This window comes from Argiope bruennichi, chromosome 3, assembly GCF_947563725.1.
Source record: "Argiope bruennichi chromosome 3, qqArgBrue1.1, whole genome shotgun sequence".
In the NCBI taxonomy this organism is placed as follows: Eukaryota; Metazoa; Arthropoda; class Arachnida; order Araneae; family Araneidae; genus Argiope; species Argiope bruennichi.
The window spans coordinates 48543947-48688125 of record NC_079153.1 but is presented as its reverse complement, the minus strand read 5'-3'; the positions used below and the strand labels follow the sequence as shown (position 1 = coordinate 48688125).

The 144179-nt window shown below is 28.8% G+C and overlaps 2 protein-coding genes across 3 annotated transcripts; one reads left to right on the top strand and one right to left on the bottom strand.

Annotated features, from left to right (window-relative positions):
* Positions 1 to 68871: 68871 nt before the first annotated feature.
* LOC129962677 (sodium- and chloride-dependent glycine transporter 2-like) lies at positions 68872 to 140673 on the bottom strand. Its single transcript, XM_056076583.1, has 15 exons — positions 140535 to 140673; positions 97703 to 97886; positions 95614 to 95745; positions 90168 to 90340; positions 88040 to 88236; positions 86609 to 86741; positions 85498 to 85632; positions 83073 to 83176; positions 81893 to 82017; positions 80943 to 81055; positions 78943 to 79071; positions 78255 to 78354; positions 75271 to 75371; positions 74101 to 74256; positions 68872 to 71404 (listed from the first exon to the last, which is right to left on the bottom strand). The coding sequence occupies exons 1-15, from the start codon at positions 140553 to 140555 to the stop codon at positions 71237 to 71239; spliced, it is 1971 nt and encodes a 656-aa protein (XP_055932558.1). The 5' UTR covers positions 140556 to 140673; the 3' UTR covers positions 68872 to 71236.
* On the top strand, positions 106379 to 112438 carry LOC129962678 (uncharacterized). Of its 2 annotated transcripts, none has more exons than XR_008783941.1 (2): positions 106379 to 106658; positions 112065 to 112438. XR_008783941.1 is itself a non-coding variant. In XM_056076585.1 (2 exons), exons 1-2 carry the CDS (start codon positions 109621 to 109623, stop codon positions 112396 to 112398), a joined length of 408 nt encoding a protein of 135 aa, XP_055932560.1. In that variant the 5' UTR covers positions 109613 to 109620; the 3' UTR covers positions 112399 to 112438. The 2 variants fall into 2 exon arrangements, 1 of the variants encoding a protein (XP_055932560.1); XM_056076585.1 differs by lacking the exon at positions 106379 to 106658 and adding an exon at positions 109613 to 109694.
* Positions 140674 to 144179: the final 3506 nt, after the last annotated feature.

The window sequence follows — 144179 nt, the reverse complement described above, 5'->3', positions numbered from 1 at the left end:
ACGTTTTGTCGCTATAACCAGAAAATAATACAGCACAAAATCGATTTTTGCATCAAATTAAAATTTAAAAAATTATCTTTTTAATGATACTCAATGTTTTAATTTATAAATTATGCTTAGATTTTTAACGAATTTTTAAAGAAATATTTTAACAATATTTTTCAATAGTATATTTTGCTCAAAATAAAAATAAAATGTAATCTGCACGAGCGCGTCAAATTTTTTAAAAAATAGCTTTTATCAACGTGTTGCCATCACATTGATAGAAATTTAAATTAAAAAATAAATCAACTATTATTGTAAATTTAATAAATAAAATTGTAATTTTCGGCAGGTGTCTGTATAAAATAAAAAAAATGAAATAAGATATTTTCTGAAAAGTAAAAGGAGGAAAAGTTTTCTATGAGCTTTGACAATATTTATATTATTAATTCAATAAAACAATTTAATTTAAGGCAAACATAGTTTAATATACTTATAATCATTCTAATCAGCGATCATCAGCTAATTTGGGGCATACATTTGCTAACAAAATGGTCTAAAGGAACTAAATAATTATATTTAATATAACTTTAGTCAATAAATGCTCCGATGAATCAGGAATTTTAAATTTTTACATAGGTTATCTGCCCTTTGACAAAATATTCTTGAGACACCAATATTTTAAATAAAAATTGTTGAACTCCAACAAACTAAAATCAATCACTAAAACAGTACACAGAAGTACTCATTTTTAAATACTTCATTTTTAACAGTGTGTAAAATAATCTGCTCTTGATTCCTTTCTTCCTACTTTGGCCGATCATTCCAAGCCAGTTCGCGAATTGGCCGGCCAAAGCCCGAAATCCAGAAAAGATCGGACATTGGCCGGTAAGTTTACAGCAACGTTGGCCAGTTCACGAATTGGCCGATTTTGGGCTTTGCAGTAACATATATATATATATATATATATATATATATATATATATATATATATATATATATATATATATATATATATATGTGTGTGTGTGTGTGTGTGTGTGTGTGTGTGTGTGTGTGTGTGTGTGTGTGTGTGTGTGTGTGTGTGTGGGTGTGTGTGGGAAAAGGCAACGACCAGCATTAATATTTGAAATATATTTATTAAGATTAAAGGAGAAAAGATAAAACATTACTACATAGAACATAAAAGATACATGATCGTGAGCTGCACGTCTTGCAGTCTGACTGCCCAACTCTCGTCTGCCAATAATGGCGGGAAAGCATCACGTGATTAATGACGTGACGCAACATGGCCAGCATGACGCCATACAGGATACGGGATCTGTCAGCGCTTCCCACATCGGCCATCATGACAGGATAGGCGACCTCGCCTTATGGTATACAGTACAATGAAGTAAATATATAAAACAAACAGCAAATACAGGAAAATAATAATATGTAAAATTGAAATATTCACAAGATAAAACAAATAAAATAGTCATACCATCCGTGACAGCATAAGTATATAGCAATACAATAGCGTGCACTGGAAATATCGAATAACTAACTAAAAATAAAAATAATATTAGTGTTGAACATATAAATATATAACACAAAATAAACAGAGAAAAAAAATCAAAGTCTATATCGTTCAAATATACACACACAAAAAGAAGGCAAATAGTTCTCTTTTTCTTTAAGTAATGTTCAGTGTTTTCTTTTGAAACACAATTCAAGTGATATGTTCTATATTGCTGGACCATGGTTTCGTATATTCTGCATAAGTTGAAGTTTTTGATGGTCCATCGAAGAAATCACACTTTTCAACATCGTATGTGTCGTTTGCTTTAATTTTGATCACTTTATATGGTCCGAGAAATTTTTGTTTCAATTTCAGACTAGGGCCAAATTGAGTGCGCTTGATTGGGACGAGATCATTCAATTGAAATTTTTGAGCATGTTTCCTACGCAGATTGTAGGTACGGCGATTTTCTTCTTGGATTTTGAGGATTTGTTGTTTTGCATCTTTACGGAGTTCATCACGCTGTTGGAGAAATGCAGACTGGATCTCTTCGTTGACAATTTCGAGGATTTTTATATCATGCTCAGATTTCATTTTAGTTCCAAACAGAATTTCGAATGGAGTAGAATTGATACTTCGTTGAAATGTAAAATTAATAATTTGCTGAACGGAAGCAACATGGCTATACCATTTCTCAGGGTTTTCTATGGATAGCTTGGAGAGTACAGATATGATAGTAGAATTAAGTCTTTCTACCTGACCGTTTGATCTAGGAAGTCCAGCTGTAATAGCAATATGGGTGATATGCTGATGTTCACAATATTCTTTGAATGACGTAGATGTGAAAGCGGTACCTCTGTCCGTAATAATCCTTGAAGGATTACCGAAAACTGATCTTTGGCATTCGAGCTTATTGAGAACTTCAGCGGTGTCGGTGGACTTGGTCGGGTAAAGCCACACAAACTTCGTAAGGGAATCGATGATTGCCAGAATATGCTTATATTTCTTAGAAGTGCTGGGAAGAGGACCCAAATGATCAATATGGTATGTATGAAAGGGAGTATCGTCTTTGTCAAGTGGATGCAAAGTGCCATCTAATTTGCCACGTTTTCTGTTATCTAGAATGCATGTTACACAGTTGCGTATGCATCGTTCAATTTTCTCTTTCAAGTTCGGAATAAAGAATTCTTTGTTTAACATTTCCTGCGTGCGTTTTACTGCAAAATGGCCTCGTTCATGACAGGATTTAATAATGTTGGCCTGCATATCATCAGGTACGACAAATAAATCGATTCCGTCTAAGTTCTTATATAAAATGATGTTTTTGACTATGTAGTTCTCGTAAGGTGCATTTTGAAGTAATGCTTTTATAGCTGTAATATGCTCATCTGTCTGTTGAGCTTTGAAAATTTGAAGATTGACACAGTCTTGAATGATCATGCAGCATGGGCTTCGGCTAAGAGCGTCGACATGAGTCATCTTTGAACCGGTTCGATGCTCTATTTCGTAATCAAAATCCTGAAGGTATAATGCCCATCGCGAAATGCGGGAATTCATTTCTTTTTTAATTAACGTTTTGACGAATGCATTACAGTCAGTGATAATTTTAAAGTGTGATCCGAGGATGTAAATTCGGAATTTTTTAAGAGCTTCTACAATGGCGAGTACCTCCAGTTCATAGCTGGTGTATTTTCTTTCGCTATCAGACGTTTTCTTGGACATATAATACACTGGATGGAATTTGTTATCATCTTTGGATTTTTGTAGTAGGACTGCCCCCAAGCCATCAATTGACGCGTCTGTATGAATTTCAATGGGACTGCCTTGATTAAAAATAGTTAAAACGGGTTTATCAGAAAGTAACTGTTTTAAACGTAAAAACGCAGTTTTTTGCTGAGCTTGAAATAGAAACTGGCTGTCCTTACGAAGAAGATCACTAAGTGGTTTTACTATAGTAGAGTATGAGGGGATAAATTTTCTAAAGTATCCCGTAAGACCTAGAAAACGTTGTACGTCTTTTGCATTTTTTAACTCAGGATAATTAAGAACGGCTTTAGTTTTGGAGGGTGAAGGGAGCAATTTGCCGTGTTCTACTACGTGACCCAAAAATTCAATCTGACTATACAAAAATTGACTTTTTTTAAAGTTTATATCTAGTCCATAATCGCTAGCTACTTTTAGAACAGTGTTAAGGCGTTCGAGAGCCTCAGATTCATTATTTGCGGGAATGACGATGTCATCCATATACGAGAGGACAATGCCTTTTGCAATAAGATCACGAAAAACAGCATTTAAGTATCGCATAAAGACAGGAGGACATGAACTTAAACCGAATGGCATATAACGGAATTGAAATTGACCTGTATTTGTGACGAAACTGGTGTAACAACGACTTTTTTCTTTTACCGGCACATGAAAAAATCCTTTACACAAATCGAGAGTACTGAAAATTTTAGCATTTTGAAGACGATCTAAAATGTCATCAATTAATGGTAGTGGATAATGGTCTTTAACTAATTTACGATTTAATTTTCTATAATCTATACAGACTCTATGTTTTCCATCTTTCTTACGAACTACGACAACTTGACTAGCATAGGGTGAAGAACATGGTTCTATAATTCCATTTTTTAACCACTCGTCTATCTGCGCATTTACTATATCACGTTTGGCAAAGGGTAAACGTCGAGGAGTGTGGAAAATTGGCTCATCGTCAGTAAGCGTTATATCAAGTGCGATGTTCGTGGTTTTAGTTTTGTTAGGTTTATAGGCTAACAAAATCTGTTCAACCTCATTGCGAGTTTGTTTAGAAATATTCGGACCTATATCAAACGTGGGAGTTTCGGCAGAAATAGCCATTATAAAACTGTCAGTTTCAACAGGATCATCAGATTTAGAAATTTTGGAAAATACAACACCGTCAGGTTTAATTGTCAAATTTGCCTGATTTATTACGTCGCAACCTATTATTAGGTCATAAGTAGTACAATTATTAGGTACCACAGAAATAAAAACAAGAAAACTTTGTTTGTCAATAATAATTTCAGACTCAAAGGAAACTATTATTTTAGTTTGGGAAAAACCGAATCCAGTTAGTGTTATCTTGTTATTCGTCAACGGCGGCGATCCTAGTTTAATCCATGCAGAATGTTTGAGAAGTGTCGAAAAACTACCAGTATCGACTAATCCGGAAAGTGTATTATTAAGAATAACAACCTCTTTATGCATATTCGACGGAGAATGCAATAAATGTAAAGTGTTGACATTATCACGTGGGGTAGAACTGTCATTCCGAGTAGTACGGTGACAATCGGAAGATTTATGTCCGAAAAGATTACAAGAAAGACATTTAGGACCACGATTACGATTAGGGCAAGACTTTGAGATATGTCCAAAATCGTTACAATTAAAACAACGCATGTTACTGTTAGTCGGATTACTAAAATTCGATTTTGATTCTCTTTGTTGGACAGGGATTTTATGTATTGTATCACGTCTTTGGCCGTCATTAGCATATCTAGAATACGATATCTTTGAATTATTTCGTTCATTGCACTTACGATAGTTTCGAAAATTCGTAATTTTTCTTTAAACTCAGAATAACATTTTGCACCATAAAGAATAATTTTATCAGAAGGGGAACCCTGTATCCCATTTATTGTGTATTGAATAAAAGAACATTCATCAATAAGGGTTTCAGACTGATTCGCAATTTCACGCATGGCAATAAAATATTGCATAAAAGTTTCATTCGAGCGCATTTTACGTCTTTCTAGTTGTTTATGTATTTCAATCGAAGTTACTTTATCGGAAAATTCATTAATTAATGCACTTTTAAAAGCATGATAGGAATTTAGATTTCTTTGAGAGAATAAAAAAGATTTAGCTGCGCCGGAAACTAATCTCTTTACAAAGATTAATTTTTGTTGTTCGCTTAAAGAAGGAAAAAGAGAAAAATTCTCTTCAACATCATAAAAAAAACTTTTAATCGAATAGGAATCATTTCCTGTGAAGTTTCTACAACTACCACAGAGATCGCGTAATAAAAAACAAAACTGAAGGTTTATTTCATTCATCGTTTGTTTATTCGAGGGATCATTTTCGAGTGATTCCCTTTTGGCGCCAGTAATTAATGCCTGACTGTTATTTATTAATGTTTCGTCTGAAGTTACGGGGATGGGGAAGGAAGAATTATTACCCGTATTACTCATAGAGCTGTTATTACTAGATGAAGTTTCGGTTTGAGAAACCTTTTGAGGAGACAAAGGTTTTTCTTCTGTTTCCGATAAAAAACTAATATCTAGCGAGTTCTGAAATTCATTTAAATTTGTTAGGGCTTTAAAAATATTTTCACACATAGCATCTTTGTCGGTCTCAGTTACTTCTAAGTGTAATAAATTAGAAACGGAGATAAAATCAGATAAAGAAAAAATCTTCAGCAATTCTTGTTTATGTTTTTCTACATCTAAATTTTCAAATCTTTCAAAATTTCTCATTCTTTTTCGAGAAGAATGGTCAAAATTACTGTAACCTAACACAGAGTTAAGCAATTTTACTGAATTAGTTTATGCATATTTAAGGGAGTTAGCGATTAATTGAATATCGCCTAGTTTTAAAGACATTGTAATGAATTAAAACAGAACTAATGCACATTCACTCGGGATTAAAATTTAAAGGGAGAATGGAATAAAGTCACTTACTATAAATTACAAACTTGGGAAAAAATTGCGCCTACCTGGTTGGGAGCAGTCGAATTATTCACTCTTAAAAGTTCCTTTTTTTTTTTTTTTTAAGCAGCCAGTATATGTCAGCACAGTTGCACAAGAACACGAAGTAATTGAACCTTTAACGTTTTCACTTGAATCATATCCATCCAAAACGTGCACTAACGTCCATTCACCAGTCCAGTAAAATATCCACGGCAAAAATCCACTCTTATCAAAATTTTTAGCATCAATTTAACGTCTTAAATTGTACTAACGTCCACAGCTTTTTCAACAATTTGGCGGGATTTGCTAGGGGTATTCAGAGAAAGGCCGAGCCCCCAAAAATGTGGGAAAAGGCAACGACCAGCATTAATATTTGAAATATATTTATTAAGATTAAAGGACAAAGGACAAAACATTACTACATAGAACATAAAGATACATGATCGTGAGCTGCACGTCTTGCAGTCTCACTGCCCAACTCTCGTCTGCCAATAATGGCGGGAAAGCATCACGTGATTAATGACGTGACGCAACATGGCCAGCATGACGCCATACAGGATACGGGATCTGTCAGCGCTTCCCATATATATATATATATATATATATATATATATATATATATATATATATATATATATATAATTAAATGGGGAACAGCACGTAGGCTGTCTAAAAGGTATCTGATCTTTGACCAGGAAAAATATTTTACTTACGGACGAAATTGGAATCCTAATCCCCTTCAAAGTAGGCTTCTGTCGCCTTCACACTTTAAACCCACTGATACTTCCACCGCCGAAAATACTTCTGGCAGGCTTCTTTTTTTAATTTTGTTCATCTCCGTTGTTGCGTTCTGCATTATCTTTTCTCTACTCAAAATGGGATTTTTCAACGGCATCTTGGATTTCGGAAATAACCAGAAATGGCAAGAAGTCATATCTGGAGAGTATGAAGGTTAGAAGAAGAATGTTTCGCCAAGAAAGTCTGGATCAGACATCTTAAGAGAAATCAAAAATCCGATGATCTCTTATAACAGCATCTTCCTCAACATCCAGCAGGCAGCGTCTGGCCCACTCGGAGAAAATTCAAGCCTGCACATTAAGTTGCCTTCTTCTTCTGTACACGGTGGCGCCGCTTTAGCATTATTACCGTACGCAGGAAAATTCAAGATCGGATCCTTTTCAGACAGCCCCCGTGTTCTAAAAAAATAGCAAAGCTTTAATGTTTCCATTTATATTAAAATTTCTCTAATAAAATGTTAGCATAATGATATATTCCTTCTCATTTCAAAGGAAAATTCTATTTGTATATTTTCTTGAAACAAACAAAAAAGATGTAATTCATTCATGCATTTACTAATTCAAAATGAATCATTTATAGCAACATTTTTTATGAAATTAGAATGAAAATGTGCATAAGTAATTGACTATTGAATTATTAAATGCATATGTTTAGCCAAGAAAATTTAAATGAGAGCAATGTTTTAAAATGCTGCTCAAGAAAGGAAACAAAGATCGGCAATAGGATTTAATAAATAAGAAAAATTATTTGCACTTTACATAGAGCAAAAATAAAAATAAAAAATAATAATATTTTAATTGAATGCTTTTTTACAATTAAATGTATTCATCTATTATAAATAACCCACTTTCTGTCCTTTTTTTTTTTGTACCGAATTTAAGTGTCAAAAATGATAAGGCTGCAGTAAGCATATATTTTTAAAAAATCTACTTTAGTTCTGTCTTTTGATTATCATGCTTCTAAACATGCACTATCAACAAAAATTTAATATTTAAGCTTTTTTTTTTTAATTTTTGAGTGAAAGTTTTTGAAGCAATAAAACTGATCCTTTTAAACATTTTATTCCGTGGTTCGCTTAGAATTTCTTTCATGAAAACCAGGTGGAATAAAATAAAATAGTTAACATAGAAATCTTGAGTTAAAAAAGGTATGTCTTCACTTCGTATTTGAAATTGAAATTTATATTTGAAGTGCAACTCATTAGAGGCATTTAACGTGCAAATCAGTTCTGTCTGAACTAGTTGCTAAAATAGTAATTTCACTGTATGTAAATATAGTATTACAAAAAGAAAGTATATGCTTCTAGTGAGTAGAAACTGCGAAACAAATTGTCTGATGTTCAAGAAATGAAACTATAAATTAAATATAAGCATGACCAGGAACAGCTAATATTTTTATTGATTTTATCTTTTTAAAGAGATAATTTTTCATGGTATTTTAAAATATTTACAAGGTTTAGAACGATGTAATGAAAGAACATTTACATAATTAAATTTCTTTAAGCGGATTTCTTAAATGATTTGTTTAATTAATAATTAATTGACGAGCATAAATAGGCTTCATTTGACTTGATATAAGAAAGTGAAACATCTTTAGTTCGGAAAATTTGGATAGAACTTACGCCAGGTTTCATTTAAGAATTAGGTGCTAGCTCATAAATATCTCAAAATAAAAATAATCATTTTGAATTTAAAACCTCGTTGTATTATTAGATTAATATCATTGGTTTCACTAGTTGTTTCCCAAATTATTAAGAGATTACAGTGGTAATCAGAAGTCGTATAACAGTCAATCATGGGCATTGAAAAATTGAAAAATTTGCAATAAGTTACGTTTGCTTGGTTAAGTTAAAAATTTATTTCTTATCAAAATTAACTTAATTATACTATCTTATATAGAGTAAAATAAAATTTATGTTTGCTTACTGATGGAACAAAAAAGAAAGTGATTTAAACATTTATTGTAAATGTAAGCTAAAAGTGATGTAAATAGAATCTTATTGGTTTAAATCAGTGGTTCTTAACCTTTTTAAGCCGCGACCCAAATTTGAGAAATATATATAAAAAAATCTTCAATCCTACGATGATGATTTTTTTTAACTTACAAATTTTTTATTTATTTTTTTAATAATAAAGATAAACAAAAGTACTTTTCGATCCAAGGAAAATTTAATTAATAATCAAGCGTTTTTAATAATTTTTATTGACCAAATTAAAATATATTTATAACTTTTTGAAAATAATTGACATTTTAATTTATTCCTAAATAAAAAAAGAAATATCAATACATATGTTAAGTCTTTTAAATTTAAAATGCAAGTCATACAGTTTTAATGAGAACCTGGTGCTTGAATACATTTTGAAAGATCTTCAAACCTCGGTTGAATGTTTGTCAAGGAGCACCTTATATCTATTTCAGGATTTAACTTGTTCCGGTAATTGTTTTTAATTACACACAGAGCCGAAAACCCAGACTCACACATATATGTTGTTGAAAAGGGCAATAATACTTTTAGGGCTTCTTTAACAATTATTGGCTTTTCGGTTTTTAATTTTAACCAGAAAGCACATAAAGATTCAGTGTTTTTGTAGAAATTGTATCGAAGTGCTTGGTCACTTTGTATTTCTATTAATTGTTCTTGAAATTGATTAATATTAACAAATTCATTTGATAATGGTATCTTTTGTAATTTCTTTGAACTTTAATCTCCGCACATGATACGCGCCATGTCAATGGCAGCAGGTTTTATAAGTTTTTCAGCAATATTATGGTGTTTCTTTTGTCTTGCAATATGTCAAGCCACATGAAAAGAAGCAAGTGTAGCTTGTTTGGCAGAATTTATAAAACCACTACTACTTGGTGCATCCAAACGCTGTCTTTTTAAATGGGCTTCTTTTCTTTCGAAAAAAGTACGATCTTTTCCCTCAAAGGAAACATTTTTGTTTTGCATCAAAATGTCTTTTAAGTTTGTTCGGTTTCATCGATTCATTACTTAATTATGATAACTGATATTTTTTGATCTTGTTAATCACATTCATTTTCGATTGTTGATATTTATTCAAGTCGTCATTTCTAAAATGTCTGAAATTTGGTGTACTACTAACTTTTTTGGTTCGACTCAGCGCGACCCAAGAAATATGCTTCGCGACCCAATTGTGGGTCGCGACCCATAGGTTAAGAACCCCTGGTTTAAATAATTCTGTTTATAAGTTATTGCGCTTATATGCATGCGAAAATAAAGATCGACATACCGACAACTCTTTGATAGATTTGATTAAAAATTTGATATTTCGGATGTTAAACCCATGTATCAAATTTCCTTTACCTTGTTTTTTGCGCTTTGGTGTTATTAAATTCGCTTGTGATCGAATGGCGAAACAGACATAATGTATATGGATTGGCTCAAAAATTTGATAGAAATCTACGAATTTGACCAGTAGACCATATACTGCAACTCTCACTAAAATTCTGAAGCTCCTAGCTGAAAAGAGTTTTGAGTTATCGTGTTCAGACATCCAGACATAATGCTTAAAATGTGTTTATGGACCATAAAGTCATCTTGAATCTAGAAAGTAAATTTCTTTCCTGTTTTTTTTATCATGTGAGAACATGATGTTGTGTTGGTTAGGGGTTTTAAAGCTCGAAATCGCTTAGGCAATGAATATTGAAGCACGAAATCGCGTAGGCAATGAATAAAGCATAAATGGCAATTTCCACCATCATCTTCTCAGGTACTTCAGAAGGTTCTGGTTTTCACCAGTATTGCATTATTATTATGTATGCTTCTTTGATAGCAGATGCATTTTTAGAAGGTTAACGTAGAACGATGACGTCATCGTCTCAAAATAGATCGAGCTCCAAAACTCAAAACTTTGTTTGTCAGCTAGAAAAACTGAAAATGAAAATTTTAAAAAATTATGTGTGTGTCAGTATAAAGAAGTATCTTTATAATAAATACAATGTTTTCTTTGTGTGTGGGTGTGGGTGTCAGTATAAAGAAGTATCTCTATAATAAATACAATGTTTTCTTAGTATATAAGTAAAAGTATAAGTTTAGGAAGCAGAAAAATTACTGCATTCAAAAGTTTTAAATAGTCAGAAAATATATTAAGATTAATAATTATAATTTCTGATTGTCATTTATCTCTCCATACCACCATAGATACCAGTCTCCAAAACGAATCGCCAATATCAAAAACTAATATTATTGCTGGGACAAATAGCGCAGAGAAGCAGTCATCGGAGAGTTTCTGTGGAGCTTTCCTACTTTCCTGTGCAGATTGCATATTAGCAGAAAATTCAAAGACATTTTTAAAGTATACTTCCATCTTATTTGTTAACATGTTTACAGAAAGCTAATTGTTTCTGTAAAAAATTTATTATAGTGCACATATAAGTATTATCAATAAGTATATTATAGTGCACCTGTAAGTATATAGGTATATAGTATTATAGTGCACCTATAAGTATAAATTCAAATCGCGGTATATAAATAAATATTATTGGATTATTCTATTTACAAATTACATTAAACAAAAAAACTGTTTCTCATCAATCTTCGTATTTTTTTTTCCCTACACTTAAATGCATTTTGTAGCTGAAGGAAAATTTCTGTGATATCACAAATAAATGAGATCCCTTACCTAAACAAAATTAATACAAAAATTCAATTTTGCAATATAAAACCTTTATTTTCTCTTTGATGCCTTCAAAACAATATTTCCTTGCCTATATTATCGTTATGGTTTTTCTTTCAATGATTTTTTTAAAAAATATGTTTCATAAGTTTTCAAAGAATTAAATACATAAACTTGCAAAATTTAAGTATGTATTTTTTTGAATGAAAATGCCGTTTCAAAAAATTGAACAAAAAATTCTCATAAGTTTAAAAATATTTACTGCTAAGTTTCAATCCTTGTCAACTATAAAAAGTTACTTCCATTTGGTTACTTCCATTTCAAACAACGCATATTTTTTATGCTGATTAATTTTCACCCTTTCAGTAAAAAAAAATAGAGAGAAATAAAAATTTATATTAAAAACTCAAAGGAATGTAACAAACGCTTCAAACACAAACTAGTTTGGACTTGAGGCAATAATGAAATTTCAGCAGCAGATAAATTTCTTCATCTACAGATAAAGAATGAATAAGGTTAAATGGAAAGAAATAAAACAATGCCTTTAGTGGATTATCCTCAAATAAACCTTGAAACCCCGATATTGAACAGTTCAAAAAAGTCTTAAATCTTGCTTTTTCAAAGGCATTTTAAGAAAACTAAACTAGAACTTCATCAGCAGGAATAGTTTAAACAGAATCGTAAATTTTTCAACGCTTGAAAGTAATAAGAAGTCGTGCCTATCGAAAAATGCACTAAAGAAAGGAAGGATAGCAAACCTACAAAGGAGGAAAGCTTGGGACAATTCCAAATGGGTTTTCTTCATTTTATATTCTTAATCAATAAATAAAAAAAGCTATATTTTATATCACTTTCTTATGAAATCTGGATTTGACAGCATATCATTTATTTAAGGCATTTTTGGAAAAAATGTTAATCGCTGAAAAAAATCATTTGCGCATTCATTAACTAGTTTCATTTAGTTGTTTTCACAGTTATTTTCTATTTGTTTATTCAGTCATTTCAATTTCTTTTACAAATCGAAAATATATTTTTGTTTTCTAAAAATTAAGAGGAAAAAGGTATATTCTTTCATAGATAAAAACGAGGGTACGAAGGTAGATTCCTTAGAGAACAAATAAGAATTTAAAATTGTCTGAGCGCGCGCGAGAGAGAGAGAGTGTATGGGTGTTTGTGTAACACTTGTGTGGAGTTTAGTTTAGTTTAGTTATACTAACGTCCTGTTTTAAAGCAACACTAGTGCGATATTGGGATGGACATCATAAATTTGAACCGCGGTCAGCTGACGAGGACGACACCTGATCTGACACCCCTCTCTCCTCACTACGCCACACCAGCGGGAAGACGTTCGGCCAGGACGTTTAACGTGCACCAGACCCGGTTACACGACGGTTCTTCGGTGGAATTGGGTCTCGAACCAGAAACCCTCCAATTCCCAAGCCGAGACTTTATCACCAGGCCACCGCTGCACAGCACTTGTGGGGAAGGAAGCAATATTTGGCCAAATTTGCTAATCGTCATTTGACAACAGCCTGTATGTTCAGATTTGCTTACATGCTTACATCGGCCGATGTTATTCAGGCGAAGCTTTTTTAGAAGGGGGGGGGGGATTTGATAGTACTAAATATTAGTTTAAGTAGAATCGTTTCGAAAATATATCGAAACAGTCAAAATTAGGAAGTTAGAGCAAATAAAAGTGTTAAAGAATCATTCATAAGAAGACTCAGTCAGAATGATGGAAATCGAGTTGCAAAGCGTTTTTGTGTACAGAGAAAAGTTTTTGAACTATAAATGCATCGTCAATTAAGTTCGCCGCTTTGAAGTATAGTTATATATTCAGAATGCTTTATCATTAATGACAGGTGATAATTTAATACAATATTATGTCTTTTTTGGATAAGATGTAATTTATAAAAGTTGATTGACATGATTAAATTAATCTTATTAATACTTCCCATCTTCAGCCATTATTTCAGCGTCATTAACACTGTGTCAACCAATTAAGTTTAAATATTTCTTATAAATACGGAGAAAAAGAAGTAATTTCTATTTTGTTTTTGTAACATCTTAGAATCATATATTTGTTTTGTAATGTTTACAAACACATCTGTCGCTTGTTAGAAAATTTTTATTTTAGAAATTGATGATTTAATTTTTAAAATTAATGAAGCATTAAAGTTAGCAGTTCATGCAATTTAACTGTGTCAATTTTATTTTAAGTAACGATGTATTTATAATTTCTCATTACTAGCAAAAATGCAAATAACGTTATAGCCAGCGAGGGGAGCAAGCAAGGATCACGTGGTGTTTTTTAGGGGGTTGGTAAGCGGAACAAGCAAGGGGTATAATCCCTAGTTTTAATTAAAACAGTTTTTGAAACCTCGTTTTTATTAGTGTAATAGAAATTAATCTTTATTTTAATTATTTTTTTTTACTTCTCAGTCTTTATTTTATAATTTACTAGCCGCCTTTGGCGACCAGCTGGTTGTCCAGAATTAATGCTCCCTAAAACTTTCAATTAAATATTTATGTACCTTTGTCTCCTAATTGCTCCTTTTGCAAAATATTTTTAAACTTCAATTTTCTATAATCACTTATATATAAAAATATAACCTAAATAGATTGAATCCTTCAGCATTGTAATTTTATATGCACCACACAAATATTTTTATGCAATATTTTAAAGAATTTTTCTATAAAAAATATCTCTGATTCATCATAAAATGCAGTTTTAATTCCAAAACGATTGACGGTAAATAATCTTGAATTTTATTTGAATCAATAAATGTACTTCTGAAAACAATCACGAAGTCTAAATTTTATACAATCCTTTGATCCTCTAAACCATATATCATAAAATTATCTTGAGAAACTAAACGTTTCAATCCTATGCGATCACACCTGACCGAGTTATAAAGCTTTGAATATCATCATTTTAGTCATTTGGTCAAATGGTCTGGCCTGTAGAGCGCCAACACACATACACACACACATTGAGCTTTATTATAAGTATAGATTACTATAAATATTATGGAATCATGAAATCAATTTTTATTTCGATTTCATTACCAGTGTTATCACATACGGAATCAAAACTTAATTAACTTAAAAATCAAGTAGTATTTCTAAAGTTATTAAAATAAAATATATTTGGGAAAATATATAAATATATTTAATTTCACTGCTCCAGAATACGTGGGTGTGAATGAAAAATAGGTTACAAAATTCCTTCTTTGCAAAAAAATGAAATGAAGGGAATAAAAGTCTGCAAAAAAAATTTCCAAGAAAGAAAATAAATTACTTTCTTTTTTTCCCCTTGATGCGAAAGGACGTCACATTCTTTTATTACTTAAAAACAAGTTAAACGCATAGAAATGAATGTGAAGTTATAAAAAGAAACATCCAATTCAAGCTGCAATTTCAAAGCAGAAACTCATTAAATCGGCATAATCAATAATTGATACAGCACGATTACTCAAAAAATAAGGCATTAGTACTTTCATTAAAATGTAAGACTAATAAAGTAATTTTCGTTTTACTAAGATATTAAGAATTCTATCTTTTCTTAATAAATGTGATTCATATTTTTATTAGTTGCCTAACATTGGCATAAATGTTTGATTCAAAAAAGTGTTCATAAAACAGTTAATAACTCTTAGTTTGACTGATTAGATATTCAGAAAGTTTATTTTTCAGAAGCTGCCCAATCTTATTTTTTTATTGTATTGGTGAGTTTTCGTAAAATTCTTGAAACCAATAACTTATTTTTCTTTTAATAGAGTTTTCACCTTTTTTTTTCTTTTTTTTTTGGAAAGGAAGTTTTAATAGGTAACTTTTTCTTTCCTTCCTCAACATTGAATTAATTTGATACTTAACACGAAAAATCACGAAATCTGTGGTAATTTCGAGTACCATTGTATAAATCATTAAAAATGGGAATATTCTGAAGCTTTGTTTGTTTTGCAAGTGCCTCATTTGTCGTATTAATTTATTATCTTTTTACTTCAAGATGACATCTCATAGCAAAAGATACTTTGTATTGTTGGATTTGTTAGAAGTAAATCGCTTAAGATTTCAAACATGAGTTTCAAAGCAAATGTGGAATTCTACGTCCTGAATATTAAACAATATCGTACGTTGGTATCAACAATTTAGTGAAAAAATTAATTTTGCGAAAATAAAAGCTCTGAAAGTTCTTTCTTTTTATCTAAGCAAATGTCTCAGGAGAATATGCGATAAGAGATTCGCCAAGTATACAAACGTTATAGTTAGACAGTAAATAAAAAGTGAGACTTCTTTCCCTCTCTCTATTTTGCGTAATAAAATTGAATTGCATTGTTTGTGAAATGTAAAGGCTGAATTTAATTTAATTCTGAAAAACAGTCTGCGGTTATTCAACAGTTAAACTACTCGAATTTATAGTTTTACAAAAGTAGTAAATTTGGCAGATCATTTCTATACAATATTCTTTTACAAATTATCTTTACTGTTCTAATTATACATTAAAAAAAAGTCACTTATTAAAAATTACAGCTCCATTCCTTCCCCATATGGTTAAGTTATTATTTTTAAGGAACTTTTGATTTTTGAAAGTCGCTCAATTAATGAACTATTTTAGAAATTCCAAATAAATTTACAGTCGGTTTCATCTAAATGAAGCCAAGATAGAAACCGTTGGTCTCTAGAACTCCAGAGCCAAGAACCGTTGGTCTCCAGATTCATACCAATCGACTAGATATGAGGGTTACCCAAGTGAAAAGTGGACACTTTCGATTGCGTTAGAATGACTGCAGCTATGGCAGCGTCACCGAACAGATATATAAAGGTCGGTAGGTGGTGTGCACTGCCTATGGCATTCAACTTTGAAAGCTGTTCGTGGTAGAGGAAGTAAAGTCATGATATTACAGTTTTTGATTCTTCGATTGCCGTAGACCACTTTTGATCGATATCCTGCTCCAAGGGAGCACTATCAATTTAACACGTTACTGCAGTACTCTGAAGAAACTACGGAAAGCAATCAAAAGCTAACGGCCACCCTCTCACACAACAAGTGATTCTTCTCCCTGACAATACCTCACGTCTCCTGTGAAACCCAAAAGATCTTTAAAAAAATTCCACTGGAAAGCGTTGGAACATACGCCATACAGTCCGGATTTGTCACCCTGTGACTTTTTTATCTTTGGCCCACTTAAGAGAATTCTTTAGTTCCATTCTTCCAGTTTCGATTTTTGTCATTTAGAGTATGACTTTTAAATAAAAAAGTAAGAACCCATATTATAAAAGGAGCAATAGCAAAATATTCCCGGAAATTCCATCAAATAATAAACATACTACACGAATTATTTCATGGTAATGAACAGAATAATATAATTAAAGTAAAACAGATTCGCAAATGAAACTAATGCCAATTCTTATTATTAAGTTCTGCTTCAATATTCTTGAAAAATTCCAAACATTATCCAAAAATGTTCGAACTGCTTGTCGAATCATCAATCGGTTCAAAGCAGATTGCTTGTCTAGGCTGCCTTTCAGAAAGAAATATTCTAATATGTGTAACTGTAATAATAATTCGGTAATTTGAACTGTGCTTAAGAACGTACAATTTTATATAGTTAGAGCTTTATAAGAAACAGCATAATTAATATTCAAAATGCAACAATTTCATATATATATCTTTGCCTTATAACATATATGATAAAATTGAGCATTATGAGTTATGAAGTTTCTCAAGATGTCAAAATTCACTGTCATATATATAATTTCTGGATTCATAATAAAAATAGAAAAAATATAGAAATATATAATATATAGAAATAAATATAATAATATTATACGTAACAATATTATATAATCTATACTTATAATAAAGCTGAATGTGTGTGTGTGTGTGTGTGTGTGTGTGTGTGTGTTGGCGCTCTACAGGCCAGGTCATTTGACATACAGCTACCAAATTTGGTACATGTATACCTTAGAGGTCGGGAATGTGCACCTGGGGTCCCTTTTTTTGAAATTTTAATTAGAATTTTAATTATTAATTAAAAACTAAATTTCCCGCCAAAAAAATCTTCCATTTTTCCCCACCGCCAACTTTTCCGCCAAAATAATCTTCCATTTTCCCCAACGCCAAATGATTTAGGCTTTAGTTCTTTTTTTCTCCCAACAGTAATGAGGCTAGGGTTAAGATTTTTCGGCGGATTATTTCAAACGATTCTGTTTATTTTCTTAATGTTTTATGCATTTAAAATTAAACATTGTTAATTAATCCATGTTTCAGATTCATTCTGAAGTACTTTTGAATTAAAATAACATAGAATAAAGGAAATTAAAAATGTTTAATCTGCATAGCGTTACCCCAACTGGAGTAGAAAAATTCACGCATTTGCGTTACCGTAAGTGGCGAAGAAAATTCACGCATGCGCACTGTGTTCTGATTGTTGGCATGGCAACCATTATCAACGGACGATTTAAATTACTTTTAGGTTAGTTGTTTGCTTTTGTAAGTAAATTGTATTTATGTTAGTTATATATTTTTTGATATATGCTTATAGTTTTAAGTACATCGTTTTTTAAGTAGTTTTTTTAAACCTGTTTTCGACCGATTATTTTAAACGATTCACTTTATTTTCTTAGTGTTTGATGCATTTAAAATGAAACATTGTTAATGAATCGATCCGTTCATGATGAATCTGAGAAAATTTTGTTGACAAATTCTTGAGATATTATATAAATTAAGAAAGATATTCTTTAGTGCCCATAGTTTAAACCCTCAGTGACTCTATTATCAGTAATCATATTATTAAAAAAAATGCTTTGTTTCAGTAAAAAATATTATTATATTAATTGCAGATTAATCCTTTACACTTTAATTTAAAGCATAAATTCTACGAGGGGTAACAGAAAATTAGAGAGATACATATCACGTTATGACTGAAGGCCTTTATAATATTATGAGTGAATTATATGATTATCAAAATTTGAAGTTTTAAAATATTTTGCCGAAGAATCTATTAAAGTTGGAATTGCATAAAATATTTAATTATTAAAATTTTAACGAACATTAAGATTGGCGAACCGGCTGGTCGCCAAAGGCGGCTAGTATATATATATATATACAGTGGTGGCCAAAAGTGTGGACATTTTTTGAAAGTTTCATGTTTTACAACTTTGCGTGCTTGTAGAATATATTAATTTTCACTTAAATACAAATGTTTATATATCAAATTGAAGGTAATTTAATGTAAAATTTAATAACAAAAACAGTATTACAATATCTGTATTACAAAAAAAATTACGCTCATTTTAGCAAGGTCTATTTTAGATTTGCATTTTTTTAAAGTGATACTTACACAATCAATACTTAGTAGGATAACCCTTATTTTTTAAGACAGCTTCACAGTGAACGAGTGAACATATCGAGTGAACGAGTGTTTGGAGTTCTTCTTTCGTAATCACATGGTGCCAAGAATCAATTACAGATTCAATAAATTGTCTTTTATTGGATGGACGTTTTTTTTCGTACAAGAATTTTCAAACGTCGACACAAATTTTCAATTGGATTGAGATCAGGGCTGTTTCCTGGCCATGGTAATACATATATGCCTTTATTTTGAAACCATGCTTTGCATACTTTTGCTGTGTGGCATGGAGCTGAATCCTGCTGAAAAATAAATGGTGCTTTGTTGGGGAAGAAATCCCTGATGGAAGGTATCAATTTTGGTTCCAGGACAGTTTCGATGTATTTTTTGGCATTCAGGATGCCATCAATCACTTGAATTCGGCGCACACCATCTGCAGACATACATGCCCAAATCATGGCATTTGTTGTTGTTTTTATAGTTGCTTCAATGCAATCAGGATGAAGCGTTTCACCTACTCTATGTCTCACGTATTTTCTACCATCACTACCAAAGAGCGATATTTTAGTCTCATCGCTCCAGATTACTTGCTTCCATTCATTTTCTGACCATTTAATGTCTTCTTTTGCCCACTTAACTCGTTTTCCGTGTTGCTTTTGATTTAAATATGGTTTTTCCTTGGAATTCTAGCCTGTTGTCCAAATCCTGATAACATTCTTCTTATTGTTCTTGAACTTACTACAATACCCGCTGCAATCATTTCACATCTAATGGCATCTGATGAATTTTTTTCTATCTTGAAGGTATAGCCGTTTAATTTTTCTATCGGCAGTAGCACTTGTGCATTTTTTTCGGCCTGATTTGGCCTTATTTTCCACTGATTTCGTTTTTTCATAACGTAAACAGAACTTTCGTACACCAGAACAAGTCACTTAACCACCAACTTGTCTTGCAATTTCAGCATAAGAGAGGCCATTTTCTCTCAATATGGAAATTCGGCTTCTTTTTGTAGATGTCCAATCAGTTCTTCTTGTTGGTGACATTGTTTAAAATTAGTTTAATTAAAATAAAGGACTTAAAATATTCAAAAACAGCAATACTCTGTTTAATTGTACTAGTATGCATCATTCCGCAAAATATTTCCACAATAACTCTTTTACCATCCACATAACCTAAACTATAGTTACAGATATTTGATTGGTCTTCAGAACAGTGTTTGTGATTGGCTAGTACGCTTTTATTACAAAATACATCATTATTCAAAACGATTTGTGTTTGTTTGTTCTACTAAAATGAGCGTAACTTTTTTTGTAATACAGATATTGTAATACTGTGTTTGTTATTAAATTCTACATTAAATTACCTTCAATTTGATATATAAACATTTGTATTTAAGTAAAAATTAATATATCGTACAAGCATGCAAACTTGAAAAACATGAAACTTTCAAAAAATGTCCACACTTTTGGCCACCACTGTATATATATATATATATATATATATATATATATATATATATATATATATATATATATATATATAGAACAAAAACCATGAAGTATCTGAATCTAGTAAGTAACGCAGTACTAAATATACTGAATAATACCAAGTTTTTTCGTAAAAATATAGGTTAAGCTGTATGTGTGACATTGAAACATAAGTTAATGTGAAAGTAAATATATTCAAAAAGAAATAATTGTATTAAGTTTTTCCATACACTCATTTTGAAAATGCTTTTTTTACAGGAATTTTAACATTTATCATTATCTTCCAACTTTTAAAAATAACTTACCAAAGAGAAAATTCCATTTAAATCATTAGATGTTTCTGAATTTTCTGAGAAACCTTTCTTTCCCCCCTCAATTCCTTTTATTTTTAAATATCAATAAGATTCGAAGTGCTTTTAATTAAATTCAGAAGCAAATATTCTAAATGAAAAAATCGATTTTTAAATGCATGCTTAAAAACTTGACTGTTAAATTGTTTTATTTATACAAAATGGGATATAAAAAATATTCATCGTGATTTTATTCCATTAAAGTTCCCGATTCAATTAAGTTTTTGAAGTTCGGACACCGTCTTAATTTTAAAACCAGTTTATTATTAAATGAATCATATTTAGATATTTTTATTTATTTTTTCACTAGTTACATTAATAAAAAAACTATTCACTCTTAAAAGTTCCTTTTTTTTTTTTTTTAAGCAGCCAGTATATGTCAGCACAGTTGCACAAGAACACGAAGTAATTGAACCTTTAACGTTTTCACTTGAATCATATCCATCCAAAACGTGCACTAACGTCCATTCACCAGTCCAGTAAAATATCCACGGCAAAAATCCACTCTTATCAAAATTTTTAGCATCAATTTAACGTCTTAAATTGTACTAACGTCCACAGCTTTTTCAACAATTTGGCGGGATTTGCTAGGGGTATTCAGAGAAAGGCCGAGCCCCCAAAAATGTGGGAAAAGGCAACGACCAGCATTAATATTTGAAATATATTTATTAAGATTAAAGGACAAAGGACAAAACATTACTACATAGAACATAAAGATACATGATCGTGAGCTGCACGTCTTGCAGTCTCACTGCCCAACTCTCGTCTGCCAATAATGGCGGGAAAGCATCACGTGATTAATGACGTGACGCAACATGGCCAGCATGACGCCATACAGGATACGGGATCTGTCAGCGCTTCCCATATATATATATATATATATATATATATATATATATATATATATATATAATTAAATGGGGAACAGCACGTAGGCTGTCTAAAAGGTATCTGATCTTTGACCAGGAAAAATATTTTACTTACGGACGAAATTGGAATCCTAATCCCCTTCAAAGTAGGCTTCTGTCGCCTTCACACTTTAAACCCACTGATACTTCCACCGCCGAAAATACTTCTGGCAGGCTTCTTTTTTTAATTTTGTTCATCTCCGTTGTTGCGTTCTGCATTATCTTTTCTCTACTCAAAATGGGATTTTTCAACGGCATCTTGGATTTCGGAAATAACCAGAAATGGCAAGAAGTCATATCTGGAGAGTATGAAGGTTAGAAGAAGAATGTTTCGCCAAGAAAGTCTGGATCAGACATCTTAAGAGAAATCAAAAATCCGATGATCTCTTATAACAGCATCTTCCTCAACATCCAGCAGGCAGCGTCTGGCCCACTCGGAGAAAATTCAAGCCTGCACATTAAGTTGCCTTCTTCTTCTGTACACGGTGGCGCCGCTTTAGCATTATTACCGTACGCAGGAAAATTCAAGATCGGATCCTTTTCAGACAGCCCCCGTGTTCTAAAAAAATAGCAAAGCTTTAATGTTTCCATTTATATTAAAATTTCTCTAATAAAATGTTAGCATAATGATATATTCCTTCTCATTTCAAAGGAAAATTCTATTTGTATATTTTCTTGAAACAAACAAAAAAGATGTAATTCATTCATGCATTTACTAATTCAAAATGAATCATTTATAGCAACATTTTTTATGAAATTAGAATGAAAATGTGCATAAGTAATTGACTATTGAATTATTAAATGCATATGTTTAGCCAAGAAAATTTAAATGAGAGCAATGTTTTAAAATGCTGCTCAAGAAAGGAAACAAAGATCGGCAATAGGATTTAATAAATAAGAAAAATTATTTGCACTTTACATAGAGCAAAAATAAAAATAAAAAATAATAATATTTTAATTGAATGCTTTTTTACAATTAAATGTATTCATCTATTATAAATAACCCACTTTCTGTCCTTTTTTTTTTGTACCGAATTTAAGTGTCAAAAATGATAAGGCTGCAGTAAGCATATATTTTTAAAAAATCTACTTTAGTTCTGTCTTTTGATTATCATGCTTCTAAACATGCACTATCAACAAAAATTTAATATTTAAGCTTTTTTTTTTTAATTTTTGAGTGAAAGTTTTTGAAGCAATAAAACTGATCCTTTTAAACATTTTATTCCGTGGTTCGCTTAGAATTTCTTTCATGAAAACCAGGTGGAATAAAATAAAATAGTTAACATAGAAATCTTGAGTTAAAAAAGGTATGTCTTCACTTCGTATTTGAAATTGAAATTTATATTTGAAGTGCAACTCATTAGAGGCATTTAACGTGCAAATCAGTTCTGTCTGAACTAGTTGCTAAAATAGTAATTTCACTGTATGTAAATATAGTATTACAAAAAGAAAGTATATGCTTCTAGTGAGTAGAAACTGCGAAACAAATTGTCTGATGTTCAAGAAATGAAACTATAAATTAAATATAAGCATGACCAGGAACAGCTAATATTTTTATTGATTTTATCTTTTTAAAGAGATAATTTTTCATGGTATTTTAAAATATTTACAAGGTTTAGAACGATGTAATGAAAGAACATTTACATAATTAAATTTCTTTAAGCGGATTTCTTAAATGATTTGTTTAATTAATAATTAATTGACGAGCATAAATAGGCTTCATTTGACTTGATATAAGAAAGTGAAACATCTTTAGTTCGGAAAATTTGGATAGAACTTACGCCAGGTTTCATTTAAGAATTAGGTGCTAGCTCATAAATATCTCAAAATAAAAATAATCATTTTGAATTTAAAACCTCGTTGTATTATTAGATTAATATCATTGGTTTCACTAGTTGTTTCCCAAATTATTAAGAGATTACAGTGGTAATCAGAAGTCGTATAACAGTCAATCATGGGCATTGAAAAATTGAAAAATTTGCAATAAGTTACGTTTGCTTGGTTAAGTTAAAAATTTATTTCTTATCAAAATTAACTTAATTATACTATCTTATATAGAGTAAAATAAAATTTATGTTTGCTTACTGATGGAACAAAAAAGAAAGTGATTTAAACATTTATTGTAAATGTAAGCTAAAAGTGATGTAAATAGAATCTATATATAATATTATATAATCTATACTTATAATAAAGCTGAATGTGTGTGTGTGTGTGTGTGTGTGTGTGTGTGTGTGTGTGTGTGTGTGTGTGTGTGTGTGTGTGTGTGTGTGTGTGTGTGTGTGTGTGTGTGTGTGTGTGTGTGTGTGTGTGTGTGTTGGCGCTCTACAGGCCAGGTCATTTGACATACAGCTACCAAATTTGGTACATGTATACCTTAGAGGTCGGGAATGTGCACCTGGGGTCCCTTTTTTTGAAATTTTAATTAGAATTTTAATTATTAATTAAAAACTAAATTTCCCGCCAAAAAAATCTTCCATTTTTCCCCACCGCCAACTTTTCCGCCAAAATAATCTTCCATTTTCCCCAACGCCAAATGATTTAGGCTTTAGTTCTTTTTTTCTCCCAACAGTAATGAGGCTAGGGTTAAGATTTTTCGGCGGATTATTTCAAACGATTCTGTTTATTTTCTTAATGTTTTATGCATTTAAAATTAAACATTGTTAATTAATCCATGTTTCAGATTCATTCTGAAGTACTTTTGAATTAAAATAACATAGAATAAAGGAAATTAAAAATGTTTAATCTGCATAGCGTTACCCCAACTGGAGTAGAAAAATTCACGCATTTGCGTTACCGTAAGTGGCGAAGAAAATTCACGCATGCGCACTGTGTTCTGATTGTTGGCATGGCAACCATTATCAACGGACGATTTAAATTACTTTTAGGTTAGTTGTTTGCTTTTGTAAGTAAATTGTATTTATGTTAGTTATATATTTTTTGATATATGCTTATAGTTTTAAGTACATCGTTTTTTAAGTAGTTTTTTTAAACCTGTTTTCGACCGATTATTTTAAACGATTCACTTTATTTTCTTAGTGTTTGATGCATTTAAAATGAAACATTGTTAATGAATCGATCCGTTCATGATGAATCTGAGAAAATTTTGTTGGCAAATTCTTGAGATATTATATAAATTAAGAAAGATATTCTTTAGTGCCCATAGTTTAAACCCTCAGTGACTCTATTATCAGTAATCATATTATTAAAAAAAATGCTTTGTTTCAGTAAAAAATATTATTATATTAATTGCAGATTAATCCTTTACACTTTAATTTAAAGCATAAATTCTACGAGGGGTAACAGAAAATTAGAGAGATACATATCACGTTATGACTGAAGGCCTTTATAATATTATGAGTGAATTATATGATTATCAAAATTTGAAGTTTTAAAATATTTTGCCGAAGAATCTATTAAAGTTGGAATTGCATAAAATATTTAATTATTAAAATTTTAACGAACATTAAGATTGGCGAACCGGCTGGTCGCCAAAGGCGGCTAGTATATATATATATACAGTGGTGGCCAAAAGTGTGGACATTTTTTGAAAGTTTCATGTTTTACAACTTTGCGTGCTTGTAGAATATATTAATTTTCACTTAAATACAAATGTTTATATATCAAATTGAAGGTAATTTAATGTAAAATTTAATAACAAAAACAGTATTACAATATCTGTATTACAAAAAAAATTACGCTCATTTTAGCAAGGTCTATTTTAGATTTGCATTTTTTTAAAGTGATACTTACACAATCAATACTTAGTAGGATAACCCTTATTTTTTAAGACAGCTTCACAGTGAACGAGTGAACATATCGAGTGAACGAGTGTTTGGAGTTCTTCTTTCGTAATCACATGGTGCCAAGAATCAATTACAGATTCAATAAATTGTCTTTTATTGGATGGACGTTTTTTTTCGTACAAGAATTTTCAAACGTCGACACAAATTTTCAATTGGATTGAGATCAGGGCTGTTTCCTGGCCATGGTAATACATATATGCCTTTATTTTGAAACCATGCTTTGCATACTTTTTCTGTGTGGCATGGAGCTGAATCCTGCTGAAAAATAAATGGTGCTTTGTTGGGGAAGAAATCCCTGATGGAAGGTATCAATTTTGGTTCCAGGACAGTTTCGATGTATTTTTTGGCATTCAGGATGCCATCAATCACTTGAATTCGGCGCACACCATCTGCAGACATACATGCCCAAATCATGGCATTTGTTGTTGTTTTTATAGTTGCTTCAATGCAATCAGGATGAAGCGTTTCACCTACTCTATGTCTCACGTATTTTCTACCATCACTACCAAAGAGCGATATTTTAGTCTCAGAGCTCCAGATTACTTGCTTCCATTCATTTTCTGGCCATTTAATGTCTTCTTTTGCCCACTTAACTCGTTTTCCGTGTTGCTTTTGATTTAAATATGGTTTTTCCTTGGAATTCTAGCCTGTTGTCCAAATCCTGATAACATTCTTCTTATTGTTCTTGAACTTACTACAATACCCGCTGCAATCATTTCACATCTAATGGCATCTGATGAATTTTTTTCTATCTTGAAGGTATAGCCGTTTAATTTTTCTATCGGCAGTAGCACTTGTGCATTTTTTTCGGCCTGATTTGGCCTTATTTTCCACTGATTTCGTTTTTTCATAACGTAAACAGAACTTTCGTACACCAGAACAAGTCACTTAACCACCAACTTATCTTAACTTAAGACCAACTTGTCTTGCAATTTCAGCATAAGAGAGGCCATTTTCTCTCAATATGGAAATTCGGCTTCTTTTTGTAGATGTCCAATCAGTTCTTCTTGTTGGTGACATTGTTTAAAATTAGTTTAATTAAAATAAAGGACTTAAAATATTCAAAAACAGCAATACTCTGTTTAATTGTACTAGTATGCATCATTCCGCAAAATATTTCCACAATAACTCTTTTACCATCCACATAACCTAAACTATAGTTACAGATATTTGATTGGTCTTCAGAACAGTGTTTGTGATTGGCTAGTACGCTTTTATTACAAAATACATCATTATTCAAAACGATTTGTGTTTGTTTGTTCTACTAAAATGAGCGTAACTTTTTTTGTAATACAGATATTGTAATACTGTGTTTGTTATTAAATTCTACATTAAATTACCTTCAATTTGATATATAAACATTTGTATTTAAGTAAAAATTAATATATCGTACAAGCATGCAAACTTGAAAAACATGAAACTTTCAAAAAATGTCCACACTTTTGGCCACCACTGTATATATATATATATATATATATATATATATATATATATATATATATATATATATATATATATATATATATATATATATATATATATATATATATATATATATATATATATATATATATATATAGAACAAAAACCATGAAGTATCTGAATCTAGTAAGTAACGCAGTACTAAATATACTGAATAATACCAAGTTTTTTCGTAAAAATATAGGTTAAGCTGTATGTGTGACATTGAAACATAAGTTAATGTGAAAGTAAATATATTCAAAAAGAAATAATTGTATTAAGTTTTTCCATACACTCATTTTGAAAATGCTTTTTTTACAGGAATTTTAACATTTATCATTATCTTCCAACTTTTAAAAATAACTTACCAAAGAGAAAATTCCATTTAAATCATTAGATGTTTCTGAATTTTCTGAGAAACCTTTCTTTCCCCCCTCAATTCCTTTTATTTTTAAATATCAATAAGATTCGAAGTGCTTTTAATTAAATTCAGAAGCAAATATTCTAAATGAAAAAATCGATTTTTAAATGCATGCTTAAAAACTTGACTGTTAAATTGTTTTATTTATACAAAATGGGATATAAAAAATATTCATCGTGATTTTATTCCATTAAAGTTCCCGATTCAATTAAGTTTTTGAAGTTCGGACACCGTCTTAATTTTAAAACCAGTTTATTATTAAATGAATCATATTTAGATATTTTTATTTATTTTTTCACTAGTTACATTAATAAAAAAACTATTCACTCTTAAAAGTTCCTTTTTTTTTTTTTTTAAGCAGCCAGTATATGTCAGCACAGTTGCACAAGAACACGAAGTAATTGAACCTTTAACGTTTTCACTTGAATCATATCCATCCAAAACGTGCACTAACGTCCATTCACCAGTCCAGTAAAATATCCACGGCAAAAATCCACTCTTATCAAAATTTTTAGCATCAATTTAACGTCTTAAATTGTACTAACGTCCACAGCTTTTTCAACAATTTGGCGGGATTTGCTAGGGGTATTCAGAGAAAGGCCGAGCCCCCAAAAATGTGGGAAAAGGCAACGACCAGCATTAATATTTGAAATATATTTATTAAGATTAAAGGACAAAGGACAAAACATTACTACATAGAACATAAAGATACATGATCGTGAGCTGCACGTCTTGCAGTCTCACTGCCCAACTCTCGTCTGCCAATAATGGCGGGAAAGCATCACGTGATTAATGACGTGACGCAACATGGCCAGCATGACGCCATACAGGATACGGGATCTGTCAGCGCTTCCTATATATATATATATATATATATATATATATATATATATATATATATATAATTAAATGGGGAACAGCACGTAGGCTGTCTAAAAGGTATCTGATCTTTGACCAGGAAAAATATTTTACTTACGGACGAAATTGGAATCCTAATCCCCTTCAAAGTAGGCTTCTGTCGCCTTCACACTTTAAACCCACTGATACTTCCACCGCCGAAAATACTTCTGGCAGGCTTCTTTTTTTAATTTTGTTCATCTCCGTTGTTGCGTTCTGCATTATCTTTTCTCTACTCAAAATGGGATTTTTCAACGGCATCTTGGATTTCGGAAATAACCAGAAATGGCAAGAAGTCATATCTGGAGAGTATGAAGGTTAGAAGAAGAATGTTTCGCCAAGAAAGTCTGGATCAGACATCTTAAGAGAAATCAAAAATCCGATGATCTCTTATAACAGCATCTTCCTCAACATCCAGCAGGCAGCGTCTGGCCCACTCGGAGAAAATTCAAGCCTGCACATTAAGTTGCCTTCTTCTTCTGTACACGGTGGCGCCGCTTTAGCATTATTACCGTACGCAGGAAAATTCAAGATCGGATCCTTTTCAGACAGCCCCCGTGTTCTAAAAAAATAGCAAAGCTTTAATGTTTCCATTTATATTAAAATTTCTCTAATAAAATGTTAGCATAATGATATATTCCTTCTCATTTCAAAGGAAAATTCTATTTGTATATTTTCTTGAAACAAACAAAAAAGATGTAATTCATTCATGCATTTACTAATTCAAAATGAATCATTTATAGCAACATTTTTTATGAAATTAGAATGAAAATGTGCATAAGTAATTGACTATTGAATTATTAAATGCATATGTTTAGCCAAGAAAATTTAAATGAGAGCAATGTTTTAAAATGCTGCTCAAGAAAGGAAACAAAGATCGGCAATAGGATTTAATAAATAAGAAAAATTATTTGCACTTTACATAGAGCAAAAATAAAAATAAAAAATAATAATATTTTAATTGAATGCTTTTTTACAATTAAATGTATTCATCTATTATAAATAACCCACTTTCTGTCCTTTTTTTTTTGTACCGAATTTAAGTGTCAAAAATGATAAGGCTGCAGTAAGCATATATTTTTAAAAAATCTACTTTAGTTCTGTCTTTTGATTATCATGCTTCTAAACATGCACTATCAACAAAAATTTAATATTTAAGCTTTTTTTTTTTAATTTTTGAGTGAAAGTTTTTGAAGCAATAAAACTGATCCTTTTAAACATTTTATTCCGTGGTTCGCTTAGAATTTCTTTCATGAAAACCAGGTGGAATAAAATAAAATAGTTAACATAGAAATCTTGAGTTAAAAAAGGTATGTCTTCACTTCGTATTTGAAATTGAAATTTATATTTGAAGTGCAACTCATTAGAGGCATTTAACGTGCAAATCAGTTCTGTCTGAACTAGTTGCTAAAATAGTAATTTCACTGTATGTAAATATAGTATTACAAAAAGAAAGTATATGCTTCTAGTGAGTAGAAACTGCGAAACAAATTGTCTGATGTTCAAGAAATGAAACTATAAATTAAATATAAGCATGACCAGGAACAGCTAATATTTTTATTGATTTTATCTTTTTAAAGAGATAATTTTTCATGGTATTTTAAAATATTTACAAGGTTTAGAACGATGTAATGAAAGAACATTTACATAATTAAATTTCTTTAAGCGGATTTCTTAAATGATTTGTTTAATTAATAATTAATTGACGAGCATAAATAGGCTTCATTTGACTTGATATAAGAAAGTGAAACATCTTTAGTTCGGAAAATTTGGATAGAACTTACGCCAGGTTTCATTTAAGAATTAGGTGCTAGCTCATAAATATCTCAAAATAAAAATAATCATTTTGAATTTAAAACCTCGTTGTATTATTAGATTAATATCATTGGTTTCACTAGTTGTTTCCCAAATTATTAAGAGATTACAGTGGTAATCAGAAGTCGTATAACAGTCAATCATGGGCATTGAAAAATTGAAAAATTTGCAATAAGTTACGTTTGCTTGGTTAAGTTAAAAATTTATTTCTTATCAAAATTAACTTAATTATACTATCTTATATAGAGTAAAATAAAATTTATGTTTGCTTACTGATGGAACAAAAAAGAAAGTGATTTAAACATTTATTGTAAATGTAAGCTAAAAGTGATGTAAATAGAATCTATATATAATATTATATAATCTATACTTATAATAAAGCTGAATGTGTGTGTGTGTGTGTGTGTGTGTGTGTGTGTGTGTGTGTGTGTGTGTGTGTGTGTGTGTGTGTGTGTGTGTGTGTGTGTGTGTGTGTGTGTGTGTGTGTGTGTGTGTGTGTGTGTGTGTGTGTGTGTGTGTGTGTGTGTGTGTGTTGGCGCTCTACAGGCCAGGTCATTTGACATACAGCTACCAAATTTGGTACATGTATACCTTAGAGGTCGGGAATGTGCACCTGGGGTCCCTTTTTTTGAAATTTTAATTAGAATTTTAATTATTAATTAAAAACTAAATTTCCCGCCAAAAAAATCTTCCATTTTTCCCCACCGCCAACTTTTCCGCCAAAATAATCTTCCATTTTCCCCAACGCCAAATGATTTAGGCTTTAGTTCTTTTTTTCTCCCAACAGTAATGAGGCTAGGGTTAAGATTTTTCGGCGGATTATTTCAAACGATTCTGTTTATTTTCTTAATGTTTTATGCATTTAAAATTAAACATTGTTAATTAATCCATGTTTCAGATTCATTCTGAAGTACTTTTGAATTAAAATAACATAGAATAAAGGAAATTAAAAATGTTTAATCTGCATAGCGTTACCCCAACTGGAGTAGAAAAATTCACGCATTTGCGTTACCGTAAGTGGCGAAGAAAATTCACGCATGCGCACTGTGTTCTGATTGTTGGCATGGCAACCATTATCAACGGACGATTTAAATTACTTTTAGGTTAGTTGTTTGCTTTTGTAAGTAAATTGTATTTATGTTAGTTATATATTTTTTGATATATGCTTATAGTTTTAAGTACATCGTTTTTTAAGTAGTTTTTTTAAACCTGTTTTCGACCGATTATTTTAAACGATTCACTTTATTTTCTTAGTGTTTGATGCATTTAAAATGAAACATTGTTAATGAATCGATCCGTTCATGATGAATCTGAGAAAATTTTGTTGGCAAATTCTTGAGATATTATATAAATTAAGAAAGATATTCTTTAGTGCCCATAGTTTAAACCCTCAGTGACTCTATTATCAGTAATCATATTATTAAAAAAAATGCTTTGTTTCAGTAAAAAATATTATTATATTAATTGCAGATTAATCCTTTACACTTTAATTTAAAGCATAAATTCTACGAGGGGTAACAGAAAATTAGAGAGATACATATCACGTTATGACTGAAGGCCTTTATAATATTATGAGTGAATTATATGATTATCAAAATTTGAAGTTTTAAAATATTTTGCCGAAGAATCTATTAAAGTTGGAATTGCATAAAATATTTAATTATTAAAATTTTAACGAACATTAAGATTGGCGAACCGGCTGGTCGCCAAAGGCGGCTAGTATATATATATATACAGTGGTGGCCAAAAGTGTGGACATTTTTTGAAAGTTTCATGTTTTACAACTTTGCGTGCTTGTAGAATATATTAATTTTCACTTAAATACAAATGTTTATATATCAAATTGAAGGTAATTTAATGTAAAATTTAATAACAAAAACAGTATTACAATATCTGTATTACAAAAAAAATTACGCTCATTTTAGCAAGGTCTATTTTAGATTTGCATTTTTTTAAAGTGATACTTACACAATCAATACTTAGTAGGATAACCCTTATTTTTTAAGACAGCTTCACAGTGAACGAGTGAACATATCGAGTGAACGAGTGTTTGGAGTTCTTCTTTCGTAATCACATGGTGCCAAGAATCAATTACAGATTCAATAAATTGTCTTTTATTGGATGGACGTTTTTTTTCGTACAAGAATTTTCAAACGTCGACACAAATTTTCAATTGGATTGAGATCAGGGCTGTTTCCTGGCCATGGTAATACATATATGCCTTTATTTTGAAACCATGCTTTGCATACTTTTTCTGTGTGGCATGGAGCTGAATCCTGCTGAAAAATAAATGGTGCTTTGTTGGGGAAGAAATCCCTGATGGAAGGTATCAATTTTGGTTCCAGGACAGTTTCGATGTATTTTTTGGCATTCAGGATGCCATCAATCACTTGAATTCGGCGCACACCATCTGCAGACATACATGCCCAAATCATGGCATTTGTTGTTGTTTTTATAGTTGCTTCAATGCAATCAGGATGAAGCGTTTCACCTACTCTATGTCTCACGTATTTTCTACCATCACTACCAAAGAGCGATATTTTAGTCTCAGAGCTCCAGATTACTTGCTTCCATTCATTTTCTGGCCATTTAATGTCTTCTTTTGCCCACTTAACTCGTTTTCCGTGTTGCTTTTGATTTAAATATGGTTTTTCCTTGGAATTCTAGCCTGTTGTCCAAATCCTGATAACATTCTTCTTATTGTTCTTGAACTTACTACAATACCCGCTGCAATCATTTCACATCTAATGGCATCTGATGAATTTTTTTCTATCTTGAAGGTATAGCCGTTTAATTTTTCTATCGGCAGTAGCACTTGTGCATTTTTTTCGGCCTGATTTGGCCTTATTTTCCACTGATTTCGTTTTTTCATAACGTAAACAGAACTTTCGTACACCAGAACAAGTCACTTAACCACCAACTTATCTTAACTTAAGACCAACTTGTCTTGCAATTTCAGCATAAGAGAGGCCATTTTCTCTCAATATGGAAATTCGGCTTCTTTTTGTAGATGTCCAATCAGTTCTTCTTGTTGGTGACATTGTTTAAAATTAGTTTAATTAAAATAAAGGACTTAAAATATTCAAAAACAGCAATACTCTGTTTAATTGTACTAGTATGCATCATTCCGCAAAATATTTCCACAATAACTCTTTTACCATCCACATAACCTAAACTATAGTTACAGATATTTGATTGGTCTTCAGAACAGTGTTTGTGATTGGCTAGTACGCTTTTATTACAAAATACATCATTATTCAAAACGATTTGTGTTTGTTTGTTCTACTAAAATGAGCGTAACTTTTTTTGTAATACAGATATTGTAATACTGTGTTTGTTATTAAATTCTACATTAAATTACCTTCAATTTGATATATAAACATTTGTATTTAAGTAAAAATTAATATATCGTACAAGCATGCAAACTTGAAAAACATGAAACTTTCAAAAAATGTCCACACTTTTGGCCACCACTGTATATATATATATATATATATATATATATATATATATATATATATATATATATATATATATATATATATATATATAGAACAAAAACCATGAAGTATCTGAATCTAGTAAGTAACGCAGTACTAAATATACTGAATAATACCAAGTTTTTTCGTAAAAATATAGGTTAAGCTGTATGTGTGACATTGAAACATAAGTTAATGTGAAAGTAAATATATTCAAAAAGAAATAATTGTATTAAGTTTTTCCATACACTCATTTTGAAAATGCTTTTTTTACAGGAATTTTAACATTTATCATTATCTTCCAACTTTTAAAAATAACTTACCAAAGAGAAAATTCCATTTAAATCATTAGATGTTTCTGAATTTTCTGAGAAACCTTTCTTTCCCCCCTCAATTCCTTTTATTTTTAAATATCAATAAGATTCGAAGTGCTTTTAATTAAATTCAGAAGCAAATATTCTAAATGAAAAAATCGATTTTTAAATGCATGCTTAAAAACTTGACTGTTAAATTGTTTTATTTATACAAAATGGGATATAAAAAATATTCATCGTGATTTTATTCCATTAAAGTTCCCGATTCAATTAAGTTTTTGAAGTTCGGACACCGTCTTAATTTTAAAACCAGTTTATTATTAAATGAATCATATTTAGATATTTTTATTTATTTTTTCACTAGTTACATTAATAAAAAAACTAGAATTTCTGAATTCTTAGTTATCTTTTCTTGAGGAAAATTCTTCTTCATATACAATTTGAAATTTATAATTTAAAGGGGTTTAATTTCAAAATCAGTACATTTTAATTATCAAAATTAATAAATTATAGCATTTAGGAAGGTAAAAATTCTTAACTGAAATTGGTTTAGTGTAGATCTGTGCATTTCAAAATGCTTTGAAGAAGACATCTTCAGTAGGAGAAATATCACTGACAAAATTTATTTTACTCATTTCTCACTATAGAATATATTATGTTAAAAATTCTCTTTATTAACAAAACAAATATTTATTTAAGTTTTAAAATGAAAACCTCTTTTAGGTAACCAGCTCTTCATTTAAATTTCGTTATTTTTAGCATCAATTTAGTAATATCAAACAAATTTGAAAAACTATATCTTATCACATCAAATAAATGTACTATTTTAAAATAAACTTGAACAATAAACATAGAAGATATTAATTCGTTTGCTACTTGCAAAGTGGCGAATTAATTGATTAATTTTGTCCAATTGTTCAAACTGAAATCAGAGTCTAATTTTAATTTCAGATATTAAATCTGTCAAAAATAAAAGAAAAAGGAATAATTGATAACGTAACCAGATGTTAAAAAATTTCAGCGAATAATAAAAATCGACGGAATTTGCTTATAATAGTGTCCGGAGAATCCTCATTTTTTGCTTAAGATCTTGCTCAATGGAATAGTGTTTTTGAGATTTTTATATAAACGGTAGGCGGCATGCGATAATTGATAACTCATTTAGAGATCATGATCTCTTAGGATCTCTTCAGATCTCTATCCTTCATATAAAATAAAAGTTGATGAATTTGTTAGTACTTGCTGATTAGTTCTCGATTTTCTTTATTAATTTAAATACATGTATTAAAACATATACCAATCACTTTTTTTATTAAAAACGAGATTAATAATATTAAAAAAATTTTAAAAATAGAGCCATTTTATTCTTAAATATCGATTTATCAACTCATTGGGTAAATTAAATAATGTTCAGTATCGAAAGAAAAACTTTTATAGCATTTTTCATTATATTCTAAAATGCTTTCACCCTTTTCTTGGACTTATTTACTTGAAAGAACAGTCATTTTTTTAAGAGGTGTCTCATAGACTTTAGTTGTTTAAATACTTTTTAGCTTTAGCAAACACTGTGTCGCTTAATTAAGTTCGGTACCCAATCACGCGTTATAACCTTCTCCCCATCTTTTTATGCTAATTTTGAGTATTCTAGCGAATTCTAGATTTAAATTCTTTTTCATATCACTTGACTTTTTTTCTCCAATCTTTATTCGGATAGCACTACATTCATTTGATTTTTTAGTTCACTCAAGGAAAATAATAATATATACTTTTCCTTTCTGTTTTTTTTTTTTTGATAATATTAAATTTTTAAAACTAAAATAGATATACAGCTCTAACAATAAAGCATATACTGATATATAGATGAAATACAGGTCTCATACCTACCAAGATCTAATAGCTAATTTCCAAACTTTGGCGATAAACATACTGTAGCCACAAAAAGTGCATCAAATGAATTAAAAAATATTTTCGGCTTGTTTTTTTGAGTCAACAAATTTACTGCTAAAAGAGTTACGACGCCAAATTTTTTATACATTTCCCCAATCCTGTTAGTCGTATTTAATGAATTAATCTTGGCATGCTAAAATTTCAAATAAAAAAGACTACATTTCTACAACTAAAATTGAACGTGATATTAAACTTTGAATTTCTTTATTTTAGTCCAATTAATAATCACTTCAAGGTAGGATATGTCCTGATTGCTTTATTTTCTTCCAGGCAGACGTTGAAATTGTCTATATATATCCTTAACTCCATAATGCAATCAGGTTTAGTAGCCGAAGTATGGAACTTTTATTGTTTAAAATGTTAGTGTGTTAAAAATATTGTATTCAATGTAACTACCCAGAAAATACAGCTTTTTGCACAATATTCCATATTATTATACGATATTGTAAATTTTGTTTAATATCATATACGATATTGAGCAATATATGTGCGCTACTAAGAGGTCAGGAAAGTTGCATGAAAATTCAGATTTAAATTTTATGAGTACATTTTACAACCTAAATAGCATAAAATATAATTTTCTACATTATTAAGGATTTTTTTTTCATTGTAATAAAAGCACATGCTTAAACTTAACAATTTGGAAATTAGGTCTTAAATATTTGGAAATTTGGAAATTAGGTCTTAAATATTTGGAAATTAGGTCTTGGTATATACATTGCCAGATTTCAGATCGCGACAAAAGAAAAGTTAAGAATAAGGCGACGTTTGAAATCAAGAATTCCTTATACTTATTTCATCAAGATATACCGAATTCAAGCATCCTCCAGGAAAATAAATGTATGTTTACTCGATGCTCAGGAAAGATGTTAATTTGAAGTTAAATGCATTTTATTATGTATATTTTTCGAAATTAACCTAAAACTATTATTAAATTTTATGTGTATTTTTAGCAAGCATTCTCTATTACGTTAAAAGTGGGGAAAATTGTAACTTACTGTTTGTAATGGATGTTGAATGCTAAAATCATATGCTGAAGGCTAGTTATGGTCTTAAATGATATAAATTATGATATTCAAAATTATAAGCCTCATTGACATTTATTCAGATTTATATAATTTTAATTCTTTGATATTATTATGTACTTTTAAGTAATGGCTTGGTTCATTGAATATTTTCACTTTACTTTGCATTAATCGCCTTTAGCAATCAGCTGTTGCGTCGGGGTTATTATATAAGTTAAATATAATTTTAGTTAAATAATTATATTTAGTATAAACATAATTAGTTTTAATATTTAGTTTAAACATAATTTCATGTCAATGATTCCATTTAATTGGGAGACATTAAAGAATTTTCATTTTAATTGCATTACGTATATACACGATTTTTTGGACCCAATCCCATGTTATCATTACGATGTTAAAAACACAAATGTGAAGGTTCATCTGTCTTCTAAATTTCGTAGTATTGTACGTTTTTATTTATTCGTCTTTTAAGCTTCATAGATATTAATCAGATATCTTTTTTATTAACTTTTAACCTTGTTAAAAAATTACGCTATTAAATATTTGATGAAACAGTGAAAACGCTTTGAATTTCAGGGTATCAATTGAATCTATTGCTGGAAATTGATAAAAAAAAACATTTTTAAAAAATTTCAAAAGTCAGAACAAGTTAGCATTACTATTAAATTAGCATCCTTAAAAAAACACTATTTAAATTTGAAACAATGTAAAACTCATTTTATGAGAATATTTCGTCTTATAAATTTCGCAGATATTAAGACATTGTAAGAGTTATTCACAATCTTTTCAAATATATCAGGGAAAAAAAACAAATTTTGTTCTATCAAAATGGTCACTTTAAACTCATGAAAAACTAAAAAAAAAAATCCCTTATTTCCACAAATTTCATTTATTATTCTGATAAATAATTTTTCAAAATTTAATATCTTAAATATACACAGTATATTATTATATTTTGATAATAAATCATTTCTTGTCTCTGTTTAAAATAACAGTAGTTCTATTTCTAGAACTAAATATACTTTTAAAGCTAAAATGAATTCCCTAATATTTTTCTGTCGCGTTTTGGGTAAAAGCCAACTTTTAACAAATGACATTGACCTATTCCGCTCTGAAGGTCATTTGTGCATTTTTGACAAAAACATAAATAATTTGCTGAGTTTGGAAAATTGACACCATTTGTTTCGCTGAGTATGGACAAAAAAATTTTTCAAACAGCATTAAAACTGACGTCCAAGAGCTGGAATTTCCGAAAATAAATTTAGTTCTCTTTTCCTCTTCAATGACCTTTTGACTTTATTGTAATATTAAGCATTTGTTTTTATTGACAATTAGAGGCGTTTATGTTGTTTTAAAATATATAAATTTAGTTAACCTTTGTTCTTTACTTTTATATTTTCACAAATTAATATATACTTCATTTGAGATCCCCCCCTCCCTTTTTTATTTCTTTTGGTATAGATTTTTTTCCATACATTTTTTTAAACGAACGACTTTATCGAAAAGATTGCTATGTTAATTAAATCATATTTGGATTTATTTTAAGTGTACAGTAACAACGCAGTACAAAATCAGATGACTATTTTTTTTTACTTTCTCTTATACAGGACGTATTGCAGTTTCAAAAAATTCAAATTCGAGATCTTTACGTTACAGACTTTTTGAATCTGAAAACACATTTTTGGCATTATGTCGCTCTGTCTGTCTCCACTTGGTACATCACCAAACTGGAAATACAGACTTAAAGTACTGAAAGCCCCAAAAGACTAGAAGAGTACTATGTTCGAACTGTTAAAGATTTACATGAGAATGTCTGACAAACCAAGAAGTCATGTCAGAAAATCTTCTGTACAAGTGTTTGAATTCATTTGTCATGCAGTATAAGGCTGTCTTCAGAAAACCAATTCCACCAGTTCAATTAATAGCCCTCAAATATAAAGTTCTGACAGAAGGTCAACTGAATAAACTAATAACTTCCATTTAAAGTACTATAAAGAATTAATATGCTAAATTCTTCATTAAATATAAACAGTTCAGCTCATAGATCAGTTAAAATTTCTAACATTAATGCTGAACAATGAAGAAAATCTCAGATTTGTAATTGATTTATGAGCAAAAACATTTATATATTGTTAAAATAATAATCACTATGCAAGAATTGCAACGAATGAAAAATTTTAATAAATAAATTAAAATTTTAACATTAATAGTGAATATATCGGAAAATATCAGATGTGAGTTGATTTATGAGTAAAGCATTTATATATCATTGAAATTATAATAACCATTCAAAAATTACAACGAATACACAATTTTAATTTTAAGATAAATATTTCACTAAAAGCGAAAAAATGTAATCAACATTTGATTTAACCCTTAAAAGCAGCTTTTATTCCTCGCATTTCTCAGAAGAAAATAGCATGAACCTCTCCTACTGATTTATTTATTTTAATTACAGAGGTTCAGTTCTAACTTTCAATTCCCATGCTTTATACATGAGAAATAAAAATAAAAATTCTTAAATTTTTTAAAATGTGGAAAGAATGTTTTAAAGGAAAAATTCTTTAAACAAACCAAACTATAAAATTTCTTTTCTGGAGGAACTAGGAAGACGTGTAAAAAGTTAACTAAGGATATTTGAATTAAGTTGATTTATTTGAACTTCATACTTCAAATTCAATGTTAGGAGTTCAAGTCTTACAATTTATTCGCATTTCATATGTAAATTAACTCTGTGTGTATCAGTTGCATTTTTAAAAAAAAATTTAAACAGATAAATAGATTTCAACAAAATGAAGAATAAATTTAAATTTGCCTGAGCAGTGATTCAAAATTAGATTATATGTTTACAAAGCTGTTACTTTTCCAGACATGAAAGAGTTAAGTTAATTACAAACTACAATAAAGACCTCTAAAAACTTTTAAACCTAAAAATTAAGGTTAATTTTTTAATAAAACAAGCCCCCAGATGAATTTAAATGAAACTAAAATAAAATTTTTAAGAACATCTTAAAGACTGAAATAACATTTTTTTTTTTTTTTTTGCTTCTGCTTATTGATCATAACAAAAGAGAGTGACGCTTAATATGTGAATTAAACTAGAGAAAGAGGTCTCCTTAAAATATAGCATATTCTTGAATAAATATACTTGCGTATAATTAACTATATTCCATTAGCGAATAATAGTTAAGGAAAATATTATTCACGTGCAATCTTTGGCAATTTTTTGACAATTAAATGGGAGAATGTTGTTAATACATAAGCAACAAAAAACCGAATGGTTATTTTGAACACTTACTTTCAGATAAATTAAAACAAAAATTTGACTGGAAAATTACAATTGTATTAATGAAATTTAAGTCATATATTAAATTGCATATATTTAAATAACTTTGAGTTATTGTGTTAAATGCTTGTGAAAATGCTAACCATCAGAAGGTCAACCTCTTGACAAAGTTGATTCTAAATTTGATACGTATTTGCAAATTAGATATTAAATTTATGTACCAAATTTTATCCATCTAGCTCATTTCAGTGTATAGCTATTTAGTTTACATGTATTTTGACAGCCAGACAAATCTGCTTCCTTTGACTGGATTTCGTTGAAAGTTTGATTGAAATGAACATGTTTTATGTGAAAATCATATACAAATTTCGCCATTTTAACTCAAAATGCTTTTGAGTTATCATATTCAAAGATTTTCTAGATGGATAAATATAATTCAAAAATGCATTTTTTTAGATTCAAGGAAGTCTCAAGTCTTTTTAGATTCAAGGAAGTAAAATCAACGAAATTCTCAAATTCGGGTGTTTTGACAATTACAAATCTGTTCTTTGTATACTTTGTGAAATTGCGAAAATTTCTACTATTGATATAATACAATATCTTACCATATTTAATAAAAAAAACATACAAAAATTGTATTCCATCGTTCCAAAAATTTAAATCCATCATTGAAAATAATACTTTTTGGGGAATCCGAATATGAACATGTGCAGTTGTAAATGCATTACAAATATAAACCGAAAAAGTATACAATCATATTAAGCAAATCGAAATATTAAGAAATGCACTTGTTGGTCTTCAAAATAACATTCTGAATAAATTATTATTGCTTATAATGTTAATTTAATAAATGTCCAGAAACAAATAAATCGTTAACGCTCCCCAGTTATCTTTTAACTTCACTATTATACTTCAAGATAATCATGGCGTATGAATAGTACAGTCATCATACCTTAAGATTGATAAAGATATCAATATACTTCATTATCGGCAGATTTTGACGTAATTTTTTCTTTATCAGTTGTGCGCCAAATCTCAATTTGTTTTAATTATTCTGTTTGTTATTTACATTTTATAACTGCAATGACTCTCTCAGAGGGAAAGTCATTGCAATATATTATTCACAAGTCAGTCAGTATATGATTGAGAAGTCGCCCTTTTAATAAAGAAATTCCTTGCTTCTCTGGGGTTACAGGAATGATGTGGGATGGGATTGAGACATGACTCCACTTCAATGCTGAGTCATATCTCCTGAAGATAAAGTTGAACTATGGACCATGTTGAAGTTCATTCTCAATGGAAACTATCATATCTTTAGTCATAGGCACAGATGTGGTTAGTACTATAATGAAATAAATAATGTTGCATATATTTTGAATATAAAGTGACAAACTAAAATAAGTATAAATCAATTTATAATTAATAAAATAAATTATTTCAAATTTAGAAGAACCTAGAACTCACCTCACCTTTCACATTTCCTGCTAAACTTGTGATCAGTTTTGAAGCTTTCCTTTTACACCATCATGCAATCCAGTTTACTTACGGTGGTAACATTTCTGCCTTATTTTTTGTTGTTGCTGTTTCATCTAGTAATAAAAAAATACACAAATAATTCTGGTCTCTAGAGATTATGAACTTTTTTATGGGTGACAATCTGGCCCATGTGTAACTCAAAAAATTTGAAAAACTACCTGATAAACTGGCAACAGTAGATCCTACATCAAAGATGATTTATCCTAACCTCTGTAAAGATCTATAAGTATAAATGAGACATTTTTCATTATTTTTTTATTGAGGAATCATCATGAATCGATCTATCCATTCCACGATTTAATAAAGCTGCTTGGTTTGGAATATTTAAATGCAATTTAATAAATGACCGTTGCATTGAATGGAACGTTGTTGTGAAGGTAGAAATTTTTAATATTTTTTAGCAAAAGTATAATTTTAAAAGTACTTTTTAGGGGGGGGGGGCTCAGAAAGGTCTAAAAGAGGAAACTAATCAAAATCTCATGATGAAATTTTTGAAGCCTACAATATGCTTCATTCGTATGCCACTTTTACAAGAATGAAAAAAAAACATTCTATGAACATTTTTCTCAAAATATAATAACTTATTAGATGAAAATAGAAAATTTTAAAAAAATATTTTAATAAAAACAGATTTTGCAGAAAATTCCTTTGCAAAACCTTAGAAGGGAGAAACACTCGTAATATCATGCATGGATTATTATAACGACAAAATAAAAAGCAATAACTGCTATCGAAATTTACCATTTCTGAGGCAGATCATGAATTGAGTCTCTAAAAATCAATTTCAAGCGAACGATTACTAAATTTAAACTATCATTTCCTTAATTAGTAGCAATGTAAATTGAAATCGATTTTCTTCTAACATGAATATGAGAACTCTTTCTCGGTTTATAAAAGAACACAGAAAGAGAAAAGAATGATTACATTGTATTAAACAAAGCGGGAATAGGATGAATGATTGAAAAGAAATTGTTCATTTTAAAAGTTCTGACGAATACAAAAATTGGTAATATTATGGAGGGATTATTATGATCTCAAAAAAAATGAAATAATAAATTACTACCTCAAAATTATCTTTTTTAGGACATACCAAATTATGAAAATCAAAATGCCAATTGCAAGCGAATGATTATTAAAATCAAACTATAATTTGGCCAATCAGCAATAATGTAGTTTGAAATCGATTATCATTTCATTAGAACAAAAGAACTCTTATTTGGCTTGGATTTGGTAATTTTTACGCAATAATAAGTTAGTCTTCAAAAATTTAGATACATTCATACAATGCCAATAGAAGTCCAAAGCGTAATTTATTTGAAATCATATCCAAAGTAAACAAAATGAATAAAGAGTTAGCCAAAGAATTGTCTTCAGTTCTTTTTAATTTCAAAATTCACGACACATTTCATCAACTCTTGTTTAGATGTTTATTGATGTTAGAGAATCGCAAGTGTGTTTTCATGGAACAAAATAAGAGGCTCGTTTTTTTTCAAAATTCTGATTGATCATCAAAAAAGATGAGAGAAGAGAGTAAAAGGAATTTACTGCCGAACCGTAGATACGAATATGGCCTCTTTTCGATATAATCCCTACGAAGATCCACTCATTTGTCATATCTCTCGTTCAGATTCCGGAACACCATCTACGAAGAAAAAGATGCGAGAAGAGCTTTAAATCTCTTTGATGCTCTTCATTAGTGTGGAAGCTACATTTCTTAACCAGTTTTTCAATTCAGAGAAGAAACAGAAATCCCTCGGCTCTAAGCCTTTTTCTCAATAAGATCTGTTTCAACAGAAGATATTCAATGAATGGCTCAGATCGGTCAAATGAAACGGAGAAATATTGGAAAATCAAACAATCAACTGATCGATAAACATATCAAAATTTCAAAAGTGCAGAAATTTTTAGAAATTTCTTCAACATAATTTTCCTTTAAAATAAATCTTAAATAAGTTCTAAACTAATGAGAACCTTCAAAGAAGTTTTAAATCCCATCTCACATCATTGATGACAATATTCTTCGAACAGCGGATCGGAAACTTGATTCATAAACATGATAATTGTCTTAATCTTTAAGGCGATTAAGTCGAAAAGTAACCATATTTGTAAATAATTTTTGGTAAAAAAATTCATTTTAACTTCTACTCTTGTTTTTTTATATCCATTTGATTTTGAAAGGAAAACCACCCATAACTGCTTTAAGTGAAGAAAATGTGTTGTGCGCCATAATTTTGTTTCTTGAAATCTTTCTTCACATTCTTTACTATTATTTTTCTCTAATAAATTAAATGTGATTCATTTTAAGCAAACATTTCAAGTGACATATTTCTAAAAAGATAAATTCACATTGCTACTTTGATTGCAAATTAAGTTGCCTTACTTATCTCTTCCCACGGGAAGGGTTGTACAGTGGCCGGTGATGGTTCACAGGACTCAGCCATAGTTCCCGCCAGTGTTTCTGTCCAGGCATTCTGGTTAATCAGATTTTTCCGTGTGCCTTAGTGGTCGTTTATGGTTACTTCTGAGTTTTACTTCAGTTACTGAGTTTAAACTTCAAAATCGATTTTGAAGATTAAAAGAATATTACTGAAAATTGAGAAATTACACACTAAAACATCATGCTTCAATTTATAACCAAAAATTGAAGCCATTTCTTCGACAACATTATTTTTTCATAAACTGATGTTATGAAATGGTGCATTATTTTTGTTGAAAACAAACGAAACACGTTCATTTCCTGCCGCTAGCAAATTAATTTCGAATATTTATTAAGAATATCATAAAACTACAAACAAATAACGCCTATCACATCTCAAGTGCACTCTATTCTTCAGATAAAACATTCGGATAGCTTTACACAAAATGAAATTTCAGAAATGATGCTTTACTTTCATTGACAGCAATTAATTGACGTTCATTTTCTAACATCGACAAATTCATTCAAGAGTTCTATTAAACATTTCTAAGAAAACACACAAACCAGCAACATCCATTTCTTTTTTTTTAAACATGCATTATCAACTAACATATGACCTTTGTTTAAATGTTTATTGAGAAATATATTTGCTTTTATTGATAAAAATCAATTTATGTTCACTTCCTGGCAAGTTTCCACTAGCAAGTTTATCTCAAAATGTTGTAACAAAAGCTCAATTACAGTACACTTCAGAAACAAAGTTAAAGATAGTTTAGAAATAGCAATCTTTCACTGTTTATACTTTTTACATTGAACGTAATTGTTGAAATGAAAGTTTACTTTTGATGATAAAAATCAATTCGTATTCACTTTTTACCACTGGCAAATTCTTCTCAAAATATGGTAATAAAAGCTCAGTTAAAGTGCACTTCAGAAACAAAGTTAAAGATAGTTTAGAATTAACAATCCTTCACTGTTTTTACTTTTCTTGCATTGGACGCAATTGTTCAATAGTAAAAAGTTTCACTCAGATTCGATTTGAACAAATGTAGTCTTTAAAAGTATCTTATTTCATTTCAAACATACACATCTTCTTTTACCGGATCAATAAAATTTAACAAATGTATTCTTCCTCCCAAATGGATATGGCATGAAAAATGACAATTATGAAGAACATTTTCACGAAATCTTTTAGGAAGTAAATTCTTGCGGAATGTTTGACAGATTGGCTATTTTTCTTTAACTTTGTTACTGAAGTTTTACGCTCAACAGGCAGGAAAAAGAAAATTGTAATTGAGTTATTAAAACTTTTTGAACATTTGAAAAAAAAATCAGTCAGAGATAGATTTGTCATTTCTCAATTGTGAAGAAATAGGAAGTTAAATTAAGATACTTACATACATATTTTAAGAAATATTTCTTGTCATCTTTTCCAACGGGGAATTTCTTATAATGTGGTTACATCCTGCTGTTAAGGAAAATATAATAAATAAAAATAAACTTTTAGGTAAAAAGTTACAATAAAAGTTACAATAACACACAATAAAAGTCCTAATTTTAAAACATAATAAATTTTATTTCTATTTTTATTTATTAAATTTGACATTTTGAAGAATGTTGCAAATTTGCAATTCTTATCCTATAATAGCTTTATGTATCACTTTAATATTGGGACATTAGACTGTGACATCATACATTCTTTTTTCAAAATGTTCACATTAATATCTTCCTATGTATATATGAAGAATAATTTTTTAAGTTCCAATGCACCACAAAAAAGAGAACAAATGAAATTTATAACGAAAAGTTATGCAAAATCATGATTGCTTGTCTACATAATTGCCTGAAGATTCAAGTATTTATCATATAATTTTTTATGCGATATAGGAATTTCAACTGTGTTGGCATAATAATACTGTTCTAATACTTTCTATGAATGTACATATGTACACTTATACAACGTATATGGTATACAATGTATCATCATCGACTCATTCCAATATTCAAAAATAAAATAAATAATGTATTCCAAAAATAAATCAACTCTCATATCTTCAAGTGATGAAAGTGATTTTGAGTCAATTCATCACAAGAAGAAGCGTGTTTTGGATTACGTAGTATTGAATTATGTGTACTTTGAAAATTTCTCCATGTACAAATTCAAAAGTTAAATATTTTTTTAGGAAATGTTTCCATGTGTAATTTAATTATTTATTTTATATGGAAAGTACTTTCTTATTATTTCGAAAATCTTCGACAGATTTTCTAAGTGATGATTTTTTAAGAGATCCCCTTTCACTGTATAAAAACTTGTTCTTTAATATATTGTAAAAAAATTATTTCTTACAGCTATTTATAAGATTTAGGAATATTTTCTTTACATTTCTTTTATGCGGTCTCTATCTACCGCATAAAAGCAAGTTTGACCTATGTCCACTTTTTTTTTGTAATTAATCAATTAATTTAGAGCATTTTATAGCTGCATAACTTATTATTATTATTATAATACAATATATCCATAAACTTAAAATGTATGAACAACACTTTTTCTCTTGTTGTAATTGACTTGGGAAGCACAATTTTCTGAAGCTGCAAATTTTGACGGAAAACATACATTTAAATATTACAAACATTAATTATTGGATTATATCATTCTAATTTATATTATTATAATGTACTAATTTTTATCATAACTTATTAAAAGATTAGAATTTACTCCCTTCTTGTTTGCAAAGACTTCATCAAAAACGATGAAATGAACTATAAATTGTATAATCTTGAGAAAGATTTGCTATTTCGCAAAGCTATCACTTTTCTCTCATTTTTCACTACACATCCATCCATCATAAAAATTGTAACAAAAAATTTAATAAAAGTACACGCCAAAAGAGAAATTGATAAAAACAAACAGAAAATAATCGCTTTCATGTTCTTTCTTCAGTTTGGAAGAAAATGGCGTTTAACTTCTACTAAAGCTAGTACGAGATATACCACATTTCAGATTTACATCTATTTTACGAATCAATATAAAGTTTGGAAAATGTGTATTCTTTGTCAAAATCAACCTAAACATGAAATTTGACAGTTGAGGGAAACATTGGCAAGAAATTTTTTCAGTACAAACAATCGAATTTTTGATTGACGAATCGTTTGTGTCATTTTTAATTTTCAACCTCTATGGTAGAAAAGCTAAAATTAAATTTTTAAAATCTTTTGTGTCAAAAATGGATTTGCCTTCTGACAATGATAAAGGAATAAAATGGAAAGAAATAATGCATACCTTTCCATCCATTCTATTTTAAGACTAGCCACGTGCCATTTTGTTTTCTCTTTCTCTCTCTCTCTCTCACTCACTCACTTTCTTTCATCAAAACATATCGATCTCCAGGTTTCAATTATCTTTATGTTATTGACCTTCTAAACTCATAAATAACGTTTAGGGAATAATTTCTGTCAGGTATCCGATTATGAACATGATAAATGAAAATCGGAAAAATGTGTAATAAATAAACTGCTCAATTTAATCTGTAGATTTTGGGGAATCTCTGTGCTTTAGATCTTCTGATTCTATAATCCGAATTTTTGGAATTTTTCTATATTAAATAACGTTTACGGAATTATCTCTGTCAGGTATCCGGCTATGAATATTGCAAATGAAAAACGGAAAAATCTGTAATAAGTAAACTTCTCAATTTAATCTCGAGATTTTGGGGAATCTCTACGTTTTAGATCTTATGATTCTATAATCCGAATTTTTGGAATTTTTTCTATATTAAATAACGTTTACGGAATCATCTATGTCAGGTATCCGGATATGAATATTGCAAATGAAAAACGGAAAAATTTGTAATAAGTAAACTGTTCAATTTAATCTCGGGATTTTGGGGAATCTCTATGTTTTAGATCTTCTGATTCTATAATCCGAATTTTTGGAATTTTTTCTATATTAAATAACGTTTACGGAATCATCTATGTCAGGTATCCGGATATGAATATTGCAAATGAAAAACGGAAAAATTTGTAATAAGTAAACTGTTCAATTTAATCTCGGGATTTTGGGGAATCTCTATGTTTTAGATCTTCTGATTCTATAATCCGAATTTTTGGAATTTTTTCTATATTAAATAACGTTTACGGAATCATCTATGTCAGGTATCCGGATATGAATATTGCAAATGAAAAACGGAAAAATTTGTAATAAGTAAACTGTTCAATTTAATCTCGGGATTTTGGGGAATCTCTATGTTTTAGATCTTCTGATTCTATAATCCGAATTTTTGGAATTTTTTCTATATTAAATAACGTTTACGGAATCATCTATGTCAGGTATCCGGATATGAATATTGCAAATGAAAAACGGAAAAATTTGTAATAAGTAAACTGTTCAATTTAATCTCGGGATTTTGGGGAATCTCTATGTTTTAGATCTTCTGATTCTATAATCCGAATTTTTGGAATTTTTTCTATATTAAATAACGTTTACGGAATCATCTATGTCAGGTATCCGGATATGAATATTGCAAATGAAAAACGGAAAAATTTGTAATAAGTAAACTGTTCAATTTAATCTCGGGATTTTGGAGAATCTCTATGTTTTAGATCTGATTCTATAATCCGAATTTTTGGAATTTTTTCTATATTAAATAACGTTTACGGAATTATCTCTATCAGGTATACGTCTATGAATATTGCAAATGAAAAACGGAAAAATCTGTAATAAGTAAACTGCTCAATTTAATCTCGAGATTTTGGGGAATCTCTATGTTTTAGATCTTCTGATTCTATAATCCGAATTTTTTCTATATTAAATAACGTTTACGGAATCATCTATGTCAGGTATCCGGATATGAATATTGCAAATGAAAAACGGAAAAATTTGTAATAAGTAAACTGTTCAATTTAATCTCGGGATTTTGGGGAATCTCTATGTTTTAGATCTTCTGATTCTATAATCCGAATTTTTGGAATTTTTTCTATATTAAATAACGTTTACGGAATCATCTATGTCAGGTATCCGGATATGAATATTGCAAATGAAAAACGGAAAAATTTGTAATAAGTAAACTGTTCAATTTAATCTCGGGATTTTGGGGAATCTCTATGTTTTAGATCTTCTGATTCTATAATCCGAATTTTTGGAATTTTTTCTATATTAAATAACGTTTACGGAATCATCTATGTCAGGTATCCGGATATGAATATTGCAAATGAAAAACGGAAAAATTTGTAATAAGTAAACTGTTCAATTTAATCTCGGGATTTTGGGGAATCTCTATGTTTTAGATCTGATTCTATAATCCGAATTTTTGGAATTTTTTCTATATTAAATAACGTTTACGGAATCATCTATGTCAGGTATCCGGATATGAATATTGCAAATGAAAAACGGAAAAATCTGTAATAAGTAAACTGCTCAATTTAATCTCGAGATTTTGGGGATCTCTATGTTTCAGATCTTTTGAATCCATAATCAAAATTTCAAGAATTATCTCTGCCAGGTTGTCCATGTGTACACATGATAATGGACGACACTTACGTGATCGTAGCTAATGTTATTCGTTTTATATCATCACAATCCTCTGAGCACTAGCCAACTTATTCAAATGTACACAAAAATATTCTCTTAATGTGATCACCAAATCGTTTGATGTTATCAGTTTTGAAATAAGGATCCTTCATTTTCAACCAATATTAATAACTGACATTCTTGGAATTTCTTTTTCCACTTTTAATGAAACATATAGAAATCCTTTTCCTCATAGATAGGATTCGCATTCCTTAATCTGGAATACAGTGGTCTGGATTTGCTTAGAGGAAGAGTAGCGGTACTAAGTCCCGCTTGAAATCTGTTGAACAACTATAAATCATTGTCGATTGTAACTGAAAAGCACAAAATTGTCATTTTGAAAGGACGTGAAAGTTTATCATAAAGATTATGGCAATGACAGGATGCAGTTGAAAATTTCACTGCCTCTTTGCAAAACTTTGAAAGTTCTCGTGGCTATTTATGATTAAGACCAAACAATAAACGTTTATTATTTCAAAGAGGAAACCTGTAGTGAAGAAAATTCCGCACTCCTAAATGAATGAAGCACGTGATATTTTAAAATGGAGTGAGCTTCATCATTCAATAAAATAAGTATAAAAAATATATGAATGAACCGTTTATGATTAATTGTCAATAATCAACAATTAATAAATTATTAATTGTTATTTTTGAAAATTAATTATAAGTAGAGCCTGAAATTTTCTTCTCCACCCCTTTTTCTTCTGTTATGAAAATTGCTACTTTCACCCGATTTGGTAATTATTAACAATGGGTTGCCTTTATCGAAATTCCTAAGTCCGGCAACAATCACATTAAACGGCAGCTATTGTAATCAAAAAATAAAAAGGGCTAGATGAATGAAATTTGTTCTTAAAATCAAAACTGCATTTAATTTTAAATAAAACCGAGAAATCTGTTTATCAGTCCATGCACATAAAAAGACAAGAATTGCTTCAGCAATAAAGATTCTTGTATTCGTTTGTGGCGTTTCTATTATTTTGATAATCAGTGTGTGTGTGTGTGTGTGTGTGTGTGTGTGTGCGCGTGTGTGTGTGTGTATTTGTGTGCGTATGTGTGAGTAAGCGTGTATGTATGTGTGCGTGTGCGTGTGTGCGTTTGTGTGCGTATGTGTGAGTAAGCGTGTATGTATGTGTGCGTGTGTGTGTGTGTGTGTGTGTGTGTGTGTGTGTGTGTGTGTGTGTGTGTGTGTGTGTGTGTGTGTGAGTCCATTTGTCAACATTCTTAAGTATCTGAACGCATCATATATATAACAAAGTTCTTGAATAAATTATAAGCAGTAAAAAACATATTTAAACAAAAAAAAAGCAGAACATATTTTTAATATCTTTAAATAAGATTTTGAATCATTAATCGATTTTCATAAACTTTTAATCCTTAGTAAAAGCATATAATCACAAGAAATACAAGATTAAAAGTTCAAATTTTGTGTTCTTTTGTAAGTATTGAAATTTTGCAGCGCAGCTCATCTGCATTTAGCAAATGCCAACTAAGGGAAAGCTTAAAAGACTGTTAAAATATAATTTCTTTTCGTGTAGAATTCCAAAGTTGTCGCTTTACTGTAAAAGAGTTGCAGCTGGGCATCAAATTTTATGGATATGATTATTATAGGCATTAAACATCATCATTTTTGTATTTCATTAAATCGGCTCCGAAAGACGATACCGAATGTATGCATTTTTTATTTAAACTGAAAGATACAAACTGTTAATAAATGAAAATGTTCGCTTATTGAGGAAAACACTTTTGGCATTCCGATTTTTATTTGTAATACTAAAAAATTGATGTAACGGTTTCTTGTAATATATTGAAGACGAGATACCTAGATTGAAGCAATAAGTATATTCTTACATTTTCAAACTTCCACCGTATATTCAATGTTTCATCATTTCCAGACGATTTCCATTCAGCATGAAATTCTCCACTTGGGATTTTTCTACGTATAGCGCCACTTGATAAAAATACTAAAAGTACGGTAATTACTCAGAATACCCAAATAACTTTTAGCCTGGTATACGCATTTATCCTCCGCCTCGGGATTAATTTAAACTTTTAATTCCATAATCGATAAGAAGAATTCGTTCACATTATGAAAATGATTCTGAAAAGAACTAAAACAGAAACTAACCCCTTTTCAGAACTTGTGATAGTTTTTGTGATAAAAGAGAAATTTATAACTCCTGCTTTCTTTTAAAATTTAATGCAAAATAGATTTAAAGGTATTTAGAATATTTCATTTTTTAAACATTAACACTATGCATACATGTAAATATTTTTGTATTTTCTTTTTTCTTAAAACGAAAATAAAATAAAAATGTTCACCACTAAGCTTTGAATTTTAATCGATTATTTTGATTTACCTCTTTATGCTTAAGGAACGTTTGATGTATAATAAATAATTTAATGTGAAATGGATTTAAAAGTATTTAGAACATTTCATTTTTCAAAAATTAACACTATGCATACATGTAAATATTTTTGTATTTTCATTTTTTTTTATAAGATGAAACTAAAATAAAATTTTTATTAACTAAAATTTGAATTCAAATCGATTATTTTGATTTGCTTCTTTATACTTAAGAAACGTTTGATGTATAATAAATAATTTAATGTGAAATGGATTTAAAAGTATTTAGAACATTTCATTTTTCAAAAATTAAGACTATGCATACATGTAAATATTTTTGTATTTTCTTTTTTTTATATAAGATGAAACTAAAATAAAATTTTTATTAACTAAAATTTGAATTTAAATCGATTATTTTGATTTACCTCTTTATACTTAAGAAACGTTTGGTGTATAATAAAAAGTTTAATGTGAAATGGATTTAAAAGTATTTAGAACATTTCATTTTTCAAAAATTAACACTATGCATACATGTAAATATTTTTGTATTTTCTTTTTTTTTATAAGATGAAACTAAAATAAAATTTTTATTAACTAAAATTTGAATTTAAATCGATTATTTTGATTTACCTCTTTATACTTAAGAAACGTTTGGTGTATAATAAATAATTTAATGTGAAATGGATTTAAAAGTATTTAGAACATTTCATTTTTCAAAAATTAACACTGTGCATACATGTAAATATTTTTGTATTTTCTTTTTTTATATAAGATGAAACTAAAATAAAATTTTTATTAACTAAAATTTGAATTTAAATCGATTATTTTGATTTACCTCTTTATACTTAAGAAACGTTTGATGTATAATAAATAATTTAATGTGAAATGGATTTAAAAGTATTTAGAACATTTCATTTTTCAAAAATTAACCCTATGCATACATGTAAATATTTTTGTATTTTCATTTTTTTTATATAAGATGAAACTAAAATAAAATTTTTATTAACTAAAATTTGAATTTAAATCGATTATTTTGATTTACCTCTTTATACTTAAGAAACGTTTGGTGTATGATAAATAATTTAATGTGAAATGGATTTAAAAGTATTTAGAACATTTCATTTTTCAAAAATTAACACTGTGCATACATGTAAATATTTTTGTATTTTCTTTTTTTATACATAAGATGAAACTAAAATAAAATTTTTACTAACAAAAATTTGAATTTAAATCGATTATTTCGATTTACCTCTTTATACTTATGAAACATTTGGTGTATAATAATTAATTTAATGTGAAATAGATTTAAAAGTATTTAGAACATTTCATTTTTTAATTAATAATATGCATACATGTAAATATTTTTGTACTTTCTTTTTCTTAACATGAAAATAAAAAAAAATTTCACCACAAAGATTCGAATTTTAATCGATTATTTTGATTCTCATCTTTATACTTAAGAAGTGTTTTATGTGTCATACCAGCCATTAAGAATAAGCAGTTTAATTTTGAATTGGGTTATTTGAGAGAAGCGGTACTCGTACTATGAATATTCGAAAATATAGTTTATTTTTACTCAGTTATTGTATAATTTGACTTGCTTCAAGCTGGGATTTCTAAAATTTTATATTCTTTTCGTTTTTTTTCTCATTTTTGATCTATTAAAATTTTGGAAACATTTTTTAAACTTTCTGCTAACGAAAACATTATATTGCTTAATTTTCACATCTTAATTGACTGTAAATTTATAGATTTATTTTATTTTGATTCCGTAATTTTGATTTATGGGTATTTACCAACTAAATACGAAGTTTATTTCAATGTACTAGATAATTAGTCATATTTACTTTTAAAATTACTCAGAAATGTTCTGTTGATTTCTTTAAAAAAATTAGTAAAAAAAGGGATCTTACTATTATATATATATAATGGACCCAGTATCTAACATACTTTTCTTTAATTTCAGTAAGAAGACGCTTACAGTCATAATATTGGTTGGCAATTAAATGATTGCGGATTTTGTCAAAAAATGGTCTTTATACATTTTTTTTTCTTTTTGTCAGCGTGTTCAAAGCAGCTAACCTATATTCTTCTTCCTGTTGCTTGGACTTCCATCTTTAATTTAGTGAAAAAACTGGATCGATTAGTTATTTAGTTTCGTTTTTTATCCCAATTTAAAAATGGAAGAACAAGATGCGCATTTCAGACATATTCTAATATATTATTTCCGAAAAGGCAGAAACGTATTACAGACACACAATAAGTATGGGAATGAAGCCTTCTAAGAAAGGCAGCGTCAAAATTAGTTTGCCACATTTCATTTTGGCGATTTTTCACTGAAAAATGCACAGCAATTTGGCCTTCCAGTTGCAGTTGGTGATACCTATATAAAGGACATTATCGATTTTGATCGTCATAGCACAATACGTTAGATTGCAGAGAATCTCAATGTATCGCATACATGCATTCAAAAAAATTAAAACTGTTTGGCTATGTTAAGAAAATTGATTTATGGATTCCTCATCAGCTAAAGAAAATTCATTTGACGCAATCTACGATTCGCTTCTGAAATGCAACGAAGTTTATCCATTTTTGAAACGTCTAATTACTGGCTTCGAAAAATGGATAGTTTAATAATGTTATTCAAGTAAAATAAAATAGATATTCGCAACACAATGAGATCATTTAAACAGCTGTGAGAAAATTCAAAATTATTGTTTTAATTTCAAAATTAGGTCAAGGTACATTTCTAAAAAGTCAGTTCAAATTTGAAATTCAGAGTATCCTTTCATATCAAATTGATGAAAGGATACCGTGTATCAACAATTTGATATGAACGAATGCCGGTGTCCTGGCATAGAGGTAGCGCGTCTTCCCCGTGATGTGGGCGTCCTGGGTTCGAGTCCCTGTTCGGACATGGTTATTCTTCATCTGTGTTCTATCTGCGAGGTGTGTGAATGTACCCCCCCCCCCCTTGTAAAAAGAGCTTGTAAGTAAATGTGTGAGCTTCCTCTTCATATGAGCTAGAAGTCAGACTTCTTCCCTCAGTTTTTAGGACGTCTTTACCCTCAGAAGCTACTGCACCCTCTTTCAGTGGTAACGCGGATACGACATCATAAGATAAAAGGATACTTTGCACTCTTCAATACTAAATTAAAGAATGCACGAAAAATTCATTTGTTAGTCGCTATTTCCAAGAGTGTAAATACTTATTTGTCCCATTCATCCATCTTGCTTAGATTAGATTCCTTCAGATCCAATAGACAACATTTTCGAGTATAAATTTATACAAAATTTCTACAGAAGCTCTCAAAAATTAGAATCTCGACCAAACAAGGGTTGCTTTATGCACATTAGGTCAGGATTTGACCTTTAAAAGCCAGACCGTTTGACCTAGAGATATCAAACTTGGCACATATATCCTTGGAGAACAATATTGTGCAGCAAGCAGCAATTTTTTTTGTAATTATTTCGAATTTTAATTAATTGAAAATTAAGCCAAATTTTGGTGTGTTTTTCTGCGACAAATCCCTAATTGCAGATTGAACATAATTTTTGCACCATCTCAAAATTTAAATAAAACAAATTAGATTTTCAATGACACCAAATTTTTTTATTGAATTTTTTTTTCTTTCTATTTTATTTATAATAAAATATTTCATTTTATTTATAAAAAAGATCTTACAACGATATATTTTATTTTTGAAGGGAAGCTCAAATTGTTTTCAACGTTTCTGTGAATATTTAATTCTTTTTTTTTTTTTTTTCCTTTTTGATGATTAAAATATGAAGGTTCAGTTTATGCTTCTGTATAAACATTGTTTCAATATAAACAATGTTTTTAATATTTTTTTTATTTTCTTAGTTTATATTTAAAATACAACTTTGGAATAATTTAGTAGTAAATTTTTAAGTGCAATCATTTTTAAACACAATTACACATGATAGATAAAATTGAATGTATAAATACATAGAAGGGAAGCTCAGTTACATCGTCATCCGTTTTAAAACAACAATAGGGCTATTTGGGGATGGATCACGTAATTTTGAGGATGACACTTGAGCTGGCACCCCCTCTCCAAATAGCCCTCCAGAGGGTGGACGTTTGACCACAATGGATTTAGCGTGCTCTAGTCCCGCTTACATGCCGGTTTGTTGGTGGAATCGGGTGGCAAACCTGAAACCGTCTGGTTCTGAAGTCGAGACCTTGCCACCAGGTTTCCACGGCCAAGAATGGAAATGGAAATAAATGGCACAATGAAAAGAATGCTTTATAGCTTCTGAAGTAGTATGAATTCTATCTCAATCAAAATCGGATGTTTAAAAATATTTTACTAAGAAAGTCATAGAGATCAAGTTGTATAAGTTATTTTGACGAAATTTTTATCAACCATTAATTCCCGTGTACCAGCTATGACCAAAAATGCCGAATTCCGAAACATATCTTTCGTTTCTAAACGAAGACTAGTATTACATGCAGAGACAATCTTTATATTGTGGTGAAAGCTTATAAGCCAGTTAACAGCAACGCCACATTGGCAATTGATTTTGTATTGTGCTCATGTTAGTCGGTTGCGAACCGCAAGTTCCCAGGTTCTATCTTCACTCATACCAATCCGCTACAATATTATGGCAGCAAATAAAAATGCATTCATTGCATTGTGACAAAGGCACGCTTTTCATTTAAATTCGGATTAATTTTTAAGTGTCTAGCATTTTAACTTTTATTAAATAATTTTATAAGTAGCCATTTATTGCGTAGTGCATTTTGAGATATGCAAATAAATATTACACAATAATTCAAGTAGAAATGTCCCCATCAAAAAGAATAAAACTCCTCCATTGAAAAAAACGATTTTTCAACATAGCAAAACAAATATATATATTTAGTAAGAATATAAAAAGTTCACCCGTTGAAACTATTTTATTATTAGCATGCTATTATGTTAATCACCCATTTATGCTTTAAATATTAAAGATAAAAATTATTCTGTTCCAAATTACGAAATTCCGCTAAAAAAATTTAATTAGCTAAATAATTTCAGATAAAATAAAAAATTCGGTCTTTCTCATTCTAATTTTTTTTTCTTTTTTTTTTTTTTGCATTCTCATTTAAAATAGTTTTTGTACGATTTTAATTGTACATTTGAGTAAAGATTTTTAAGTTATCGTTTGACTTTTAAGTTTAGAATTATTTATAACAAAAAAAAAACTAATTATTTCAAAATATCTCTCAATAATGAATATATAAGAAATCCATATTAATTTTGAAATGCCTTTTTTCATTGAAATGACATTTACTTTTAACAAATAAAGCAAGAAACATAATTAACTAGTTATAATAAGTGAAATTCAACTGAATATAGCTGAACCAAAAAAAAATCACAATTTAAACACTTTTATTTTACGCTATTTCTATCTTTATGTCTATTAAAAATGCACTTAATTAAAACAGATTGTTTTTAAAAACTAAATTCGAATATAAAATTTTATTGTTTTAAAAATATTCGCTTTTAAGGAAATAAAATTACATTTTTTTTTATTTCTAAATATTTTAATCTTTATCTCGTATCTCATGGATGAAATCTGAGTGAAAATATTTTAAATGAATAGTTAAGATATTAATGCACTTGTATGGAAAAGAAAAAATATAGAAATGGGGCCTTGAAAATATTTCTTAATTTTTTTTCTCTTGATAAAGTTTTCTACCTGTTCATTCGTGCATTTTTCGAAGAAACTTTCTTTATTATCTTTTACGTACGGCAAAGAATTTTAAGAATGCTAACTAGAAGAATAAGCTCTATTAATCTAATCATTTTTACAAATTATTCTTTAAAATAAGTTGGAATACCTTCATCTCTATAATGTCGTTTTACTTTATTTGCAATTCAAATTTTAAAAATATTTTAATTATGCATTTTAACAAGTAAAATCGAACTTGAAACTATATATTAATAGAATAATTCTTTAATAGTTTGTTTGATCTTCACCTTAATCATTCTCACATCAAATATAAAAATGCTTTCAAATTTTCTCTGCCACATTTCCTCCTAAAAGTTAATTTATATAATACAATACTGATTCTTCAATCCATATTAATGTAAATCTAAGTTTCGGATTTGATACCTCTTCCCGCAAAATGCATTAGATCCGATACATGGTAAATACATCAGAACAACGTATACGGACAAAAAAATGTTTATTTCAAAATTTTTCACCACTATAAATATTACCCTCATGCGGCTCTATAACCTGGTAAATGAAATTTCATTCCTTTTATAAACTCTTACTTCCGCATTTGTGATATAAAATTTCACTATTATATTGTTATTAGAAAAAAAACTTTAAATATTAATCATTTGCTTAAAGCATGAAATTATTACTGTATTGTTTAACTCCATGCAAAAAACATTTGTTTAATATTTTATTATTATAAAATAATCTATTAACAATCATTTCCGCCTGGAAAAAAAAATTCCTTCTTTTAATAAACACCGGTAATTTCATTGGCTTAGAATGTCTTTACGGTATTCGCATCTCACCAATCAGTGATTTTTTAATAAGTTAAACAACATACTTTATTCGCCATTAAAATTAAGATGTATGTTAATTTCTTAGGACGGGATCAATTAAAAAAGCGAAATAATTAATTGATTTTAAAAGTAATGGAAATGTTTCAATATTTAAATACAAACAAAAATATTTATATTTTAAAAATCATACTCATATTAAGGATAAATCTGAATTATGTTGTTTATTCTTCCGAAATTCTAGTGAATAAAAATATGAAAAAATAATTCAGAACGAAATTTGATACATAGACATAAAAAGATTTGAGGAGGCCGCGGTGGCCAGAGGGTAAGGTCTCGGCCTGAAAGCCGTAGGGTTTCAGGTTCAAAACTCGGTTCCACCGAAGAAACGTTGTGTAAGGGGGTCTGTTGCCCGTTAAACCTGTCATGCCAAACGTCCTCCCGCTGATGTGGAGAGGGAGGTGCCAGCTCAGGTGTCGTCCTCGTCATCTGACCGTGGTTCAAAATTACAAGGTCCGTCCCAAAATAACCCTAGTGTTGCTTTACAACGGGACGTTAATATAACTAAACATAAAAAGATTTGCTGAAGCGAATTATTAAAAAGTCTCGATTACTATAAAGGAAAAATTTCGAGATAGTAGTTAGTTAACCATGTTAACAAACTCTGTTAATCAATTTGTCTATTTTAAGAAATATGTCCCTTTAAATCATTTCCATCTGCACCAATATTGTGAAGATGCGATAATAAATAACAAATGTATAGACGTGTTCTTTTTTATATATATATAATTTGCAGTGTCTTTAGTAAAGTAGACGTTTAAATTAGATTTTAAGATATTTTAACAAAAGGAATGATTTTTTTCCAACAAAAAAAAGTTTGCATCACTAATCAAACTTCAAAATTTTATATTATTATTTGAAAAGTAATCATCGATCAATGTTGTTTTAACTACCTATTTAAAAGAAATTGAAATTCGGTGACTCTTTTGAGATAATATTTATTGTACTGATATTATGAAAATTTAAATTCTTATTACCATTGCACAGAGAAAATAATTAAAAATAACATTTTCCAAAAAAGTTATTAACTATTAATTAATCTCTCCTAATGCTTTTAGTAACTTACACTTGTAAATTTTTTATTTCAATTCCCAGTAATTGCACGCACCAAAATATGTGCATTAAAGGGTTATTGTGCTGCCATCTGTTGTTGAATTGAACAACTAATTATAAATCCTTATGAATTGGTAATTAATTGGATAAACCTATTCATATAATCAAAAATATCGACTTTTGAATTAGCTTTATTGAAAAAGTAACATCCTAGGTTGTCAGTAATTCTATTAGTATTTAATCAGAAGAATACATTAATTTATTTGAGAAATTATGAATAATTGATGAAACTAGATTTCAATTATATATAATGTATAGATACACATTGGTATCTATTGTAATATATCTCCATCCGCTAATCTCTGAACAGTTAGAAATTAAAAATATATAAAACATAAAATATCTTAAAAGCTGTACATACTTATGTTTTATTTAGCTTCGGTCATTCATTATATGGTTGAAAAGATTACAAAATACTTAATTTTTATACTGGCCATCAATCCTATCAGTCCTATAAAAGTAAAATACTCTTGAAAATTTTAACGTTTTAAACAAAGAAAACCTTTACTTTTGTAGAATTAAAACTTACTGAGTTTTGAAAATTTGAATGTTACTATTTGAGTACTATTTCAATCACCACTTCGATTTAATTTAATTTTTAATGCAATTTAATGCAAAAAATACACAGAATATTTTATTTTTAATTGTATTCAAAATGGTGTACTCCACTTTTCTTAATGATTTAAATTAATAGCCCAAATTAGTGAGGATGACTATTATTTCAAAATATATTTCTCAAAATATCTTTTTTTCTAAAGATTTTTTTACGAATCAAACGTGAGAATTTCCTTACTTACTATATTCATAAATATAATTTTATCTTAAATGAGAAATTTGTATGAAAGAATTTATTTTTTAAGTTTGAATTTTAAAAACTCTCTAGATGTTTGCCATAAATGTATTTTTACTATATAAATAATTTTTTATGTAATGTGAAAATGTATAAATAAAATATTTAAAAAAACATAGTAAAGCAATATAAGATGAATATAATTTTATACAATTATTTGATAACTAATTATGTGATGTTTTGAAATTGAATATCACATCTGTTTACGATCATTCGTGTTCTTGGAGACAGAAATTCCTCTAAGTAAACAAAATGTATTTATTATATCCAACAAAGATTCTAATAAATAAAATCATCAACCGCGTTGCATCAGCAGGAAGAAACTTTTTTACCATCTAAGAAAAATAAAATATCTCATTAAATGCTTAAATTAAAGCGCGATACACGTGCAATCAAGTTCAGAATGAAATGAATATGATTTATGTCCGATATTTTTCAACTTCCTTATAACTTGTAAATTATAATAATTTGAAATCAAATCCATGTCTAAATTGATAATGCCTTCTATTTCGAGAATTCTGTCCAATGTTGAATTTGTGGAGATATGCTGATAGAATAAACGAGGTATTTCTGGATCTGTGGCTTATTATTCTATTATATTTCAGGGTGCTAGTTTTCAGGTGTTCTGAAATGGAAAACTGTTCTGGAAGATTCTTTTCTTGGCAATTTTTATAGAAAAATATAATGAAAGAATACTAATATTCTCTCAATAATATTTTAATTTTGCAGATGACGCTTTAATTCACACAACTCGTAGTTCTTTCATTAAAGACTCTGGAGTCTAGCTAGTCACCAACTAAATATTGGTTATATTAAATCTCAACTATAAATTAATTATTAGTTATATTAATTTAAGGTATCGTTTAGATACAACTTCCTGTCCATGATTTTGTCAAATTCTTAAGCATAAAATCCATATGATTTTTTTTTTATATTACTAAGTTATGGATTTTATATTACTAAGTTAAGAATACGGACCATTCTAATGGATACCAGTCCAATGTCATAACAGAACGCTTAAACTTTAATGTCTAGTTCATCTATTTCCTAAATTACGTGGCATTGTAAGTTCACGTTTTTATTCTTCTAGTATACTAAACAGAATCCTTCTTCTTTAGCAATCAAAAATGGAAAATATTACCCAATTAAATATTTGATGAAACAATGAAAATGATTTGGATTTCAAGACAACAATGTAATCTATTGTTGGTAAAATGTGAATCAAGTGAAAAAATATTTTTTTTAAAAAAAATTGACAAAATTCTAGGAAACTTTGCAAAGCTTTTAAACTACAATCGTTAAAACGGCATTTTTTAAATTCTGAAAAAGTGTAAAATTCTTTTTTTGTGCAATAACATTTACGGAAGTTTACGCTGATAAAATCTAAATGTCAGCTAATTTCTTAATGAATTAAAATTCTAATTAAAATTTCAAAAAATGCTTCGATATACACTTATACACTTCAAGGTATATATGATCCAAATGTGGTAACAGTAGGTCAAACGGACGGGCTCCTAGAAAGATAATACACGCAGACATACGTCTTTATTATTAGTAGAAAAAAAAATTAAAAAGCATTATTGATTCTTAACGATCCCGAGACTGTTCACACAAGTCAAATTTCGTACTTAGATATTTACAGAAAAATTTGTTGTTTTCTTTGATTTTATTATTAAAAGAGTTTCCGATTTGAGCTGACATTCGCAATATTACAAAAAGCATATCTCACAGTTATTTGTAAGTTGTTTATTTTTAAATTAAAATCAATAAATACTAATGTTTAAATAATTTAAATGTAATCAAATATCATTATAGGACATGCAAACTAACTCTAGAAAAATATTTTTAAATATTTGAGCAATTAAGTACAAACAAATAATAAAAAACGTCTCTTAAACTAGAATTAGCCTTACTTCGTATTTACATCACTTTCTTTCTTGTGACTTTAAATTTTTATGACTAATTTTATTATTAATCAATTTAAAAATTTAAATTTCTACTTTATAATTAATGTAGAAACGCTACAATAACTCTTGTTTATGTTAATTTACCTAATTATGTTCGAAAAATTAAAAAAAAAAGAATTTTAAAATTAATAACATTCTAATATTCTATTTTAAATATTGCTGATTATTATTGATAACAGATGATATTAAATTCTTCTAATACAATATTATTAATAAAATTTTTTAATCAATTATCGCAGCAAAACATTTTGCTTATCTTCTACAAAGGAGACAACTTCCAGATTAATTTCTCTATGGATGCAATAAAAAAATAATATCATTATGTTAAAGATTCATTCTAATATGCATTGACAATTTTTTCATTTTCATATGAATATATGTAATTAAAACACTGGCTGTGTCTAAAGCCAATTAATTACCAATTCCATAATGAGTTCTATGAATACAATATTACAGCTAACAATTTTTCTTTGCTGCCAACATATATAAAAATAGAAAATAGGCTCAATTTTCAACACTATATGAACACAAAAACTTTATTCAATTCTCTCCATAGTTCCTTTGTAAAACTAGAATTAAAATGTCTAAAATTTGAATTTCTTGTTCATCAGATAATAAAGAAAATATTTAGTGAGAAGAAAGGAGCAAGTCACAGCCTAAGGAAGTATCGTGTCGCCATCTATCAGATAAAACTGATTTAAAACTTGTAACGCATAATTAATGTGAAATGTAGAATTCATTTTATTTTACTTGACTTCAGTGACAGAGTTGCAGTACAGCTTTGAATTGTTTAAAAAAAATAGTCACTATTTTACTATTGATATCGGCTTTTTGGCCTTTTCATTTTTTTTTCCTCAGAGATATTTCACTGATTTTATAGATGGAAGCTATTCGTTAATCACGTGTCATCTGGTTGCAAGATGCTATTATTGTTTCAAGAAATCTCATTCGTGTCAAATTTGGAAACACTTGGGTTGATTGGTTGGATTTTATTAGCGCATGAGCCATCTTTGGTTATGCTGCACAAAACTTTAAATGGATAAACATGATCACGGTATAAATAATACGGTAAAAGAAACAAAATACTAAAAATATTATGAAATTACTAAAAGTGAAATTTAAAAACGATAAAAAAAAAATTTCAAAACTGATTGAAAGAAATTTTAAGAAATCTCAAAAGTAAACAGTAAAATATGCTAAAAATAGCAAGTGATGGGAAAGAATAAATTATCAGTAGAGGCATAAACCACATAAATGAAATTTCAAAAAAGTTGTAAAAGTAAGTAAGTAAAAACTTTGAAAAAATAAACGCGGTTTCTTTCATTAAGTTAAAAGCCAAAAGAAGCTTCAAGGGAAAAAGAAACATGCAATATTGAAAAGATCAAATAAAAGAACAAAGATTGCTACATTTTTTTTATATACTTGTTAAAAAATAATATAGATTTGGGATAGAGAGAAGAAACTAATAACTTCTGGTCTTTCAAACAGTTTTGAAAAAAAAAATTTATCGTTTTTAAATTTTACTTTTAGTAATACTTGTTAAAAAATAATATAGATTTGGGATAGAGAGAAGAAACTAATAACTTCTGGTGAATCATCTAAGTCCTCAGACCTATTGTATTCTATAGAGAGTCCCTTCCAATGTTTTGAAAAGACTCATTTCCTCATCGGCATCAAATTCCCAAGATTATTGCGCTTTTCTTCCATCTGAAGAAAGGACAACTAGGAAGGACATCGGGGTACAATATCAGCAGAAGGAAGTAATTTTGTTTGAACCGAAATAATTAGCTTAATATTCAATAGGGATTTTACAGTTTAGATCATTTTCAATGCAGATGTGTGGGAATTTGATGAGTTTAGTTTCAAATTTTGAAGAAAAAAAAAAGAGTTCAGCATTGGTGGCAATTTTTATTTTAATAAGAAAGGCCTTTTCAATATTTTTCGTATTTGTTGCAAGTTGAAAGGTAGTTAAGATAATTGAAATGAAAATGTTTTCATAGAGGAGTGAAATGGATATAGACGAAGAATTTGGCAGGTTTAAGTAGACTAGGCAGTAAGCAGGTTAATAATTATTTCTAGCTTCAGATGTTTTGGACTTTACAAGCTTACAAGACTCCTGATTAGATATCTGGTTTATAATAATGTTTGAAATTATTATTTTGTTTCTGTTTTCAGGCCAAAAAGTTTTTAAAGAAAGAAATATGTCCCTCCTTGTACTTAACACACGCATCTTTAGTTATGCGATCAATACTGCCATAGCCAAATTCGGCGCAAAGAACGTAAGCCAAAGTTCCACAGTAATAAATTTTAGAATGATTGAAACAATTTCTTCCTGTTCATAGGAAGCAATTTATGTGTTCACAGACAGACAGACATATGTAATAACAAAAATATGCCTTTCGGAACAACAATTCAAAACTATGTTTTTCATGCAATAATAGGGTATCCGGAATCAATTATTTATTCATCAGATTCTCGAGCTCGAATATTTCGAAGATTGCAATATTTTCTTTTTGTATATTTCATATATATCAGAAACTAAAAAATAAGTTAATTTTAGAGTAAATCAAATAAAATTATCTTTTAAAAGTTTGATGAGTATTTCTTCTGCAATTCCTGAGTAATTTTTAATGTTCATTAAACGATCTCCCTTTCAAATTCGGAAACACTTTCTGATAGTATATATTATCCAGCAAGAGTGAAACAAGCATTTAGGAAAGGTAGACCTTGAAATTTGATTATATTTCAAATATATAATTTTTCTTTCCAGAAATCTTTCCTACAGCTTCGAAAAAATTATCTCAAAGCAGCTAAATCTATTTTAACTGAAAACGACTATCATTTACTGAATTGATATTATGAAACCGAATTTCATATGTACCGTATACCAATACAGAAAATAAAAATGTCTTATTAAGAACTATTTTTTACATTTCTAATGATTTTTCAGAAAATCAATTAATCTATTGAGAATTAGTTTAATCCTTCTCTTCTCAACTAACATATAATAGTCAATTTTTAAATCAAACTTATTCCACAAACAGAAGTATACGGCCTTCACCGAGAACAATCGTGCTGCCATCTCTTATTTAAAATCAGCAATAAATTTTGCTTTTAATAAAAATTTGTGCTATGTTATAAATTTTTTTAATTCCGAAGTTGCTGAGTATTCCAACTTTTTAAAAATATTTCGATTTCTTTTGAGTCTAGCATACATTATCTGAATTTTTTTTAACTTCAAAATACAAAAATTATAGTTCATATAGAATTTTCAGCATGTAAATTATACTAAAATGAGATATCTAATATTTTTCCAGAATTGGAAGCAAACATTTACTCAATAAAATTGAAACATTGAATTAAATTTTATTCATGAATTTTTGAAAATCATTCACAAATTCTTTCTTGATGAAATGAAATCTATTTTCACAACTCAGTATACTTATTAATTAAAAATGACTTATGCTTATTAATTAAATACTTGTTAAATTAAAAAGCATCTCCTCATTGCTTATTAATGAAAAACAAGTCGAAAGGTAGAATTAATTCTATGACAAATAGTTAAAAGAGAGAGAAGAAAATGACTAAAATACAAGTGACTGATTTTTTGTTTATGCATGGAAGATTTTTAATAAAGCATATTTTCATTTATAATATTACTGAATTTTCCTTTTTTTTTCTGAAAGTATATGACTAAAAAAATTATGAAACTCTTTAAAAAATATTTAAAATTTTATGTCTTTTACAATTACTAAAATTTTTAATTTATTGATTTTTTATAAAATAAAAATTGTCATTAAATTTTAATTTGTTTGAACAAAAGGAATTATTTTTTCTTTCAACTATATCAAAAGTTTGCGATGTTGATTAAAAATTAAAAAATCAAATTTTAAATGTTTCAGTTTTATGCAGCACTAACTTTTAGTGCAATATTATATTTTTTTATAAATAATAACTTAAAATTATACTAATCGGCATATGAATTATAAAAATGGTAAAATGAAAATTCATAATTGTTGGGTACCTATTCATAATTCTAAAAATGTTTATTCAAAATTACCTCCAACCTTTATTTTTAAGAATTCACTGATTATCCTAACCTTTAACTTAACGGTAATCTTCTTCACCATTCCAAAATTAATCTATGTTATTAATGAATATTCTTCATTTAGGGAGTCGTGCTACCATCTCTGTTCAAACTAGCAAATACTTTATAAATTCTTATGAATTAACTATTAATTTGATAGACGAAACTATTGGCTATAAAATCCCGTATATTCGGAATTCTTTATATTTTTCGTAAATTATTTAAGTTACAAAACAGGTATTGGATAGAATATTTTATTAAACTGCGCTTTATTTCATTTTTAATTATTTTGTGTAGTATTCTCTTTATTTCATTTAGTTTGGTATCTTACTCAATAGATATTAATAAATAATTACTTCATAAGAAAATGTGTCCTAAATTGTATACGTGGAACATCATTATTAATCAAAGAAATGGCTGTATCAACTAAGTCTAAGGATTTTAAATTTAATTAAGAATTAAAAAATGGCAATTAATCAAGTATTATTACTTTAATCTTTTACTGTAATAATCGTTATCTGCTCCATCATAATCAATTAAAATCTGCTTTACTTTGTATCTTTCTAATCTCTCAGCTATTTTATCAGAGTTTGACAGAGAGTTTATCTAAGAAATCAAATATTATTTAAAAATCACCTGCTTACATATAAGGTTTCCGAGCAGAAGTTCGATCATTAATTTAATTCAGCCTTAGATTTTAACTTTCACAGAACAGTAAAAAGTAAAAATCATTTCAATGTCTTGTGAAAACGTTAAACAATCATTTAAAAAATTTTCCAGAATCCTTAATTCATTTGATATGAAAACTTCAACAAATTTTGAACAAACAGTAAGTAAAATGCGAAACTATATCATTTTTTTCAATAAGTTGTGTTAATTAAAAATAATTCTTTCCGAACACAAAATGATACACAAAATAACACACCGGAGAATTTCAGCTAATTTTTAAAAATACACAGGAAAGCATGATTAGTTTATAAATTGAAAATAATCACATGTTAATGAATTCTGAAGAATAGAATACTTCATGAATTCTACTATAGTAGATAATTGTGATTTCATGAAAACTTATATTAATTTATCTATATCATATTCGAAGTAAGAAGTGCGAAAATATATTCTTATAAAATATAATTTTTGTAGATATCCGCTAGCTTAAAACACTTTAATGGTGCAATCCAAATACCTATATTTTTAAAAAACTCAGATTATATCAATTATCTTGTTTAAAAAATTGTAATAAAAGATTGGTCAAGCTGATTGTCCTCAGAAAGTGAGAAGTTGCAGAATCACGAAAAAGTATATTAATATGTGTTTAAGAGCATAATAGCTAAAGGAAGACATCAGCGAAATTGAATAGCATTTTTTTAAGTATAGATCTAAAGAATAATGATTTTTCTAACTGAAATCTTTTCAAAAATATGAAAAAAATGTTGTAAAATATTTTTTATTGGTTAAAAGATGTGGCTATTTATAAATAATTCCTATTAGAAGAATAATGCTCAGAACGTATGTATAGGATTTTCGTTGTTTTTGTTTATATTTGATTGTAATAGAGTCATTTTTTTCGTTCTTGAGTAAGTTATACATGACTTTACATACAGCATTACATATCAAACAGAAATAGCAAGAAATCATCAGTTTTCCGTAATTGGAAAGTGTTGCAAGAGCAACAGTTAATCATTAAGGACTTCGTATTATATTAGGAGAGCGAAACTGGCAATTCGTACCAAACGGCAAGGTCTATTGCTGTTAAAAAAATCTACACATCATAGAATACATTATTGAAATAATCAGCTGTTAGGATTTCGCAGTTCTAGCACACCTGCTTTGTATCTCTGATATTATTTCGTCTCTCTCTTTAGGTAGATCATTTATATATTATGAAGAAATTGCTTTTGTACAGAATCGGAAGGGCGAAATGGTTAACATTCCTTCCAGGAAATGATATTGCTATTCTGTATGATAAAATACCGTCTAATGCTCTAGTATTTACATTGCGTATGACGAATTGATCATTGTATGCCAAAAAAGCATACATTTCCAAATTCCTCCGATATTACTTAAATTTGTATTTTATCGTGACATTTAAATATTAAATACACAAATTTTTATATTCTTTAAAAAAATTTTGATCAATAAAAATTGTTAAATATACATCAATTACAAAAGAAGAGTTTTATAAGTATGAAAATGAAAATGAAAGACAAAACAAATTAAATATTTGAAACCATTTTATTTCAGAAAATCCCACATTCATAAAAATAAAGCTTTACAATACAAAATTAAAAACTTCACCAGCCATGACTAAATTTAAATTATTGACGATCATATGAAAAATTGTTTGTAAAACCATTTAAAAAATAAATTTAGTTTCTAGATTTATAATCAAAGAAAATTTTTCCTTTTTTTTACCACAGTTTGTTCTAAATATATTAAATAGTAAAATAAGAGATTTTATGAAATTTTACAGCTTAGTTTAGTTATATTAACGTCCCTTTTTTTTAAAGCAACACTATGGCTATTACGGGACGTAAGTCGTAATTTTGTACCACCATCAGATGACGAGGCAGACACGTGAGCTGCCCCCCCCTCCAAACTCCCACACCACGTCAGAGGGAGGACGTTTTGGCCCCGACGGATTTAACATACACCATGAAATTTTAAAATTTATATGGCTAGATCATAAAAAGGAATTGATTTATATAAAAATAAATTATCTCATAGACAAAAATATTAATACAATTGATTACATAAAACATAGGTGTATTCACTTATTATAATTTAGAAACACATTTATCAATATACAAGGTACAATAAAAAGCACGAAGAGATCGAATCTTTTATATAATGATGAAATATAATGTCTTTTATATAATGTAAAATGATAAAATGATTTTCTTTTATAAAAATTATAATTCATGTAACTAAGAAAAGAATATTACTTGGCATTGTGAATAGTTAGATATGTTTTTATAAAAAAATGGAAGCCATTAAAATAACATTTATGCTTTTAATAAAAAAAATGTAAAATTAAAACGAGTTAAAAGCATTCATAAAACTCAATAACATGTTGTGCATGATTATGTATATAATAATTTTACAAAACTTTTCTTTGATATCATTATAAATCATTTTTGTAATAAAATATATCTCGTCCTTTATTCTTCATTTATTATAAATGGTAAGATCATTAGAGTTTCAGTAGAATAAAAAGGCATTTCAGATATTATTGTGTCAATTTAACCTAGTTTTTTGTTTCCTCAAAATATTGCTTTTAATACTTTTCATCTCAGTATTGGAAATATCTAGGGAATTTCCTCAAAATGTTGCTTTTAATACATTTCATCTCGCAATTTAGGGGATAGCTAGGTAATTTCCTCAAAATATTCCTTTTAATCCTTTTCATCTCAGTATTGGTAACAGAGGAAATATCTATGGATTTTTTCATAACGATATTCATAAAGTTTGAAAAGTTTAAATAAGTAAAATATGATAAACCTTATATAGGGTTATACAAAAAGAAAGAGCAGATTTAAAAAATATATATATTTATAAGCGACAACAGATAGTATACATCACTAGATAGATAAAAGTTCAAAGTTTTATATTTGTGCAATCAAATCAAAGTAAAAGCGGAGTTGTTGTTTGTTCACGACAAAATGTCAGTGCCTCAAGAAGATGAGTTAAGCAAAAAGTGAATCCATATTTGCACTGTAGTAACATCATTTCAAATGAACAAAGAGCCGGCTCTTTACTAAAAAAATTATAGTTGGTACAAGAAATTCGTAGAAAATGATAGAAGATGCAAAAGAAAGAGCATAGGTTGTCGTCGCGCATCAGATGAAAATGTAGAGCATACCTGAATTGCTTTCGAATATAACCGCAGAAACATAGAGCATGGAATTTTGTAACAAATAATAAAACTTATGCTTAATACTGATGCATGCTGTTGTTCAAGATCTGTGTGATCGAATTTTTAAAGCGGTTAGTTCCATTCCAATTATTCGATCACACAGAAATGATCGAATAGTTGCAGCAGAATTATTCGATCTGATGTAACAAATGGACTATCAATTCAATATCTGTCGCCTAACTAATGGAACTCTTGTTGAATGTATGTAATGAAATTTTGAACTTTCCCCTATACGTATATTGTATGTAAATATCCATTGCCATTCACTAAAAATAAACATCTTAAATTTGCTCTTTCTTTTGAATAAATCCGTATAGAATTTTCATTGTAATTTATTGAGTGTTTACATGGTTCGAAACTTTGTAAGGCAAGGAATTGATTTTTTTTTCTTAAATATCTCATCATCTTCTGAACAATCAATCACCAATATCTCAACAATACTCAATCAAAATTCTCATTAAATTAAGCACTCACTAGTAAAATCTTTCATATTAACATGCGTGCAAATATATATATAAATATAACATCACAATTATTAAATTTCACCGAAAAATATTTTTCATCTTCATATTTGCAAATGATATGATGAAATTATCACAAATGTTCACTCAAGTTTATAGTAAGTTGCCTTTGCGCATCAGAATCTCATCTTTTCTTCTTGGATTATTTGTTATCTATAATCTTCTGGAACTGAATCCATGCCCAAGTTGACAATACCTTCTCCATTAGGAATCGTCTCCGATGTAGAATTGGAGGAGATGTGTTGATAATACAAACGACGTGTTTCTGTATTTGATGGACCCCAGTCGGGATGAGGTTTAAACGCCAATTTTATATTCTGAAAGGAAAATAGAATTCTAAATATTTGTAATTAAAAAACATATTCTCTCATTATTTATTTCCACTTTTATACCATTTTGTATTGTCACGAGGATGTAAAGAATTGCGCCGTTAGTTTAAACAAACAATTAGATTTATTAGAACGAACCAACTCACAATAGCAAGAGATTTCGAACTTACCCATAACTGATGGAACTTAGCTTTTATACAAAGAATATTCGAGAAAAATCCAGTTTGAATATTTAAGACCTACAATCTTTTAGAACTTAGATAAACTATCGATAACATTTTAACCAGTCTTGGATAAAAACCATGGCTGGAATTCGAACCACGTGCCAAAAGAACAGAAATACTTCGCCAACTGAGCGACGACGATTGTGAATTCTTCTTATATATGTGCAGTATTATTAGACGCCTCTGGCAGTAAGCCAAGTTGGTTCTCCAGAAATATTGGTGGAGTTTAACTTCAAATAAATCTTTTACTCAGAGCTTAATGTTAATGCTTCTCTTAACAAAGAAATAACTTTCCTAGTTCAGTCAAATCCTAACACCATTAAAAGTCCATATGTCTGAATAATTTATTTTAAACTGTCCATTGTCTTTTCCATAAATGCAATTTCAGTTTCTGATTTCTCATCAACACTCTATAGACAATTAGCAGAATCTTTCTTCCTTAGTTAACATGAAAAAAAATTACGCGATTAAATATTTGATGAAACAATAAAAAAGGTTTTAATTTCTTTGCAATAGCGAATTGTAACGTTGAAAATCAGACAAGAAAATTTTTTTTTAATTGTAATGATTCAAAAAATTGCATCCCAATTATATTAATATCGTTCAAAATATAGTCCTTTGAATTTCAAGATGACGTAAAAATCATACTTGTGCTATAATATAAAAGGAAAACGTCAATATTTCACTTAATATTTGTTATTTAAAATCTCATAAGAAAGTTCATTATATATTTCTAACCCAAAATATATATGTGCCAGATTTATTAGTTCTAAGTCAAACGATATGTCCTGTAAAGAATCAATATACATACATTCTCTTTATTATTAGCAAACATATGAAAAATACTAAATTCACCAATTTTGTTAAACCTCTTAAATCCTTTTATGTTGCCACATATGTTTTATAATTTTAGAAAAACTTGCTTACAGTTCCGTAAAGTCTAATATTAAATAATTTAGAATTAATAATCGATGTAGATTAATGTTCATTCGTATATAAAATTAAAATAATTTAAAACTAATAATGGTGATCATTGTTTATTCATATATAAAAAAAGTAATTGATTAAAAATAAAGAGAAATGGAATCGGATCTAACAAAATTATATTGCTAAAATCTGATTCAGAAAGAAAAATATGAATTATCTCTCAAATTAGTATAACTTTATGAAAATAATTGCAATTTAGTTTCCTTGCAATGCAGAATTATTCAAAACAATTTTAGCAATTAGCAATGATTAAAACAATGGCCGGTTAACATTTATGGGATAAAAAAATTGCTAAAATACAGAAATAAACTCAAATTTGTATTCGCTTCTATAATCATTATCTAATGTCACTTCCTTTTATTACACGGTCAGCAATCACGTGATAGTTCATTTCATTACAATATGAGCCATTTTGATGCATTCAATTTGTTCACTACTGCATGCAAAAAATGCATTAAGAGAGTGTCTATAATTTATCTCTGAAATGAAAGCACAAACAGTAATCTTAGAAGATTTATATGGCCACAAGCAGAACACGCACCAATGGCCTTGACTTTTCTTCATATTGTCTGGCATGAAACGGACTACCATACAGATGCTCGTTTGACAAAGCAAAATCATACAGTACAATGATTATATTTGCAAACAAAACTTTAATCTTAGTTTTATATTTTGACTTATTTTACTCTTCTTTTCTTTGTTTAGTAGGGGTTATATGCATATGTAATAGACGAGATTGTTTTGAGTAATCTTGCATTTTCAATGAAAGATTGTTTTCTAATTACTTTTGTTAAGCCTTTATGAGAATTCCTTTAGTGCTTATCTCTTTTTTTTTAATTCGTGAATTTATTTCTTTTTTAAAATCTGAATATATGATTTTAGATTCTAATTTCATCGGCTATGTCAGATGACAAGAAAACATAAAGTAATTATGCAAAAAAAGTATGAAAATTAGACATAAACCATTAAAATTTCGAGTCGCAACCTATTCGAAATGAAAATAGGATCCATGAATTGTTTAGAAGAAAACGTATTCATAATCAAAACTTCTTTGTGTTTCATACAAATATGAAATACCATGCATTTATAATAAGACATTTTGATTAATAATTTAAAATATAAAAATTAGTCAACTTTATATGAAAAAAAAATCTTTTTAAAATTTAAACTAAACGAAATAAATTTAATAGAAAAAGTTACAAGAACTGTATTTATATTTCATTCTCAATTTATTTCATTAATGTATATATCAGCAAAGACCAACAATTTGTTCTAAAGTTCCTCTTTAATTATTTTAATTTAATATCATGCTTTTATTAATTTTACAGAGCCATTTTTACTAAAAGCAGAACCAAAAATAACTTATTTTTATACAAGGAAAAAACTTTTTATACTTTAATAATTATTTAACTTAGCCTAAAGGGTCACTTGTATATTTCTGCATTCTTTTTAATTAATTGCTTTTATACTTACTTTTCTATATCTAATAAGTTGTATTATGGCCCAAATTGGAACTTGCACCACAGATACCATAACTAATGCCCAACCGACTCTCTCTGCCCACAATGGATATTCGTTTTCTCCGTACTTCACAGGCGTATGTGTGCACAAGCTGTATATCAGCACAAACTGAAAAGAATTTTAATGTTATTTTATTATTTTTTTCATATAAATTTAAATATTAACTAAAAAATAAATAATAAAATCAAATAAATTGTAATAAATACAAACAAAATTATAATTTCCAAGCTTTTTAAACTGTTTTAGTTTGATTAGTGCTTTATTTAAGAGTAATGTCACTTAAAATTAGGATTCGAAAAACTCATAATTATTAATTTTTTTGTTTCAGAAGTAAGCCTTTTGTCTTATTGATATGCAAGTAAAGAACTCAAGATAGATAAGAAACAGAAAACCGTTTTGCTGTAACTAATCGTATTTAAAACGCTTTTTCATTGCAAAACTTTTCTCCAGTACTTTTAAAATTCTTCAATAACTGATTAATTATATATCCTCTTACAACGTTGACTACTGACTACTGGTTTGCAGCACACATTGCCCCTTTCAGAAGTTTTTAGCTAGTTAAAAAATCTTAAGTTTCTTGAGAAAATATGTAAAATTCCTTATAATGTAATACACAATAAAGAATTTTATATATTTACGAGTTAGTATTTAAGTTTCAAATTACAGCACCATGATTAAAACATAACTGGCGGATAACCGTGAGTTGAAATGGAGTTTTGAGAATTTATTGCTTTAAATTTAATGATATTCCTATTTGATGATATTGTATTTTCAAAGCATGATATTTTTAAATCTGTTTCCGATGTGGGGATATTTGTAATTATTTACCAAAATCTTTTAATATGTCCTATCTCTGCTCATGTTTTTATATAGATTTTTTTCTTTTCGTAAGATCGACTAATTTTATTCTAATTAAGTTTATTGCAAATTGTTGAATCCTGGATAGGCCTTATGGCACAATGTTTTCAAAGTGTTCAGATAGCATATACTGTTTCATAAAAAATATTTAACTGATTCTTGCAATTCAATCTTAGAATAAAAATAGAAAAAATATAAATTGATGTAAGATTAGAATACTGCTTCAAAAGCAAAATGAATAGAATAAATATTTCGAATATCTACCCATAAAACAGTAGGAGATATGAACTTCCAGCACCATCTCCAGTATCGCCCAGGTCTAAATCCCAGCATGAAGTCTAAATCCGTTGAAAATTTATCTGCTCCTAAATAGAAATTAATGAATTTTTAATGAAAATACCAATATTATTGAAAATTAATGCAATTATTTTTGAAATCCCGAATGCTTACTTTCGTAAATGAAAATAAATTTATATGTACATTTTATGTTTCATTTGTAAAATTCTGATTTTTAACTCCACGATTTCTTTTTCAAATCAGAAACAAGTTTCGTATGAATAAAGTTAAATTTAATTTCGTCGAGAAAACTGAAAGTAGCTTTGTAAATTATGTACAAATTTTTCAGAATAGCCAATTTTATTTGAAATTCAGTTTCCTGGTAAATAACTCCCCTTGAATTGACTTCACTTAAACTTTATTATTAATTTTGTAAATTTTTAGCTTATAAATTTAAAATTAAGTGGATTAATTGAAATGGATTATCCGTTTAGCATGTTTACTATGGAGACATTTTTCTGGTAAAACTGCTGCTTTGATAGGTGTAACTTGAATAAATGAATTTACTATTTATTTTTATGTAAAAGCTAAGTCAAGAATCCTAATGAAGCGAGAAAAGACATTCATGTAAAAGAGGAAGCAAAGCATAAATTATGCACTTTTAATTACTTAATTTAGTCCCTTTTTAATTAGTCAAAATGACTCATAAGCTTTACAATAATCTCATTAAACTAGACAAACCAGAAATAGTGTTCTTTTTATGGAAAAAAAATGAAATACGTACGGTGGTGTGTAAAACCTGTGTATTAATCGCATCCTACCAATTAATCGCCAAAAAAATCACCAAAGATCACTGTCTATTGGGTTCTTTCCTAACTATTATTCATTAATGGAATGCGATTAGGGATATTTAGGGAGACCAATTTCGTTGTTGCTTGTTTTAAGAAAAAGTAAACATGATTCTTACAAGCTAATGATATTAATGTTAATCAAATTTTATTTAATTTTTAACCACTTTATTTCTTTTCAAACATAGATTCAATGTACCGAATGTACCGAAACTCTTCACAGTTTTACAAGCCGTTATATATATAAAATATTTGTATAGAAAATATTTCAGTTATGCTATACATTTAAAAACTTGTTTTGTTGATTTATTTTTATTCTTTTATTGACCTTTTAAATCAATAAAATTTAATATTTTCTGTTATTAATATCTATATCTTAACATTCATTTAATAATTTTAAAGTATTTTTATTTCTTTTAAACTAATTTCTTCCTAATTTAGTATGACCATATCTGACTTTTGCGTCAATGAAATCAACAATTCCTATACATCATGGTCTTCATTTTATTTTCTTTCTGTGTACATTTGTTCTCTGAAAGAGAAACGATGTAAATCAACTCAATAAACTTATATGCATGCATTTTATTCTCGGCTTTTTTTTTTTTTTTTGTTCTTAAATTTGGCTTCAGAAAAGTGAGTGTGTTCTCCAATGCATCCAGGAAAATAATGTAACTCATAATGCATATGTTACAGTCAATGAAATGAATTGCAGTGATTGTTTAAGAAAATATCTGGAACTTAAAATTATATTTATACATTATGTCATCTAATCATCCATAAATTTAAAATAATTTTAAAGAATAAAAAAAGCAATCCTGTGATCCAACTATTAGTACGATTTTATCAATTTTAATTGAATATGAAAAATTCATGACTCCTAGATTTGTCGTCAAGAATAAGTCTCACCCTCTCATTCCTTTTTTGTGGAAATTCCTAAAATGATTACTTTACCTTACGTTTTCTATGGGAGGGGGGGGGCAGTCCTAATGTTCTAGATGCTCATACTTAGCCATTTCTGAATTTTTTTTTCATGTGAAAACTCATGCTTCCTAAATAAGTCATTAACAGTGGCCTATCCCCCACCAGTTTCTATCGATAAAAGAATTCTCTAAAACACTAGTTTATTGTACATTCTCTACAAAATATAATAGAACGCCCGTTTCCAATTACTGTACCAATTTCAGAAATATTTATTTCATTTTAAAGCTCATGGCATTCCAATACCTCGCCATTGGTCTCATCTATCCTCCGTTATCAAAAGTTATCACCTCAAAATAAAACTTTGGATCAGCAACTGAACCGATTTCATCAGTTAATTTTGCAATTTTTCGTGAATAGCTAACCAATCAGCGTGCTCCATGTTTGCACAAGTATAATATTAAAAATTAAGTTTTTTCTGTCAAATATGATGCTATTCATCAAAGTTACATCAACAAATTAATTTGTTTATTTATCTTTAACTTGGTCACCAAACTTGATCATTAAATTAATTTGGCGGCCAAGACGAACAACTGGTCCCCGAAGGGGATACTAAATGATATTTCAATATTTTGTATACATAATGCACTTCCTAATTTCTGTCACATATGGATAATTCTTTCTTTAAGTAATGTAAAGAATTTGACCGGAAAATTGCCAGAAGTTAGATGGCAGCACCGTATTGTGAAAAACGCGATGACAAAAATGTGATGGCATCATACCGGTAGTACATTTGGCAGACGGAGATTTTTTTGGGGGGTTGAGGGCGGGAGTCAGCGTGGTGTTGTGCTACGTGATGCTGTGTTGTGTTATGTGGTGTTGAAAGTAAAAGGCCTTAATGCCTTGTGATGGTGTTCTATCTTGTGGATTAAGATGATGGTCTTGAGAATGGATTTACAAATATTGTAATGTATGAATTTCCTATTGTGTATATGTTATGAATGTTTTTTATGTTATGTGTTTTGACCGACTGTGTGTTATAAATAAACAAATTTAAAAGACAAATTTAGCCTAATCACTCGGTTGTATTTTCATGACATCACAGTAACTTATAAATTTCTCCACAGCATATGCATGACTTAAAAATAGAATCTTTGAAAAGATGAGCGATATTCTAGTATATTCAAAAGAATTCCCAAGGCTTACCATAGCCCCACATGAAAGCTGTCAGTTCAATTGTGGCGATGAAAATGCTAGCCATGCCTCCTCCGTATGTATCCATCAAATTTAAAACATACTGGCCTCCCTAAAATTTTAAAAACAAAATGTGAGAACTTGTTGCTTAAAAAACCATACTGCATTTTTTTTCATGTTTCACAAGAAGACGAAAAACATCGAATTCTTCGAAAGAAAGCGAAAGAAAACTACTGATTTTTTTTTCACATCGACGGTGAGACTGAGAGTAACATTTCATATTAGGATGTGAAAAGAAAACATAAATAATCATTCCCCCTTCTTGTGAAAAAAAGCCTTTAAGCGGCGAATTATTCCTATTCTCAAATACTAAACTCTTTTTAACTTTATTTATATTTAACGTTTTAGGCAAATTGCCGTTTATAGGAAATGCAAATGGTACAAAAAATTAACGCTATAATCATATATTATATTCAAATATCTTTATTTTGATTTATTTCTATTTATGTAAATGCTATTAAAAAACTAAAATCTTGCATTGAAAAATTAAATTTTAATTTTTTGCTGTAAGAGTTTTTAATTTTAAATTTTGATTTTTTTGGAATTGTCTTCCCATTAATGAGACTTAAATTTTTGTTGGAAGAAGGATCAAAACACCTGTTCTCAAAATTTGTAGATGCAAAATAATTTACTTCTTTACCTGTGTGACGCAAGGAAGTCCAATAAGGAAGAAACTAATACAAGTACAAAAGGTTATTGGAACCTTCCATTTCTTCAGTTGAGGATATTCATCAAATATAACTGTAAACACATTTTCCACGTATGAAAACTGAAATATGAAATAACATAATTCAAATTTTTAATGTTGCAGAAAATAAATATCAAGTTAATGAACAACATGATTCATAAGGAATGAAGAATAGTCAACGATAACAGAAATCAGAGTCAGCATAAAATCGAAATTATTTTTATTATATCGATTACTATTGTTTAAAGCTAATTGCTGTTCAAATATAACAATTATTTTGAAAAACGTTAGGATCATGTTTAGAATAATCCAGAGAAAATTGGTATTATTTGTGTTAAATCGATTACTATTGCTCAAAGCTAAATTCTATTCAAATATAGCGATTACTTTGAAAAACATCAGGATCATATTTAGAATATATTTAATGAGGCGTAATCCTATTCAGTGTGATTTTTCACTCATTATCAGCTATATTTTTCACGAACAATAGTATTCAAATTACCTTTTGTGCTTAGAACGCACAATTTTAATGAATTTATTTTGTATTTTTGATTTAAAATTTTAACTTTTTGCTTATTCAGAAAAATACATTAATTTAATTAAATGTAGATAAAAAAAACAAGGAAAAAAACGAGTTAATTTTTTTCCACTTTAGTTTTCATAATTGGCAACATTAATTCACCATGACCCACAATTGTATATGGATTTGTTTTTATCTGTCGACGCGTGCATACATAGATTCATCTGCTCCTTGTAATAGAAATGTCCTGAATAAGTTTCAGTGGTGACATTAAAGATTAATTAAAGTTTTCGCATTTCATTTCAAATTAGATATTCTATGATGAAGATTGTAGATTTAGAAGTGTACAATCGTCTCTTGAAGAACACAAATTTAGATATTCAATGATCAATTCAGTTCTTTCTTTTCATTTAATGATAAAAGTACCTAAAATACCGAAGTTCATTGGGCAGTTTTTTTTTTTTGTTTTTTTTTTTTTGTATAATTTAATTTTTTTTTCTTAGAAAATATTTAGATACGAATCACATACTGATTGCATATAAATATTCTTCAATCTTATCTAAAGATGCACAGGTTATTTAAATAAAAAAAAAATCATGAATAGACTTAGTTCAACATGTTATTCGAAACAATCTGCTATATTACAGTATTCATTTTACAGTTTATCTAACATTGCTTATATTTTTGAAATTACACTCAGTTTGTTTCACCATGGTGAAATGTAGTCCAAGATGGCGCTATATGATATTGTCAATATGAAAGCAGATGGAAAAAGCCTCTAATAGTTATAAAAAAAATTGTTTGAGGAAAATCCCATTTTTTCAGGAAAGATACTTATATACATAAACTTAAAAATCGAAACCTTATCTAAATACAAAATTTGATCCAAATCGTTAGAGCCGTTTCTGTAACACACGAGATAAATTTATGTGTATATACAATAGAAAATTAAAAGGAACCTATAATGAATGAGGCTTGACGAATGCATAATGCTAAATTTATCATCTTATGATTTTAGAAAGTATTATTTCTGAAAAAGAAATTGTTAGTTTCTCAACCAATTTAATAACACGTTTAAAAAAACGTGATTGCAAGTAGCTGTTCTCGGTTAACTCAATTTTGTTATCCATGATTTGGACATGTCGCCTCAGAACTATTAATAACCAGAAATAGGTATTGTTTTTAACTGCTTTTAAGAAATGAAATGTATGCAAAATTTAATTTCATTCATATTAAATTCATCGCAAATCATTATTTTCTTTTTATCTTTTTGAAGATCAATAATTTTATTTATGCATATCTATTTGTTTAAAAAAAACTGCAATAAGAATATAGAAGTTGTACTACAGCACAATTAGAACATAAGCATAATTGTAAAAATTATGTTAAATATTGCAAATGTTATTGTTATAACAATTATCATTTGACTTACTTCACTATCAACTGCGAGCAAGAACAACATAAAAAAGAATAACACGGACCACAATTGTGGAACTGGAAGTCTAGCCAAAGCTTCAGGATATGTTACGAAAGCCAAGCCCTGTCCTGCAAAAAAATTACAGCAGATAAAAAACAACTTATAGGATATTTTATATTAGTAAAAAAAAAAAATCATAGAATCCTTTTTCAGTATTTAGAAAACGAATTTCTCAATAAAGAAGCTTAAAGTGACTTAGATGTTCGATGATGATTCAGATATGGTATTACATGTTTCTATAACCCTACATAGGCCGGGATAGCCTGGTTGGTAGGGCGATGGATTCGCGTCCCTTGGGTTGCTAGTTCGAACCCCGCCGGCCAAAGATACCAGCGTGTGTGGTGACTGACGCGGCTGTAAATCTGTCGTGGTCACGAAGTCCTCCATGTCGAGAGTAATACCACTGGGGGTACTGGATCAGGGGCGATCGTTCTCTGATTCAGGTCTAAATTACGATCTGTGAATGAAATGCATAAATGATGTCCGCCCCATAAAAAGGGTTGTGACGTGTACGTAGCTAAGTCGTACTCTTGACCCTAGATAGCAAAACAAGAGACGCTCCCCCAACGGCTTAAAATCGCTGTATTCGTAACAGCAGGCTTGTCCATGGCAAGTCCCATAAGAAACAACCACATAACACCACATGATTTCGTTTCCCAATATGAAAAATTATTCAGCATGATCGAACGGAATAATACACATTAGCTATGCACTACTATATATAGCGCACAATCATTAAAATATTATGCAATTTTTAGACTGCATTTACATTAGTATTGATTTTATACGTGCCAATTAGTCTAATGGTAGTGAATTTAAAAGAACAATTGGTTACGTTATACTCATTTTTTTCAATTCCTTCATAAAATTCTAGAATAAACTTCGAAAGAAAGTAGTGGTCTTACCGCCTTTTGCTACTTTACTAATATCTAGCCCCATTTCTGTAGACATGTGTCCTAGAACTGCAAAAATCACCACTCCAGCCATGATACTTGTGATGAAATCTATGGAGCTTATCAGAATGGCGTCTCTGGCAAGAAAAGATATCATATACATAAGAGATATAACTCAAATTATAATTTAGAAAGAATATATATAATTTCAATAATATTTATGCCATTTTACTGAAAACTTTACTTGAAATCCTTCTGTCATTAATATATTCATTTGCAAAATTTCATTCAAAATGATTATACTTAAGACTTCAATTTCATAATAACATTTAAAATTCATTTTGACTTAATTCCTTCATAATATTTTGTCGACCTTTTTTGATTTGCTTTGGCCTCCATTGATTTTCTTATTAATTTTGCTTTTCTGTATCTACGTTTCAGAGAGAAATTTTTACATCATAAACAAGTAAGTAAAAAACTCAAATAAATGTAATGACGCTTGCGCGAGAAGAAGAAGTTTTATCAAATAATTATCCTAACTTTTGATGAATAAACAAAATATTAAACTTTTAAACAAAAGTGGATGAAAATGGAATTATTACAACGCAAAATACTTGTGATTTTTTTCTTAATAATTCTATAATGAAACACATACAAGAGAGGAAAGTGTTCGATTAAAAGATAACACAATAAAATATGATCCAAAATTAATAAATTTTTATTTAAAAAAAATCAATGTTTTATTTTCGTTCTATAGAAAATTCTCCAAAGAGGTATTCAGAACAAATTATCTCTTTCAAATCTATTTACGCGATTATATAACGTTTTAGAAGAGCATATTCTCACGGAATGATAGAACTAATCTATATAACTGCTGCTGTTTTAAGTAATCTATAGCTTCTCTGAATCTGTAACCAATATAGAATAAACACTGGAAAATTATGAGTAATTCAAGCTAATATTAAAATTACATCAAATATAATTGTAAGATTATTTTTATTAAATTTTCAGCTCTTATAACTAAATATATTTTGTCATTCAACTCTTTGCTATTGAAATTTCTTTCGTGCCCAAACAAATGGTTCTGCTTCTTTAAGTTCGTTTTTATTATTGACTAAAACACAGTTAGTGAATACCTTTAAACTATCCCATACATTTCGTTTGAATTAAGCAATATTTCATTTTTTCTTACCTGTATAATTTGCTATCAAATTTATTGTAGCTCGCATACATTACGAGACACCCACATCCCAGACTAAGTGAAAACAAAAGTTGCTCAACTGCTGCTCGCCAGACCTGAAATAACAAGAGTTATTCAATTTTATTACTGTAAAGTATTTGAAGTTAAATAAAAGAAAAATCTGTACTTCGCAATCTTATGAATTTTATTTGATTTAGAGCATATCACAAAAATATTTGTAAGGATTTTTCATTTAATCGGTTACTAATAAGTTGTTCAGAAAATTTTTAATTCTTTATTGTTACAAATCTGTAATATTTTTTGTGTAATTAATCTCGTAGTAAATAAGAGAAATTTATAGATATTATCAACAGACACCAGTCAATGACTCTGAGCTTGGCAACCATTTAGCTATTTGGCGACAAAAATGAACGCTCTAGAAAACACAAATCTTTTTGGCTATATTTCTATTAGAAGCCAAGATCTGGAATCCTTCTACCAAATTTTATACTCATGGGTACCATTAGCGGAAGCGCATACAGACAATCAAATTCTCTCTTATAGTTTCCGCACTATACTGAGTTATTACTAGTTTGAATTTGGAATTTGATGTCTATTTATGTAGCGATTTACTACAAGTGTCATTCCTTGAGTATACCTCAATTGTATTTTTTCTACTTGTATTTCGTGTTTTTCGGGTGTAAAACTTTTTTCTAGATACCAGGAACTGATTTTTTTTCTCGTGTAAAATTATATAAGTGTTTGTAAAACGTACGGACATTTTTCGCAACATATGATAGCTGAAGATTTAATAATGGTAGCCATATATAATTGCATTGTATTTTGTACTTTTATTGTGTGTAATCAGCTCTGTCTACAACTTATTTTCAGCCACGCAAAAGTCGTTAGTACTTGAAGCAGTACCTGCTCTTTTGGTTAGGTCATTTCGATGATCCATCACGTCGAGTGTTTCTAGAACATTTCTTTACACACCTGAGATTTCTTTTTTCGCTCGTTGAGACTTAGAGTTGTTCTGTTAAGATTTAAGTCCCACTGGTTATAATTTGATTCCAAAGAAGAAAGAACAACTCAATGAATTCACCACTGATTTTTCTCCAGAAAAGAGTATTCAGATGGAACTAATACGATCATAACGCTAAAATATGGAGTGATAGCAAGTCCCAGCTTAAAAGCGATCAGTTCATTCTCCACCTCAAGCCCAATTGTTCAGGAAAATCAAGCCATTCTGCTCCCCCAACCTTCTATTAAGTTAGGATGGGTTAAAGCACATGTTGGCCACAACGGAAACGAGGTTGCAGATTCCCTAGCCAAACAGGCCATTTCTGCAGGTACGCCCGTTCAATACCCAGCTCCTAGAAGCCATTTGAAAAGTATTGTAAATGAATTGAGCCTACAGCGATGGCAAGAAGAATGGGATAATGGCTCAACTGGCAGAAACATCCATCAAATCATCTCAAAAGTGTCCTTTAACCCATCATCTTGGAATAGGCTTGACATTATCTTTGCAACTGGCCATGGCCCTTTCCCTTCATATTTCAAGAGATCCCATATTAAAGGATCTGATCAATGTGGCTGCAGCGAAGTAGGCGATCCCCTTCATTATGCCACTAGTTGCCCTCTCACCACATCTTTTCATCTCAAAAAACCCATCCACGACCTAGAAAATATCTGGTGGACCAACGTTATGAGAAACAAGATGTCCAAGGTTAAAATTAGAAATCTTGTGCGGTTCCTACAAGAGAACGAGGAATTGATTTCTCCAGACCCAAGCCCAGTATAAATTTTCGTTTCATTTCTCAACCAAGCTCTTCTCCAGAATATATTACCTTCAATAGATTTCATCTACTCATACTCCCCACCGAACACCTCCCTCATCATTATAATATTGTATATAGTTACTTTTTATGCGTATTGATGATATTTTATGTCTTTTTATGTGGATATTGATTTTTTTGTCTTTTTATGTATATTTCTTTTATCTTAATAAATACTCCCACGTATATCCTTTCAACCGACAGGGAATCCTAGAGATTCCAAGTTCGGGGATATTCTGTGGCGAAAGAAAGAAGATAGAAATGGTACTTCTCGAACAATCAGCAGAATTGGTACTGTTTCAGGTATTTTGTAATTTACACATCACTAGGAACAAATATATAATGATTTTAATAATATTAAAGGACTACTGCATCTTTAAGATAGTACCAATGTTATATCGGCTACAATAGCATAGCTGCCATTAATAAATTTTCAGCCGTTCTGCATACAAATGCAAATAATTAGAAATCACGAGATTTTACTACTTTTAACAAATACTCTTGTAATTATTAAACATATTTAGTTTAATTGAAGCAATATTTAATCATATACATATATCAAAAGATATAATAAAATTTATGAACTATTTAGAAAAAATAACCTTTATTTCGAGCAGTTTCTCCCATTCTGGAATGAAGAAATACTTCAGCCCGGTTCCTGCTCCAGATAGTGTACATCCATATATGACAAGGGTTATGAGAATAACATATGGGAATGTTGCTGTGAAATACACCACCTACAAAATGTGATTTTAATACAAAGTTTATGCAGTAAACTATTTTCTTACAAACAATATATAGAATCAATGCAAAAACAGAAAAATGAATTTATCATACACATAAATGCCTTAAGTATTTTCCATTATTTACTACATACTTTTTCCAAATATATGATAGTCTTGGAATAATGTTAAAGCAATAATTATTTATTTTAAAAATAAAATGTTTGCAGTATGATCAGAAAATAAATTAGCAGCATGTCAAATGATTCACAGCGTTAATTCAACACGCTACGTCAGGCTTCTTACTATTGGTCATTTGATGGCACAGTTATAAGTAGGAGAGGATACATGCTGACAAAACAATATCGTTGTAATGGTGTGAAAATGAAACGATATTTATGTTTTGTTAAAGCAAAATTTTCTTTAGAATCATAGTATCTATTTTATCGATCAAACTCATTTCAAATTTGTTTTATGGATCGAGATTCGTTTAGTAATGAATAATATATTTTTAAATGAAGCTAAATTAGTAACTTATGTTCCTCCAGTAGCTACTTCATTCTCAAAAGTGAATAGGTTATTTTTCTGGAAATAATGACAGTCAAGTCTTAAACTAGTGAAATGAACTTGGTATTGAGAAAATATATAAAATTGATCGCTTTGAATCTACATGATAAAACAATAAATGAATTTGAATGAAATATTAGCAAATCAAAAGAAATTGAAAATATTTTAAGGAAATATGAATGAGTCTTGTTTCAAAAAGCAAAAGATGGAGCAGGAAAGAACTCTTCTAATTTTATGAATAAAATACAGTTCGTAACTTTATGAGATTTGAAACTACCAGTAGCTGTAGTCAGAACATTATTTCTAGCACAACTTATATTATCTAGGCCTCTATTAACCGAATATTTTGTTAACTGATTTGAAAATATCGAATTGGGCTACACAATCCTCAACTATCAATACGAATTTCTGAACGTTTACTTACCTTTCCCGATGACTTGATCCCTTTCATGATTCCCAAGAAAACAATCATCCAGCATATGAAAAGAGCAAGTGCAAGATCCCATTTCACAATACCAAGATCTTCGATTCCAGATGTCAACTGCAAGACATATCGCCTGAAGAAAATTTGTCAGAACATGAAATTTCACTCATATTCTCTAAAAATTAGAACAAGATCGTATCTATGTTAAGCGGGAATATGCTTCCTATGCCTATTATGCATTTTTATAACTAATTATTCAGAGATGAGTAAATGATATAGTATTCGTCGTGGGACAAAAATTTGGTTTTAGACAGTGTCTATTCAGCAATAGATGTCAATTTTAATTAATTCTTTTTCATACAGGAGAATCCAGAATTCTTGGTACAAATTTTAGACAAAGAGGCTTGAATACTCACAAATCTCATATAATCAATGACAGGATACATATCTCACCGATTAATAAGATCTATAGATTGAAACTGTGATCTTGTAGTGCCGTTGCAGTGGTGAAGATTCTAATGTCACTTTGTCTAGTATATCTAAAAAGGTCGATGTTTCAATAGCTCTGGATAATAGGGGCTTGGACAAAGAGCAACAAGCTTTTTGTCCAAATAGGACAAAGCATCTTGGTACAACACAAGTAGAAGTCTGACTTAGCTCCAATATGTGGTTGGTGGCCTACTTCTTCAAAGACTTTCAAAAGAAACTGGCTTGAAGAAAACTTTGGTTTCTATCAGCCAGGCCCGACTACACCGAGAAACTCCACTGATAATGAGAACATCTGTCTAGTGGTTTCTCATAATGTTAATACATAGCTAAAACATATATAATTACTAAGCAGAATCTATGATCATCTTTCTCCAATTCGGGTTTGATATTATTTATCATGTAATAACACCTGTTTGGTATTTTTTTTTTCATTTAACATTCTTATGTACGAAGGTAAAGAACGTCGAGTTAGTGTACTCCACTAAATCTACAGCAAATCGGCAGTTCTCAATCATGTCGCACTTTAGCCCACTAGGCCACTACTAGGGACATTTCATAGAAAGGAGTGGGGAAAATTGATGATATACAATTATTATATCCCTCAAAAAAGATGACTTGTAAGACTTGTTACCAAATCATTTAGAAGACATGACATTCAAAAGGGTCATAAGAAAGTCTTTACATGACTTCCCAAGAAAAGATTGTATGATTTTTGAAATTTTTAACTCCTCTGATTGGTCTTTTAGTAAATTTTAATTAATAGAAAAATTATGATAATTAAATGCTTAAATTACTCTCGTTATACATTAGGATATGTGCAAATTATTAAGGCCTTGTAAAGAGGACTGAGATTCATCCCCCTAATAGTTGATACAATTAATATCTGAAAATAGGTAGTGAACTTAAGATATCCTATAATAGGATAAATATTTAAGTACTTACTCCCAGAATTGTTCCGATGCTGTTTGATTTGCATTGCTGCAGGTATTAAAAGCTCTATTGAATTCTTCTATAGGAACAACGAACACGTTTTCATTCCAAGTTATGTTAGTAAATCCCGTTGAAGAAGATTCAGAGACTACACTGTATTTGTCAGCGTATCTTTCAGCTAATTTTTCATTTACTTCTCGGCAAAGTGTCTAAAAAACAAAAAGAAAATGGATTTCACAGCCATTATACTAATAAAATATCAGCTTAAATTAAAATAAGTTTCTCAATGAAGTATTCTAAAAAAAACTTTTCCCTGAAGTAAACCTTTGCGTATTCTAAACTTCATTTCATTTTTCATTTTTCTTCTGATATGATTATTCGTATAATATTAAAATACAAATATGATAAAATATAATGGATACCACTGTCAAAACAAATTTTTCTTGTTATGATTGATTTATTATATATAACTTCAAGGCAGTATTTTTTTTCTTTTTGTGTTATTAATTATTCTTAGAGTAAATCTGATAAAAGATTTATTCCAATAATGACTTAAATATTAATCGTAGAAGTCATGAAAAACATCGACTGAAAATTAAAGTAAAAGAAAATAAAATTAATAATCGTAACAATTTATTATACTGAAAATGTATTTATTTAGGAGGAAAAATAACTTCTGCTTCCAATTTATTATCAATAATAATTGTAAATGCAATCCCTTGTCTTTTATCAAACTTCAAGAAATCAAAAATCACTAGAATTTTTTTGGAACATTTTATTTTCATTATAAGGGAGAATTGTTGTATACCAAATAAAGTTTCTACGTATCACGCAAAAAATTCACCTATTTTTGTCAAATTTTGCCTATTGCAGTCAAAAAATAATGATGAATTTTATACATCAGAAAATAAACTTTTTTCAATGAATTTACTCTTACGGCTATAGAAATTCACAAAAAAGTCATTTATTAAAAAGCAATATAAATATGCTGATGTATGACGTTATTCTCTAACTTTTGATTTTCGAATTCCCTTCCTAATTTGAATATTTTGGTACAATGCAAATAAATTTGCAAATTACACATTTTTAAAAAACTAATCTTTGTAATTTAATTTTAAGTCTTTTTTTATTCTAAAAAAGTCAATCAATTTGTTTGTAATTGTTTTATCAGGAAAAGGATGAAAAATTTGCAATATGGATTCTTCTATACCAAAATCATTGTTTCAAAATTGATTTTTCCAAGAAAATTGAAGTTTGATTTATAAGAAATTTGACTGTAGTTTATGTCATACAGAACTTTTTAAATAAACTGGGCGTCTCCTTTTATTTAAAAAAAATGAATTGGAATAAACTCCTTTTAAAAGCTTTAATGCATTAAAATATTTTAATTAGAAAAAAAGGTGCTTCATTCTAAATTTTAATATAAAAAAAGTAGCATTGAAAGGTTGTAGAATGCGAATTATATTATTAAGTTATATTATTATGATGAATATAATAACTTAATAATATATAATATATTCTTAAGTTATTCTTATTAACTATTCTTAAGTTAAGTTATTATATTATATTCTTAAGTTCCGACCTTCTGTAGTTTACATACTTCTTAAATATTCTAGAATTAAAATTTATTCTTTTTTTAACTGTTTGGAAAATATGCATTTAAAACAATGGAATAAAATCACGCGATTAAATATTTAAAGGAAAATTGAAAACGATTTGAATTGTAGAGTTACAATGTAATCTTTCGTTAAAAATTAGAAAAAAATTATTTTAAAAAATTATCAAAATTTTAAAAAAAATTGCTATGTTAAATTGACAAAATTAAAAGGACAATTATTTAAATTCTCAAGTGATGCAAAATTTATTTTGGTACAATGATATTTCGAAAATTAAAATGGAGAAACGCTAAAATTGAGCTAAAATTTTAATTAATTTAAATTTTTATAAAAATTTCGAAAAAAGGGCGTTTTTTCACAATTCAAAATATATCTGAGTCAAATTTGATAGATCTAGTTCAAACTGTCTGGTTGTAGAATGTCAATACACACATATATTCATCTTTTTTTATAAGTATAGATATAAGACATTTATGTAAAACGTTTGCTGCGGGTATCAAATCTTCATAAACAAAATTTCTTACATTATTCGTTTCTCGAACGTAGCAGTTTTCGTTTGCGCCCCACCAAGATCTGCATTGATTCCAAGGAACTTCACTTCGAAATGATTGAGCGATATAATAGAGTGTGTAAGTCATGATCACATTGTAATACGTTGCAATCATTGCTGATACAATCAGCATAGCAAAACCAATACCTATAAAAATGAATAAAAGCCCAATATTATATATATATATATATATATATATATATATATATATATATATATATATATATATATATATATATATATATATATATATATATTCGATCGATAATAGATTATTAGATTCGACATTTAGAAGACATATTAAAGATTTTAAATTAATAATATTCGGTATCATATTCAAAAACAAAATTATTTAGCCGGAAGAAAGGATTGCTATCATAATAATCGTTTATTAAGTGTATTATCACTAGTCCCTTTGATTACCAACTGACTTGTCCAGAATATTGATTATATTGAAGCGTGGTTGAGATGAGTATCGGAAGGGTTAGTTTAGTTTAGTTATATTAACGTCCCGTTTAAAGCAACACTAGGGCTATTTTAGGACGGACCTCGTAATTTTGAACCGCGGTCAGATGACGAGGACGACACCTGAGCTGGCACCCCCCTGTCCACACCACACCAACGGGAGGACGTTTGGCCCTGACGGATTTATCGTGCAACACACCCCCTTACACGGCGGTTCATCGGTGGAATGGGGTCTCGAACCTGAAACCCTACAGCTCACAAGCCGAGACCTTACCACCAGGCCACCACAGTCCTAAGTGACGGAAGAGATGCTCTTTCATTTTTATATATTAAATCATTTCAATAATCGTATAATTTTCATTGACAAAACTACAAGGAACTTATTCAATATACTAATTGTAATGCTTAAAATGCTACAAATTTCATGTGTAGATTTAAAATTAAAATTCTTAAGCTACTTAGGGCAAAATAACTATTTTTTTTTTAATTGATATCTCTTGATAAATATTTTTGCGGCCCTGCTAATTTCTAAACCGACGAGATGCCACAGATTGAACACTAACTTACCTTACAGATTCTGCACTTAAGAATATTTTCAAAAAAAATCATAGTATAATTTTTTTACACGGAAGACAAACAGCAAATTTATTCTTTAATGATAGAAAATATTAATAAAATGGAATTAAATTTTAAGTCTTGTTTTCAAATGAAATTTTATAATCTCTGTATTTAGCTGACTGAATCTCGGAATAAAAGGTTTAAGCATCCTCAAATTGATTTCGCCATGAACATAAGCCTGATGTATGTTTAAATCATCAAGACCAAATATTTGCCCATTGCAAATGCTTGGAGAGAGGACTTCGATTTATGCGTTAATTAACGTTTCTCGTCCAATACACCCACAGATTGACAAGATCATTTCCAGAGTATCAGTAATGTAACTAAGAGTTTGTTATCCGTATCAAAATAAGATTGCACTCTAACAGCATAACTATAAATCATAATAGAATATCCTACTACTTACCTTTCAGCAATAATTTTTTTCAGAACAATAGCTAACGTTAAACGTCAGGTTTTGTCAAAAGAGATAAAATGTTCAACAATAATACCGGAAAAGGCAACAATAAAAAAATACTTAAATGCAACTGTAATTTCAACATACATTTTATGAATCTGCAGAAAGTGAACAAAAGGCTGTTGAATGGTATGTATAGTATTAAAAATATTCAACAAGCTTTCGTGATATCAATATATTTTTCTGAATATAAAGTATTTAATTAAGAAGATCATTAATCGTATTTGCCAATCAGAGATGCTACTAAATAATCATAAAAATATTTTTAAAAGTTATCTTATAAAGGATTCGTCATGGATGGAAATGCACGAAAAAACAGTAAAAGCAAGAATATAACAAAAGCCATAACGGTATTATCATATATTTCTGAAGGATTTCTTCCCTCTGGTGACATAAAAAATAACATTTTAAAGCCATTTTTATGAGCTTGTGATAATTTTATCAGCTATGGCTTAAAAGTCATTTATTATTTCAAAAATAAAGGAACATTAATGACATATTTTAACATCCGGAATTTCATCATACAATTGTGTTACTTTGACACTTCAATAGCAGAACTATGCCTAAAGCCTTGAAAAAGACATCAAATCATCAACATGTCATTAAACATATGCTTTCCATAAGTGCTATGGAAAGTTTTTTTGAAATATTTAAGAAACATTCATTCATTTAAATGAAACATTTTGGGAAAAAAATTCCTTTCGTATAAACTAGTTCTTTATATGGCTCGTGACATTTTTCTAAGATTGTACGCATTGTTCACGTTACGAGTCGTTGATCAGATTTCTCAATTATGCATGTCTTTCTTCACTGATATTTTAGATGTAGAAAAGCAGAAAAATTCGCATTTTTAATGAAATCGCGTTAAATATTTTATATTTATTCGCACAAAAACTCCGAAGCTAACATGGGAGAAAATGATAGAATGTTGAAAAGTAATCGACAAATGACACCATTCTTGTCCTTAGACAGAAAATGAAACGTTAAAATACAGCCGACTTATTATGCTCTAAGTGCTCTATATTTTAGGGGCTTCTTTTATTCTATGCCAATTCAGTTGCTTTTAATTGTAATGATATGAAATGGAATTTCTTTTTCTAGGGGAAATAATTTCTGTGACTACTTCTTTGAAAAAGTAATAACACATATATTTTCTCTTCTTTTAAAACCATTCATCAAGTTCTTCAATAATGAAAGCTGCCACATACATAACAATCAGTGGGCTAGGTAATACAGATTCCTCTGGCGCCAGTCTTAGGATGTGCCATTGAAATAAAACATCAGTGTGTATATCTCATTTTTTAAAAAAATAAATATGATATAAGAAAACACTAAGATTCAGGACTAATACTATGCCCTGAGAGAAGTTTGCTTTTACAATGCCAGTGATTGTGACTCAGGGAGAAATAAATCACAGCATATTCTAGGCGCCACTTACCTTCTCTACTTCTGGCTTACATATTATTATTTTTTATCGTATGAAATTCCCTTCAAACACAAATAAAAAAATTTCTTAGTCGGACCATAATGACTTAATACTTTTGGATTGACAAATGAGAGCATCTACAATTTTCCAATCTTTCTTCAATCATTAAATCAGTCATCTTATTTGATGCTATTAATGTTAACTCTACTGACTGATTATTAGAAAAAGAAGTATCAATTCTTTAATGTTTCATACATAATAACTTTTCATACAAACTAAAAATAGTATGGGCAACAGCATTGTACTTCTTTTTTTTTATGTCGCCAGTTTTCATATCCATTTCCTTGATTCCTGCCAAATTGCAATCAAACTACTATAAGCCATGATAAACCATCCATTACCAGAGCTTCTATACAAGTAATTATTAGAAATTAATACCATTCTAAATAATAATCATAAAAAATTGTATTTCAGAACTTATATGCTATCATTTTTCTTTACTGAAATTTCAAATTATTCATTATTAAAATTCTTATAATCATTTATTACTATAAATCGAAATATTTTTTCCCTATTAAAAATGTATCCATTTAGATGGGCTGTCGTCCTGTTAGAAATATATTATATCTAATTATCACAGACTAACCAATGAATCTTATAGTAAAAAGTCTCACGCACTTTAGTAGAGTGCTTGAGAAATTAAATACATAATTTGCACCGCACTTTAGATATAAATATATAGTAACATTAAAGGTAAACAATTGACACTCAGAATTCTATGGACTAAATAGCTTCACGAAAATTTAAATCAAAATCAATCGTTAACAGCGAAACGTAATAAATAGCAATCTACAGGCAGAAAAAAATGAATTGGCAAATACAAAATTAAAAATATCTGAAAAAAATTATAGAAATAATATCCAGATGTGAGGATATAATAAATTACATAACATAACGCCATCCTGTGCCCCCGGTGCCTATAACACTAAGTTATCTAACCAGTTGGATGAGCACAAGATGGAAGGGGAAAAAAAGAAAGAAAGAAGATAAAAAGAAAGAGACGACAGACCATCCAGGGTTCTCCAGAGAGAATCACATTGGTGTCAAATCCTACATGACTATATTCAATTTTTTGGTGATGTAATAACTGGATAGAGGGGAAAAGAATACTTAAACAAATGGTGACTTTGAGTTGAACTTACAGGGAAATGAGATTACTAACTGAAAAATTGATAAATTACATTGAGAATATATGTATGACATATATTAGCATATAAGTAATCACTAAAGAGTCAGAAATCTGTGGCGTCCGTCTGAATCCTGTGGTTTTGATTTCCTTCGCGAGAACTGCACTTTTGAGGGACTTTTGAAGTTATAATTTCGGCTGATTTTGACATGTGGCATTTTGGTCTCAGCTAATGTGTAGTCTTGAATAGGTCTTGGTATATAATAAATTACAGTAAACATTTGCAGATTTCAGCATTTCTGATCTTTTTTTACAATCCAGCATAAAGAACGTAAATTAAGTCTAAGTTAAGTCTTGAAGTTCATGATTCTATAACTAATTTTTATTTGTGTTTCGCTTTATTCGCACACATTTAAAAAAACACTGTCTTAAATATACTGATTATAAAAAGCTTCTATTCTATTCAAATTCAAAAAAATCAAACATAAATTGTTTTATTGAAGAGTCTTAAAATCCTTTTTCAGATTATCTTTTGATGTCTTATTCTTGACCACATTGGTTCAGGATTGTTGAAGCTCGCCGAAATCTTCACAAATCAACATCGTCGTGTTAAACTTTAATTCAAATGAAATGATAGTAAAAAATTTAAATAAAAATTTAGGAAATTCAATTTTTTTTTAAGAAAAACCATATTTGGCTAGTAAAAATGTTATATTGTTTCGTGTATAAATCACTTATTGAGTACACGAATAGAAGATGGTCTTCATAATAAAAGGAGGGAAGGTTATTAATCTTATCCCAAACGGAACAAAAAAAACAGATATGAACAGATCTGAAACAGATATCAGAAAAGAAATGAAAAATTTTGTTCCAAGGATTTTTATTCTATGCAATGAATAGGACAGGGATCCCTTACATAACTCATGCCAGGCTATAAGAATTTCAACCTTGTCAATATTTTGGCTCTTCAGAATCATGGCCAGTCGAGATTTCAGCTGTCAAGATGATATCAAGATACTAGTCAAAAGAAATGACATTGAAGGAATGCTGCCTATTAGATTTGAATTCGAATTTTAAAATCATAAAAAATTTTTGATGCCGTAACTAACTGAAAACTGAAAAACTACAATACTATTTTTCTTTGTCTTGTTTACGATCTTAGTTAAAATTCATCGAAATCTAAATTAATTGATTTATCATCTTATAATATTGCTAATAAATATTTGAAATTATTGTTTTATGAAGGAAAAAATAAAATAAAAACAAACCTTTTGCAATCGGAAAACATCTCCATATGCCTACAGCACCTAGTCCTGTAAATTGTCCAATGGCCAACTCAGCGAAGAAATGTGGTTTTCCAACCAGCATTAACATAACCACATAAGCTACCAGAAAAGCACCTTCAAAGAGATCACTTATTTCAACAAATAAATATTTAAAAGATTCTTAAAGAAAATATTTTCAAAAATCTCTCTTACGAAACACCTTAGGAAATTTAGGATTTTTTTTTATCCAAATCTTTTAGCATTAGTCAATCGCAAAAAGTAAAACGAAGTAAAAGAGCATCTTTCTTTGCACAGAATAATAATATTGGTAAAACTAATGATATCTCAGAAATTTCTAAAGAAACTTCAAATTTTCTGATCAAGTTTTTATTATTTTCTTTTGTAATGAAAATTTTATTTCACAACAAGGAAATGTGAAATTATTAACATAATGTAACCTATTATGATTCCCAATACATTCTTAAAAATATTTCGGTTTTTAAAAATGAACAGCGGGATTCAAACTTTGATGTAGTCATAGAAATAATTCAGATCAAAACTATTTTATCAATCTACAGATGTGTTGCTATGATTTTTAAATGTGAAGGCAGTTGTTGATATTCTAAAAACCATGTTCCTTCTACTTGCTCAGGTTTTATTCTAAGCCAGGTCTATCTAAATCTCAGGCTACGATTGCAAAAAGAATCATATAGAACAATTTTAGAATTGCGAAACTTTTCTCAGTACCTTCATCCATCAGATTCTTTGCTGTTTGAGAGATAAAAATTTAGAAAAATAATTCAGATTTACAAAAAAAAAAAAAAAAAAAATCATTATATTCAGTTATCAAAAACTTTTCAATCAAATTTTTAGAAACTGAAATCTTTTTTATTACTTTTTATTTATTATAAATTTATAATAATTTTTATTATTTATTTTAATTTAAGGGAGTTTTGGGTTACAGAATATTTTTTCTGTCCGAAAAGAGATCACACATAGCCGCTATAGCAATAGCAGTCGAAAAGAAAGAACTGCTAAACGGATGTTCAATACATCTTTAATCATCCATATCTTATTGGAGCGTATATAATTAAACAATACATTATGAGGACAATAATGTGAATCAAATCATCTCTAAATAATTCTTCTCAGCGATTTTTATTCATTGTGCTGGAATAAATCAGTTAGAATGAAATTTTTGGAAATCTGTGGGAGATGAAGTTAAATTTTGCATACAAAGTTATATAAATTAAATCCATAAATTGAAAAATCGGAAACTGCTATAGTTAGTTATCCGATACCTATTCATAAGATAGCTAAGATTATAAGCAATTATAACTTAAAAAGTCCTCTCGGCAAGCTGGAAGGCAAAGATAGATTTCTTTAAGTTACTATCTGGCAACATAAATTGTTGATTTTAGAAACAGTCAAGATTAGGACTTGAAAATCAATTCCAACCCCTAACTTCAAAATTTTGCAGTTATCAAAAGAGTTTTTGTTTTAATGAGGCGCTAATTTGGCTAATTGGATTTATTTTCCTATCTTCAATATTAAGAAAGTTACAGGGAAATAAAATTTTCAATTCCCCCCTCCCCCATCATTTCCACCCGCTTTGTGCTATATGGGAATTTACGAATTAGTCCGAGGTATTTACATTTCGAACAACATATTCTAAGACAGTTAAAATCCAAGAAGAATTACTTTAGTTACTCACAAGATAATATGGGCACAGCGTAATAAGCATACATATAAACTTTTGAACGAAGGGTGGTTTTGGGTTCTAGGGACCATGATCGGTTAAGAACTGAAGGCATTTTCCCGAAGGTTAAACCATTGCAATAGGTAATCTTCCTCTAGAAATTTACCTAATATATGTGTTCTTTATTTCACTACTTGATGATCATTTTGTTCTGTCAAAACCCTCCAGCTTCGAAAACGAAAAAAAAAAAAAAAAAAAGCTGATGTCGTAATTATTTGTTTCTTCAACATCAAAAATGTCAAAATAATGATGAATAAATCATTGATATAAAAATGGTATAATCTGTCATGTATTCAAAACTACACATATGTTAAGCAAACAAAAAATGATTACCTCCGCCATTTTGATAGGCAAGGTAAGGAAATCTCCAAACATTTCCAATACCAACCGCAAGGCCAATACAAGACAATAAAAATTCTGCTTTACTACCCCACGTCTCCCTCTCTGCAACTTCTTTTGCTTCAGGTTCCGGTGTCCATTCTTTCTCGGGTTTCGTTTCAATCACCGCTGGCGGAACCTGGAACATAAAAATTGAATGCAACATTTCCTAGAACAAATGGTAGTAAAATGACAATATTAATAGAAGTATCTGTACTTTTCTGTAAACAGTTTCAAAACGGTGAGAAATTTATTGTTCAAGTGAAAAAAAAATAACACTTTTTCGAAGAATTTATTATAGTTATCTTTGGCAACTTTCTGTCTGTCAAAATGGTTCTTTTGTATTCTTTCTCTTGGTATTTTTGTCATAAAAATACATAGAACAAAAAAACAGCATTATGAAATAATTTTTTATTAGAAATTATTTTGCCACCACTGAAGATAAGCAACAAATAAATTTCAAAGGAAATTATAAAAATCGCATTTCTGTAAACTTTTATTGATATTAATGTATTCAGAGACAGTTTCAAAATGGTGAGAAATTTATGTTCAAGTGAAAAAAAAATCTCTTTTTCGATAAATTTATTATGGTTATATTTGACTACTTTCAATCTGTCAAAACGATTTTTTTGTGTTCTTTTTCTTGGTATTTTTATCATAAAAATACATAGAAGGAATAAAATAACATTATGAAAATAATTTTTTATTAGAAATTATTTTGCCACCACTGATGATAAGCAAAAATTAAATTTCGGAGGAAATTATAAAAGTTTTTGCATTTCAGTAAACTTTTATTGATATTAATGTATTCTGTAGACAATTCCAAAATGGTGAGAAATGTATATTCAAGGGGGAAAAATTCGATGAAAGTATTTTCTTTCCATAAAAATACATAAAAAGAATAAAACAACATTATGAAAAAAATTTTATTAGAAATTATTTTGCCGCCACTGACGATAAACATCAATTAAATTTCGCATAACATAATAAAAAATTATCGTATTTCGGTAAAATTTTATTGGTATTAATGAATCATATTCCCGTAATGCAACAACATGGTATATTAATGAATTATAGTTCAGAAACAAATCTTGTGGATAAGTATTTTATAATTTCTTGTAGTGGAGAAAATTAATCCTCGGATATTTTAATTATCGCTATCAGACATGAATAGTCATCCTAACAGTCTCCTTTTATACGTTTGGTCCGAAATTTAATATTGATCAACAATTTTGCCACTAAGACTATAAAAAAATTTCGTTTGTTTAACTCATTCCATTTTTAAGTCATCATGTTTAAAATAGGCATACTCAAATAATTCCAAAAAAGATTTTTTTTCTGACCCCTCTATCTAAATATCTATTTTAAGGAGATCTAAAAAAATAGAGAAGCAGAATTTTGGATATTTTTTACGATTATTCTTTGTATATTTCGTATAAGAAAAAATAAAAATACAGCAATTTTAAATATTTTTAACTAATGTAATTCCTTGAGTAATTATGCATTTCAGTCATCATTTTATATATATAAATATATATATATATGATGTTACAATTTTTTTATATAACATATAAAATTTTATAATTTATCGAAAAACATTTAAAGAAAAATGGAGTGTTAGTATAGAAAAATAAAGGCTATAATATCATTAATCGATAAGTAAAAATTAATGAAATAACTATTCGTTAATCTTTTTATAAATATAAAATTTCTTTAATATTTCTAAATTAAATAGAAGTTTTCCCAAGACCTTTTCACCATAAATAATTCAGAGAATTAGAGCAAATAAATTTAGGAATATCTCTTATTTTATCTATATTATTAAATTGAGAATAATAAGTTTATAGATATAAAAATCATTATAAAATTTAATGCACTTAATTTATGAATTTTGTTTACATTTTTCCAGCATGTGCTGAATCTTAAAATGTAAGAAATTGCAATTAGAATTTCACATCTTACTCAATAGACCATTATATAATGAAGTCAATTCAAATGAAGTCACAGTCACAAGACAATGCAACTATTCTAACATCTCACTATGCATTATCTTAGCCGTGTTGTGACGTCATAAACTGCTTTATCCTGGATGTGTAATGGATTCCAAAAGTAAATTAGACTGCGCATTTCACGTATATCACACTACAAAGAATTGACTTAATTCAAAATAAAAGAAAAAAATTCGAATATCCTAATTTCATGGGAAACGCAACTTTACAGAATGAATAAATACTGCGATTGTTCCATGCCTAAACTTTTAAATTATTGTTGTAAATTTCGTGATAAAAATAAATTGTTCGAGCCAGTTTAAGAGGAAATTACTATAGCGTGTATTTCTTGAATCAAAAACATTTTATTCTTTTTTGCGCGTGGTTATCTATCTAAGAAATCAGAATTCTAAAGTATACTTTTAGCAATACTGATTATTAGAAAAGCATAAGTGTCCTTAGAAATTTGAAAAAAGAAATGTATTATAGCATATGCTTTCGTGATCACAACAACCTTGAAACCAAACCAAACACTGATAGATAATTACTCATGGTTATATAATAAAGCTGCAGTTTGCATATTGCAGCAAGGATCATAAAATTCCTTTCTTAAAGAGACGGAAAATACTTATAATATGCTGTAACAAGAATGATACAAAATACATGTGTTATATTTTCAAATTTTTGAAACCACAGAACTTTGAAAAAAATTTTAATGAAAGATAAACAAACCAAAACTTAATAGAAATTGAATGAGTTCTTTCTCGTTTATTTGAAACAGTAATATAATTATTATATTGTCTTTCTAAAGTTATTAAAAATACCACTTTAAAATAACGAACTTCATCAAAACCATTTTCAACTTAATTTTATGAGAACAAATTATGTTAATTTTTTTTATTTGGTATTTTCTAAAAATCACTTTTTGGAATTTTATTGATATACCTATCATAACAACGGATGGATTTCGTGCAACTTTTTTTAATAGTCGATCTATATATAATTTCCTTTATATTAAATAAAAGACTATTGCCATCAAATGCTATACTATAATCGAAGCAAAATTATACCAATAAATGATTTTATATTATTCAAAATGCCATAAGAATATTAATTTATTTTTAATAATATTTTAGATTTATTACCATTTGGCTAGTTTAATTTAATAACTTAAACAAATGAAATATATATAGATGAGACAGAACAACAACAAAATATAATATTCTTTTAACCTTTTATGAAAATGGTATTCAAATTGTATAGTTTTTATTTATAAAGCTTAATCAAATTAATGAAAACATTGCTATTGACTGAACACATATTTCATTTTTTAATATGGTCAGAAAAAATAAATATAAAAATATATAAAAAACAAAAAGTTTACATAATTTTTATAAATTTACTTTCTAAGTTATTGTTGTTGAAATGATCCAAACATAGAAAGAAATTTTAAATTTAAAACAAAAACTGCTCAGTCATTTACTCATCTACTGAAATTTAGAGAGCTGGATAAAAATTTGGGAACATTTCTAGTTGCATATTCCATTACAATATTTGCTGTTTCGTCTGTAATATGAATTCTAAATAAAACATAATGTGAAATAAGTGAATATTAGTAGCAATTGTTATTATTCCAGCTACGATGAAAGGAGAAATAGCCCATCTGCCAGAAAGACGATATAAATAAAATAGAATGAATGAATTTTTTTGGATGTGAATTATACTATGAAAGCAAGCGTGTTTTATTACAAACTAGCCGCCTTTGGCGACCAGCCGGTTCGCCAATCTTAATGTTCGTTAAAATTTTAATAATTAAATATTTTATGCAATTCCAACTTTAATAGATTCTTCAGCAAAATATTTTAAAACTTCAAATTTTGATAGTCATATAATTTACTCATAATATTATAAAGGCCTTCAGTCATAAAGTGATATGTATCTCTCTAATTTTCTGTTACCCCTCGTAGAATTTATGCTTTAAATTAAAGTGTAAAGGATTAATCTGCAATTAACATAATAATATTTTTTACTGAAACAAAGCATTTTTTTTAATAATATCATTACTGATAATAGAGTCACTGAGCGTTTATACTTTATGGGCACTAAAGAATATCTTTCTTAATTTATATAATATCTCAAGAATTTGTCAACAAAATTTTCTCAGATTCATCATGAACGGATCGATTCATTAACAATGTTTCATTTTAAATGCATCAAACACTAAGAAAATAAAATGAATCGTTTAAAATAATCGGTCGAAAACAGGTTTAAAAAAACTACTTAAAAAACGATGTACTTAAAACTATAAGCATATATCAAAAAATATATAACTAACATAAATACAATTTAATTACAAAAGCATGCAATTAGCCTAAAAATAATTTAAATCATTGAAAACAGGTTAAAAAAAACTACTTAAAAAACGATGTACTTAAAACTATAAGCATATACAAAAAAATATATAACTAACATAAATACAATTTACTTACAAAAGCATACAACTAACCTAAAAGTAATTTAAATCGTCCGTTGTTAATGGTTGCCATGCCAACAATCAGAACACAGTGCGCATGCGTGAATTTTCTTAGCCTTTAACGGTAACGCAAATGCGTGAATTTTTCTACGCCAGTTGGGGTAACGCTATGCAGATTATACATTTTTAATTTCCTTTATTCTGTGTTATTTTAATTCAAAAGTACTTCAGAATGAATCTGAAACATGGATTAATTAACAATGTTTAATTTTAAATGCATAAAACATTAAGAAAATAAACAGAATCGTTTGAAATAATCCGCCGAAAAATCTTAACCCTAGCCTCATTACTGTTGGGAGAAAAAAAGAACTAAAGCCTAAATCATTTGGCGTTGGGGAAAATGGAAGATTATTTTGGCGGAAAAGTTGGCGGTGGGGAAAATGGAAGATTTTTTTGGCGGGAAACTTAGTTTTTAATTAATAATTAAAATTCTAATTAAAATTTCAAAAAACGGGACCCCAGGTGCACATTCGCGACCTCTAAGGTATACATGTATCAAATTTGGTAGCTGTATGTCAAATGACCTGGCCTGTAGAGCGCCAACACACACACACACATTGAGCTTTATTATAAGTATAGATGTATTAACAAAATAAATTCTTTTTTTAAACCGTATTTATTATTATCCTATTTGCATCCTCTGATACGAAGATTAGAAAGAAAAAATATTAAAATCGTCAAAATATTCAACGATATTTTGATAAATATTTGCAATTTAGAACTCGCTGTGTCAGAGCATACCTTTTATTTTTCAATTACTATATGTCACTATAGTTTAGAATAGGTTGGCAGAATGTTAGAATATTTTAGATAAACAGATATTTTAAAATAATTAGTACTTTTTTTTCTAAAGCTTCGTGATTCGTCAAAGCTTTCATCTAGACATTTTAATGAATTTCTATGATTTATTTTTAAAAATTCAACTTCAAGATTTGGATGAATCTATACGATCTAGATTTCTGTGAATACGAAAATACTAATTTGTAATAACTATTAAACAGTTTGTGAACACGTGTCTGAATTTAGAAACGCGGCAAACTAGGTGGATGAAATTTCACTGAATCGTAGATTTTACTCAAAATTCGTCTTTGATATGTTTACCCTCTTATCCCGCTTTGATACAAGCTATAAATCAACATAAACATGATAACTCAACAATGCAACGAATTATATGCATAAATTTGTTACCGATTTTATTATCAAAATACATTTTAATACTATCATAAAACTTAAAAACATACTTCCAAAAGTAAAATATGGATAAGGAATTATCTTCATCGAAGAAAATTCCCATAAGGCATTAGTATTTTACAGTAATTTACTATCAAGAGTTAAGAGATAGAAGAACTGCCATCATGGGCATGAAAATATTACAAATTTAAGTTATATATCTGTAATCAAAATATTCTTTCGGATTTCCCCCTCTTTCCTTTGTTGTAACAACAACAAAAAATATTATTTTAAAAATTTTAATTCTAAAAACACTTTATTCCAATTTTTTTGATATCAGAAAAATATTTTAAAAAGAATCCGACCTTAAGAAGTGAAATTTGTGTCAAGGTGTATCACAAGTAAATGAAAAAAATAAATAAATAAAACGAATTTTAGTTTTTAGCTGATCCAGTTAAAAAAGTACTCAAGCGGAAATGAAACATGCAATAGAAGAAATTTATATTCTTCGCAACAATGGTGATGACGTTATATAATGAGATAGTAAAAAGCTTTTTATTTTTTAGATGAATATCGCTCTATCTTAAAATCAAAAATCATTTTAATGCTAGATATTTTTTTATCTTCAGATTATTTTTTTGTATCAAAATGCTTCTGATTTACTTTTAAATGATTTAAATCCCATATCAATATAAACACAGATCTTTAAAATGATTCCATATTACTTTTTCATTGACAAGCACTTGTGTTTTTGGAAAATGTATTGCTAAATTTGAAACAGATAAAAAAATCTACTTCAATTCAATTTTACTTAATTTTATTGCGAATACAACTTTTAAAAATGTAGTAGAATTTGGCATGTATATGCTAATCTAAATTGAGATTGAAATCGAATAATCAAAAATTCGATTAAACAGACTAAATTTTAAATCTTGACTTCGTTCCTTTCTGGAAAGTTTTCTAAAATTATTTTCTTGTAATTATAAAAACAATTTCACAATTAATGCCATCTATTAGCCGAAATATTGTTCGAGCAATCCTTGAACAAAGAGTTCTTGAACAACAATTCTTATTAAAAAATACGTTTAAAACAGTTAAGAAAGAATTATTAGAATTAGAAGAATTGTTACAGACATTTGAAAGACTGTTAAAAAATTCATATTTAATAAGAAAAGTTAACAATCAATCAGAATAGCGATTGTTATTAATTTTTCGGTGTTTTATAAAAACAATTTCACAATTAATCCTATCTATTAGCCGAAATATTGTTCAGACAATTCTTGGAATTATCAAAAAATACTTTTAAAACAGTTAAGAAAGAATTATTAGAATTAAAATAATTGTTACATACATTTGAAAGACTGTTAAAAAATTCATATTTAATAAGAAAAGTTAACAATCAATCATAATAGAGATTGTTATTAATTTTTCGGTGTTTTATAAAAACAGTTTCCCAATTAATGCTATCTATTTGCCGAAATATTGTTCAAACAATTTTTGTAATTATCAAAAAATACATTTAAAACAGTTAAGAAAGAATTATTAGAATTAAAAGAATTGTTACAGATATTTGAAAGATTTAAAAAATTCATATTTAATAAGAAAAATTAAAATCAATCAGATTTACGATTGTTATTAATTTTTCGGTGTTTCGATTTCGATATTTTTATAAGTCTCCACTTTTAAAAACCATCTGAGTCCAAAAAATATATTTTTGAAAACATGCCTGTCAGTGAACTTGATAAATCTAAAGTTCTTTGAGTCAGCCGAATAAAATTTGGTATATGGTATGTATCCCAAATTTATAGATTTCTATCGAATTTTGAAGGAAATCCCTTCAAAGTTAAGTCTCGTATCTAGCTTCCTAATCTATGTTAATAGTATAACTACAAAACAAAAGATCTAGATCAATAAAATTTGGTATACAAATGTAATATCTAAAGTATAGTTACCAAATTTGGTATACAGATGTAATATCTAAAATACACTTACCTAATTTATTTGGAATCATATCTGTCTTAAGGTTGATTTTCTGTTGGTCCATTCTTTCACAAATATGCAAATCAATAACTCAAAAACTCAACGACTTAAATATATAAAATATGGTATGTGATTTTGGGATTACAATTTTAGTTCTGTGTCAAATTTTGGCTTTAATTAGTCAGTAAAAAAAATGTACAAAATTGGAATTGAATTTTCTGGTATTTGTACCACATCCCAGCGATCAATCAATCACCAAGAATTGCATTTTGATAGGCTCTTTCACAACTATTTTCCGCCACTGACATATGATTAATAATACTTAAGTATATTTATCAGATATGAGAAAGTTTCAGATACAGCATTTTCGCTGATTTTTAAAAAAGCTTTATATTAACTAATAATGAATTTTTTCTGTAATAATCTCTGTTTCTGTGATTAACTCACAGTTTAAGATGACAAAAACATTATGATTCTTTCTCTACTCTATATATGATATAATTTATGCACGAGTCTTTCACTCGCATTGTTTATATGACCTTAATATGACAGCTGAAAAATCTTTTGTTATTTGCATTTTCATCTCTGTTTTTCTTTATTCTTCACTTTTTATTTAATTATTTAGAAGAATAACGTTGAATGTTAATACTTTCGTGGAACATGCTTTGTTTCATATTTTTGAATATGGAATGTTGTAAATGCTTTACCAATCTCTTCCTGATATATTAGAATTTTAAAATTTTGAGCACACGGGCATTTTTGAGAACATTATATTATTTTAACAGTTTTAAAATTTATATCTCATACCAATATTCAAATTTAAAGACAGTTCCATCTGTAGCTTTTTGCTTATGTCTTTGTTTTTATTTTAACCCTGTTCCGTCTTAGAGACGCCTTTCCCCTATTCCAGCTGTAGTCATCAGGAAACCGGCGCATGTGCAGTTTCTGTTGAACTTTGATACGCTTCTTTTTTATTACTTTATGATTCAGAATTTTGTAATGCCTATTAGAGATGTAACGGATGTGTCTCCTGTTGCTGTGTGTGCGCGTGCTTTTGTGATGTTATGTTAATGTGCTTCAGATGTCTTCGTCAGTAGCTGCTTTAGGTATAATAAATAGAAAAAAAAGACAGATCAGGTCCCCTTTATTTGATTACCCACGAACATTTTGGCGCCCAACGTGGGGCCTGATCTAATGGAAAAGCAGCTAAGAAGATCGAAAGGAATCAGTAACCAGAAAGGTGAGCGAATATTTTCCTTTATTTAAGAGAAACTCGGACATTTAAAATAATTTAATTTCATGGATTGGAATGTCCGAAGTTAAAAGGAATGAATGTAACAATATAGTGAAATTTGATTTTTATTTGAAGTTGAATTTTCGTTACATATTGATACTATATTCGCTTTAAAGATATTGGTTACTGATAGAATACTATTGAAATATTGATTGATAATGTATGAATAAATCTAAAATTGATATTGAAATTTGATGTATTAGAAATACAATTTTAATTTTGGAGTTTTTGAATATTAAATATAAGAACGATGGATGAACTTTCTAAATTGAGAAAAACCAGAGGTTTGCATAGATCTTCAGTTACAAAGTACATTAACAAGATTAATAGCGATTTGGAAGAGAAAATAGATTCTCTTACCACCAAAGATTTGCAAGAGGCCTTAAATTATTTGAATATATCGTCTACACAGTTAAAAGACTATGATAAACCTATACAAAATCGAATCAAAGATGATAAGGAATTCGAAACCGAAATTGAGTCGGCTTTCGAATACAATGAAAAAATCATAGTTTGTTTGTCCAAGTTATCAGCGCAATTAAAATGTTTACAAGACGAATCAGAGCGCCAATCAATATCATCAAATGTTTCTTTATTAGGCGCTACAGGAAATCCTAATTTAGATGCAATAAACAACACTCAGGAAAGTTCAGCCATCGTACCTGTAAACGAATATAATTTTAAGACCATAAAATTGCCTAAACTTACAATTGAAAAATATTATGGAGACCCCTGTTGCTGGTTAGAATTTTGGAATCAATTTCAAAATTCTATTGATAATAACAAATCTCTGTCAAAAATAGATAAATTCTCATATTTAAAGTCACTATTAGGGGGTGCGGCCGCGATTGCGGTTAATGGCTTTGCGCTCTCAGACGAGAATTATGATCAGGCTTTAAAATTGTTGATACAAAGATTTGGCAGAGAAGAACTGGTTATTAACGCACACATGTCAAAATTACTAAATCTTGTACCAGTAACTGATTCAAATAATATTTATGGTCTTAGAAGGTTATATGATACCGTAGAGATAAACCTAAGAAGTTTAGAATCATTAAAAGTTACTTCAGAGATGTATGGGCATTTACTCTATCCCATTTTAATTAAATTGATTCCCGAAGATCTTGTCCTTGAATTTAATAGAAAAAAAGTTGATAATTCGGTGAAGTTCGAATTTAATGTAACTGAATTACTAAATTTTTTAAGAATTGAAATTGAATGCAGAGAATCCTCTGCGTTTATGCATACCTCAAAAGGCGATAGACGCAAAGAAAATTCGCCCCCGAAAGCGAAACAGAATCCTTTCAACAACTTCAGTCGAAACACAGCTAGCTCGCATGATATATTGCGAAGTCCAAGGTCAAGCGCAAAACCGAAAGATCTTCAATGTTTTTCCGCGTCAGCATTAAACGAAAATTGTTTATATTGTAAAGGAGAGCATCGATCGGAGTTATGTTCTCAAACCGACTTAGAAACGAAACTAGGTGTTTTAAAACAAGATGGCAGGTGTTTTTTATGCTTGAAGCCAAAACATCGAGTTAATGAATGCCGCCAGAGAAGATATTTGACATGTGAAATATGCGGGAAGAAGCATAATAAATCTATTTGCTCTCAAGCAGAATCTAACATGTCCGATTTAAATAAAGATAATAAGAACGTAATTACCGCAATTTCACATTACGATAAAAACAAAAACTTTTCTCGCTGTAATATATTTCTTCAAACATGTGCAGCCCTAGTACGCAATGATGAAACAAACGAATTTGAAACAGTACGACTAATGTTAGATAATGGAAGTATGAGAACATTTATAACACGTGAAGTTTCAGAAAAATTAAAGTTAAAAGTAATAAGAAAAGAATCTTTATCGGTATACTCTTTTGGCGCTAAGCAAGCAAAGGAACATTCTTACAATATAGTGAGAGTAGAATTAAAAAACCGTGAGGATCCCTCTTTACGTATTGAAGTAGAAGCTTTGGTTACAGAAAACATTTCAGCCACTACTCTTCCTGCACCTAACAACAATATTACTAAAACGTACAATAAATTGAAGCATTTACAGCTAGCTGATATTATTGATAATAGAGGCAAGAATATCTCAATATTAATTAGTGTAGATTATTATTATGAAATCGTTTCAGGCAGAATAAAAAGATTAAATAACAAACTGGTAGCGACTGAAACAATTTTTGGTTGGTGCTTGCAAGGTCACGTAGGTTTATCAAATGATTTAATGACCATGAAGATTGTAGTAGATGAAAAGGATATTTCGGACCAACTTAAACAATTTTGGGATCTTGAGAATTTAGGGGTAGAAGGGGTTGAAGAGGATGATTTCGAAAAACATACTGTAGATAAAGAAATTATGAAACAATTTGAAGAAAATATTGTTTATCAAAATAAAAGATATACTGTAAAGTTTCCTTGGAAAACAAATATGAAAGAATATTTAGCTAATAACTTTGAAGTGGCTAAAAGGAGGTTTTCGCATTTAAAATCAAAATTTATTAAAGATAATTCGTTGTTTTTAGATTATAAAGCTGTTATTGAAGATCATTTAAAAGAAGGTATAATTAAGAAAGTTATAACATGTGAAGAAAAATCTTCATTCTATTTGCCTCACAGGGCGGTATTAAGGGAAGATAAAACTACCACTCGTTTGAGAGTGGTATTTGACGCAAGTTCTCATGCGAAAGGACAGTTGTCGTTAAATGATTGTTTACATACTGGTATCAATCTCATTCCAGATCTTTTTGAGATTTTAATAGGTTTTAGAGAACAGGCTGTTGCCATAACTGCCGACATAAAGAAGGCCTTTCTGCAAATACAGATTGCCGAAGAAGATCAGAATTATACTAGTTTCTTCTGGACGGAAGATCCGGAAAAGGAAAAAGAGGAAATTTTCAAGATGACTCGAGTTCTTTTCGGTGTCAAATCAAGCCCCTTCCTCCTTGCAGCTACAATCCAATACCATCTAAAGAGGTATGTAGAACAATTTTCTAATACCTGTCAAATGCTAGAAAAATCATTGTATGTCGACGATTTAATCTGTAGCCAAAGAGACTTTGATTCAGCTTTTAAAATAAGCCTAGAATGTTATAACATCTTTAAAGAAGCGAGCATGGAATTAAGGAAATGGAAAACTAACTCAGTTGAGCTTCGTGATAAATGGAGAGAGGCGGGTTTAGAAATAGATGAAGAAAAATATTCAATTAATGATAACTCTGCTTTAACTCCTTGTAAAGTGCTAGGATTGGCCTGGGATTCCGATTTAGATATATTCCAGTTTGACACTCGAAGCTTAGAGAAATTCCTGTCTAAAAAGATAAATTCCAAACGATATGTTCTTCAAGTAGCTGGACGCATTTTTGATCCAGTGGGGTTTTTAGGACCTTTTACCATCAAGATAAAATGTCTAATACAGGATATTTGGTGCTTGGGATTAGACTGGGATGACCCTCTCCCGAAAACACTGACCACTAAAATAAATGAATGGTGCGAAGAAATAAAAAATTTGCATCTTATTAAAATACCTAGATATTTTTTCGCCGAAGCGAAAACCACTGAAATAGTTGAAGCTCAACTACATTGTTTCTCCGACGCCTCTAAGAGGGCATATGGAACTGTAGCGTACATTAGAGTCTTATTGAAAAACGGGGAAAACAAATCAAATTTGGTCGCTTCAAAAAGTAGAGTAGCCCCTCTAAAGACACTTTCGATCCCAAGATTAGAACTAATGGGTGCTCTTTTAGCAGCAAGACTAGGCTGTAAAATAGTTAAGTGCATTAACTTTCCTGTTACACGATTCTTCTGGACTGACTCTTCAATTGTTTACTATTGGATGAAGGGTGACCCTGAAAGATTTAAAGTGTTCGTAAAAAACAGAATTAAAGAAATCCAAAATATAACCAATCCCACTGAATGGAATCACACTCCTGGAACTGATAATCCGGCTGATCTAATATCAAGAGGGTTAACGGTACATGAACTTAGAAACTCTAACTTCTGGTGGCATGGGCCAAATTGGTTGTTAAAAAATGAATGTAAATGGCCTAAATTAGCTAAAATAAATAATGAGACAAATATCAAAGAAGACGCAGACAATTTAGAATTGAAAAAGAATGTTCTAATAAGTTCTACAATAGCAAAAGTAAATCCATTAAATGATGATTTGATTAAAAGATATTCTTCTTTCGGCAAATTAATAAGAGTAACTGCATGGTGTTTAAGATTCTTACATAATTGTAAATCAGCTCTGCAAAACAGAAAGAAAGATCATTTAAATGTAAAAGAATTACAAAATGCTACAAAATCTTTAATAAAAATTATACAAATGAGAGAGTTTGAATTTGAAATAAATTGTCTAAAAAGGAATAAAGTTCTTCCAAAGAATAATCCCCTTCTGAACTTAAATGTATTCTTAGATAATGATGAACTGTTAAGAGTAGGCGGAAGATTAAAATTTTCTGATCTTCCAGATTCACAAAAATTTCCTCTACTCTTACCAAAGAAACACCATTTCACAGATACACTTATAGAATACTTTCATAAAAAAGCACTCCACTCCGGTGTTCAAACTACTCTGTATTTAATTAGACAGCAATACTGGATACCAGCTGGTCAAGCCAAAGTAAAAAGTGTAATCAAAAGATGCTTAACCTGTTTTAGAGTAAAAAATAAAACTATTCAACAGATGATGGGCGATTTACCAAGAGATCGAGTTATCCCATCTCGACCATTTGAAAAGGTGGGACTCGATTTCGCTGGTCCCATAATTACTAAACCTAATCTAAAAAGATCTAGGGTGACTTTAAAATAATACATTGCAATTTTCATATGTTTTAGTACAAGAGCTACTCATTTTGAAGTAGTGTCTGATTTGACTACTGAGAGTTTTTTAGCTTGTCTTAGGAGATTCATAGCTAGGCGGTCAAAACCCTCAATCATATGGAGTGATAATGCCACTAATTTTAAGGTCGCAAAAAATATTTTGGATTCTCTGCTAAAAGCATGCGAATCGGATTCCGTGCAAAGATTTTGTGCCAAGGAAGGTATAGTGTGGAACTTCATACCTCCAGCATCTCCTCACTCCGGTGGATTATGGGAGGCAAATATTGGAGCTATGAAACGGATCTTGTTGAAGGTGACTAAATCAACAGTGTTGACTTTTGAAGAGCTTACTACGCTGGTGACACAGATTGAAGCAGTTTTGAATTCAAGACCACTGTGTCCTCTTTCTGCCGATCCAGCTGATATTCAACCTTTGACACCTGGCCATTTTTTGGTGGGAGCACCACTGTTGTCAATACCAGAACCCAGTGATTCCTTGACTAACATTTCTTTATCTTCTAGATGGTCTCTCATCCAGTCTCTTAGATCCAAATTTTGGAAAAGATGGAGTCAAGAATATCTCAACTCCTTGCAGTCTCGAGCTAAATGGAAACTACCTGAACTGAACATCAAACCCGGACAGCTGGTACTCCTGAAGGATAATAGCAAGAGCCCCATGGAATGGAACTTGGCCCGAATTGAAAGGACATATCCTGGAACAGATGGACTAGTCCGTGTCGCAGACATCAGAACCCCTAAAGGAATTTTTCGGCGAAGTATCAACAGACTCTGCCCACTCCCTTTCGAAGAAGGTGTTGGACAACTGTCCAACGGGGGCCGGGATGTTCCGTCTTAGAGACGCCTTTCCCCTATTCCAGCTGTAGTCATCAGGAAACCGGCGCATGTGCAGTTTCTGTTGAACTTTGATACGCTTCTTTTTTATTACTTTATGATTCAGAATTTTGTAATGCCTATTAGAGATGTAACGGATGTGTCTCCTGTTGCTGTGTGTGCGCGTGCTTTTGTGATGTTATGTTAATGTGCTTCAGATGTCTTCGTCAGTAGCTGCTTTAGGTATAATAAATAGAAAAAAAAGACAGATCAGGTCCCCTTTATTTGATTACCCACGAACAAACCCTTTCTTCTGTTTGAAAATTTAATGGAATAAAAAAAATATTCAAAATAGTTTTTATTTTAAAAAATTAAAAGGTTTGCCCAGCTAAATTTAAATTGCTTCCAGTTAAAAAATTGTTATTTCTTTTATATTTTAAATTTTTATTTATCTGGAATTAATTAATTCTTTTGGTTGATTTAAATTTATAAAACATCTGATAACTATCCAAATCACCTTTATTTACACATGAATTAATCGAATAATTAAATTTTGAGCCTACTCTAGTAACTCTACTCTAGCTCAAAATTTAATTAGCTGGTATTAAATATATAAAAAAATTAAAATTTATGAATATGAATAATAATAAATTATAAATTAAAGTATAATAAGTAGAAAATAATTAAAAATACAAATTAATTTTAATTGCTATAACAGGGCAATTTCAAAAATTGTCCTGATTAAATTGTTGGCATTACTTTTTAAAAAATAATTAATTATCAATATCTTGCAAAAAACATTTCTTAGAAGCAAACGATATATTTTTGTGCTTATCAACAAAATTTTTATTATTGTTTTGTTAATATAAAACTTTTGGGTCAGAGTAAAAATTTCATTTATGCAAGTTATTCAGAATGAATTTAATTGTTTTTAATTTTTGGCAGTAAAAATTGGTGGAAAACATCTAGAAACATTATTTTTAATAACCAATTTCATTTTTATTCGTATTACAGTAATATAAATTTCTCAGAATTCATAGATTCAATTTAAAACTCAAAATTTCAAAATTGTATCTGGAAGCAGCAAAAAATCCTTGACAGTGTAAATGGAATAATTGATGCACAAATTCAAAAATATATCATGAATTTCTTGTAGTATATGTATTGGTATTCAAGCAATGAAATTCACAACGGAGTCCGTCCAAAATTATTCACCAAGCACTTCATTAACGCTTATAATTCAGGATTATCGTCATGGACATTATTTTGAGTAATAATTGTAAACATAACTCTAAATAAGTACTTTAAATGGTGCTATAAGTATTGGATTAGAGCACATAAGTCATGTCATGCACAAATTCTGACAACAAGTTTATAAACACTATAAGAGAATTCAACGAATATGCGTGAACGAATTCAAGAAATGGATTGTTTACAGAAATATTATAATGTTTTAAAATATTCACAAACTTTTCCTTATTTGTTTTGCATTAAATAGCAGTTCAACAAGTCAGTCAGATCTAACAAGTAATGTAAACAAGCATTTATTTGGTTTTTTTGGACTCTAAATCATATAATTGTAATATTATAACTTTATGCACAATTTTATAGTATTAAACGCTACACAAATGGAAATATGAGTTATCAAGCTACAAAAATACTCTTTTTCTCAAACACTTTTTATATGTATGCTATTGCTTTCCTTTTTATTTAATTCGTGCGATTAATCTAGTTTAAGAGGAAGCAGTTCAATCAATTAAATCCCATTTGATATATTTGAAATTAACTAACAGAAAAATTCTGATACATTTGGGTCCCAACACAATTTTTTCTTAGTTATAATACTAATACACACATGCCAGACTCTAGTAGTTTATCGGTAATCAATATTTAGTAAATAACTTTAAATTGCGACAGAAATTAAAAATACCTTTCTTCATTTAATTCCGTTTCGAAACGATGCATCAGCGTATGTTAATTGCCTGTCAGCAATTGTAAAGGGGAAAAAAGGAACAGGACGGCTGTATTCTGAATCATTTTGAGTAGTTCTTTCGTCAGCGAAAAATACTATTGCTTTAATTAAGGATATTCTAAAGAACAAAGCAAAATCTGCTTATGTCTGCTGAGCAAAATCTGCTTACTCATTTTGTCTTTTTCGAAACATAATGTATGTTGAAATTTTCTATATATGTGTAGTGTGATTCATGCATAGGGAAAACAATACAAAAGACTAAATAACACAATCGGCGAGAACTAAATAAGAACCTTTTCATTTCACCAGCGAAATATTTCACTTAAACTTATTCATTTTTATATTATAACAAATCACTAGCATTTTAAAATTCTAATATTTATTACACAGCGCATTCTCATTCAATTATTCAATATTTCTGCTACAACTTGAACATTCTTTACCTAATTTGTATCGTTTCTTAAAACCTCGATCCTGTGAAAACATACGAAGAAAATGATCAAGAACCAAATTGATACCTATATGCGATAATTTTTCAAAAGATTTATACTAATGCATTCTATATTAAATATCGCAATTGGATAATTTTTTTTTACAAAACTTTTTAATGGTGTCACAAAAACATATTCTATATTTGGTATCTAGTTCCTTTCATATTGGCCACTATGTGTTCATGCTCTTTATTGGTTAAAGCAGATGTGGCTTAGTGATAAGTTCTCGATCTCTAGAGCTAAGGATTTCAGGGTCGAAACACTATTCCATCATAAACCGCAGTATAAGAATGTCCTTCTACTAATGCCATGTAAAAGTTTAGAGAGTGAAATACCAACCTAGCATTCTCCTCGTCATCAGACACAGGTTCAAAATTAGAAGATCAGTGCCAAAATACCCCTATTTTTACTTCAAAAACGGAGTGGTAATAAAATTTTCTTGGTAACCGATCGTGGCTTGTATCTGAATTCTATTGATATCATTTTAAAAAATGATAAATCATTTATAATATATTATAGATAATTAGTGTACAGTTAACTTTAGTTCTTGTTGAGTGCAACGTCTTTTAACGGCCAAAAAAAAAAAACACTGCATCAACTTGATCGCCGCAAAATACATTTTAAGTTCAATGAAGACTTTTCTACTAAAATTTTATATAGCTTTATTAAATTGAACAAAAATATCGTTACAAACTTACAATGGGAAAATTGTATAAGATTTCTATAAATAGTATTCTACATACAATCGTTAAATAGTATTCTACATTAAGGTCTTAGCAGTAATGACAGTTCTTGCTGCTAATTTTTTAAATAAAAAAGAAATCAAATACATATGTCTTTTTTTATCTTTGTCTATTTTTCAGTCATGCATCTTTAGTAGTATTCAAAGACATTTTTTCATTTACCTTGAAAAATATATTGGAAAGCATTTCCAAGATTCCTTTTCTAATGAACAGAAATAGGAAAGTAAAATAAGAATGTGTTCATCCATAATTTAGTTTTTTTTTTTTTTTTTTGTTTAATTTCAAACCACTGTAAAGAGAATGAAATCTCTCTTGACAAAGAATAAGAAAAAAAATGTTGCAGTTCTCAAAATATGTTGGAAAAAATCTAACAAGGACATTACAGCAATAATTTGAAAAAGAAATAATAAATCTGACATTTGTATCAAATGTTTATATCTATCAAATGTTTCACGTTTTTTTCCCGAGCTTTGAAATTTGTAAAGCAAAATTTGTGAATTTCTTGAACAGAACAATGAACAAACACAACAAGCAGATTATCCTTGCAAGCAATAAATATTTCTTTTGAAATTTCATTTGCATTATGACAAAGAGATGCAATTTTTTTAGCCATTTTTGATTTCCAAATTTTTATTCATACGCTATCCTAAGTTCGTTCTGGCTTATACATTTTTCATTTTCGAATATGCTTTCCGACATCATAAATTCTTTGGGTGATTCTTTGTTGAAATATCTCAGGCGGTTTTTTTTTCCTCATTTGATCTAACTATTAGTTAAAATTTGAATAATTAGTAAAATAATTTCTGTACTAAATCTAGTGTAAAAACTATTATATTTCTATTTTATTTTTTTCGTCTCCATTTTTGTTTTTTCTTAATATGAAAAATTGTAAATTATAAAAGACAACAAATCAGGAGTTCTCAAACTTTTAAACACAGAATCCACCTTTTAGAAACCGAATGTATAGCGACTCATTTCATCCTTAGTCCACTTAATGTTTTCCAGAGACGAAAAACACCATTCTTTCCGAAACAGATTATATTGACCACAATTAAATTTTTGAAGAAAAAAAAATTTATTATAAAATATAATTTTACAAAAAAAATCATTTAATATATGGTTTGATGAAACTTTTAAGCCCACATTACATTTTAGCACACTGTAGAAAGGCTTCCACTAAAAATTGAGCTGCGACATCCATTTTGTAAAACTCAGCAATAAATGATCCTCTTAGAAGTTAATATTAAACCTTTTTCAGTGCAACACTGATCAGTTTGACTGATCAATGGCATTAATCAGGTTGCCAAGTTTATATTTCTAACAGTGCAATTTTTAAATTGGTGAGAAAAAGTGAAATAAAGGATTGCTTTTGGTTCAATTATTGCGTTATTTGTATAATTGCAAAGTAGTGCTATGGCAAAATTCGTTCAGTGGATGCTCAGTAAAAAGTTCAAGAGGCACAGTAACAGATAATGAGCTTTATTTTATTTAAAAAAAAACACGGAAACAGGTAACAAAACATGGAGAAAAACATGCGCAAAGCAGCACTTGTAGAACATTCAAGCTATAGCGGTTCGTTATTAAAGAACAGTAAAGGTACAAAGCGCTGAAAGGATTTGCTAGACATCAACATTCCCAAGAGAGAATTTACTTAACCACTCGCTTCTCCCTACTCGACAAACTTTGTTTCTCGGAGATTTATGCTCTCAGAGACAATATAAAGAAGCTTCTAGATAAATATCGTATCATCGCTCCTAACTGATATATCGCAAACATTCCAGTTGCTTCGGAAACATTCATTTATGCCATTAAAATTGCCAAATTCATCACCACAGCTGGGTTCTGTGAAACTAGCATCCATTCACCATCCGTTAGAGTTATCTTTAAAGCTAACTAAGTGGAGCAGCAATATTACAAACTTGTGACAACAGAATTAGAAGAAAATTCTTTCACAACGTAATTGCATTGGTATAATTTCGGTCTTTGAAACAATTCGAAAATAGTATGTAGCAAGTTAAAAAGACCATACAGGTGGCAAATTTGTGTGCAAAATTTCATCAGTCTACTTCTTTTCGTTTTGTAGTTATCTTTCTCGCTTGTATTCAGACAGCTGGAGAGACTTTTTTTTATTGGATTTCGTCCAAATTTGATAAAAATCTACAAACTTCGTATTAAGTCCGTATACCATGTTTCATTTAACTGTCACAAGGCATTTATTAGTTAGCATATTCATAGACTGACAGACAGACGAACTGACAAACATAATTTTAAAAATGTGCCTTCCGGACGTAGGGAGGACTGAAATGTAGAGATTAGGGTAATTGGATGTCTAGACAACTTTCATATCACTTTTATCATAACATTATTATTTCATGTATTATACTTTCCTTTTCTCCGTTCTTTCTCCGTATATTCTATAATTTTTATCTATGAAAGTCATCAAATGCTGATAAAAAAAAAACATTATTATAACTTGTATTTTAAAATCTCAACCTCTGAAAAAAATAGGAGAAAATCCACTGCAGCAATTCGTAAATAAATAAAGAGCGTTGAAGAATAGACGCTTTTATTAATCCTTTCTTTTCTTATGCCACTCATTCTTATATTATCAAATATTATTCAAACTTTTTGGCCTTGAAAATGTTTTTTTTTTTGTTCCCGTTCAATGCTTTCTTGACACTCATCAAATAAAGCAGACAAATTAAAATTTTGTTTTATATTAAATTGCTGCCTATGCAATACGCCCATCATAATAAAGACAACATGCATGAATTATATGCGCATTTATTTTTGTTAAGTCACTCTGATGCCAATGAATTGAATAAATAACAAGTAAATAATTTCATAAACTACAATTTGTAGAGCTTTGTACAAAAATTTTACCGAATACAGTAAATCTCCTCAAAAAAAAAACAATTATACCTACCAACTTATACAAACTAATTTTTGTATAAGCTGGTAGGTATATGATTGATTGTTTTTGCGATAACTTCCGAAAATATCATTAAACAAATCATTTTTCAATACCGTTTATGTACTAAAGAAATAGCTTTTCAATCATTAATGGAAAAATCATGTTTTCCATTAATCAATTATGTCAATTTAGTGTTTGTACAAATTCTTCCTGAATTTTGGCATTTTTTTTAAATATATATATATTTTTATCTAATTTCCCAAAAAATGATTAACCTGAAATTCAACTCACAATTTAAATACAAATTCAAAGTTTTTCATGTTTCATCAAATATTTAATTGCATGACTTTTTCCATTAATGAAATCTAAAGAAAGAAGATGAGTTTTATATTTAAGTAATTTTCGTGTTGAACAGAAAATTGAAATTATAATACCGCTAAACTAAAAAGAGAGATGACCCTCACGAATATGTTTTTAATAGCACTGTGATGTCATGAAATTGTTTCCCCATTAGGATATGTACACAATAGACATAAAATATATAGTAGTATTAAAACAACACGTTTTAATAGTCTTACACAGTAAAAAATTTAAAGCAACATGTTTTAAATGTCTGATAGTTTGGCAAAATCAGGAACATGCAATTATGTCTAAGCGATTTACAGAAATTAAATATTCAGGAGAACCAGCTGTCTGTAAACGGCAGCTGATATTAAATAATCGTTTTCTTTCTACTTTTTCTTCAAAACAATTTTAATGTATGCTTAAATTTTCCAAATAATATGTTTGATACTCAAACCGATCCGTTCTATACGTCTTTTGTTAAAGAAATGAATCATATTTATCGCAAATAAATCATAAAACATTAAAGAATCAACATTGAATTTCTAATTTTATTCTTAGAGAAAATCTTTTTTTTTAATATTAAATATAGTGATGATTTTTATTGCAAAAATATTCCTTTATTAAATGGAAGACCACAAAATTAGTCGGTATTGAGACCAGGAAATAAAAGAAGATTTCAAGACAGATTGTTTATGTGATTTTATTATTTATAATATTTTGTTTTTATTTAATTACTTTATTTGTATTTTAGTTTCTTTGTATATGTATTCATACAGTAAAGATTAATACTGAACATAGATGGCGCAGTATGCGCTAACCCATATGTATGTTTGGAATGTGGGGGAAGCGCACTTAAGCTGTTTTTGTAAACACTTCTCCCTGAGAGTTGGTGTGTAACTGGTGCAAGTAGGCACCGCTCGCTCTTTTGTTAGCGGCAAAAAGAAGTATTCGTTCGCTCTTTGTTAGCGGCAATTTCTACTTTAATTTTATATAGTATTATGTGTTACCTTATATATGTGTAGTCATCGTCTATGTGTTGTTATATGTGTATGTGTGCAAAATAAATAAGAAAAGAGACAAGAAGGCATCTTTCCTTGGCTTAAATACACACAACCAGCTCTACATATAAAAATTGGAGGCACCGACGAGATGTCAGCATGAGAAACAGATAAGTTTCTTTCATTTGTTTCTTATTATTATTGATTATTAATTTGATGTTTTTAAAGAGAAGAACATCTGAAGAGTTAATAAGAAGTTCTCGAATTGCGAGCGAACATAATTTGCTTTAGTTTCGGTTCCGTTTCGCAAACGATTTGTTATATAATTTCTTTTCAACATGGACGATCCGAAAAGATATAAGGAACACATAACGCAAATTAAAGTCGCAAGAGGCAAGGTTAAGGCCTCCTTAACTAGATTAGAACATTCTGCAGATGAATTAGAATCAAAAAATGAAGTAGTGATTCGTTTGCAGAGGTTAGAAGAACTTTTGAAAGAATTCGAAAAATTAGATTCAGAATTAACTATTGAGGATTCTGAAATAGAGGAATTCGAAAATAGATATTTTTCCTTGAAATTAAAGTTTCAAAATAAAATTGATGTCTTTAATAGATCTCAATTTACTTCTGCTCAAACACAAAATTCGTCAGTGCAATCTATTTCGAATTTTCGTTTACCAAAACTTACTATTCCAGTGTTTTCTGGTAAATTTGAAGATTGGATGAACTTTAAGGATTTATTTGTATCCACAGTTCATTCGCAGCTTTCACTAAGCAATAGCCAAAAATTTCAATATTTAAAGGGTTTGTTGTCTGATGAACCCGCTTCTTTAATTAAGCACATACCGTTGTCCAATGATTCCTATGAAGAAGCATGGGAAAAATTAATGGACAGGTATGATAAGAAGAAGAAAATTATTAATGCATTAATCAAAACATTTTTGGAACAAAAAGGCATCTCTCAAGCCAATTCAACGAATTTGCGAAATATAGTTGACACGAGTGATGAGGTTGTGAGAGGGTTAAAATCTTTAGGAGAAGAGGCATCTAGCAGAGATCCATGGCTAATTCATTTGTTATTGCAAAAATTAGATCCTGAAACAAGAAGACTTTGGTCCGTGAAAACTTCAGAAATAGAATTTCCTACGTGGGAAGAATTCTTGGAATTTTTAAATACCAGATGTTCATCTCTTGAATTAATGGTTTATAATGAATCTGATACTAAAATTCCTACTAAGTCTAATTTTGTTGCATGTGAAAATATTCAAAGAAATAAAAGTGATAAAAATTGTTTGAAATGTTCGGGAATGCATAAATTGTTTAAATGTATTAAATTTAGAAATATGGATTTGAATGCTCGGAAGAATTTTGTAAAGCGAAACTATCTTTGCTTTTTATGTTTGAATTCTCATAAAATTAAGGATTGCACTAATTGCCATTTAAAGTGTATCGTATGTAAAGGAAACCATAATTCACTCTTGCATGAAGATGTTAAAAGGGTAGTAAATAGTGCACGTGTTTCAGAATCCGAACCCGAACCTAGCGATCAAACCCCAAAACACCCCTCCGAAGACGACATCCGCCCAGGGGGAGAAACGCAACGCAATAAATCAGTGGAACCTCAAAGGCCTGTTAGTTCTAGCACATGTCTAAACAACTCCAAATTTATAACCTTCCTTCCCACGGCAAAGGTTTTACTGTATAATAGTGGGGGTGATTCTTTCTTATTCAGAGCTTTACTAGATAGTGGTTCGGAGTCCAGTTTTGTCAGTGAAAATGTAATAAATATTTTAGGACTAAAAAGAAAGAATGCTAGAGTGTCTCTAAGTGGGATAAGTGGGGTTCAAGCAGGAACCACACGTGGCTCAGTTAATTTAAAAATTGGGTCAAGATTTAGTGAAGAATGTGTGACAGTTAATGCTTTTATTTTAAATAAGGTTACTTCTCAAATCCCAGTTGAGAATATTAATATTAAAGAATTAGATTATTTGAAGGGCATCACTCTGTCAGATGAAGATTTTTCAAGGCCATCAGTATGTGATATAATTTTAGGTTCTGATTGCTTTTTCTCAATCCTTCGTAATGGAAAAATTAGTGGGTCTGAAGGACAACCAATTGCGCAAAGCACAATATTTGGATGGGTTGTCGCAGGTCAGATTCGAAGAGATTCTATTTCATCATCGTACACACAATCGCATCTGATTTCCGTTGAAAGTGATTGTAACATTGATTCTGTTTTGCAAAAATTTTGGCAAATGGAAGAGTTGCCGGATAAAAAGTTTCTTATGTCAGATGAAGAAGAATTTTGTGAAAATCATTTTAAATCGACTTGCAGGATAAATGATCAGGGTCGATTTGTTGTAAGATTACCTGTTTATAAGGACATTAATCAGTTAGGAGATACAAAGGGAATGGCTATTTCTAGGCTTCTAGCTATGGAAAGGAAGTTTAAATTTGACTCAGAATTTGAAATGGAATACAAGAGTTTTATGAGTGAATATGAAGAATTGGGGCATATGTCACCTAATAAAGATTTTGATTTTTCTAAACCGGATTACTTTCTTCCTCATCATGCTGTGCAAAGGAAAGACAGCATTACAACCAAATTTCGAGTTGTGTTTGATGGATCCTGCAAACCGCCTAACTTTAATTCGTTGAATTCAGTTTTGGGGGTAGGAAAATTATTGCAACCAGATATATTTACTATTCTTGTCAGATTCAGACTAAATAAAGTTGCTTTCACTTCCGATATAAAGCAAATGTATAGACAAATTTTAATTGATTCAGAAGATCAAAATTTGCAAAAAATAGTGTGGAGAAATTCACCTGATTCCACTATTAAGGAATACAAACTTTCTACTGTAACTTATGGAACTTCATCCGCTCCATTTTTAGCTACTAAATGTTTACATCAAATAGGCTTGGATTCTCAAATTCTAAATCCTGAAATATCTAAAATAATTCAAAATTCCTTTTATATGGATGACTTGATGGCTGGAGCAAAATCTAATGAAGAAGCAATCGCGTTAATTCAAAAATTGTCTGAAATTCTAGATGTCCGAGGATTTCACTTAAGAAAGTGGCGTTCTAATTCTCCACATGTCTTAAATAATTTAGCTGAATGCCTGAGTGCTAATGAATCTAATGTGGAAATTCATCCCGAAAACTGTTCTAAAACTCTTGGACTTATTTGGAACTCTTTAACTGACTGCTTTGTTTTTAAAATTGACTTTAATTTTGAGAATGAAATCACCAAAAGATCTTTTCTGTCACAATCAGCAAGGCTATTTGATCCTTTGGGTTTTCTTTCACCCTGCACAATATTAATAAAAGTCTTTTATCAGCAGTTATGGTTGCTGAAACTTGATTGGGACAGTGCCTTACCGGAACATTTTGCAGTTAAGTGGCGTAAATTCAAAAAGGAATTTCAGCAAATATGTCACATTTCTATTCCGAGATGGCTTCTAACTACAGAAAAGGAAATTACTCTTCATGGATTTTCGGATGCATCGGAATCAGCATATGCCTGTGTAATTTATGCGGTTCAAAGAACTGATAATGGTGTTACGAAAGTCACTATTTTAGCAGCTAAAAGCAAGGTAGCTCCGCTAAAGCCTGTATCCATTCCACGGCTGGAGTTAAATGGAGCTCTCCTGTTAGCCCGATTATTATCTGTTCTAATTAAAACTTTTAATGATCATGTTATTAATATATATGCTTGGACAGATTCTCAAGTTGTTCTTTCCTGGTTGTCTTCACCTCCTCGAAATTGGAAGCCCTTTGTTGCCAACAGGACTTCAGAGATCTTAGACCTCATCCCTCAAAATAGATGGAGGTATGTGCCGTCAAAGGAAAATCAAGGAGATATAGGATCCAGAGGTTTGTCTCGTAAGGATCTGCCAGACTGTCGCCTATGGTGGGAGGGCCCTACTTTCCTATCATCATCAGAGGCTGACTGGCCAAAGCAACCAGTATTCAAAACCAATGACTCTGTCCTTAAGGAAAAGATAAAAACTGCATGTGTATTTGCTGCAATTTTGAAAAATGACTTAATAGATTCATTAATTGAAAAATATTCGTCATATACTAAGTTAATTAATGTATTATGTTTTTGTATTAGATTTATAAATAATTGTAAAACTGGTAAAGTTAATAATTCTACAGGTATAATTGAACCTATAACTTCAAAGGAAAGAATTTTTGCTCGTAATATTATTGTAAAATATGTTCAAACTGTATTTTTTGATGCTGAAATCAATTGTATAAGGTCAAACCAACCAAAGCCAAAGAAAAGCCCACTATCAGCACTTTGTCCATTCATTGATAAGGACGGGTTGCTCAGAGTGGTAGGGCGTCTTCAAAATGCATCTTTGCAATATAACGCAAAACATCCTATCATATTACCTAACCAGCATAAATTAAGTATTCTGATTGTACAATATTTTCATATTTTAAATTTGCATGCATGTGGTAATTTGTTAATGGGTATTTTACGCCAAACATTTTAGAAATTAAATGTTAAAAGAATAGTTAAAAAATGTGTATTAAATTGTGTTGCATGTTGTAGATTTTGAAGTAATATGTCAAAACAAAACAGGAGAAAATGGAAAAAATTGTTATCCAAACATTAAAATCGGTGATATTGCAATTATTAAAGAAGACAATATTACCCCAGCAACATGGCCTCTTGGTAAGGTTGTAGCTATACATCCTGGTAATTATGGGGCCATAAGAGTAGTTACATTAAAAACTTTGAAAGGGCTTTTTAAAAGGTCTATAGTTAAACTGTGTATCTTACCTGTGCATCAAGAATGACTTCTTGATGGGTGGGAGTATGTTTATGTGATTTTATTATTTATAATATTTTGTTTTTATTTAATTACTTTATTTGTATTTTAGTTTCTTTGTATATGTATTCATACAGTAAAGATTAATACTGAACATAGATGGCGCAGTATGCGCTAACCCATATGTATGTTTGGAATGTGGGGGAAGCGCACTTAAGCTGTTTTTGTAAACACTTCTCCCTGAGAGTTGGTGTGTAACTGGTGCAAGTAGGCACCGCTCGCTCTTTTGTTAGCGGCAAAAAGAAGTATTCGTTCGCTCTTTGTTAGCGGCAATTTCTACTTTAATTTTATATAGTATTATGTGTTACCTTATATATGTGTAGTCATCGTCTATGTGTTGTTATATGTGTGTGTGTGCAAAATAAATAAGAAAAGAGACAAGAAGGCATCTTTCCTTGGCTTAAATACACACAACCAGCTCTACACAGATGAAATAATTAAAACGAAAAGAAGGCTTGAGATATTGTAATGCATGAGCAGGGAAAAAAAATGAAAATCATAGAGACATTGCATGCTCTTTGGACCGAATGCGTTTCTTCAGCTTGATCAGGTAAATATTTCATGAGAATTTCAGCAGATTGTTCAACAGTTTACACAGCTTTTCATACACATGCAGCTGAACTATATGTATTAGATATATCGGAAATAAGGAAAAAAAATTAAAATCATAGAGACATTGCACGCTCTTTGGACCGAATGCGTTTCTTCAGCTTGATCAGGTAAATATTTCATGAGAATTTCAGCAGATTGTTCAACAGTTTACACAGCTTTTCATACACATGCAGCTGAACTATATGTATTAGATATATCGGAAATAAGGAAAAAAAATTAAAATCATAGAGACATTGCACGCTCTTTGGACCGAATGCGTTTCTTCAGCTTGATCAGGTAAATATTTCATGAGAATTTCAGCAGATTGTTCAACAGTTTACACAGCTTTTCATACACATGCAGCTGAACTATATGTTTTAGATATATCGGAAATAAGGAAAAAAAAATTAAAATCAGAAATCAGAAATTTGGTTCAGCAATATTTTTAATTAATAAAATTAAAACGAGTCTCCCTTTTTAAAAATGACTTTCATAAAAAAAATTCAGAATTTCTGTAGAATATGCGAAATTAGGATTTTTCAATATTTCAGTTTTTTTCAGTTTTATAATTTAGATAATCAGTTTTTTAAATTCTTTTACAAGTTTTTACCATAATTAATACAATCTTATATCTGTAATATTTATATATTCTACAAATTTTTTTCTCTTTGCTTCGCAAAGTAATTAAAATAATTATTAAATATTTATTGGAAGTGATTTCGAAGCTTCTAATGCTCATTGATTCCTACATAATAATCGATATGTTTTTCTCTTTCACAAACTTAATGAGAAATTTGCTAGCTGAAAATCTTTATTTTATAATCGAATCGAAAATACATCGCTATATGTGTATTTATTTATTTTTAATTTTTGCATTATATATTAGATAAAATTCGGCAATAGAATAATATAATGTTTTAAAATAAAATTGCATTTTAAAAGTTAAATATGTAGTTCAGTCTGCTTGCTCTGCAACAGTATGCTGTGTTTGTTTCCCACAAATTGACTCAATTTATGAAAAAAATTTTATCGTTGTTTGTGTTTTGCAGACTTTTTTAGATTTGGTGCAATTTAAATAACATTAAACGCTTGGAAATAATCTTATTTTTCCTTTTTGGATATTACTGTGGATTTCTGGATATTCTATTGAAAAAACATATTCTTTCTTACTATTAAACATCTTCCTATAGGATAAATTATTTTTCGAATTTCAAGAGGTTATTTAGAATTTACTTCATAAAATGAAGGTGCCTGCACTTTTTATTTCACTGAAAACAAATTTAAAATTTGCTCACGAAAACGAAAAGCATAGAATATCATTAAAAGTGCCAAAAAGCTTCCTTTTTGGCTGTACTTAATTCTTGAAATGAATTTTAATAAGACAACAAATTCTTTGAGAAAAAGTTTCGTTTTTCCGAGTTATGTAAGTTTTGCCCCCCCAAAAAAAGCTATCAGTTAAGCATTTTATTACACTTATTTCCAAATAAAGAACCTTTCTTAGTAGTAGTTCTTTTATAGATATCTATAACATAATTGTCCACCGAAATCTGTAACGTAGGGTGGAATTAAATAAAAAGACAAGAAATTAGAATTTATTTAGAGGAACACAAACTTCACATTTTATTCACATTTAATTACATTTTCATATAGCGATTTGTAGTAAAAGTCGATGAGCTGAGGTCTGCAATTTTATTATTTTATATTTATGCTGATTCGTTGGAGGTTATTACTAATATTTTTTCGGTATTATTTTTATTTTGTATAAGACATTGCATTTTTTTTCTGTTAGTGGCTCACTACTGGTTTCAATCCAATTTTAGTGATTAATTTTAGTTTAAGAGTTTATGAACGTTATAGATAAACGTTAAGGAAGATTCCAATGCAAGAAATAAAATTGTACTGTTGCTGTATATCTACGTCTGAAATCTATTGCAAACAAAAAATTTTATTTCTTAAACATATTGTCGATGTGTATGAAATTTTTTCTTCAATATTCATTAGTTAATCTATAACAGTCGTATCTGAGTTTTTTCGCATAATATTCTTTATTAAATTAACTCCAAAACATTTTGTCACTTCTTTTGGTTCTGTTTTTCTTTCTTTTTAGTTTCAGAAAGGATATTATCGTTCTCTTCTGCTCACGCATTGCATCTCTTTTTAATAATAAAGAAGAACAATTCTTTTCAAAAGGAATTTTTTTACCTTTTGTATGACAACATAATCATCTAAATAGCTCTTACGCCATAAAACAAGCAAGCAGAAATACAATAAATTTTTTTCTCTGCGCATTAGCGCTTCGAATTTTTTTCCCTTGATCTTTCTCCTACGACATAATTCAAATTCTTTTCACTGGTAGATTCATTTCTATTTTCACGTGGAGGTATTCTTTTTCTTTCTGCTGGATCTACTCGGCAATCTTTGATTCATTTTTGTTACAATTATCACATTAATAAAGAAATTAAAGAGAAAATTATCTACTTACTTGTTCAATTACCAATAGAGAAATCATAAATTTTAAATTACAAAAAAAATGGCTATTGATAAAACTGTCGAAATTTTCTTTCATATTTCGCAGCTGCCTGATATCAATTATATAAAGCAATTTATTCAATAAATACGAAATATTATCATTATTACTTGTCTGCGTGCTTATCCATACTCATTCTTCTGTCTTTATTAATTAAACTCTTTTCTGTCTTTATTTCTCTTTCATTTAATAAGTAGACACGAAAAACAGAAACAAATATTTAATATCGATATAGAAAATATTAACACTTTCAACGTAGAATATTATATTCTAACGGTAATAAATGAAAATTCATAACTGTAATTTTAAAATGCTCTGTATTAAAAAAAATAATAAATTGTCTATAACTTTTGTAGTATTTCATGAGCTTCCATTGAGAATATTATATTTTATGAATAAAAGAAACCTAATTATAATTCTAAAAAGATATGCAAGTGGAAGAGAATTTTAGTCCAATAAGATGGTAACACACTAAATCGGTATGAGATCACAATACTTAACTATTTCTTCCCGGCACTTGCCAGATAGCACACTAACTTCGAAAAAAAATTAGTGTTTAATATGAAGAATCTGAATCTAAAGTTTCCCTCCCCTCATTAAATTTATTTATGTCATTTTAAATCATCTCTCGAAAGTGCTTAAGCATTTCGCTTTCAGGTTTGCTTTAACCTGCTTTTCGACGGCCCATCCACATCTTGAGACAGACACATTTTGCCCTCTTTTCCCTCTCTTTTGGTTTTCCAGGTTCTTTGAAGTATGTTCATTTTGCAGAAATTTTGCGGGAAGCTCCCGACAGACGTCCACAGGCGGGGGTGGTCATACATTGGGTCAGTTGGCAGATTTACGACCATATCCGTAAAGACAAGAGGCTGTTGGAACAGGACTTTAGGAATCTGACCACAGGCTAGAAACGGAAGATTTTAAATGGGGGTGGGGGTACTTGGTTTATTGCTTTAATCACTTCAGTAAGGGTCTAGTAAGAGTGTCCTAAATTTTCTCCTTACTAAAGCCTTGTTCCAATAGCCCAAGTGCGCCATGCATGAAGCGCATTTTGTCATCGCCCCCCCCTATGTCCGTTGTTTCCTACATCGGATCAGTGGTACTGTTCTTTCCCATGGCGAATAATCATACATCAGTTTCAGACTTCCTCCATCAGATTAATTTTTTTATTTCTTTTTTTAATTTTTGATACTTTTTTGGAAATTATTTTTAATAAAACATGGATGAAGTGCACGATACAGATAGTGACGAAGAAATAGCCTTCGTCGTAATAGTTTATGGTGATTTCTTGAAAAAAAAAATAGGGAAATGCAATTTCTTTACTGAGTATTTTGCAAAAAATTACAAATTACCTTGACAGGTCAAATATTGTTAACGAAAATGTATGCCAAAATTTTGAAAAGAAAATTATAAAACGATGTAATTGATTTTTATTAATATGATATTATTTTTAAATAAATCATGGATGAGAAATTTATATTTTCTTGCACGTATATTTTAAATGGAAAATCTCTTTTCATTGACATTAATTTATGCTACTACTGTTGCAATACCTACGAATAACGACTTGAAAGTCTATATCAATAAAAAAGAAAATTGCCATTTATTCTGTTACGCCAAATTAATTACCGCATAATTTTTTCCCTCTAATTTTAATAACATGTCTTATAACATAGTGTCGTGTAAGCAGAAAATATTCTTTTAAATCCCACTTTAAGTTTAAAGCTTCTTAGTTGAGGGAATCATTAATCGTTTTTATATATAATTAAATAAGAGTCATTTCAAATATTTAAAAAATTGGGATAAATTAACAAAAAAAACCATAATGTAAGAGATCTCAATTTCTTTTTAGTTCTCCTTGGTGTATAAATAAAATGCAAACGGACGTCATTTTTTCGTGTGTAAATCATTCTTGTTTGTACATTAATGTACAATTCCAGCCCTAGTTTTTGTACTGTTTCTGACTTTTATCGCCAACTTCTAACAACGAGGCATCAGATTTTCTTTCTTTTATCTGTAGTACATTCAAAGAACACTCAATACTTAAGTTGCTTTGAATTCATCTCAAAGCGTCATTCACCTAGATATATTTATGTGTTGTGGATCCCATAGATAAGATTTCTTGCAAATTACAAAATTGAAACGGATTGAACGGCTTTTGAAACGGATGCACGGCCAGACTAAATCCAAGATTCGACGACCTTTTGATATCCGTTCATTTTACTGACAATTTACTGGAAACTCCCGTCGACACCGGGCATAATAGGATGAGACAGAAGGGAGTGGTCCCACGACAGGTAGTAAGACATATTTATGACCATATCCGTAAGGCAATGGGCCATGGGAGCAGGGCTTAAAAGGTGAATTTTAGATTCTATGCGATAAAAAAATAAAGTGGAATCGTAATTTTTTAAATATAAATTTCACCAAAGCAACAAATTTAATCTTTAAAAAAATAAAGCTTAGTTAACAAGCATTAAAATTTGCGTAAAATGAATAGCATTATACGTTTCACTGTAAAACTTGAGTCCTATCTCTAATCAAAATTCTGATGATACTTTAACTTTAAAAAAAATTTCTATCTTTTGAAAGACAATGCATATAGTCAAATAAGTTGTTTAACTCTTTCTAGGGCCGTGGGAAGTATGCTTCCCAACAAATTTATCAATGTTTGTATGAAATTATGTAGGTTGGCATAAGTTCTGACAAATTTTTTAGTAAGTCAGACATTTAGATGCTTCAGTTTTTTATCTCAGGCAAAATTATGTGTCTTGATTTGTTACTTAATTATTAATTAACAAAATTAATTAATTAATCAAATTAAATTTATTTAATAAGCTAAATGAATCCCTTTTCTTATTCTAATTTGAAGCCTAAAAATATTTTAACATAATATGACTGGAAAAAAATGGCCCTTTAAAGGGTAAAGTGATGATTCTACAAATAGGTGCGTGTCCGTGCGTGTGTTTCTGTGCGCGTGTGTGTGCATATACATGTCTGTTTGTGGGTGGGCGGGCGCGCGCACGTATATGTTTATGCAGCTCGTTGTACTTTACAACCCTTTTTACTTTGTCATACACAAAAAGGAAATATTGTAGTCTTCAAAAATTTAAACACAAGATTTTGACGAATCTTCATGTTTCAGACTCACCTGAGTTTGAAAAGTAGATTTTTAGAATTGCGTTTGCCTGTCTATTTGTCTGTGAATACAATAACTTAAAACCACTTTAGACTAGAGGCATGAAATTTAGAATCTTGTCTTTACACAAAATCTGTAGAATTCTATAAAATTTCGAACGAAATCTATTCATAGGAAATCTTTAGCTGTCAAGTCTAAAGGAGCTCAAAACTATATAAATTTAAAAAGCTATATGAATGAAATTTAATATACATATTTAACATAAAGTGAAATTCTGCATCAAATTTATCAACTAAGTTGTCCGTCTGTACTTTTGTATGTATGTAAACTCGATAATTTAAAAACAAAACGACTGAGATAAATGAAATTTAAAACAAAATTCTGTATCTAAAGTGTAGATTTTTATGAAATTTTGAATAAAATCCATCAGAGAATTAATCTTTTGCGTGAATCTAAATGAAGCAACTCAACAACGTTGCGAAAACTTAATATGCGATCTTGTTACTATAATGATGATTCTATGTCTAATGTTGGCTTCAGCTGGTCGCAAAAAGATGACAAAAATGCAGTTTCGCTTTTCTTTACGCAATACTATGAAACACAAAACTGCAATACGATAACTCATAAATGCAACACCTTAGATAAATAAAATTTAGAATACAGTTTCAACATCTAAGCTTAGGATATTTTCAAATTTTGAACCAAATCTGTCAAAGAATTAACATTAGTTGATCGGTACTTTCGCAAATCTATAAATCCCATAACTTAACTATATGAAATTTTTTTGGTGATTTTGTGACTTCATAGCAATTTGTACCTTCCGATCTTAATCTTAATCTTCCTAATTTTATGGTTGAATAGTATTTAAAATTTTCCACTCATTACTCTAGTCAGTTAATGATATGTTTAAAGAATATTTTGCTTTTATCCTTAAAAACACTGAAATAATTAAAATATAACGTTATAATCCATATAATAATATGCTTTAGCATTTTTATTGCACAATCACAAGCAACTTCCCATTCAATAAATTTATTATTCTGTATTGTCAAAGCCTTTTAAATCGCTACATAGTATATTTCTTCGTACAGTTCTTTATAGTTCTGCTAAAACATATTTTAAGATCTGACTGTAAAGTATTTGTATCCACCTATCAAATTTTATTTAAGAAAACAAAATATGGTTTCGATATTTTCTGTGATAAAATTTCCTTGAATATTGATGATCTAATTAGGAAAGAAATGATGAGCTATTAGTTACTCTTTTATCGATTTTGAAATTCTTCAAAGAAAATTTCGCTTTTAACGCATTACACAAAAATTAAGGAGTTAGCGTTGTTTCTTTTGAAATCTAACAAAGGTTTCAAAGAATCTTTTAATTAAGGTATCCAACCAGGTTGGAAACATGCATTTAGATTAAAATTCGCATTTTTATTTATTTATTTTTGCGGTTTCAAAAAATAGGCACGTTTCTATTTCCAGTTATATCTTAAATAAAGATCCGCTATGTCAATTAAAAGCCAAGTTATAGCAAACTATTGGCATGTAAGTGATGCTTATTTATAAGAATTTAAAAATTTTCAATTAATTTTCGGAAGAAAGAGTTTTTTATAATTCTACTGTAAGTGCATCGTCATATCTCAAAAAATAATAAGTATATATTAATGAAATTTGTAATTGGTACTTGTAATGTTATGCAGAATGTAATGAACTATGAATTTTATGTTGAATGCTTTAGAAGTGGATTTATGATTATTCAATGCAAATATTATTGAAAAAATTCCAAAAATTCATAGATAATTTCCTATATTACACGTAAAAATTTTATTTTTGAATATAATTCTTAGATAACAGTTAGTTACACTTTATTTTATTATACATGTAATTTTACAAAGAAAAATGAAAAATTGTAACAATTTTTTTCTCTAGAACATTTTTAGTTTTTGTAAATAAATGCTAAATTTACATCAAAATATGCTTTTTCTTCAAGAGCTACATATATATTTAAATAATTTCATTTTTATTCATCATTTTATCAATATATGAATAAAAAACATCACATAAACTAAACAATATTTCTTTTACAAAAATATGCCCCTCCGAACCTATTTGGATACCTTAAATCAAGTTTAATTCCCCCCCTAAAAAAAAAGATCTTTAAGCAAGAAAACAAAAGTTCTAAACTATAAAAGAGAAAATATTTACAGTACACTCCCGATCATCCGCGGTATTGGGTGGCGCGGCCACAGCGGATAACAAAAAGCGCGGATAATCCGAAAAAAGCTAAAAACGGGTATAGAAGAAGAGAAAACAGTCATTCCAACTTTGAAAAATCGTTTTATGTACAATAAAACGTAAAATAAACAGCAGGAAATGTTTAACTGACGCTTAATATTTTAATATATCACTCAAAACTAACCTAAAATGTGCAACAGAAAAGTGCTTTGTACTTACGAGAAGCGTCAAGGATACACAGAAAAATGAATACATATGTACTGTTTTAATGCTGTAATGTATTATGTAATTACAAAAGCATAACTGTAAAACTACACCTTTTTGAAGAAATCAGTCATTTGTGTTTGCTTCTTGCTTTGGAAGCATTTTCTCTTTGCTTGGAAGCAAAAAAAAAAAAAAAGACTTAGTGCGGTAGGCGCGGATAACCCGCCCGCGGATAATCGGGAGTCTACTGTATTTAATGTAGCTATCAATACTTAGATCACTTGAAATTAATTACTTATCGTCAGTTCTAAATATTTACATTTAGGATGAAACTAAATAGAACTATTTGCCACCGTATTTCAACAAATCTTATATAATGGTGTTCACTCATACTTATTATTTGGAAATTACGTTACTTTATGAAGGTGAATAACACACAAAGACATTCTTCCATTTTTATTACTCGACATCAAATATTCAGTAGCATGCTTCATGGCAAATGCATTCCTGCAAGAGGTTTTATTGCATAATATATGAAAATAAAATTACGTGTTACTTGAGTTATGAAATCTGAAACTGAGAAGAGAGATATTTCACTTTTCGAATTACCAATATTATTATAATTCTCTAGTTTAGAATGTAAATGAAGCAAGAGTGTAAAGGAGTTAGTGCAAAATATTGCAATTCTTAACCTTGAAATATAATAATAGCTATAATAGGTCTTCTTTATATATACATATATTCTATGGTAGTAAAATTATATATATTATATTATCTGAATTTAAAATTACGTGTTACTTGGGTTATGAAATCTGAAACTGAGAAGAAAGATATTTCACTTTTCAAATTACCAATATTATTATAATAATTCTCTAGTTTAGAATGTAAATGAAACAAGAGTGTAAAGAAGTTAGTGCAAAATATTGCAACTCTTAACCTTGAAATATAATAATCGCTATAATAGGTCTTCTTTATATATACATATATTCTATGGTAGTAAAATTATATATATTATATTATCTGAATTTAAAATTTGAAACTATTGATTTAACGATTATTTTAAAAAGAACAATCAATTTGCAAAAAGTAAAAGATAACGATTAAAATGTCATAATTCTAAATCTCGAGTTAAAAATAGAATTGAACCGAAATTTAGTAAGTTAAATTTCATTAAAAAAATTCTTTTTGATGAAAGCTTTTATCAAAAAATTCTTTTTGAATTGAAAATATAACTTTTTTATAAAAAGAAAAAAAAAATTATTATTGATGATAAAATAAATTTACTTTGTTACATAGTTCCTATGCGTTAAACCTTGAAGATAGTAACCATCTTAAATTAAACTTCCCATAAATTAACTTTTATCCCACTGTTTACAACCGGTGGAATAAAACCCTTTAATTATAGCATTTATTTAATTAAAGCAAAACAACTATTGTAATGATTGTTTCTTTCATGTCAAACAGTTATTAACATTTTCTGATATAGAATTAATTTTCAATGCCATATAGTTTCGTTTCATAGTTTTAAATTTCATTTATAATGTAACTTTTGATTTAATTATATGAATCGCATGTGATCTTATAATTTCAATAGCAAGCTAATATAAGAAAATTATTTCTCAAAGTAATACTAATTATTATGGTTGCCTCTTTGATGTCAAACAATTATTAAAAATTTCTGCTATATAATCAATTTTCAGTTTAATGAATTGAATTCTACTTCGGAATTAAATAATTCCAAAAAGAAAAGGTTTGATTTGGAAAAAAAATTTTCATTTAATTAATTTCAATGTAATTGGAATTTCCTCTTCAGGAAAACATCATATTTTGCCTTCAAAAAATAAGCTTATTCATTTAATTTTTAGAACTGATTTGACTTTAATATTCTATATAATATAACTTCGGGATAAAAGAAATCATCATATGCTTTTTGATATTTAGTGATCATTGCTTATTTGACATAAGAATTTAGAATCAATAATTTTCTATTTTTTTACTGATAGGGACAGATCTCCAACTAGGCAGCTGCCTAGGGCTGCTGAGTTGAAACAGGTGGCAGCAGGTCGATTAAGATTTGTTATTAGCCAAGTAAGCAAATCAATAAATTCTTAAAAATGCAAAGTAAATGACTATAAAATATTAGAATGATATTAACACTTTGGCAAACATAGTCATTCAAGTTCTCATCACTTTCTTTATATTCGCTTTTCGCTATGTTACTTATAAACAATGAGCATCTGCTTAAATAACATTGTGTACAAAATGAATGTCGAGCAATCATGATTCTTATTAAGTAATCAATAACAATACATACATTTTCACAAAGTTACTAAAATGAAAAATTAACATAAAATAAATCGTTAATATATTGATTAAGTTAATAAAATATGTTGAAATATGAAACTGAATAAACCATTTTATTAAATTTGGCAACAGTTCACACATTTGGGTTGTTTGCATGTTTTTTATTCGCGATTAAATCTCCAAATGTGACAATCTTCTTTATCGTTTTCTAATAACACTGAAAGCGAAAAATTGATGCCTCAAAAGCGATAAATCACCAATTTTCTGCCCGTACATTTTGAGGCTTCAAAAACCCCAAACCAAAACAACATCATCAAAACATCATCACGTACATGATTTAAAAAAAAAAAACTGCTGAGCGAAGCTTAGTCTCCCAGATACTAAAAATAAAATGACATCATTAAAATAATATAACACCTTTTTTGTGATAAGATGTGTTATCACAGTGTATATCTTTGTGATAAGATGTGTTAATCCACTTTGTGTACATAAAAGTGATTTAATTAAATTATTTTTATTAATATTTGTTTAAGGGGACAGTGGTCTCTAATATACACTTTGGGGAATTAATTCAGGGTTATGACATTTTTATACATATGTATTAAAATATAAATACTTCAATTTTCTTAAAAAAATATTTTAAAACGAAATATATTATTTTTAAAAATTTAAAAGATATATAATTTTTAAAAATGTCAAAATATTCCAATCGATTTAATTTTTAATTTTTTCTATTATTTTTTTTTCTTATTAACCAATGTAAATGTATTTAAAAAAAAATTACGGATGATTTTGTAATTCGAATGAAATGGTATTTTTTTATAAATATTTTTTATGCACACTTACTGAATTTTCATAGAAATTTTATGCTTTTCTGAACCAAAATTGACTCTTAACGAACTAAAAAAAACTCGAAACATAAACAGCATACCCCATTTTCTTTTAATGTTTGACCGAAATCTTTATCATCAATTTCATTTAATTTCTACAAAAAATAAGACACTTGGAACATTTAAAAGATATTTTAATTATAATATCATTTTGAGAAAAGTAATTAAGGTTTACTTTTTAATTCCTCTTAACCCTTCAAATATTTATTTTATCGAACAATACATTTTATGACGTTATTTTAGTTGAATATAAACATATATTTTGGTAATGAAACGATAAAAATAAAATTGTACATTTTTGTTCATTTTTGCTTATTTCGAAGTCCACTATCCCTTAAAAAGAAATCAATAAAAAACTGTTGAAATTCATATTATTTCCATTTAAATTTATATTATTTCTATTTAATTCAAATTCTTTATACTATGAACTAAATTTTACGAAGTCAAAATGGCTAATTCTAATAAAACATCTTATTTAATTTAAAAGAATTTAATTATTGAAACATACATTAAATTCGAATCGCCAACTCTGGGTACAAATTTTATAAATTTTAAAAATTGATAATTCTGTTAAATTGTCATTTTAATATTAAATATATTGTGAATTATAAACTTGAAACATTAATACTATTCAACTAACTTCCTCAAACATTAATCGTAGGAAATGCAAATTTGTTTTAGAACACGCAGATTTGTTGTGTATTTTATCCCTTGACCCATTTTATGAATCGCCACTGATCTGTAAAAGAATACGAAAGGCGGTGGTCTGTCTCGCTCTACGTCACTTTTTTATATTCAAAGTGGTTTTTAATGGGAATGTAAACTGCGGAAGTTTTCAAAGCTGTTTGGTGAGAAATGACTTACTCCACAGGTTGTGATTTCAGCTTCCTTGATAGATTCGTATTCAATTAGATGCCGTTTGTTAAGCTGTGAAAAATCGGTAATGGATGTTTGGATACCTGAACTCGCATGTTTGGATTGTTTTCAATGTTAGTATCAATGTTGGACAAAGAAGAGTTAATTTCAGAATTTCACACTAGTCTCGGTAGGCGATTTTTATATTTAATCGATTGCGTTTGAAATATAAGAGATATAGTTGTATTTCAGATAGCAAAATTGTTTCCGAATAATATTCCGTATTAAAAATGGCTATTAATAAGAATCCATGTTAAAAATGTGAATTAGCGTAGTAATATTACAATATTAATAAAGTACAAACTTTGATATTTGAAACAACACCAGAGAAACGATGACTTTGAAATAAATATCTTTATGAAATATTGAAAATAAAATACGAAATATTGAAAAGCCCTGTTAACTATAATTTATTATCACGTTTCTAATATTATTATTATATTTACTGTATTTCCATGTTATATTATAAAACGGAATTTTTTTTATTTTTATTTAGAAGAGGTTAAATTTCAATTATGTATATCATTATAACCAACTTATTAAAAAATTATCAAAAGAAATTGTACCAATATTTATTCGTAGCGCAATTTTATTTAATACGCATGCAAAAAAAAAAATTTTAACTAGTGACGTGAATTTGCATATAAAAACTTTTTGTCTCATAATTTATTAAAAAATATGACTTATCAAATCCAAATATTATTTTAAAACATATTACATTTTAAGAGATAAAATTGATGTTCAAAAAATATTTTTGTAACCAAATATATGGTTATAATTTGATTTTTATAATTTATTTATTTTTTTTTTCTTTATTCGTTTTTTTTTTCATTAAGTTGATTACATAATTTTTTTTGCTTTCAAATTTGTCAGCATCTTTTCATGAGTTTGATTGATAATAAAATGAAATATTCGGTTAAGTATTAATTTTATTCATAAGCAGACGAACAAAGCTATTTTCATATTCAACGAAAAATGAGCTGATTTACCTACTGGAAAGTGATAAAATTTAATAGAGATACATTCCACTGAATATGAAAATATGCAAAAAAAAATCCAAATATTCATCGAAATAGCCAAGTAGCTTATTTAAACATAAAATTTTATAAATCTTATTCGAAACAATAGCTGCAAGTGATATTTAAATGAATCGTTTGCAAGTTCTGATAAAGAGAATGCTTGGTAAATATCACTAAAAAATGTATTTCGTACTTCAATACTATTTGAACTATAATGTTATTAAATTTTATTGCTTACAAATATTGTTTAATAGGTATATTTACAAACATAGATGTTTATACATATATGTAAACATATTGTTTAATAGGTATATTTACAAACATACAATTTTCGATCGTAAGCACCATAATTTCAACTTCGTTTTATTCTCAAATCATTATAAATGCATCCTTATTACACTGCATTGTTTACAAATATTATCTAAAAGGTATGTTCACAAGTAACTCTCTGTTGTTGATTTTATTTATTACTTATTGCCTCGGGCGACCAGCTTTTTCGCCGAGAATATAGGTTATATTTGATCTCAGATAAGTCATTTAAATATAGCTTTATGTCCATGATTCCACCAAGCTGTCTGACGTTAACACAGTGTTATTTTAATTGTCTTATTTAGGTTCTGTTTACTGTGTACACAAACTTTTCTAATATAGACAATCCCGTAATATCATATCGCTATTAAAAATCTTTATAATCCTTTCATCTATCTTCTAAAATTCATGGTTTTGTAATTTCACATTTTTATTTGCCCTGTAAACTACATGGATATTAAGCAGATTCCTTCTTCTTTAGTTTTCGATAGTGGAAGAAAATTTCGAAATTAAATATTTGATGAAACAATGAAAACGATTTGAATTTCAAGACAACAGTGTAATTGTCTATTGCTGGAAAACCGCAAAAAAATATTTATTTATTTTTTTAAGTTAGCATAATTTAAGAAACATTTGAATAATTATTAAATTAGTATAATTAAAAATACAATTTTTTTAAATTTAGAAATGGTGTAATAATAAAATTTCTTTTTTGTGTTATAATATTACATAGAATAGTAGAAAATTTTATCGTAGAAAAACTCTAAATTTTCGCTTAATTTTTAATTCATTAAAATTTAAAAAAAAAATCTTTTCAAGATGCACATTCGGTAGTAGAACTGTACCAACACACACACTGTAGAACGCCAACACTCACACACATGCATTCATTTATCTGTATTATTAGTACATAAAGATATATATATATATATATATATATATATAATTTTTCGTTTCTTTTTATATAGAAATTCTTTTAATTGCAAATTGCATCTTTGCTATATTTCATTGATATTGTTCGAAAGTCATATTTATTACACTACTCAATTATTTATTTCAAATACAATAGTTCTTAATTCTCTTGTTTTAAAAATATTAAATTTGTATTTTTTTACTTCATGCGCTTTCACATTTTTTAAATGCTTGAACTTTATTTTTTGAAAATTGTTTTATTTTAAGTTGTTTTATTTAATTTTCTGCATTTTTAAATTGTTGATTTTTTTAATTTTCAGATTTTGTTTTATTTTATTTTATGTGAATGAAAAAATGAACTGCTTGTTTGAAATGTATTCTTTGGAAACATCGAATTAATGTTTTCAGTAAAACATCGCAAACATTTTTTTAAAAGATAAAATAATTATTAAATAAAGAAATAAACAGAAATATTATTAATTGTGTTGTTGAACTTAGTTTCATTTTAATTTATATCAATTTAATTTATATTATTTTAATTCAATGACTGTTCTTCGTCGAATAATTTAAATTAATTTTCTACATATAACCACCGTATTAACAAATGTTAAATTAAATTATTAGTATAAATCAAAGAAATTTGAATTGAAATTGGAAGATGTAAGTAATGAAGAAGTTTTAATTTAAACAGAATTAAAATATCAATTATATCCAGATAAAAAAAACAAATTAAAACAGTCTCACATTTTATGCAAATTATTTGTTTTTAATAAAATAAAATTTGGAAATAAATAATATTTCTCTTACTTTGACATCGATGAAGACCATTTTGCAAACACGAGTTTAAAAGTCGGGTTAATTCTTTCTGTCATTTGGTCCCCACCGCTTACTTATCCACCTGATGGCAAAAGCACGGAGTGATTATTTCCGACAGGTACAATAAAAGTTGTTTCCATTATTTGTTTCGGGCACTTGCGCGCCCTCTGCGGGAAAAACAGGAAGTTGCTCGCTCTATTGGCAAACGAGTGTTCTGTTTTCCGCGCAATGGGAAGTTAATGTATTGTGAAATTTCAGCTGTGATATTTTTTCAAAGAATTTCATACTTATTTCCATCTGCAAGGAAATAAAAATATTAGAGCATTTTAATGCCCATTTTTGCTTTTAAAATTTAGAAAATATATTTTAAATCTTGTTTTTATTTGTGACTTTTCAATTTGAAATGAAAAAATTTGTTGGTTTCAATAACAAAGTTTTTAAAAAAAAATTTAACACTCAAGACTCTTAGAAACTTAGAGATCTCGTTTTTTATGGCGTAATTGAAATGCATAATGTTTATTATTAAATAACACATTAACAAGAAGCAGGTTAATAAAGAATAGAAATAACACTTTTTTTATAGATACATAAATATAAACTGTTGGTTAATATTATATTACTCGAATGTTGTTATTCATATGGCAAATTGCTTATAATAAATTTTCATTGATATAGCAAACTGCTTATATAAATTTTTCAATTTCAAACAACAAATTTGCTTTTTTAATCTAAATTATTTTTAAATTAATTAAAATTATTTTTTCTAATCTAAATTTGTTAATTAAAAATTGTGAGTTGAAAAGTTTACAGTACGTTTAATTCTTCGATATTTATATGTCAAATTTTTAATTGAGTAGAATTTCTTTGCATATATTAATTATTCGTTATTAAATATTCAATTTTTAAACAAATTTTTCACTTCATTGAACATTATATAATTTTTTATATTGAAAAAAGAATCAAAAACATTTTCTGTTCTTAATTTAGTTTGAAAAGCTTAAGAAATACTAGATTAGAGCTTCTATTCTGTTTATTAAGATTTGTAGGGAAAGAGTGACTAAAAATAATCTTAAATTAAAAGATTTCATTAAAAATTGCTAAGTAACAATTTTTAATTAAATTTCTTTTTAGTTATTTTTTATTTGACTTTATTAAGAAAACTTGTTTTAAAGATAAATCGCTAATATAGAAGTTTTAAAAGCTAGTGGAACAATTATTTAGATGCATTAAAAGAGATCATAGCTGTAGAATGAAACGCAAATTAGACAATAGATTCAGTAAGACGAACACAATGCGAAATAATCATTTAATTCTGAACAGTGAATAAATATTTACATTTCAATACAATTAAATAAATTTGTGTTGTATGATTCAGAAAAGTGAATTTTTCATAAATATTCCAATTTCACTATCACTTTCTATATTTATTTATATTATTGATAAAAAAAATAACAACGACGTGTGCTTGTGTGTGAGAAAGGGGGGGGGGACGCTCTACAAGCTGGACTATTGGACCTTTAAAGGGTGAAAATGCGCACCTCAAAGCGATATTTTCAAAAATTTTAATTGAATAAATTTAAGTAAACTTTGGGTGTTTTTCCAAGATACCTATTGAAAATAATACAGTGCAAAAATAAATTTCACATGTTTTGAAAATGTTAAAAAAAAATCTTTTTAATGATACCAATTTAAATCTTACGAATTTTTACTGAATTTTGGCAAATTTTCAGAAATATTTTTTGCCTAAATTCCAACAACACATTATATTATTTTTCTAAAATTCACAGCGCTTTCATTGTTTCATCCAATATTTAATCGCGGGAATTTCTTCCATTGCTGAAAGCTAAAGAAGAAGGATTTTGTTTAGCATCTGTATAGTTTATGAGTGTGACAAAAAAAAATTGAAGTTACAGTACCGTGAAACTCAGAAGGTAAATGAGCCGGACATTTACGTTTTTAAAGGTAGCATGATGTTATAGGACTGGTCTCCATTAGAAAAATTCATGTACACAATAAGCAGAAGTGGGTCAATTAAAATAACATAGCTTTAATGTCTGAGAGTTTGGCAGATTTAAATAACATTAAGTATAAACAATATCATTGGAGAACTAGTTGATTGTTAAAGACGGCTAGTAAACAATATAAATCATATCTGAAGTGTTCAAATTTTTAAAAAATAATTAAGAAATATTTATTGATTTTTTATTCATTGAATAGACTGGGAAGTAAAATTAAATAAACGCAATGGACATAAGATTTAACCGCATTTAAATAACATTGATTCAGAAGTGAAAACATTTTTAATTCCTAATGTTGATTTCAAATAAATCAAAATAAATTCAAATTTTGAATAAATTCAATTACTTTAACATTGTATTAATAGAAAACTGAAAAAAATAGAAAAGAATCCAAATTGCAGACTATTTCGAATTAAAATAATTCAAGTTCGCAAAGATCCGCTGTTCAATAAACTCAAAATTGATTTAGCATACTTAAAAAAATATATTCATTAATAAAGGAGACTTACAAACGAAAATGAAACTTATGTCAGGGAAATGTGATTGGTAAACTATATACATAAATATAAATTCTAACATATTAAGCGCATTATAAAAATAGAGATTATAACATAAAATCAAGTATGAATAAGGTCATAGGAAATCACTTGCTTCGCTTTTTCTTCTTGTCTTTATATTTCATTGTAAAAGAAAAAATCGTAAACTTTTGTAATTGCCTAAAAAAACCTAAAACAATTAGATTTAGCAAATATTTGAAATTGCTTAGATACATCAATTTTTTAAAAACCTTGTTTGTTTATAGTGAGATGTTGATACATTCTCATTGTGCAAGGTTACTTTTTATTTTCTGAGAAATGTTTTCAATTTTGTTGTATTGAAAGATTAAAAATAATACACTTTGGAGGATAGCTTACATAACCAAGGAAGAAGATGATGATGATGGTGGTATTTTGATGTTTCCAATGAAACAAAAATGGAATTTGCTAAAACTCCATTAGGGAATTCTTATCTCTTGGAATCAAGCTTTCATTAACTTTTATGAAATATAAAATTTTTGGAAGCGAATATGATATCATCATTTATCATTAAGATAAAAAAAAAACGAATGAGTGTAATTTTAACAGAGTAAAATGAATTCTGCAAGTAGATTATAGGACTAATTTATTTTTCCTTGGCTGCTTCACATATTTAATTATTTCTCATTATGGCAAAATTTTAAATAAGTAGTTCAGTTGATGCTAGATGTGTATACCGAATCTTAGTTACACTGCAGATAAACATTTTGTGCATCTAGAAATTCTATTAATTGATAAAATATATACCATGACTAATTGCTTATTACTTACATGATTTATTCTAAAAATAATACATGCTAACTGCACACAAAACATTTCCTTATTTATTGTGTACCATAAATAGATTGCAATGGCAATATTTATGTATTTATATTTATCAAAAAAGTATATTTATATTTATCAAGAAATAATCTTTGTTGTTCAAAGACTTTCAAAAACAATAGAAGACAGTAAAATAGGAGACAGCCTAAAAAATTTAATCTTTATTTATAAAAATATTGAAAAATTATTGTGAAAATTCATATTTCTTCATATATAGTACA

Coding starts and splice junctions, on each gene's coding strand:
- LOC129962678 (XM_056076585.1), top strand. CDS start 109,621: ATGACTCGAGTTCTTTTCGGTGTCAAATCAAGCCCCTTCCTCCTTGCA. Junction 109,695..112,064: donor ATCCAATACCATCTAAAGAG/GTATGTAGAACA, acceptor TTTATCTTCTAG/ATGGTCTCTCATCCAGTCTC.
- LOC129962677 (XM_056076583.1), bottom strand. CDS start 140,555: ATGGTCTTCATCGATGTCAAA. Junction 79,072..80,942: donor TGCTCGCAGTTGATAGTGAA/GTAAGTCAAATG, acceptor TTCATATTTCAG/TTTTCATACGTGGAAAATGT. Junction 74,257..75,270: donor TATCTCCTACTGTTTTATGG/GTAGATATTCGA, acceptor AATTCTTTTCAG/TTTGTGCTGATATACAGCTT.